Source organism: Scomber japonicus, chromosome 9 (assembly GCF_027409825.1).
Source record: "Scomber japonicus isolate fScoJap1 chromosome 9, fScoJap1.pri, whole genome shotgun sequence".
Lineage (NCBI taxonomy): Eukaryota > Metazoa > Chordata > Actinopteri > Scombriformes > Scombridae > Scomber > Scomber japonicus.
The window spans coordinates 14,505,762-14,616,742 of record NC_070586.1 but is presented as its reverse complement, the minus strand read 5'-3'; the positions used below and the strand labels follow the sequence as shown (position 1 = coordinate 14,616,742).

The following is a 110,981-nucleotide window of genomic DNA, read 5'->3' as shown; positions in this document are numbered from 1 at the left end:
TGTTGAACATTTGGATGAAAGGCAATCGTCTTCCTATCCTCACTGTCCTCTGAATGACCGTCTCGCTATAGTTCTAATTAAACTAAAACACACACTAGCTTTAACCCTAACCCTTTTCTTTTCTTTTGCTGTTCTGCCATAGGTCATCTGTCATTGATCATCTGTCATTGATTATGCTAATGTTTTGAATGAATGAAAACATCTTATGCATACCTAAATGACGTTGTTAGTAAGCTAACATTTATAGCTACACAGTTACAACTAACAGTTAGTAGACCTATTTAGTAACAACTAATCTCTACATAAGACCTAGTTTCTATGGTGAAACCTGTTAGTAATGTGTAAATCCCTACTTAGTAAACACTTGCGTTATAACTAGATGACGTTTGAACAACTGCTGCAACCAGCTTTTGGTTGGTAAACACACTACGTTAGTGTTCAGCTCTAATAGATTAAATCATCTACTGCAAGGTAAACTTAGGTAGGTAGGTTATGCTACCAATTATTTAATTATATGGAATTGGATCAATTCAGCACTGTTTCTATTGTCTTATTATTTGTACAAATTACAGTACATTTGTTCTCTCCAGGAGAGAACAAATGGGTTTTACTAGGGAATTGTAGATCTTTTAAATAAGTTTTACATTTAAAGCAGTGGTGCCTGGGATGAGTGGATGGCCTCATTTCACTTACAACTGCCCTTTCTTGCTGTCTTCACCAAGAAAATAAGTGTCTTTGGAACATGGTTGTGGTATTAAAAGATTAACAGTAAATCCTCATTCCACACTACTGTAGCTCTGATGAAAAGTGAAGTTTCTTTTGAGGTGGGATCTGTCTGGTGCTGCTGTGAGTTGGGCTGTAGACACTCCGTCGTGTTTGATCTACTGTACAAGTGAGTCACAATCTTCACATCATATGAATGAAACCATGTGACTTCAAAGTCAAATACCTTCTATACACTTGATGAATTTGGTTCAGCAAAAACACAATGCTGCGCTGACCTGAATTCATGCCACAAAAGACTAGCGTTCATTCGACTTCTAGAATCTAGTAATGGGTTTAGTCATTTAGTGAGTGTGTTATTTAAACCTAAACATGATCATGTTTACAAAACAAGCCACATGGAGATTAGACTGAATTAGAAACAATAGAAAGTGTTTTGGTCTATGCCCTCGTCATAAAGCTGATTATTGCATTATGCAGGCATACGTGCCATAATCATGAGGGCAACTGAGCAGTCAGGCACAAAGCAGCTATTTTAAGAAGTGACTGGCCTAATCACCTATAGTGTGTGTGCAGCAAACCAACTGTATCAGTGGGATGCGATGTGTGTTGGGATGTGTTGATTTTTTCATCCACACCCAAAGGGATCAATGAAATCACAGACTCATCAGCTCCACGTGGACATTTGTCAAGTGTAACTGAAAAATGTGTCTCTAAAATGCTTCTTAAAATGTAGTTATCCAGAGTTAAGCACATTACAAATCCAGAAAAATACAATATAATTAAAATAATTGAATTTTCTTGTGATTCTGCTATAAACGTAACAGCGTCCTGAGATACTGACCTGCTTTGTTGTGCCCACACTGTATTTGTAACTTTAACTATAAGCCGATTTCAGACAGCATGACTGGAGAAATTAAACAAAATCAATGTGCCTGCTCTGAAAATTCACCCGAATGTATCCTTTTGTAACATGTGAGAATTACATAAATCCTATTCTCAGCAGATTATAGTTTTTTTTTCACTTTCTTTCAGCACGAAGGGCATTTCTTTGCATTCCTTGTACTTGTCTGGCTTGTTCCCATGAGAAAGTCTCAGCCTATGCTCCCGACACCAAAAAATGGCCCCAGAAGAAATGATAATGCTCCAGCCAGTGTCAGAGGCTCTGTTTTGTGTGTGCGTACGTGTGTGTGTGTGTGTGTGTGGGTGTGTGTGTGTGTGTGTGTGTGTGGGTGGGTGGGTAGTGAATCATTTTGTTTCAATCCAGTATTGTCCCATTAACAGTGATCTTTTCTGTGATACTGTGAGAAAGTTTCAATTTAAGTGATGCTGAGTAAGAAGGAGAAAAACATGACAGTATCTGTGTGCGATCTTGTACTTCTACTGTGGATGGGATTTTGAGCTTTAGTACTTAAAAGCTTGGACATGCCTGTTTCTCAAAAGGGCTGTTTTAGGATTCAAGGGTAGTTCACAAGTGTGTCTTAGCACAACAGTCAGGTGTTCATATGAATACTGAAAGATACCCTTCAAATGTGTTTTAAAAAGTGATGGGGGCCAAAATCCAGTGTGTCTGCACAGTAATTCAAGCTTATATGAGGATTCAGCAGTTTGAGTTAGTCATTACAAGTGTATATTTGCCACATTTACAGTCTTTTTAAGCATCAAATTCCTTCTTTGTGTTGGAGGTATAAAAACAAACAGAGGGACTTTGACACTAAACAGACTACAAAGTTTAAAGATATCTACTTGATTTGACTCATTTGGATGGCTGAAGCTTCATAGTAGCTTCAGGTTAACTGTTCAATACATTTTTATGCTGAAGGAGACTTGTAGATTCTGTCCCCCATCACTTACATTGTAAGTGCGTTATTAAGGGATCTTCTAATAATGGCAACAAAAAAACATTTGAATGTTATTTGGGCACACTATCTATTCTGAGACATTGTGAATCTGTCCTTTGAGATTTGATTTTAAGGTTAAGATTAATTTCAGCTTTAGGTTTTGGGTGAGAGTTGTGTGTTATTTACTTAAAAATAAAATGAGGCAACACCTTTAAAAGCTTGCTAATTATTATGTTGTATCTTGGTTGTTTAAAGGTTGAATATGTAGAATATTTATTAAAAGCTATATTTTTTAAAAAATAATACAGCCACGGGGCGTTTTGAGGGGTACAGAATGAAAGTATTGCTTTTCCATAAAAAAAAATATTTAGTCTGAATTAATATTTTTAAAATTTTTCGACGGGTTCGACAATGACGTTCTGACACGTTCTGTGTACATTGTACCAGCCATTTAGCGGCCGGAATTGCGGGTTGCCAGGGTTGTCTGTTGTTCCTACGCAGCTACTGTAGGCAGGCACTGGGTGAAATGGAGTTGTAAACAAGCAGAGCCGTGTTGGACTTACTAAAACCAGCGTTTTTTGCTCTCAAGTACAACTTTTCATCACAAAACTTCGAAGGTAAGACAGAATATCTGTTAGTCGCTGTAAATAAGTGGTTGTTTACCTTTGTATTCTTTGGCTGCTGGTTCACTGAGTTTTTAGCGCAATAATAGTGGTACTGTTGAACTCGCCAGGGTCTTAGCTTTCATATGAGATGCTATTTGTTTGTGTACCATGAAGTATCAAAACGGTAGCAATGGAAATGTGGAGAGTGGGTTGACTTTCTGACGCTATTCGGATTTTGATATTTGATCATTAACCTCTTAACGCACGCTGTTCCGTTCACGGGACGGGACGGATGTTAGGAGGTAGCCACACGTTCTTCTGAATGTTTTAAACACCAACCCTTAAACATATATACTCATGCCGTACATTGTTGGAAAGCTTAGATTGTTCTGATTCATTCAAGACCACTCACGACTTATATGGTTGCTCACAGCCGTAATAGTATTAGCGATTAGTTTGGCTAGCCACTCAGCTAAGTGAGAAAAGCTATAATGCCTACATACCTTCAAAGTCTTCCCTTTATCCACAACGATCATCTTATGACACAGGACTTTATGTACAGCTCGCCAAGTATCCATTCTTGTGAAATATGAAATCCGTTTCCATAAAACCGGAATATTTTCCTCAATATGTCCATGTATTTAGTCCAACATGTAACGTAATATCACAAATAACCAACCATATACGGTCCGTTTACGTCATTTCCTGACCTGCGCGTCCATCTCAGAGTACACGTGACTAGATGTTTACGACCGTGAGCCTCTTCTGCTTCTGACGACACCACACACAAGCTAATCGGTGTTTAGGATTAGGCAGTACATGCAGAGACATTGCTGCTACTCCCACTGGCGTGTTACAATGTAATGTACCTCGGTGGTTTCAAGTCAGTTACAGCAAAGTCCTTTACAGCGAGGGTATGTTCGCTTCCTGTTTTCAAAATAAAAGGACCAACTCTATCGTTATGGTTTTCTTAATAATAAAAGGCAACGGGTGTTTTATTTTGTTAAAATGACCGGAAGTGCATTACTCGCTACGGCTAACTTGAGTGGCTCCGAATTCGCAGGAACAAAACTTTAAGCAGATGTTATTTGGACAAATTAGCGTCACATTGTTGATCTAAAGGGCTACTTTCTCGCCTAAAAAGGTTAGACATGTGGATAAAGTGGTATATTTACAGAGTTAGAGCTAAAATAAAATCCGGCACCGGACCTGGCAACCCGACTGCTGGAATTACTTTTTGGTTGTTGCGACTACGATCTCGAGACATTAGATGGCGTTGTTCTGCTCATTCTACATATTCTACCTTTAATTCTTACAAAAAGTGAAGCGTGAAACTAAGAAGTTGCAGTTTTATGGAGGGTTTTGTGTTGTGCCTTCTTGGTCTTCTTTTGCTGGTTGCCTGGACAATCTGAAAAATGCATTGTCACAAGGTTTATAACACTAGCCTGATTCCCTTTGAGTTGTCCCCCACACCTTATTTGCACTCAAAGAGATGCTTGTTATTTATGAGATATTTAGGAAAACTTAAGGACCATTCAGATTCTTTTGTTAAAATATGAATAAAATAAATTAAACATAACTATAATTATACATAATATTAATCCCAAACCTACACAATAACTTCAGATAATTGATGAATTTACAAAATATGAGTGATTTTATGAGGTTCATATAGGTTTATTATAATCCCCTGTTGGCTTTGAATGCTAGATATCTAAAGAAAATAAGCATAATTTAGTACATTTCATGTTATGTTCAATCAAGGAAACAAGCAACATGTTTGTCTTATTTCTTTACTAATCTACTTTCTATTTTCTACGTTTCTCTACATTTAATCTGGTTCTTGTGAACTCAGTGAACATGTACAGCTATGCGGGGACACCAGTGTTTTCAAAACACTGGCGTCACAGAACATGTTTCCATGAGGCATATTTACCTTTTTATGTTGGGTTGGCCCTATGACTCAATTGACAGGCAAGTTTTGTTTACGAAATAGTTTCCTGAGCTACTGAGTAACCTGAACTTTTTTTTTTTTTTTTTTTTACCTCTGACCCGTTCAGGAAGTCCTTCAGTTGTTTAAGGGATTGCAAGTTTAACCCTGAAATGTCCTTCCCTAGGGAATGTGCACTGGCACCTCAGGTTTCCACATCACACTTACATAAATTGTGTCCTGGACCACAATTGGCTTCAAACTAGTTGTGATGTCACAAATCAAGCTTTAACTCAGATTTAGCTCAGTGCAAAGAAACTTTCCCACTTTAGGAGATGTAAAATCTAGTGTACATATATCATTCTGCACAGTGAACGTCCAAGAGAAGGAACAAAAAACAAACACAGATCACACACGTTTGTTCGAGCCTCTGATACGGGCTGGAGCATTATCATTTCTTCTGGGGCCATTTTTTGGTGTCGGGAGCATAGGCTTTCTCATGGGAACAAGCCAGAGTGTAGATGAACTTTTAAAGGAATAGTTTGGTCAGACAATTTGGGAAAATGATGCACGTTAGATGAGAAGTTTGATATCAATCTGACGTCTGACTGAAAGCGCTGGAAGCAGTAGGGAACAGTTACAGTATGCTGCCTCCAAACTCCTTTCAAGCTCAGTAATTAACACGTCGTGTCTCATTTGTTTCACAGTGACACACAGAAATGTAACAATGGCTGCATTTACCTTCCTGAGTGCTGCTGCCACAGTGAACAGGCAAACAGTGATAATGCCAGAGACCACACATAGAAGTGCTGAGCAAATGGATAAGCGTTTGTTCGTAGTTATGTCACCTATATTCTCCTGAAACCACACAACTTCTGTTTGTGTACAAGTTAAACAAACAAGATACAACATGTTAACTAGTGAGCTTAAAGGAATCATCACACTGTGCAATTTTTGGCTGTCTGAGATGGAAGTTGACAGTCATGAGGAGATTGTGGTACAATTTTCAGGGATCAATCCAACAGGGATCTGACATGTGACACAGATTGTGACCAGGATTTCATGATAGTGGTTTCTTTCATTTACTTTCATAATCGATGTTGTTGGACAGTTGAAAGGCACCTTTAGGGCACCCCTTGCTCTCAAGATATACTAATCATCATCATCATCTGGTTGAGTTGTATTGATTGCATCATATATCTGAAATAAAATTATTTTTTTCCAAAATGTAGAACTGCTCCTTTAAAAGCTTAACCACTGCTCATATGGAAGGTGCCCCGGGGTGACACTTGGCAACACAACAGTTGGAGGTTCTGGTAGAGGTTTCTGATCTCATCAGATTTTGGATTTTCCCTGCGAATGGAAACATGATCAATTTAGCTTTGGTAGCAACTCAGTGTTTTCCCACAATATAATGACTTTATCCCACATGTAAAAGTTGAGTGAGTTCTTGTTTGTGAGGTCATTCTCTAATTACCATTTGACATTTCTAAGCAAATGTCACAAATGTCACATTCACACAGCACTAATAAATCTCTCAGATGAGGACATTTTCATGAGAGAAAGTGATGTGAAGTGATGCAGATTCAATGCTGACTGGATCAACTACCAGATGGCCAGCTCTTCCGCCATTGGCTCACCAGTCTCTCCAGTTGTGCGTCTGCTGGCAGTCAGTGGTAGGGGTGTGGTCACAGATTGGATATGGTATGATACAAGTAATTCCCTGTCGGACAGGGAAGGGAGACCGAGGTCAGCAGGGAGTGGGCAGCTTGGAGCCAAGAAGAGGTCCAGCTGTGTAGGCGACGCACGTTAGGACAATGACCCCGGCTTGAACTGTTCTCTTTCTCCCTCTTTCTGTTAAAATAGATTAAAATAGTTCTTTTTGTTTTATAATGTTCTTTACAAAGGGTTAGGGTTAGGGATATGACATGCAACAGGGGTCTCAAAGCAAAGTCTAATAAGGGATGTTGCAGTTAAGTAGCATACACTTGACTAACAGGATGCCCAAAAATACATTACTTTTAATAGGCAGTAAAGCTTTCTATAAAAAGATAACAGCAGACCAGAAGCCCTAAATGATGGAGGGTCTGTCTTTATTTGGAGACTAGAACTGATAACTCATCATAATAAATAATAAAAGCAATTCTGGTCAGGGTCATTCAGAATACTCCTTCCAATCATCTCCCTCCTCTTTCTTGCAGTGTACTAAAAATAAATCAGCAAGACATTAAATTAAATTTCAATTTTGAGCTGAATTATTGCACTCATTAACCGATTTTCACCCTGTATTCGTGATGCTTTCAGCACTATCTCAACTGCAAGCAGCTTATTTATCATTTAATTAATTAAGCAAAGTATGACGATACTAAGAACCAAAATACAAGAATGAAATCTTCAGTCTATATAAGTCCTGAAGCACCTTATGTTTCGCTGTTATTGTTTTAATTGTATTTCACTGTATGTTGTTTTTATTGTGTCTTACTATACCTGGCTGCTATACCAATTTAATTATCCCCCTGGGATTAATAAATGAATCTATGTATCTATCTACCTTATGAGGCCCAAAATATTAACATCAAAATAGTAAATTGGAGAAATTTTGTAAACATGGTGGAAAAATGTAATACGTAAACTAAAATACAATATATTTACTGGTACTAGTTTGTTAGTTAGTTATCAAACATTGAAAATCTAACAAGACAATATTTAGGTAAAATATCAGTTACGTATTACTATATGGTTCTACATACTTTAAAATAACACATTTATGTACATAAATCACATTTTCTTTTTGCCTACAGCAGCAGCCTTTGATAATGAAAACATGAGGCGTTTTCAATAGATTGTTCCTTTTGTTTCTATGTTCACAAATCACATATATACTGGATATAGATAAATGATGTATGTAAATAATGTTGAATAGAATAGAACTTCTTTCTTTATGCAAAACAACACTTTACCCATGAGCAGCATTTTATATACACTTCTATTATTTAACATCTGGCCTTCCACGTGTACACATACTAATACGACAAAAGTGAAAGTCTTGTGTCCTTGTCGGCTTATCTATATGTGATAATAATAACTCATGCTACTATAAATACAGTAAGTGATACATTTTATCATCTAATAATAAATGGAGTGGTCACAACTGTGTAAAACAATCCTATCTCCAGATCTTTAATAAAAATGATGATCATACCATATGCATCGAATCAAAGGCTGAAGGATTGTCACTTAAGAAGACCAATATCCTTACACAGGCTTGCCTCAAATAATCATTCAATCTGCTTTTGATGACCTCAGAGTCCTTCCCACCAGGAACCTCTGATTATGAACTTGACCTTAGGAATACTTCCTGGTAGTTGTAAAAGTCAACTTAATGACACAACCGTTGAGGCCCTGACACGCCTCTCGGTCAGTCACAACATTGTAACACGGCAGTGATTCCAAACACAGCGTAAAGCAAGCGCAAAAGGAAACACATGTGACTCCCTGACAGTGGTGTCAAGTTTTGATGTGCACACCAAGAAGAACTGAGCAATCACATGGAAAATCACCCGCCCCACTCGCCCACAAGCTCTCACAAATGTATACAGAGACCAGGTGACGATGTAATTATAGCCGCCTGTAAACAAACATGGTGTGGTCCGTCAAAACATAAACATAGAATCCCCAAGCATGTGATCACTGATTGGATGTTCATTTTGACTGGCTATTTTATGATTGGTGAATAATAATAATACTCACCTTTCTTCATGGGACAGCATACTTGTTTTGCATGTGAACAGTGTTCTCAACTTTCCTTTTGGACGTCATGACATTTCTCAGGTATGTAGCATGGTGCGATGCAGCAGGACAAAGCAATAAATAAGACAATGAAATATTTGGAAACTATGTAGAACAGGTAGCTTTCTACTTAAGGTAGTAATCCTCTGCAGGCTATAGTTTCATAGATGATTTTTGAATTTTTTTGACCTGGTGGGAAGAATGCAAAAGCTGCATGGGAAAAGATTTTTTTGCTTTTTATCTGCTTATTTATCAATGTTGTTTGTCTGCCAATCTCCCTCAGGATAAAATCACGTCATTGGCATCCAAGAGAAAGACTGATAAAAAGCCAAATATGAAGATAACCCAGTTTGACTTCTTTATTGCCAAAAGTGAAAACAATTAAATCAAACAAATTTGTGACAATAAAAGCAAAGAATATTTTATGTCTGACTTATTTCATTATGACACATCTTCAAAAACATGATTATCAGATCAAATGTCCAGTGATTCATTTGTTCAAATAATAATACGTAAGAACATATCCCTGAAAACAAGAGGGTCAACCTTCTGGTCTTTTACATTCCAAGAAAATTTGGAGGATGTCTTACTTGGAAACACTGAGACTCCATGTGACCACAGTGCTTTCAACTCACGCCAGACTCTGACTAGCATGCCATAACCACTCAGCTGGCATCACATTGAGTACAGTAGACCCAGTGGGTGTAGAGAGGTCAGCAGCTGCTTGTGATGAAAGAGTTTCCACTGTGATCTGCTGTGATGTCACGAAACATTTCAGACACATCCCGCAAGTTAGTTGTTCTCACTGAAGGACTTCCATCATTGCGTGCATGGACTGCTCAGATCATGTGAAATGACCCCCTTCCCCCTCGCCTCCTGTGCTCTTGATCCACAGCAGCGGCTAGTGTGGTTCTTGAGCCAACATCCCAACATGTGGCAGTGTGTGCACCACCACCCTTTAATCTGCTAGGCACGTGGCACCGGGGTAACCAACAATACAGGGCCACTCATGTCAAACGATGCAAAATGATCTGGAAGCAATGACAAAGACAAACATTTAGATTTGCAACCTTCTTCAGGTTTAGGCAGATATAGAACCAGATTTTCTTGAAGCTCATTATGAGATTACACTCTAGATGCTTTGCAGTAACAGTTCTGTAAATTCTCAATTCCTTTTTAAATGGAAAGATAGATTACTACATTTCAGTTTTTGAGAGGAATTCCCGTAAATTTGGCATTTATTTAAAACAGAAGGTTGAATCAGGATGAAAAGTTGGGATGGTTTATGGGTCGGCTACGTTGCATATTGCTGCGTATCAAAGTCTGAATAACTGTCACAGCCAATGTGGCCAGTTTGACAGTCCATTAAGATTTGACTTTTTGGACATAATTTATTTGAGAGACTTTCAAAGAAACAACTTCATCAAGGTAGACAAACTGCTTCAGAAATCTTTAATAACTAAGGCTGAGTTATTGATGGTAACCCATGTACTAACTAAGCTCTCAATCAATTCATTTTTGTCCACCAGGGACCTGTTTGAAAAAGCTGTATTTGCAGATTAATAATCAAACCCTCTCAAATCTGGAACATGGACTAATGTTCAATGACCAGAGTTGGGTTCAACAAACCTGCTTCAGGCTTTTGTTCTGTAATACATTTGGCTTTGATCATGATGTGTTGATTTGGCCTAATGGCTATCTTCCTCTTAACAACCATCCAAAGAAACACTAAATAAGTGAAACAACAAGGAAGAATGAAGGAAAATTGAAGGAAAACAGACAACTGAGCTTTCTGTGAATAGCAGTTACAGCAACTCATGACATGACAACTGAGCAAATGCCACCTGCTAATGGACACCAGAGATGCAGTTGCAGCTCCAGAAAAAAGTCAGTTAGACCTTGAGTTAAACCACAATCTAAAGCTTTTAAAAACTTTGGTTGGGTTTCATCCACACATATTTTTGTGTCTGGCTAATGCAAGACACACAGATGTTCAAGTTATAAACTTAAAAGCACTCAATGACCAAAGAGTTTGAGGTTTGTTAAATGCCGGAGGCAGATGAGATCAAGGGGGTTAAGATATTCCAAGACTATGAAGTTGACACGAGTCAACCAATTCTAGATTGTGTACTGGTTAGTGTGGCACAACATCACCATGTTCTCATTAAGAGACAGACTTTTGGGTTAACTGTATGTTGTCTGTCTTAAGGAAAATGGGTCACAGGCTGCAGTAAGAAATTAGGACAAAACTGAACAGAGTTCAGAACAAAACATATTATGTTTTTTTTTGATGACATTAGAGAATCTTAATTTCTCTAACATCATCCTTATTATTTATAATAAGGATAATATTATACTTCAGAAATGAAGATTCTGCAACGACTGAAACTGGAGAAGTTTAGATAGTTTAGCACACTTATGACATAGTTCCCATTACTCACCTTCCAGGTATTTTGACATGACTGGGCAAAGGATGGTGTGACAAACTTTTGTGATCCAGTTTTTCTGGCGTGAGGTTTAAGGGGCATCAGTGCTACTAGAGGCTCAGCAGGATGTTGCCAATTATTGCCTCATGCTGCAACAAATGTGTCTTTACAACTCAGGAATGTGTTGTGGCAATCCTGATTTATGACTCACAATCTGACTGGTGTATATATCAGAAGAGGTGCTTCAGCTGAAAGACAAGCATATACTGACTAGTAGGTTAGTATACATATAGTCAGTACATATACTGACTGGTAAGTCACCATACATACAGACTAGGAAGTCAGTATATGTGTAAGAACGTGTAAGAACCTGGGGCCTGGTGCAATTGTTGGTGACGAACACTACATTTTTGTCCTGCCTGATCAGCGAGCTCACCACCTTTGCAGCACCGGTGATCGCCTTCTCTCCATGCCATATGACCCAGTCGCAGTCGAAGAGGAAGAGTGTGGTTCTTTAGATTTCTAGATATCTCAAGAGGTGTTGCAGCTTAACTGTGTTTATTAATTAGTTCTCCAGTTTAGAGGAAGCAATGTTGAGGTTTGGCTAGTGAGGTTTCAGAGAGCTTACAGTTTCTCTGCTAGTAAAACCTTCAAAGAAATTAATTGCTCAGTTTGTTGAGACCTGGTTCTAAGGCTGAATTTAACATGCATCCTTTTTTGAGCAGCATGTAGGTGAATGTGTGTGGCAGACAAGGCTGACTCATATGTGGGGCTGTTACTTCTAAGATACTATAGATTTTAAGAATGACATTAATGTACCTCATGTTTTCTTTACAGTCACTTCTCTTGTCAGGGGTTGGATAAAACTAGTCTGCTTGGTTGACACTCTAAAGACCCATTTCAAAGAAATGATTTACGAGCTCTGCTTAAAGCAAAGTCACACCTCAATTTTTTTTCTCAGTTTCAAATCTTGCTATTGTGCATACCGACTCACAGCCATGGCTTACTGGAGACTTAAATATAGAGAGGAGCTATCCTCTAGCTGTGAAAAAGGCCCGCTGATGTTGACCCATAACACTCTTCTGTGTAGATGCGCAGATGTTTTGTGGATCTTCAAAGTAACTAAAATGTCATGATCACAATAAAAGCAGCAAAGAGATCTTGCAACATATACAATGAAAATGGCAAAAGATTACTACAAATAACAGGTGAATTTATTTTGTCCAAAAAGTTATTTACATTATGTACACATGAACACACACCCCAAAAAGAGCCACATACAGTAACAGTAACACTATGCACAGAACCAGAAAAGATCATGTGCAATGAGATCAGATTTCTCCTTCAGTTATACAGTGTATCAGTAATCTCACTCAGCAGAAAGGCACACATATTGGTCACAGACACAAACAATCACCCACACAATATACATAACATACGCACACACAAACACACACAAGTACTGCATCCAGAAGAAATACAACATATGCTTCATAATGGGATGTGCTCTGATAAATAATGTTGGTCTTGCAGTGCTTCCATTTTTTCATAAATAAAAAAAGAATATTTTAAAAATGTACAGTACAGCGACTACAATTGCTGGTGTATGTCCATCGACACAGATTTATATTCTACTTCACACAAAGGAAAGTTCTGTAACTCCTCCGGCAATCTTGTTCATACTGCCCAAACTTCCAGCCTGCACGCCGTTGTCCTCTTGTCACTGGACAGAGACCTCAGAGTCCTTGTTTCCAGAATCCAATGGAAACCATCCAGGTGCAGTTCAGAGTCCGAGACCTCAAGCCCCTCCCACCGTGCGCTGATCAATCATCCTCCTACGAAAAGTGCTCAAATAAAGAGAAAGCAGTGCTTCTCACTTAGCCATGTTGGGTCCCCATGGTGACGGTGCATTAGTTGTTGGAAGTGCTGAGTTGTTACATTGGTATCCTGTTGATCAAAAACAGTAATTTGGTAAGAATAAAAGACACACACACACACACAATACTGCAGCTCTTTCTTAAATTTACATTATAATCAAACGTCATTTCATAGATTTATCCAGCATTTCATAATGTTTTGTACCTTTTTCTTGGTTTCACTTCCCAGCCATCACGACATTTCACAAACGTTATCGATTCCCCTGGAGAAATATCGGTTTTGGAAGGGTCTTGGGCACAGAAGGTAAACCTATGATAACAAAATAAAAATAAATACAAACTTAGCCTTTAAACAAAAAAAAAACAAAAAAAAAAAAAAAAGTGCAGTGACTACTCAGCAGCTCCCCTACTTACTTCTTCTGTGTTTCTCCAGCTTTCACACGAATCCGACGGACTGCCAGCACAGGTTTCGGAGGCTTTGAGTTCCAGGCCCAGAACGACTTCTTAATGTTCTTCCAGACAGAATTCCAGGAGTCAGCTTCTCCTTCCCAGCTGAGACGGATCTTCAGCAGGTCACCGATCTCCTCCTCAGTAAACACCAAGAAGGTGTTGGTCATGTTCAGACCGACAGTGTCCTCAACACTAGACAAACAGAGGGGAGAATCAGGGTAAGATGGACATCCTAGTAGACGTTTGTTTAAGTCATTTATTCTGCATGACTTAACAGAAAATAGTGACTGAGCTGCACCAACATTTCTAGATAAAGCCGTCTATAAAATTGTTCTGTGAAATTAGCAACTCTGGAAACTTGATCTGAAAGTTATAAAAAGGAGTTCCCTTCCCAGACTGAGCTTGCTCTACGTCACAAATCTGTAATATGTCTGTGCAGACTTTCACACCAGTCCAACACCACAGGCAGTGCAGCTGGCAGGTTGTACAGAAATGAGGACAGTGACCAAGACAGTGCACAGTGTTTTAGGCATAGTCATGCTGAGGTGTTGTGAGAAACAATGCTTTTGCAAGTATTTAGATTTTGTACTTACACATCAACAAATATGCCGTTTGTATCATTATGGGCGCCGTACAACTTGACATAGAAGGTGGGATCTGCATTGTCTGCCTGTTTCCTGTTGAACACGTGCATCTTCATCTGGTAGTGGTATCCTTAAAATAATAATACAAATAATATTAAAACCATAGTAGAGTTGTCTATGGTAGTAGTTTATAGTGGCAAGTGGAATCATAACACAAGTGAGAAATGCCATAAGGATACCGATAAAACTAACTGTAGGTTAAAAGCCTCACGTCCTTACTCACCTCCAAAGGGAGTGTCAGCACGTGTCTTCAGGTACATTTTACTGTTACGCCTCTTGCGCATCTTTCTGGCGTTGTAGCCGATGTTGTTGCAGCGGTTTTTGCGGCAGCTGAGGCAGATTCCCTTCTTAAAGCGATCCGGCCCAGTGCACTGGAAGGCGAAGCTCATGTGCTCCTTATTCATCAGAGAGTCCACGAACAAGTGCACTGCTCGCTCATGCTCACACTTCATCACTTCCATGAAATCTGAAGAAATTGAAGAGGGTTAGATAAACAACAATTGATAGGGACTATAAGTTTATACTACAGAGCAAAACTGTTCATCTGGACAGCTGAAGCCAAATAAACAAAAGACATTTTTATAAAGCACTTACTTCCAGCTACTGCCAGCACGTCACCCAGTGCACAGCCGGGCTGCACTTCGCCACCATTGGGGTAGATATCAATGTCCCCAATTGGCTGTTGGATCCCAATGCTCACACCCAAGGCCTCTCTTGTGTAAGTATGCAGCACGTCCACGAAGTCAGCATCATCTGGAGAGAGGCGCCTCTGTTCCTCTACTCCCTCAAACATTGGCCCTGCTGGGTCTAGGCCTAAATTAAAGTTAGACAGAAGATTAGGCAATTCAAGTAGCAATTTTTTGGCCGTTTTTTGCAGATTCTCACTGAATTTACCTGTAATTCTGCCGATGGTCCCTTGTACAAATGTTCCTGCATAGCCTGCTACATGCGCGCCTAAACTGTAGCCAATCAGGTGCACATTCTGCAAAGGCAGCTGCTGCTCATCCTGTTAAGACAAAAAAAGTTGCATCAGCAGCTGCTACCATGAACACTAACCAATACTGAACAAATCTTGGATTTCAGCCAGTGATGATCAGTCGTGCCTGCAACCGAGCCAAGCTCAGTTAACTCGAGCACAATCTACTGACAGTCCCTTCCATGCAACAGCGCCTCCACCATCTGTCTCAGTTCGTCTCCATGAAATACTCTTTGTCTGCATTTACAACTAAGTGGCAGGATGCCTGAATCTCTCCTCATTCAACATTAGTGCACTGGTCAGATTTTGTAACAGACACAGATCTCAGAGTACTGAAGGAACAAAATATAAAATATTCTCAAGTGTGAAGAAAACAAACAGGAAATGTGAATGGTTAGGAGTTCCAAAACTATCCATAATTAGCTCGCCAGTTTTACTTCTGCGACAGGTTTCCATGCTCTCCCAGGCTATCATCTCTTCAAACAATGCAATCTAAAGCCTGAACATGGGCAGGTTTTGAGGATTTAGTATTTAGCTGTTCCCCTGTCACTCAACCTCAGTAAACTTCACTGTCAAGTTAGCCAGGTCACACACACACTAACATCACTAATCATTCACTCAAGGCATCACAAAACATCTAAGAGAGTCATTTGTATATCTGCCCTAAATACTTTAGACACCTTGCCTTTCCCACCAAGCAAGTCAGCAATGCATTAAACATGCTTGTGAGAGGTTTCTGTGGTACTCATGGGTTTTTTTTTAACTTCACTTGTGGTTTTACTGCAAGTGAAGGGAAATTATATTTGAAGTTTCAGTTCCACAAATGCACTCAAACATGATTCATATTCGGAACAATTCGACTACACACACACCTGAAGCCAGTTGAGCATGGCGGCAATGTCAAGGCCAACGGTATGAGTGTAGTTCACCGCATCAGGGTAGAGCTGTTGAGCCATTGATAACCAGTCAACGATCACCACATTGGCCTCGTTTTCACGCTGCATGACTGCTGAGACCAGTTTGTGCATCCAGCTTTCAAACATCCCGCTCATCTAAAAAGGAAAGAAGAGAAAAGGGACAACAGGTCAGTCGGTGAGTCAGTAAGTCTGTCATTCATTCATTCATTCAGATTAACTACTTTAACCTGGTGACCTCTGTGACTCTCACACAGTAATGTCACATTCCATCAATCAAAGCACTCTGGATGGAGGGATGAATTCATCAACCTAAACACACAAGCTTCCTTCACTCTGGTAGAAGTGAGGCTGCATCTTGTCAAGAATGACCCACATAGAAAGAGTGGGAAATTGCAAATAGATGTGGGTGATCTTAAAAAAAAAATGTGTGTGCTCATTTGTACCGTCCAGCCGTGGATGATGAAGATGGTCTTGGCTGTGGAGTTGAAGCCACACTCCTGTAGACACTCCTTCTTGCCAGTCTTCAGACTGCAGCCCTCCTGGTCCAGATCTAAAGTTTTTCTCATGCTGTACTTAACCGTTCCAGCGAGAGACTTGCTCTCTGTTGACATTTCATCCAATCCACTGTCTGCGCCTAAGAGGAAAATAACATGGGATATTAGACATAATAGAAGGAAATCTGATTAAATCCATGTCTTATGTCTTCCTTAAACCTATAATAGGAAAATGAACACTAATCTCAAGTCAATTGTTTCCATTTCGAACACATGATTCAGAGACCATCCAGCCAATCACCCTTCAAAACTGCAGGGAGTGGCTGAGACAGCCAATCAATTGCCTATGCTACAAACATCTGCTACAATAATGCCGGTTGGGTACGAGTTACACCGAAGATGCAGGCGCTTAGCCAAACCACCCCTCTCTTCTTTCATTTCATCCTCTTTTTTCACACAGCTGCAGACACAGCTTGTATAATTATATCTGACGTTAACACACTCTGCTCTTAACCCTGAAGCTAAAATTAAAGCGTTTGTATGAAGCATTTGGAAGTATTTAGAGGATGCTGATATTTTATCCAGGAGGTTAATAAGAGTCATTTAATTACGAGTATGTTGCCAATTAGGAAGCGTATTTTAAGAATACACAGCCTGAGTTGTTGTTTTTTTCCTTTTCGTAAAAGCATTGCTGTATTTGTATTTTTGGATAAATTGGTTAAACCAATCTGGATGAGTCCCGTGGCGCACAGCTGAAACGTCACATCTGAATTTAAATGAACTCAACACCCTTTGGTGATGGGCCACACAGACCAAAATGACTTCAGCTGGGTAGTAAAAAAAGGCTCGTAAGCGGTCCATGGTAAAACGCGGATTCAGCAGAACATCTTTCCAAATAGTCCACACAGACGTGGCGTTGTGTGTCTTCCACTTGAAGACTCCGGTTGCCTGCTCTCCCAAAAAAGGACACGTAGACCTCGTCTTTTGAATCCATCCCCGTTTTTCTGGCTCACTCTGCTTGCCACACTCGCTTGTATTTGTAGCTCAATTAAACTAATAGCCTAAAAAAATTCAAATGAGTCAAGCGAATGTGTCTGGCACTGGCTGTTTAAGCTTCTTATTTATAAAAAATAATCATTCATAGATTTTCAGAGGCGCATTTCCCCCTGATTTACATGTGTGCTTTTAGATTTTGACACTTCCTTGTGAGGCTGGGAAATAAATTAATTATAGAAATGAATGAACAATAGACACAAAGCCATTTCTTACCTTCGAGGACAGCATTGTCTCCAAGAGCAGACGAGAAGAGCGCAGCAGCACATTGTAGGAAAATCCATAGTAAAAGGGTTTTATGATTCATTTCTCAGTCACAGACGGGTGTAGAGGAAATAAAAACGTCCTGAGAATATAAAATGTCTTTCTGCTGTGCCGGTAGTAGGCGCGAAAGGTAAATGAATGAGTGAGTCTAGAGCCGGTGGTGCGTTTTTGGTGCGCTCCCGTGTAAGCGCCGCTCAAGAAATGTATTAACTTGCATCAAGTGTCTCATTAGAGTTTTAAATAGTTTTTCCTTTTCAGTCATCTGATCATCGGCTGATCTATCGTGGCTCTTATTGGTCAAGCCCCCATTTGTTTACGTTGAAAGGCGTGGCAAAGTTGAATGAAGTCGTAGTAGGCTTCTCACGTTGCGCGTTAACCCCTGTGGGATGTGTACTACTGACGCAAGCCTTCAGAAAACGTCTCAAGTAAGTAGCTCAGTGTTGCCATGAGGGTCGTGTCTCCATATCTTTGTTACCCAACCTAACTCAAACAATGTGTAAAAATAGTCATCAAACAGTCAATACGCCTACGAGACACACTGGCAAGAGGAGGCGCTTCTAGAGGAGGCAGGACTGGTGTGAAGACTGCTCTGTTTTATGACATGTTTTACATTACAGTCTGATATAAACAATAAAAAAAACTCCCTTTGCTCATTATCATACGTGGGAAACCCACAATCCCTCTCTGCACTTCCATGGGAATATTTAAAAGGCTCCGACCCGTGTGTGGGGGGATGGCGAGTCTCCCTCCTCACTGAAAGACTCGTCCCCTCCGCCTGGCGCGCTGCCAAACCATCGGCTTAGCTCACCGACCAGTTTCAATTGATGAGGCGAAGAATGGGCGCACTCACGCAAGGGGTCTTTGCTACAATAACACCACTGTCTTGTGTATACATACATCAGCCCTCACTGCCCAGCAGGAAGTGTCACCTGCCACACCAGCAGCCCCTGGTACCTTGATTGTAAACATCCTTTGCCTCTTCGAAAACAAAGGTCATGCTGCTGGTTTCAGTGTGCAGTGGGTCAGTGGGTTTAAGGATCACTGCAAGCTCCACACGCCTTTAATACATTTGCATATTCAAAGTTTCTACATATTCAAAGTTTCTTCATATCCTTCATCACAGTCTGAATTCTGAGTTATTTCTCAAGTGGATCAGCCGGAAAACCAGACAGATCTTGCTCAACCATGTCACGTTTCTCTTCTCTTTATTATGGACAAAGTCTTGATCTTTTGTAAATAATAATTATAATATTTGTCAAATCAATCAGACCTCTTGGGGTGTCACTGTGACTTGGACTCACTTGGCTGGAAAATGAGCATTTTTATATATAGCTTCTCTTTAAAATCCAGCATTAATGAGATTAAATATCTCTGATGATCAAAGTGAGGCATTGCGTGATACGAGAGCATCCAGAATAACTCATTCCTGTTTTTAGCACAGGGTCAAGAATCCATGTATTAATAACCATATGGTTTTGATAGTGTAGCAGAAGGTGTGAGATCAAATGATGAGATGATGCAATGTAGCGTAAAATCCATCCTGCTCACTCACTCTTATAGAAACGGTTCCTTCACAGATGTTAGATCTGGATCTGAAGAGCAGATATGACGACACCGCACTGTGCCAGGACTCAAACTTAAATAAAATAAACGTATACTTGCAGGTTAAACTCACTGGTTGACAGCCTGGCATATAGATGAAGGTATGACATGATGCCAGATGTTGCAGCTGTTGTGGAAGACGCAAAGGCCTGAACAACTGATTCAAATCAATCATCTTTCTTGCTTCCCCAAATTACATAATTACTTTATTCCATGCAAATTATTTAATGGGCGGAAAGCCCAATTGCGTCAAATGCAAAATTCATCCAGTTAGTCATTTCCTTTTAATAATAGCTCATAAGCTCTCAGGGGGACTGACACTAGAGTTTCTTCATGCATTTTGTGTTTTTCAGGGGCATGAGGGGAAAAGTCATGGGTTGGTTCATCACATCTATCTGATATCTGTGCCAACTTGGAGACTTTCCAATTGACTTGCATGTTGTTGAACTAATGGGAGAAACCAGAGCATAGGCAAGACAAATTACAAACTAGTGACCATGAGACAGAGTACCACAGAGGACATTCAATGTGACAGTCATGATGGAATTCTTTAGAAAATACAGCATATGTATACAGATTTTAAAAATCCTATTTTCAAAATAGCTTTAACAAGACATATCCTTATTTTGTCAGGGGAAAAAATCACTTTGTAACTATATTTTCCTTCATTAGACTTAGATTCTGTTTTGAGACCAACATATTTTTAGCTTGACAGTGTTTTAAATTTAGTCCCAACCCTCTTTAATATGTCTTTGTTATCTTAATGTCAGAGTGATGAGAAAAAGATCCCCACTGAAAGACAAAGCTCTCTTTTTGGTCTGATGGCTGACGCTGACACTTTTATTGACGTAAAACTTTAAGGCCTTTTTCATGTAATGTCATTATTTCCATCCTCGGCCCATACCTCAGCCAGCTGGATGGCACTATGCTGACCTTTCCTGATTTTGCCCTACAAGGTCTGTCTGACAGGACCCAACAATGAGGTGCTGTGAAATATTAAAATACTCAATTAGACCTGCAAAAGGCTGCTCAGCGGAAAGAGCTGATTTTAGACTATAAAGAGCTTATGTAGTGTAACCTTGCTCTGATTCATTCCTGGAGTTATTGTCCAAAAAATTCAGGTATGAACCATGAAGCCAGAACAGAAGGACACACACAAAGGTTTTGGATGGTCTATAATTCTTGTTTAAAACTCACTGCAAAATTGTCTATGATCCCATAACTTTTCCAGCATTTAGCTTTAGTTACTTTAACTCTATTATTGTTTTACATTAATCATCATCACATCATGATTATCTGGGAACTATCTAGTAACCATATTTGTTCTTATTGCAAAAATACATCAAGTCAAGGTGAGAAATTTGCAAAGCTGATTGGTTCCACAAAGAGGAAGGAGTGCTGCAATACAAGCTTTCTTGAGATGCTCTATTTTGTTTCACATAGTTTTGTATTTGTTTTATTAGGGGTGAACAGCTTCTGCTTTCACTTTTTTTGCTACGTGCAAGCCAAGCGGTGAGATAGTCCAAAGTTTAACACAATTTCACATTTGTATTATTTGTTTAACCCTGTGTTTGTTATAAGAGTACCAGGATTTAGTTTGGACTTTATTACTCTGTAAATTAGGACATTCAGGTATTCCCCCAGTGCTCTTTGCCACACTTAGAACAGCAATAGTAGCACATTGCTGTAATTATTATTTGTTAAATATTATTTTACATTGTCAGGAGAAAAGAAAGGAGAGCTTTTGACTCAAGTTGATGCTTAAAGTAAGTTTAACAGGTAATGGGCATCAAATTTATAGTATGTAGATTTCTGCTATTCATTATTATTGTTAGATATTATTATACAGCTATGATGTGGTGCAATTAGATGTGACATGTTTAATACAGTCGTTGATTTAAGAAGAATAACATGTTTCTATAACAGCACATTTGTCAAGGCCAAACAACAACAAAAGTTAGTTTTATTCTATTTAAGAGTAAAGGTTGTATATTTGGATATTTATACATTTTGGATTTGTTTTAATTAGTGAGAAATAGGAGTTGTCATTTTAAGGATTTTAACAAAATAACTGAACTTTTTTGTGTGATATCACAGATTATTTAAAGTAGACTATTAAATACACATCGTAAACCTTGCATACTGTTCAGGGTCAAATTTGACCCTTTTTTGTTTGTTTTTTACATTTGACAACTGTAAAAACACCACGTGCCCCTTTTTTTAGCCAGACTTTTCCTAATGTGACCCACAGTATACCAAAATATAGACAAAATATATTATTTTATTTTTGTGCAGCTGATACACATTTTCATATATGCAAATGTACAAATTTGACCTGTGTTTATTTAAAAAAATAAATAAATAATAAAAATCAGCATTGTATTTATCAAATTCTATCAAATGTTCTCCTGGACCATAAAATAGTGATTGTGAATGTACCGCCCCCACATCTGGAGTGTTTTATATTATCTATTTCATCACACAGTTAGACAAACTCTCTATGGACGAACTAAGTTAATACTCACAGCTAAACAAAATGAGACAGCAGCGCCACCGTGTGGACGGAACAGTGGAGTGGCGAGCAGTGACACAGCAGGAGGCGGAGGAGGAGGAGGAGGAGGCGGTGTGCCACACCGGATCCTTCATGAGGGAAGAGGCCAGGGACAGCCAGCCAGCCCCGGCTCCTCTTCTCTTCTCTTCTATTTCTCTCTATTGCACGCCAGGGAGCCCGAGCAAGGGGCTGCGTTAGTGTCCGTAGGATGTCCCGTCATGAAGGTGAGAGCACACTCCGGGGGTCAGTGTTTCACAGAGAGAAATGTTGGCTGAGTAGCGCTAGCCGACAATGTCTTGTTTTGCAGCTCATCCTAGCTAGCGTTGGCTAGTGTTAGCAGCAAGGTTGTGCAGTGTAATTTGGTCGGGGACGCATTATGGCGGCCACAAAATGTGAGTGTAAGTTAATCCAAACGGTCCTTTCTTGTTCGACGTCACGTTTTAAAAACAATAATGTCCAGTGGCTTTTTTAGCAGCTGTTAGTTTCACCAAAACAACGCTGACAAATAAGCGGAAGGAGATAGTTAATGCTAGCTAAGTGGGGAGGGGGGGGGGGGGGTTATTATCGCAGCTAGCCGACAAGCTAAGTGGCACTAGGTTATGTAGGTTAACGAGCTGGGTAGAAAAGGGGGAGTGCCGACAATAGGAAACACAGGAGAGCAGCGAGTAGCAGCTCGGTCGAGGCTTGTCACACCGTGGAGCTAGTTTCAGCCTCCTTCCTGGTGAAAAGTTGGCCTCTAAAAAATTGCTAAGTTAGATTGCAAGCTAACCCAACACTCACCTCGTCCTTGTGGGCCAACCTTGTTGTGCTTGAAGTTCGCATGTTAGTGTCAAGTTGATGTCAGCTTGCACATTGTGAATTATTTGTCTCAGCTCGCCATGCACTAGAGAAAAGTAGAGTTGGGGGTAAAGTCAGTCACAGCTGAGTAGCCTGTCAGCTCGTTAAGTGGTTCATGTTGGCCGGTAACGAAGGTTAGTCAGGGCCCGAGCGGCCTTTATTTTCCATGCCTGTGTTGTTGTCAACTTTACTGCCAGCAGTCATCAAGTTACTCAGCTCAGAGGTTTAAACATGGAAGTTATCGTGGTGACTGTCACTGACATTACTGCGTTGGCCTAATAGTTGCCAGGATAGTCAGGATCAGGGTTAGGACTCTTTGAGTTTGTTTTTTTAACAGCTTGGGTTACTATGAATGGAGATAGGAGTGAGTTTTGGTCAGCCTGGTGTCATGCAATACAAGCGAGGCTGGCTGTCTGCACGACTGGCCTGGTCAAAAGCCTGGACTTGACTTGACGTTTTACCTCATGTGACACACATAGGTTGAGCCTGTGCCGTCAGTGTTAATATTGTGATGATGATTTATGGATGAGACAGGTGTTGTGACAGTGGCCAAAAAACCCCCCCACATCATATATATATAATTCAACTCAGTATCCATACCATGATTACAAGACTTGTGACATGTTGGTGATTCTTCATAATGGTTATTTTTAGGCTGCTGGTGCTTTATTTTAATGCAATTTTCATAACCAAGCAACAATATCACCAACTCAAATCCAGTCTTGACCACCTATGTTCTACCATACGAACAGAGCAAGTGTGAATACACAATTAAATCATGAAAATACAAAAAAAAAACCCCTGATGATTGCAACTAAACAAATGTGATGCATCATTCTTTAACCTCATAGCAGAATGCAATTTCATCCTGTGATAAAGTCACTTTTAAAACCATTTATCTTTTTAATATCTTAGTGTATTTGCAAGGATGATAGTTACCTTGTTCACAATTCTTGGTCATATATATTTCATTTTGCAATGTTTGTGATTCTTCTGGTTAAGGAAATCCTAGTCTTAAACTCTCATTTAAAGCACATTATGAACACAGAGTACATTCAGTTTTCATCAAAGTAAACTTTGACCGATGACTTCTGATGAAGAGAAGTGACACATCAAATATTAAAATAGACTGCACTCGACTTGTCCAAAATATGCAGTGTCGATGAGCCCAATTAAGGTGACATAAATATTCAACATCTAACCTCTCTCTCATCCTTTCCCTTGTCTGTCGTTCTCTTCCCTCAGGTGTGAGCTGTGATGCGTGTTTAAAAGGCAACTTCAGAGGTCGACGATACAAATGTTTAATTTGCTATGACTACGATCTGTGCGCATCGTGCTATGAGAGCGGCGCTACCACAACCAGACACACCACAGAGCATCCCATGCAGTGTATATTAACCCGAGTCGACTTTGGTAAGTGGAATTGATATCCCCTACAGACTAATTCCTAGCAGAGTGCTTATTGAGGCTGTGAGGAGTATGAAATGTGTGAATTAGTCCTTACGTTTGCACATTTTGACGAGGTTATGAGCCACCTGTCATTCAGCTCATACAGCATTTGTTGTTGAGATTAACAGCGTTTAGTAACACTTTTTAATTGTGATATACAGATGGGTGACTCCACTAACAGGCAGGCAAGAAAACACAGATGTTTTGAGTGCTGCTGCATGTCTACAGTTTGAGACACCCCCTAAACCAGAAACACAGCCTCTATAAACTGATTCTCACTGTGGTTTATCACCTGAAACTGCAGTTCTGAGTCAGACGTTGTTGTTAGTTGGCAGTAAAATGAGTACCAACCCTGAAGTATCAAAAGAAGTTTGTATCTGCATTCAAGCCTTCATGTAGTGTGACGGGTGGTAGTCCATCTGCAAGACTGTGAGCAGAATACACCAAAGCATATTTGTCATGTATAGATATCATTTGTGATTTTTCTGAGTAGATTTTCAAACTTATTTCAGTGGGTTTTTTTCTTTTTGAGAGGTAGTAATTGCACAGATGCCAGTCACAGATTTACTAAATAGCAAATCTCAAACTGGAGCTTTTTAAAGTACATCGGGAACCTGCATTTCCTGGCATGTCATAATAAGGATAAACCACTAATACTGGCAGTCTTTTGTAAACCTCCTTCCACTGGCTTTAATAAGCCCCGTTGAACTGTTACAGTGTGTGTTATCTTTTGCTGGCCTTTGCTTTTGCTCTCAGACAGGAAGGCTGCTCCCAAATGACTTAGCAGTGATAGATTTGACCCAGACAGCCCGAGGAGTTTTTGGGAGTGTATTACTGTGCTTGCTGGCTTCAGTTTTTGTCTGAGAAAGTGTTGTGGCAACGACAGGATAGAAATATTCAGATCTCTTTTTTAGTTTATAGACTTTTTATGTTTAGCCAGCTTGGCATTTCTTGTCTCACACATAGAAGAGCAGTAAAATTATGATTAAGGCACAATATATGATTCCCTTTGCTTTTAGATGTTAGCTTCAATAATTATTTCATGAATTAGTGCTGTGAAATATGCTGTTGATCAGCCTTTCACACATTGGAAATGCTGTTTTACAATCTGTTTTTAAAAACAACAGTTGCAGAAAACAGCGGGTGCAAGGTCCTCAATAATGTGTTTGTGTTTTTGTTTTTTTGTGGGGGTTTTTGCATATTTGTTAGTCCTGCTTAGACAGAGAGCTAGTGTTTTAAGGTAGATCTCAGTATCTGCACAAAGAGCTCCATATAGTGACATTTTAAGACCTCAGTGTAAGGGTGGAATTTAACATTTTTTATTGGAGGAAAAATAGGAAAAAGCTGTATGTTGCACTCATGATATTGACTGTCATGTCAGCTCTGGCTTCTTTTGGGTGATTTCATGTGCAGCCGATCAGGGAATGTTTGTTAAACCACTTTCTGTGAAGATGCACCAGTTGATGCTTTCATATTAACAATTAATATTTATTTGAAAGGGCTCTCGCTCATATCGGCAAAACCACACAATTATTATCTCAGTTACTCTACAGTTCCTCTCAGCTCTAGGGAGATTTTTTTTCTTCCTTTTTAATTCATCTTCCAACTTAGTAGTTTGGTCTCTTGGCCTGCAAATATCGATCAGGCCTCACCACTCTCATCAACCTTGTTTCCAGCAGATAAAGCCACTATAAGCCACCTACTCGGCATCAAAGAGCAGACGGACAAAGTTAGCGACTCTCTGGGGAACATAAGGGAGCCTTTAGCTGCTAGGGAGCCAGATATGTCCCTCAAGAGTTGTGCAGACCAAAAAAAGAGCCAGTAGGAAAATGAAAATCCTCAACTAATTGTTGATTGTGAACTGTGAATTGTTTGTCAACATGTTTACCATAAGAACTGTGTCATGATATGTCAGTAATATGTTCACAGCTTGTTCCCCTGCCACCAAATTAAAATCACTGAATGTCCTCGTTGGTCTCCCTCCAGATCTGTACTACGGTGGAGAAGCCTTCTCGGTGGAGCAGCCCCAGGCCTTCACATGTCCCTACTGTGGCAGGATGGGCTACACAGAGATCTCCCTGCAGGAGCACGTGGCTGCAGAGCACACAGAGACCTCCACAGAAGTGGTACGTTTGCGCTGGACGTCTATGAAACTTCCACATGATGTTTGCAGATGTGAACAGAGTTTAAAATCAGGCGACGTTTCCATTTGGGTTGCTTTTCCTTACTTACTTAAGAATTGTTCTTGATCACTGGTATCAGACTACACAAATCTTTGACACGATTTTGTTACAGCAAACAAATCTACAGCATCAAGCCTGATAATGAATGTCAGGAACAATGAACGGGGTCATATTTTGTAATATATTTTTAAAAAACAGTCCAGACGATGTCTGGGAGGCCCCATGACACCCGGACAAAAAGTCGTAAAAAATGGTATTTTCCTGCCTAGTTTAACGTTTCCTATGACGCGTTTCTTGACGTTGACCAATGGAATGACAGCATGCTCTCTGAGAGACACACACATTAAAACACAGACAGCGGGGAGAGCAGCGGCTCATCACCACCTCCTCCACAGGCTGATTCAGGCAGAAAAAACGTGCCATTAGTGACAATTATAACTGAAACACTGTAATTTTTCAGCTATAACTAAAATCAAGAAAATGGTTACTTATGACTGACATCAGGTTTTCCTTAATCAGCATGTGGAAGAGGCGGACATGAGCTGCTGCTGTCTGAGACACTAAATGTGCCTCAACTCGACCAGACAGTCACCTGGTATTAAAATACATCTTTTTATCTTCATTTTCTGCAGTATACAATTACCAAAACCTTCTAATATCTTCCTCAACGAGACCTTCTGTTCACACACAGTGAACCTGGTAGCTTTATGTAAGCTTTTTGACCTGTTATAAGACATTTTTTACCTCCAGTTGTCTTTGAAGTATAAACGGCCCACACTGCCCTCTTTGTGACACCTAGAAACAGATACACAATCGTTTTTTCTTTCTTTTCCTTCTTTCTCATCACACACAGCACTTCTATTAGCCATGATTGATCATTTCTCGACCCTCCTCCTCCTTCCCTGATGACCTGCGAACTCATGCAAGGTCATGAGCAGCGATTGGTCGGTGCAATACTTGTAGTGTTGCCAGTGTCCCAACAAAGACACGGCAAGAATTTATGGCACCGTGAACGCCTAATCTGACACGGTGACCATCGTGAAAGACAAAAATATCATGTAGTCTGATCCTGACATAACTGAATAGGTGTCTGAGAATGTCCCACAGATTGAAGGATACTGTAGGTGTTTAATGTATGCTGTTGTATGTTTACCACCTATACTTTGTCGAGCCTCGCAGTGTTACAGCCCAACGTAGTTCTCCATGTCAGCGTCTGACTGCAAGAAAAAACTGAAATACCAGTGATGTCAGGTAGTCTGTGCGGCTCTATTTATAGATGTTTCACTTTTGACAGCGAGGTAAGAAAACATTACTTTGAACCGAGAAGTTCTTAGCATAACAATGTAGCCTGTTTACTGCACGCTTTATATCACTGCTGTGTTTACTTAATGTGGTTCTGAGTTACAGTCAACACATCAGGATGGGTTTTTATTTTAGTTTTGATAGTCTGTCCAAATGATGGATTCAAAATGAACTCAGTGTGACTGATAGTTCTTTTAATGTTTTAGGCATTTAGTTGGTTTAGTTAAGTGAAGAATAAGACCATAAAGTGGGTATTTAATCCTGACGTTTTTGCTAACATATTTCAGAATGAATTACTACCAGTCAGATGCTTTCATGCCCCCTCTGTGATGTTCGACAGGCTAATTGTCAGTCATATCTCACATACCACACGCTTAATTAGAATTACAATGAAATACATAAAGAACGGTTACATTTAAGCTTCACCTCTCTGTCCGTTTCTCTTTCACTGTCCTCTCTCGTTATATAAGTCTCTTAAAATTATCTTTAAATGTAGGAATTCAGTGAATTCATTTCCATACCTGGCTGCATCTCCAGTTCTCCAAAACCTAGCAGCCTACGACCAGAGTCTACCCCTGGTTGAGAGGTCGGGGGAAGCATATGGTCCCTTTCAGATTGACTTCTGACATGTGTTTGACCTGCATTGCTGTGTCGGTCACAACAGTAGAGATGCCGTTTTTCTTCTCCTTATGGCACCAATTAGCAAAGCCATTCAAACTCTCACTGTAATCGCCATTAAAAAAACAAATAAATAAACCTCAGGTATATAACATAATTGGTCCCTAAATACCATATTTGCCCAAATATAAGGTGACCCTGATACTCACACACTCTCCTGCCAGGCTCTTGGAAGCAGTCAAAAACATTTTCTCCAGCATTTATAGGACTGTGGGTTTGACTTTTTGAGCTCCTTATCATCTGTGACAGTGATATTTGGCAGCTGGACATGCTCTGTTTCTGCCGTAGAGACTTCCAAAGATGATTTGGACTTGTTTTCACTTGACATCAATTTATTTCCTCCATGACAGAAAAAACAAATGATCCTTCAGAAACTCCTGCAGGTTAAACTGGACTAACAAAACATTTTTAGAGCTGATGGACTAAAAAAAAACTTTATGACACTCGTTAGCATAGCAACATGAATAATATAAAACAACCCACAATGCAACACTCTATGTAGGAGTCACTGCAGCTTATCCATTCAAAAAGAATATGTGATGTTATTAATTTATGATTTTTCTGGACTCTGAATATAAGACGATCCACTTTTTCCACACGTCATCCCAAAAAAACCTGTCTTGTATTTGGACCAATGCAGTAAACTTTCTGAAAGCATTTATTCCTGTAGTAGTCGATTCTTTACAGCCTCTACAGTCTAAATGTTTGTCTTTATTTCAGTGTTGTCGTTAAGATGCTGACTCTGTAGCAGGATTATTGGTCGGCATTAGGCAGGCACGTCATTGTTTATGTCAAACCTGAGACAGTAACAATAACTAATGTCCATCATTTGAGCCGTTCACTAAGCAGAGGAGTGGTGCTCAGCCTGACTCTGCGGTGGGCTTGATTGCGTTACTGCGGTAATGCGTTAACTGTGGCAGCTCCACTGAACTGGGTGCTGGTGTTATGGAAGCTAATTAATGATGCAGATTCATGAGTGAATAACCTCAGTTAGCAGCTGCAGTGAGGACACACACACAAAAGCATAAAGTAGTTCATGATCACAAATATTGTTTGTGTGTCTCGTTCTACCCCCCTACAGGATATTACATTTAAGTATTTGACAAATACTTGACTTACCTGTTTTGACTTAGTCAACACTGGAAGTCATCCAAGCTCATTTTAATTTGAAGCCTCCTACCTAATAAATCCACATGACATAGTAGCACAATGTTATTTGTCCCGAGTTTGACTGCACAATAACTCATCAATGTGATGCTATTTGGCAGGTGACTGTCAAATTTTTAATGGGAGCGCTTCCCACCAGCAAATTATTTGACCAAACTGTCAGTGAGTTAAAAATCAATTGTAGCCCTTAGTGCTGCTGCAGCTTTACAGATATCACATCCTCTCTCCTCCTTGTGTTTGAATACAGCGTTTGTACGGTAGATATTTACTAATCTCAGTGTTTGTTCAAAAGCATCCAGCACCAACTGGTGAATGTTGAATGTGCAGTGAAGTGTGGCGATATTGACGTTGACGCTCTCTCTTCCTGTCCTCTAGATTTGCCCCATATGTGCAGCGCTGCCAGGTGGAGACCCGAATCATGTGACAGATGACTTTGCTGCTCATCTCACACTTGAACACAGAGCACCCAGAGACTTGATATCCTTTTGAAGTATTGAAATTTAATTTGAGTTTGTGTTTTGTCATCAGATGCAGTTATCTAGCTTTCTGTGTGGAAACTATTCAGATATTTATTATTATGCTACTTGAAGGATGTGACTCATCATCCAAATGAACCCCGTGTGGTTTGTGTCATCCAGATTGTGTTGTCATTTTAAAGATTAGAGCACCATGCAGGCTTCTGTTCACTGAAACTGACATTTGTTGACATTTTGCTAATAACATTAAAGCCTCCGGTGGTAGTTTTCCAACTCGCTGGATCGGGTAGAGAATCAGTTAAGTAATGGTTTCACTGTCATTATGTAGTTTTAAACAAAATGGCATTTCTCAACTGAGAAGGAAGGTACAGTGAAGACTAATTGTGTTCATCTCTGTGTCTTTATTCAGATTTGTCTGAATTTCTCCATCATTAACCTTGGCCTCTCTATCAGTTATTCAGTATACAGTAAATCAGTCACAGGCATGACTGTTTTGAACTCCACTACAATCCCTGGTCTCATTTTATTTATAATAGATAGATTTCACAGAATTTCAAGCAGGGAGTTATACAGATTTTAGATTTAGGAAAAAAGAGAGCACTAATATCGGCTTGGTTTTGATTGACAGATACCAAGAGGTGAGGAGTTGGGTCAGGTCATCTCTGATGGTTTGTATCATGTATTTTATTTGCTTTTCATGAGCACAATGAAGCCAAAAAATGGATGTGAGCATTTAAAACAGAAACGCTTTAACGTGGGATTTAACTTGAACGCTGGTGGGGATGAAAACAGACAACTTAATCTCTTGACAGTTTTCTAAAAAATAGCCGTGTATTATCGGTTATTAAATTATAGAATCTGTTAGGAACCTCAGGCTCCTCTGAGTGAAAATGCATACTCACTCCATTTGGGGTTGAAAATGCAGTTCAGAAAGGAATTAAGCTGAATTAACCACATACAGGTGTATGTGTCAGTTCAGAGGAGCCGGAGAGGGCTATATGAGTGTTGAAATATCAGCATCTGCTTTTAAACCGGCAAAACTACTCACAGTAGGTTTGACTCACTGAGGACTGATGACAGCAGTCTGACAGTCGGCTTAGAGAGCTTTGAATTCAGTGCTGTGGTGGAAACAAAAGATGCAGGAGTGCATTTCAAGTTCCATGAAATACAGGTGTAGGTTTTTGTTTGTGGGTGCTGCTAGTGTGCTGTGTTGTGCAAATGTTCATGTGACACGAGGGCAGCATGCAAATACATCAGCCGATTGCAGCAGCTGCAGAAGACCTGTGTGTAATGAGTGTTTAGAAAATGACAAGTTGATTTAATACATTTATAGAGCAGCACAGAATCATTTAAATCATTCATAAAGCAAAATGTCAGACATTTACTGATGGCAGCTTCTCAAATATTAGGATTTTCTACGTTTCCTTCAAGTCTTTTAGAATGTGTGAGGGTTTTGGACACATAAATATCAGATTGAAAACAATCAGCTCAGTTTCTGGGAACTAATGGTCAATATCTTGAATGTGTAATCCAAAAAAGATTATCTTTAGTATTAATAGATGACCTTTAGATGCAGCTTTATCACGCTCATGATGTGTTTCTTAACCATGAGCTTCACGATGAGTCCAGTGGCGTGCGGCATGTGAGGAGGATGTTTCACCCTGGGCGCGGGCTGGGGGGTCCACGAGCCCGCAGGTCTAACATGCACTTCACCAGCAGCACCACAGGGGGGCTCTCCACCAGTCAGAGCTCCTCACAGAGCTCCAACTACAGCAGAGAGGCCATGGACCCCATAGCAGGTCAGTGTCACACACACAATCACACACACAGATGAAAGGCTGTGGTTATAAGATAAACATATTCAGAAAATACAGAATTCTCTGAAAAGAAGAAGCTGCGGAGCCTGATGCAGGTCACAGAAAATATTTTTGTTATTCATGCAGTCAGGCAGGAAAATAATGTTCTTGTAATGACCAGTATCACCCAGCTGCAACTGCATGAGGTCTGACACACAACACGGGTGCACAGTTCTGACTGGTGCAACAGGGCAACTTATTAATAGAAACATTTAACAGTTGTCTTAATAGAGTACATTTCTCACACATACAGATTTTCTACTGCAGATACGCTCTGTTTGTTTCAGTCTGCATTTCAAGGCAGTCTGTAATGTGTGGGCAGAGCTGTTGCTGTGGCAATTCCATGTTTATCCTGTTCCCAATTTTAATCCGGTTCAATGCTTGGTATTCGCCATGTCAGCTCCAGCTGTGCCATAATGAGGGTCCCTGTTCAGTCCGCCTCACAAACAGGACACCGGCCAGTGCTCCCTCCTCTCTAATGACCTGCTATACCTGCTGGGCTGTTGATCCGACTGGCCGAGTTTTAGCCTGAAACACTCACTGCCGAGGCTCTGTTGTACTGTGTGTGTGTGTGTGTGTGTGTGTGTGTGTGTGTGTGTATTGTGTGTCTTTTGAGTTACAGTGCTGTGCTTTCTATTAAGCATCAAAGGCTGAGGATCGGTCATGTCTTATTTAAGTTCTGCTTTTAGTTGTGTTACAGTGCAGCTCATAAATGGTAGTTACAGGGTTGTTAAACCTATATTGATTTTTAAAAGGTAATATTATTTCCTTACTGCCATCATCTGCTTGAAGATTTTTTTTATGAGACTGTGGTGCAGGATTGAATTAGAAATAAACACATCTTTCCATCACAAGTTCTAACATTACATCCTTGTCGTCTCCACTGTGTTCCTCCAGAGCTTTTGTCTCAGTTGTCGGGGGTGCGGCGTTCGGCGGGTGGCCAGCTCAGCTCCGGCCCCTCTGCCTCCCAGCTCCAGCAGCTCCAGATGCAACTCCAGTTGGAACGCCAGCAGGCGCAGGCAGCACGCCAGCAGCTTGAGACGGCCCGAAACGCTACCCGGGGCGGCGGCCGTGCCAATGCAATCCTCAATACAAATTCAGCTGCCACAAACCCCAACAACAGCGCCAACCACAATACCAACCCCAGTCCCAACCCGGGTCCACCTGAGCCCAACACACAGCATACTGCACATAGCTCCCAGTTTCTACTCAGCAGGTCAGGATATTGCTCAATTTACTGCATCTCTTTAAATATTTTAAGGGAATTATTCAACATTTTGGGAAATATGCTTATTAAATTTTGTGCCATGAATTAGATGAGAAGATTAATTCCATCCCAATGTCCATCTAATTATGAAGCCCCAGCCAGCAGCTTAGCATATCATAAAGACTGGCTTTTGTAAGTTGTTTCTGAAGGTAAAAGAAGTCACTGTGCTTGGCCAAGAAATAGACTGTCGAATCACATCATGTGGTTTTTATACGGCTTAATATTAGTTGAGATATAACATATTTATTAGTGAGCTATACTGATGCTTAAATTAAAGTTATTGTTGCCTTTGGACAGAGCCAGGCTAGCTGTTCCCCAGTTTCCAGTCTTTATGCTAAACTAAGCTATCTGGCTCCTGGCTGTAGCTTCATATTTAACGGTTCCCCATTCAGCCCGACTTGATATCAGCAAACAACTACTTTCTATGTCAAGATATAGCAGAGTATATGGATGAGGTCACACTCCCTCTGAGTGTGCAGTAACTCCAGCAGAATACTCCAGAAATAGGCAGTAACAGACTCTCGATCCATATTTGATCAGCGCTGCCTAGTTTACAGTTTGATATGGGGTTCATGAAATGTGTTCAGATGCTGCTTTTTTCCCCTTCTAACTTTATTAAGTAAACGCCATCTGCATTTGTTTTGGTCTCAGATGCTGGTGCTCTAGTGTGACATCTAGTGGGGTTGAATGATGCATATTACACCTTTTTAAACAGGACAGTGAATAATCATATTTCCAAAATGTCAAATTATCCCTAGAAGTCTAAGCTGTTCTTCCTCTTTTACTCTCCTGTCACCTAATGTTTCATCCATCTGTCTTCCTCTCATTATCAAAGTCTACACGCTCCTCTGAGCTTCGTCTCATCACTGATAACTTGTCATCCTGCAGGCTGAGCGAACCACGGCTGTCTGAGGCAGAGCGGCAGGTGTGCGAGGCCCAGTGGGCTGACAGGAGCCTGTTTGTGACGGAGCTGCTGCTGTCCACACTGCTGCCAGACGAGGACGCCTCCGCCTCCTCCTCCGAAGACGAGGACGACTGTCACGGCTCGTTGCGGAATTTCGCTGACTTCGAGGCCATGGGCTGTGTTGAGGTCATGACCTTGGACGTGGCACTGGAGAACCTCAATCTCAAGGAGATGACCCCGGCTACCAAGACGACGAAAACGACAACTAAAACGGCACCAACGAAGAAAGAGCCTCCTGCGCCGCCCCTTTGATGACATAGCCACTCCCTCCCCTCAAAACCACCATTGTAACTGGCTGACTGCTATGTCAGTCCAACTGCCAATGGATGACGAAAAAGACTGCAGTTCTTTTTGGCTTTGTTTTATTATTTTTTTTCTCAGTGATTGTCATTTCAGCTCTGTCGCTCCCCACTCAACCCCATGTTTATTACGTTGTGTACATTGAATAAAAGTAGTGAGACGAGAGAATGTGAAAGCAAGCAAGCGTGGTGGGTGCGTGAGAGAAAGGAAAATAACTATATAAATATATTATAGAAAAATCTATATGAAAGTTGATAATCAATTCCACATAACCCGTGTTTCCTCTAGCAGATGAGCAAAAAGCGTAGTTAGCTGTTTAAGAGACAAACACGTCACACACTCACCCAAGGGAGAGGCGGCAGACAGAAACCTCTCCGGTAAAAACGCTGCTGTGTATTTATAGTTATTAATTAAAGAAGTGCTTGGATGGTTTACCACAACTTAAGCATGAGCTTAAATCACCATGTGCCCATTTTTAACTGCACAGTCACCAGATGGGGAGGTCTTTCTCTTTTTGTTTTGACACCTGAGTAACTGTAAATTAAATCGGTGCTGATTGCCACATCGGTGGCATTTCTGCACCACACGCACACACACACACACAAAAACACACACACAAACAGACTGATGGCTGCGTTTGGTTACATTCATGTCCAAGTTCAACCTTCCCCTCCCCCTTGTGTGACACCACCTGTTTTGGGTCATGTGACCTTGCTTTATATCGACTGTGGGCACTTTGGTTTTGAATTGCATATCCAGTGTCCATTTGTGTACACTACAGATGCTCTACATAAAGGCGATACGCAACTCGGAGGCAGACGGAGATGAAACAATCTCTTTAGTGTGACCATTTTCAGGCCTTTTATAACATGGAAGAAACGACACACAACCCTGGTCTCATACGGTTGTGTTTTTTTTTGTTTTCATCCCCCACCCTTTTATTTTTCGGAAGACCAGACGCTACTTTCTCAAGCTTCCCGTGATCTGAAAATGAATCCTCTCTCCATTACTCATGAATGCAAAGATTACTCATCATGTGACTTGAAGGAGAGAATCCTGTATGCTCTTTCCATGAAATTTCTCTCGGTCAAAAAAAAAAAAAAGATCTTTGTATGCCTCCACTGCTACCTGAAGAAATGCAATGTATGTTTTTGGCTGAGCGAACAAGCCAAATTACAGGGTAAACCTTTCAGTTTGGAGGACAATAAAAATGTTTTGGATGGAAATGAACTAACCCAATCCTGATCTGGTTTGTTTTTTCTTTCTCTTGGTTGCTAATATTCAGCCTATTATATATATTTTTTAAAAACACCTATCTTACAGGTCAATCTCAGTTAGTTTTGTCCTCTCCTGACACATGTTCCCTCTCACACCAACAATGTAAAGTCTCCACTGATTAACCGATGGGTGAAATTCAAGTGGTAGCAGCACAGACATGCATCATTTAAGCTTCATTTGGCCTAAACGTTTTCTTCTGCTCATTGTCAGAAACACCACAAACCTACAGCCAGCCCCCCAAGCCATTGCAGCTGTGGTTGTTGAGGTTTTACAGACTGTACACTTTAACTATCGGAAAAAAACAGTAAATCAAATTCCAAATTCTTTTTGCCAAACTGATGGCATAAAAGGATAACGCTCTCTTTAATTTAACGTGTCCAGCTGGGTTTTTCCCTACATTACTTCTTCACATACACTAAATAAAATACAGTTAATTCAGTTTGTCATAGGACAGACTGTGAACTAACCATGTAGGGCCAAAGAATCTGAAATATGAAGGAAAATAATTCCATAGTATTCTTGGAATAACAATAATTTGGGAATGAAAGTATGTGTAACAGAATAATCCACTTATTAGCTTTTCAGAGCTGTCACAACTGCATCTCATTCTGGCACAGGTCACTGCTGGATAAGATCACCACACATTTTTAATTCTCTCTCTATATTACACACTCTGGCCTGAGCACATCCATCTTAAAAAGAAAGGATAAATTATTATATATATATATATTTCTAACATTGGAAACATTTGTTGGCAGGTGGTGCAAATTAATAGAGAAAATTGATGTTTCCTTGTGGATGGGTTAAATAAGAGGTCATTCAAAATACTACAAAAAAAATGCATGAGTCTTACAAGGTTAAAGCTATCTGACCAATAGATCTTAATTTAAACTTAAAACTTGTTTAAAATGCATATAAATAATTTTTCGTCAAAGTGAACATCAGACAACCAATTTTGTAATTCCACAAATAGAAGTAGTTGGGCATTTGCATAGATGATAAACTCACATTTAAAGCTCATATTTCAGTTTAAATTGATATAAACTGAGGATGAATTAAGGCCTGTTTTCTTCTATTCTGTTGGCAGAGGCTATTCTACTGTTAGTCTAGACTCTGGCATTTATCACTCTGCAGTTAGATTTGTGACAGGACACTTACACATCATTGCACTCTATTTGTAAGAAGAAAGTATCAATGGCTCCTGTTCATTTATAATGGACTTATGAATAGGTTACCAATGTGGAGATGTGGACACTGGTTTCAGTTACAGGCTCCATTAATGAAAACTGAGCTACTGAGTACTTTCAGAGAACTCATTATGGGCATGATTAAAATGAGTTTTACAGTGTCGTTCTTCAATGATAAAGTCTGACAAGGGAACTTTAAAAGGATGGGTTCACATTCTTATCAAGTCTGTGCTAACACTCTGTACTAATGTACTGTACAGTCTGTTAAAGACTTATTGAGTACTGTTAACATTCCTGCTGTTGATACAGGCCACGAGGAAATCCTAAGTGCATTATGAGGGGATGAACAGGAGGAGTTATTATGGCGAGAAAAAAACATTTCAATGTTAATTTGGACACCTGACTATTGTTTTAAGACAGGTTAAAAAATTGTGAACCTATCATTTAGGGGGGACAGTCAAAAACACAAGGGCTGATGTTGTTTTAATGACTATTACAAGTTGCCATGAATCTACAAGGAGAGGAGTATCACACAGGGAAAATAAAAAAAAATGCTGAGTTTTCAGAAGCCATTATAAACTTTAGGTTAAGTGGATTTGAAGCGTAATCCCAAAAACAGTTTGCAGTTTGTTCCCTTATCAGACCTTTAACAGTTTACATGATAACCCTAACCCTCCCAGCTGCCTGTTGTCCATTAAAATGAACACAAGAACCACAAATACAGAAATCACTTTCCTGAATCCAATCAACAAATGTCTCTAATAAAGCATGAACAAGCAAATTTGCAGACCCCTGACTGTGGGAAATCAATGGTTTCCATTTCTAGTTGGTTACTGATTTAACCAACAAGAAATGGAAACCATTATCCCATTGAATGTTAAGTGGTGTCACTCTTTGTGTGCCAACATCCAACCAGCATTTTTCAGCGTTACTGTAGAGACTCCTTAAATTAAACCCAGCACAGACGGCCACAGTGCTGGGAATGTAAAAGTGCAATTTGTGCCAAGTGGCTGAATTATTATCTGAGCTCAAAACCCCAAATAACAGCAGCCTGAAAAGATTTGGCAGATTCATTCAGTCTTTAAGAGGTCAGTTGCTGCAGGAAACCAAATGTATGTAAACTCAGGGGGGAAATGAGGAGAGACAACCATGACATTTAATGTTTTAGGACACAATCATTTAGTCACAAAGTCAAAAATAAAGTTCATTGTAAACTATTTTGAAAGCTGAACAGGTTGCATGGCACTTTAAGAATATGTGGATGATTTAGAAAATGAGATTATCTAGTTAAAAAAACTCAAATAAAACTTACAGGGAATATTTCACACCAAACAGGACAAAACATGGTTTCTCATGCACATCATTTCAGAAATAAAACACAACTCAGTGATTTTTTAAGGTAATCTTTGTAATTTTAATTCCCATAATTTAGTTTAAATGCAGACATTTTTTCACTAAAATCTTAAATAAAACATTACAGTACTATATATGCAAATCAGAAGAGCTTTAAGGTTTTGTAGAAGCAGGCTACAAGTTTCTTTTGATTTTTTAAAATCCATTTATTTATCTATTTTTTTAAACTTTTGAAGGACCGAACAGTTAAATAGCAGTAAACAGTAAAAAGACAACACAGAGCTGTAAAGCCTGCAGGCCAGCCAAGGAGCACATTCTATTACAAAACAGACCAGAAAACTAGAGACTGCACGCCACACCCAGATGAAGGTCTGAACTGAATACCCCTCCTCCCCCATCTGCTTGTGTGAGGCAGGTGGTAGTTCCACACAAAACGGGAGAGGGTGCTATTACACCGGGGCGGGTGGAGCTACACGACCACAGGTTGATAGCAACGTGTAGTCACACCTTCACGAGAAAAAACAGCTCGTATTGCACATTCAGGGAGAAGAAAATGGCACATTCTGTTTCTCTAGTTTCTCTCAACGAAAAGGTTATAAAACAGTTATACTGCAGTAGAAGCACAGTTACTCCCTCAATGGCAATTACACCACTCATTGATTTATACTGATCAGTTGATATGGACTGGTCTAAAATGCTGCCTCTCTCTACAGGGAGGGAAAGTGTCCAACTGCGCCGTCTAGTGGCTGCGTACACACTTAACAGATTATTGCAAATTAGCTTCAATTACTCAAATTAAAGGAAAACATATTTTCTCAATCTGCTTCTTACTTAGATCACTTCCTGTCCTAAATTAACTTGTCCTACATGTTATTTAATTAAAAGGTAATGTCACAAATGAATATACAGTTGTGTGTGGTTATTAGTGAATGTTTGCAGCACTGTCAATCAAATTCACTCAAACCCACAGTCCTGATGAAGCAGATTAGCTGAGTTTTAGGTCGCTAGGACTCTTAATACTCTCTTACTCTCTAAGTAACTCTTAATACTTAGTGATTCATACTTAATGTAAAAGTTTTTCAGGGGTTTTAAACCTGCAGTTCAGGCTTTCTGTCTCCCCCTTCTGGTAGTGAGAGTAATTACATTAACACTATTGACGCACGCTAATGTTAAAGGCTCAACCGTAGCCTGCTACAGTGCTACAGTTTCAGTGGTCATGTTAAGTCATGTTTGGCATATCTTGGTGGGTGGTTGGCCCTCGGGTATCTTCGTCATTGCTGGCTGACATTAAATGCATCACTACCAGTGTATTGTGTGGGAATGTCGCCACAGACTACAGATTTAAAAACTCTATAAACTCTGAAATACAGAGATTTATCTGGTGGTGATGGACCTAATCTGTATCATATGAACTTGTTTACCAAGGGCTTGAATATAACAGACGTTCATTTATATGTCAAAGTCACGCACTCCAGCTTTAACATCTAAATAGCATCACTGTTTTAATTTTAGCCAATTAGCCTGGCTAAATTATGAAAATGGCTTTAAATTAAGTTTTGCGAGACCAATTTATTTTATTTTTTTTTCATAGATGCTGAACGCTGCCACCAGAGGGCGATTTTCACTTTCCTTCCCCATCTTGAGCAGTGCATCCCTTTTGGCCTATCAGGATTGAGAATGCATGGAAAAACAAAAAAATGACAAGTGTGTGTTACAAAGTGGGCCTGCAGTGTCTGGTGATGCTTTTTCCTCTCCCAGATATCTGAAGTGTGGTCATATGGATCCAGCAAAGATCAAGCTCTGAAGAGCTCGTCTCTGTTCTACGAGCCCCAAACTTCTTAAAAAGCTGAAATATTATTCATTAATTATTCATCATTATAATGGTCATTCAGTAAAAATGTTTTGTTGTTAGATGTTAGCAGTCGGTTTAAAGGAAATTTTATCCTTTACATGCTCCAGATCTTAGATGTATTGAGAAACAAGGCCAGACTTTCTGGTGCATCATAAAATGTCTTTTAATTGTTGTTTTTTTTACTTCCTCCAGGTTCCTTTACTTTGACAAGACCACTAAGAGAATTTGAACACACCAGCTCTGTGCAGCCCCCTGTGCAACCCACAGATGAATAAAAGGGTATGAGCTTCAAGAGTGGTCACCTGCCAAAACAAGGAAACAAATGTCCTCACAGTCCAGTTATCAGTTAACAGTTTACAATTTCAAATTTCTCACCTACGAAAAAATGATTTTGCTTCTAGATTTTGCCTTCAGTGAGTAGTCGTCCTGGTTTTAGCAAGATGCCGTCCTGCTCTCACAGCTCAGGATTAAAGCAGCAGGGAAACAAAATTACAAAGTGTTTTCATCTAAAATTCAAAAATAAAAATGGTAATTTAAAAATCTGATCTATTGGCAAGCGACACGTCAATCTACATGTTAGAGGGACACACTGGGCTTCAAGGAAGTGTGGCGCATGGCACCAAGGAGGCAAGACAACCTGTAATAAGATCATTCTTCAGTGTTGCTCAGTGTCATCATGGTCTTATAAACAACTTGTGCCAGTTTGCCAATTTCCCAAAAAACCCACAGCGTGTCCTCCAAAGTGTCTGGAAGCTCACCCAGGTTAAAACTCAGATATGGTAGAAAAATATATAGTCTTGATGAAATTTCTCTAGTTATTCTCATCATTACTGAATTGCACCCATACATGTAGTGTTAACGCATTGTAGTAGCAGTGTAAAGTGACGGGGATCATGATTAGCACTACTACAACAAAAAAACCCAAAGAAAAACAAGTCAGCGCACGCACACTTGCTCTCGCTCTTTCTCTCTCTCTAGACACTTTAGGTTGTTTTTTTTTTTCTTTACTTGCACTTAAAAATTCATGGTTAATAGTTTGTCTTTCATTGGCATCATTAGGCAACAGTTTTTTTTTCAGATACTCTACAACATGGTTACGATGTAAACACCACAGTACTTAATTATTTACTGTATCTGCACAAAATAAAACACAATGTTACAAGGCAAGTGGCTACTTAAGCATAGATTTGTTCATGAGAAAGAAAAAAAAGAAATTAGGAAACACACCACAAGAACAAAAAAAAGATCTTGCAACACCTGGCATCGAGTTTGTTCAAATAAAAAAAGCTTTAGACTTTGTTCATCTACAGGTCAGGCGACCCTGTTAAAAAGCTGGTGATGATCAGTACTATCCCCCCTGATACCATCTCTTTCAGACATAATGATCCTATTACAAGAGCCTTGTGATATTTTTTATGACATGAGTTTCCTCAAAACCCTCATCAGGCTTCGATTTAGCCCTCAACTTCACCCTATGATATCTAGTTAAACCCCTTACCACTTAGACTGCAACACAGGTGATCGATAGACTTCATGCGTCTGTACTTAAAACAATACCGGCTCATTTTGAGGAGCTACACATGCGGCTTATTTGCCACCTCTGCATAACTGGCTGAGTTATAATACAAATTTGTCTCACTTTAGTTTGATGTGACACAATAATCGCTGTCTGGCATGACAAGGCTTCAACTTATGGAGGCATCTTGAGACAGACACCTCAGATATGTCACATGAGGGACAGTTATGAGACTGAGGTTCAGGGCTACAGAGAAAGATAAATTCTCGACTAAGACATGCCAGCTGAACTGAACATTGGACAGTGTAGAGGTCCTTCATTGGCAGGGAGCCTTCGACATGAGGAAATGGCTCCAGCAACTGAGCTTAACGTATGAAAAAAAAGGCATATAGATGAAGATATGTGAACACTTTATCGGACCTTATCAGTGTGTGTGTGTGTGTATGGTTCAGTTGTAGTGTTTTGGCTTCTGCTGCACCTAAACCTCATTATCCTACATTAAAGTTGGCATTCTGATATGGCGACAAGATTACTTTGGCATGGCGCTGCTCTCAAGAAGAGCGACCTCTCTTGACCGTCGCCACCTGAAACAGCTTTAACTGTTGAATTTACTGACTATCTCCTCAGGATCATCAGTGAGTGGCGGGTTTCTCTGTTGTTTACAGGTAATATTTGTTTATTTCCAATCAAAATACTATTTCTGCCAACTTCAGAAAAACAGCAGCCTGTCAGTGTGTCTGTGTGTGTGTGTTCATGAGTGTATGTATGGGTACTCTACTGTGTAGCCTCCGGGATGAAACATACTGTATATACAGTAAATGACATCATGAAGAGGTGAAGAGGCCCCCCACCCAATGATATTTAAAAAACAAACAAACAAAAAAAATAAAACACCCCACCCCTCCCATGCCCAAACTCTTTAAGGACAGTATTTACAGTACAAATTACAGTATAATACATCATTAAAAAATATGAGATCCATCTCTAAAAACATACAGGAGCTCTTGACAAAAAAATCAACTCTTTAGTAAATCAGGTTTCTATGGTATCATGTGGAAAATAAAAAGAGTGACAGTCCCACCACCCCTCTCTGAGGCGTCCTTTCAATTGGCCCCAGTTGTACCTGGCTAACATGTTAAAAGTGAGATGATGGACGGGTTGGTTGAACACACGCACATCTTTTCTTCTTTTTTTTTTTAACTTTAAAGCAAGCCGCAATACAACAAATCACACTCAATCTGATATAACAATATGTACAGGTTTTTTTTTCTGGCATTTTGGAATAATAATAATAATAATAATAATAATAATAATAATAATAAGCACTTGACCAACTATGCTACCCGGGATTGCAGGCAGGAGGATAATAGCTTCACTGCAGGCATATTTGTCTGTTAAGTTGTGAGAATGAACTTTTTTGATGCCATTTTTAGTTGTGATCTGTTTGTATTTTTTGATTTTTTTTTTTTAAATGAAGAAAATGACCAAAAACCAAAAACTCTTGTTTAAGTCTCCCTCCTGTTCTCTTATGTACAGCAGATTGAATCGTATTGTGAAAACGTTGGTTACACGCTTTCTTATGCACACACAAAAAAAGAATAAATAAAAACCGATCAGAAACTCAAATGAGTCAAAAAGATTTTCTGGACTGCAGAGCCAGGCAGCATGTGAACCAACCCTCCTCACATCCACAGTACAACCAAGTCCATCTGTAAACCTCTGCAGCTACCTCCCTCACTGTTTGCTCCTCTTCATCGTCACCTTTGCCCTTTCCTTCTCTCCATTTTCCTTTATCTGCACCCCTGACACTCGAGCTGTGATTTTTACCCAAGTTTCCCTCTCCCTCTCTCTCTATCTCTCTTTCTTTCTCTCTCTTCCTCCTCTGCTTTCCCTCCCTGCCGTGAGCCCTCACACATAGGGCAGGATGCCGTAGACGAACAGGGCCATGACGGCAGCACTGAACAGGCCGGCCACGGGCACAGTCACGAACCAAGCCAGGAAGATGTTCCTGAAGAGGCGCCAGTCCACCGCTTTCTTGGAACGGATCCAACCCACGGCCACGACTGAGCCCACCTGGAGGCCAAAGCCAGGGGGAAGGAGAGGAAACAATCAGCCGCAGAGCAGAACAAACATTTCAACTGTCAAAGTAAAAAGAAAACTCTGGAGAGCTGCAGCGTGTTCAGGATTTCTTTATGACAAACACAATGGATCATTTTCTGTTCTCCTTTTTCCAGGCTTCTGTTTACTTGCCCAGTTTAGCCATTATTTATCCCAAGCTCTAATGGACCTGACAGCAGATCAATGATATTGCTTTTGGGAGTGCTTGAAACAATTTAGTATGTTTTTGGCCCTTGAATTTGCCGTTCAGGGAGTTTAGTAAAGTGAAGAAAAAAGCCTGAACACAGCCTTCAGCTCTTCAACATCAGCTTAGTCCAAAATGTCTGTTAGTTAGAGCAAGCTGATTAAAGATGTTTACACTAACAAGTAAAAATATTTATGTGAAAGTCTGAAATTAGCAGTTCTGGTTTATCAAAAAAATGATAAATTCATCTGAATAGGCTTAAAATCTCAACAAAGAGATCATTTCGAGTTTAAAAATAAGTTTGAGTCATTTCTGCTCGTGCCAGACTTCCACCAATCCAATCTTCACTCACCTTTATTCAGGACCAAACCAGAATAACAATAAGTGAGAATACATTTTTGGAGAAGACACATAGTCACATTTCTAACACCCGAGTGTGTTGGAGTGGCAGCTCCAAAGTCACATGACCATCATGCGCAGCGACTGGTTTCTGTATCTGCCTGCTTTTATACGACCAGAGAAACATTAGACTTTCCTCCTACAGACTTCAACTGAATGTATGACTAATGTGAGATGTAAAAAGTGTGCTGATCAGGCAGGTCAAGTCTCACTGTGAACTTTCTCAGACTCTGCTGGATTTTAACGCAATGCTAAAAGCAATCTACTCGTGTTGAAGAATATCTCAACTTTGTGGCCAAGACATTTGTTTACGGCCATTTGTAGTATTTCAGGCATGCAGTGACAAAGCCTGAACTGAGTGCGACCTCGGTGTTTGTGCTGCTGATGGCCTGCAGAGCTTTTGAAACAACCAGTCGCTGTACATAATCACACCACAGAGCCACACACACACACACACACACACACCAGGGCCGGGCATCAATTCAGTTTAACCTCCACACAAGTGAGAAAGGAAAATCAAATGGATGCCCATCACCTCTCTCACAGACTCATACAGCCATCTGGGGGATGCTAACAGATGTTGTTGGCTACTTTCTCAAAACCTAATGAGCACTGAACATTTTCAGTCTCTCTTTTACATTGGTTTCTTGTATATAAAGGCAAATTTGTCTTAACATGGAAAACAGTTAAACAGTAACTTTAACTGCTCTTTAAAGGTTTATTCATATTTCAGATTTATTTTATTTCAACCAACAACCTCTGCAGATCCCCCAGACACAATCATTAAATCAATCAAATCATCACCACAGTTACAGTATATACCTCTAACCATGAGTAGATTTAGCATTTTTGCATAGCAGTGGAGATTATCCAAGATTTTAGAGAAGAGGGGAGGCTATTTGGAGGTGAGACAGAAAAAATAAGGTATGGATGGCGATGTTGATGTTTTTGATGAGTAATCATCAAAAATTTAATACCAGTTTTGACTCTTGTGCAGTTTCCCTTCGGCAGATTGTTTTAGCAAGACTTATGACTGATGAAGCTCTTAAGAGGTGAAATGTTATCCTTTGATTTGACTACCATTGTTAATAAGATGACATATTGTGGAGAATAAAAAATGTACTCACTTTCCTAATGTTGCAGGAACACAAGCTCAAGTTTGACTTTCCCTCCATTAAAACTTTATTCCATCAAATAAAAAATACTAATGTGGTACTTCTAATGTTAAGAAAAAGAGTATGTGAATATATAGACAATCAATAAAACATCTTAGGACAATACAGTAACGTCTCATGAGCCTCTCTGTATTTACAAGGTATAGTTAAGTTGCTATAATCTTGTGAAATTTGGCTTTATATTAAATAAACTTGCATCAAATGTTATCAGATTTTCTTCCTTCTCAAAAAAGGCGACATCAGATTTGGAGGTTTTTCTGCACGAGGAAAACTGAACGAGGTCAAAAGTGCAACTTCGGGAGTTGTGATTGGCTTTGGTGATTGACAGCTAAAGGTGAAGCAATGGAAGTGGAGCTCTGGGAGGGCTCTTCTAACACAGCTTCACTACCAATGACTCCAATACCTTGCAGTGGGTGGAGCTTATAGGGATGCCCACATTTGATGCAACAAGCACTGTTAGCGCACTCATTACTTCAATGCAAAATCCGCTGTGAAGACAGATGAGTGGAGAGACACAGAGAGAGAAGATGGAGAAAGAGGGAGAGGTAAGAAAGTGGAAAACAAGTCGTGACAGGTGGGCTGGGTTGGGGCTGGGCGGGGGAGACTGGTGGTACAGGATAGCCTGCTTGCAGCCAAGCACAGGAGGGTGGAGGACCCACACACAAAACCATGCCAGTGCTGAGAGGGCAAAATGGAAGAGAGTTGGTGGAAATGAAACACAGGATGAGACAACATGTTGATGGAGGAGAGGGCAGGGCTGGAGGGGTCCGCTATGTCTTCCAGCCTGGATCCGATGTTCCTGTAAAGAACAGGGGAGAGGGGCTGCACACTGCTACCTGGGGCTGCCTGCAGCGGGCTGGACATGACTCAAATAGTCCGACTGTCTTTTCATACAGTGATTATGATTGTGACATGTTGCAATGTGCCAAAAAGTTAAGGATCATTCCACTTTACTACAATATGGGTCTTATTGTTATAGCTTTTACCATAATTTCCAATAATACGTTTGTACAAACCCTTTTTTAAAAATATATAAACAATGAAAGCTGTTTGCATCACGACTCAAAATTAATTGTGTGTATCTTTGAGGCCTAAGAAATGATCATATAACATTTGAAGAGCTGATTTTGTAAGAATTTGAAACCTACATTGTTCACCTCCATGCTAGCTTGCAGGCTTATTCTTCCCTGCCTCTGTTGCCACATTGCTATGTTTCATTACCACAGTACCTTTAATTGCTGAAATCTGGGAGCACAGAGCTATTTAGAAAAAGTCCAAAAGGGAAAGAAAGATGAGCTGTAATACAGTTCTATAGTTTTTAAACAAACTCCCATTCTAAAGCCTGTCTACACAGGAGGCGTTTTCAGCTGCATTATCTGATGAAACAGACACGCGTCTATTTTTAATCAGTACAGCTGTCTACACAAGCAGTGTTGCCTTTCACTCACATTGTAACCATATTTTTACACTTCTATTTTCTTCTGTTTTACAAGCGTAACTACAATGACTGTGTTCTCTGAGTGCTGCCAAAACATGAGTAACCTACACTCAAGACTGTGCTTGAACGTATCCTTTGTAGACACTGACAGAAGACTCAGACTGCTGCTTTCACTGTGACGGCAGTGTAAACAAAAGCAAACAGTGAAATTATTATCCAAAAATGTCTGTTGTGAACACCAAGTCACTTTACAACTTCCTGGCTCAACTTTGACTCACCCTGCTTGCTGTAGTGGTGAACACACACAGTTTCACTGTGCAAAAATGGATTATGGTCAACATTTTAAGTACAGCTAGTTGTTTAGATTATCTGGGTTATCTTGGCACGTTTATAACCTGTTTATCTTATCTTATATTCTCTTATCGTATATTATCTTACTGGTTGTATTTCTTTACCCGTTCTGACTTTGTTGCAGCTATGTTGCTTAGATCTCCGCAATGATTCTGATTAGCAGGTCCTCATGAACAAAATAACAATAACATTTTTATGAAAATAACACCCAAATTGGAATAAATTGGAATTACCAAAAAAACATACATATACATCTATGACGCAACTAACTTTCTGAGGACATTGTCCACAGACAAAGGCCTAATAGAAATTTGGATGACAGTGACAGAGTCCAAAATTGAAATGATTTGTTTATGAGACAGCTTTGGGCACTCCTAGTGTGCACTTGTGATTCATGCCCCATTGCCCTGGGAGGCAGTGTGAGCTCCCTGTCCCCTGAAGATGCCTGTGGGGAAGTTGAGAGGCCGGCTTGAGGGCCACTCGATCATACCTTGCAGTGTGTGGTACTGACAGGGATTCCGATATTGGAAGCCAACACGACTGTGACTGCAGAAGCCAGTTCAATAGTGAATCCACTGTGGAGGAGGGAGGGGAAAGGAGGAGGGGGAGCAAAGAGACATCCTTCATTGTAATGCCTGGGATGTGCTGCTGATGGCACCGTCTGACCATATTCCACAACAGCATTTCACAAAACAAGCTCTTTAAATCATGATTAACACATATAATCAAGTAAAGAAAAGACAATCTCTCACACGTCCACACACATAATACAAACAACATTTCCGCCAGGTCCTTAATGTCGGAAGGTAATCCATAAAGAGTATGAATGCATGTTACACACACACACACACACACACACACACACACACACAAACACACACACACACACAGGGGGTTGTGAGAGTGTGAGAGTGTGAACATTCATTACATTATTCACACTTTTAAACCACACCAGTAGGTACACTGGAGGAAGAGAAGATGAGATGGAAAGAAACTGAATGAGTGGGACAAGAAAAACATGAAACCAAAACATTATTTGGTTCTTATTTCGAAACTTTCAGCAGCTGGTGAAACTTTCAGCAAGACTCAAGTAGAGTCCTGGTGACAGGAAATGTAATTGGCCAGAACGACTAAATATGCACGTCGCTTGAGCTGCCGTTGCGGCATTTGTGAACAGCGAGGGCCAATCTCTTTCACAGCATGGTGATGACGTGCTCCTGTCAGCATGTGCTTTAATAATTTGACTGAAGCCAATCTGTAAATTAATGCCTGTCTTAAGTGTGAGTCCAGTGTTATTTTCACAGAACTGCGATATCCGCTCTGTCTGTAACTGTGACCCGAAACACCATGAAAGTAAAGCACATGATTTTCAAAGAAGTTGTGAATGTCTTTCTGATGGCTGCTCATATTTTATCACCAACACAGTCTAGAGGCATAAAACACATTTCAAGGACTGCCTTTTTTCATCTGCGTAATATTGCAAAAATCAGACATCCTGTCTCAAAATGATGCTAAAAAACTAGGCTGAATTATTGTAATTAATTATTATCAGGCTGCCCTAACAAGTCTCTGAAGACTTATTAGGACAAAAACTAGAAAGAGAGATCATATTACTCCCATTTTGGCTTAACTTCATTGGCTTCCTGTAAAATCTAGAATTGAATTTAAAATCCTTCTCCTCACTTTCAAAGCTCTTAATGATCAGGCTCCATCATATCTTAAAGAGCTCACAGTACCTTATGTACCTACCAGAACACTGCACGCCCAGTATCTCTCAAAGTAGAATGGGAGGTAGAGCCTTCAGCTATCAGGCTCCTCTCCTGTGGAACCATCATCCAGATTCGGTCCGGGGGACAGACACCCTCTCTACATTTAAGAGTAGGCTTAAAACTTTCCTTTTTCATAAAGGAGCTGGACCAGCTCCTAGTTTATGCTGCTATAGGCTGCCGGGGGATTCCCGGATGCACTGAGCTCCTCTCTCCTCCTCTCTCTCTCTCTCTCTCTATCCATCCATCCATCCATCTATATCCATTAACATCCATGTACAACTAACGCATTCAATAACCTAAACTTCTTCCCCGGAGTTGTCTGTACTTTCTCGTCTCACAGGAAATCTGGGCGTGTAGACGTCTCTCTCCCATCCTTCCTCTTTCTCCTCTCTATCTACCCCAACCGGTCGAGGCAGATGGCTGCCCACTCTGAGTCTGGTTCTGTCTGAGATTTTTTCCTGTTAAAAGGGAGTTTTTTCTTGCCACTGTTGCCAAGTGCTTGCTCATGTGGGAATGTTTGGTCTCTTTAAAACTAAACCTGAAGAGTATGGTTTAGAACCTGCTCTATGTGTAAAGTGCCTTGAGATGACTGTTGTGATTTGGCGCTATACAAATAAAGATTGATTGATTGATTGAGACACGACTGGTTCCAACTCCAGTGTCTGCAAGGTGGTACATTTGTGTGGCGGGCAGATTATATAAGTGTCCCACACACAAGCAGCTCATCATAGACAGACTGGAACTGTTTGTGTTTCAACGTGTCCCAATGGTGAAGCTTAGTGAGGCCAGTAAACTTGCAGCAGTCTGTGGTGGTTCAACAAGGGAGCCAGTCAGAATGATGAAAATCCACAAACCTGTTTTTAATGCTGTGATATCCATCACCATTGAAGAGCTCACAGTGCCTGCTCAAACATACATGGAGCCACTAAAGACACACAACTTCACCTACACACTTTCCTGTTCCTGCTCCCACACAGACCTCTTTGTCAGATTGATGCATGGAAACAGACACTAGAGGAAAGAGAGCCTTTACAACAGTGAACCAGAGCAAATTTGTCTTTGAGTCCTGGCGAAAAGACTAAGCTGGTGAAGGGAAGAGGGAGCTTAAGGAAGAAAGGAGGCACACAGTGGGAGAAGGGCCAAAGTAAGAAGACAAATGAAGAAAGAGGGGAAAATAATGAGATGGAGTGACCGTGAGAACGATTGTGGGACTACGTGGAAAATAGAAAGATTTAGAGGTGAGACATCTATAAAAAACCAGGACAAAAAGATGCAGTGAGGAGAGGAAAATAAGGAAGAAGTGAGGGCAAGAAGAAGAAGAGGGTTAACCACAAATATAGAGATTTACTGGCGAAGACATTAAGAGATATGAAAGAAAAGGAGGACGACGAAAAGGAAAAAAGGGGAAGGAGTCAGGCTGGCTTCTCTCCATGCGGTTGGAGAAGAGAGGCCAGAGTTCCCACTGTGGCTTTGCCCCTCCCTCACCCTTCCTGCTCTACTTCTCTTTGCCCAGAATGCCAAACAACTTCCTGCAACCCTGTGTGATGTTCCTGCCAGGCACACACACACACACACACACACACACACACACACACAAAACTGGACCAATTACACTTAATATGCATGCATACACGCACACATACAGTACAGTCACCACACAGTGACCTGCAGGCGAAGAGCTTGGCTTTCTTGAGCTGACACGATACACACAAACATCCCTGAGGTATGCACACACACACGCATACTCTTCAACGCCTGAGAAGACGAAAGGACAGCAAGGCAATGATAAGATCGATGTCAAGCACTGAGGAACAGCAGTTAGTGGTCCAGGATGCGTCTGCTGCTTAGGTTGTGAGCCCCGGAGCTTTGCGTTGTAGTCCAAGAGACTATTAATTTATTCATAATTGTTATGTAATAGGTCAAAGGGCTTAAGGAAAAAATTGTGAGCACCATTCCCTATGCAAAGAGCCACTACAGATAGAGACAATTATTACAGTAGATTTAAAAATACCAAAACAGTAAAGACATATTTCTGACAGTTTAATTTCATATAGGACTGGATGATGATTGCTTACATGATCTTTACTTGTTCAATAAAATTATTCATCTTGAGAAACAAAATATGTGTGGGACGGAAGATATTGTTAAGCTTAAAGATTTTTAACCCACAGATAAAAGTCTTTCAATTTGTGGTGTACTTCATAAACCCTAAAAAAATACTTTGACTATATCTATTCTAACACATCTTTACAGTAAAGGAAGCATTTTTAAATGAAATCAGTCTCAAAAAATATAAATAAAACTGGACTTCACATATGCTTAAAATACCACATTGTATCTGCATGTTGCTTGCATTGTAAATGCTTTTGCCAGCAGTGACGGCTCTGTTTGGTTAATCTTCGAACATGTTTGAGACACCACAGATTGGTTTGACAAGTTTACTGTAAATACAGAGCACCTGAGAAGACAGTGCAGAGACTGTGTTGGCATTGGCTCATGCATTTTACTGTCAGCATAGTCACGGTTCAGTTTTGTCTCAGTGAACATCAGTTGAACAGAGATTTCTTGTGCAATGACATTTCACAGATGTATAACAGACGTTGTGAGTGTTCATTCTAACATAGTTGTGCGCACACAAATACTTACCGACAAAGCTGTTGCACAGGATGGACTTGTGTGTCAGCATCTCGACGCTTTTTGCATGTAGGATTGTTCATCACTGGCACAAATGATCTCTTTCTGTCTCCTACATACACATCCAGCCCTGTTCTACACACAGACACACATTCTCCCACCCAGTCTCCTGCATGGGGGCTGTCTCACCTTGAGGGGGTGATGGGAGTCAGGTCCTTGCCCATGGTCTGGATGACACGGCGGCCCCACACCCACAAGCCAGCGCAGATGCCTATACCGCCATAAAACAGCAGCCAGATAGGAGTGGCAGCGTCCTGCATCACACCGCCCTGGTCATAGATCATCCACAGCGCCACCAAGGGCCCGATGGCATTACTGCAATGGTGGAAAAATAGATAAATACTGAGTGAGTTTTCTGAGTGTCTACGCTAGACTCAGCTTCTAAGACAACATGATGTAAAAGCAGCAGATTAAAAGGTAATTTCTATGGGGTTTTTGTTGCAGAAACATTACTTTTGTATATTTAAACAGGCAAACAGATTAAGCACTTACTTCATACATTATCATATACTGGGGAAATATACTATATGGGATGCTATATGTCATGTGAGCAGCAGGAGGCAGCACCTGACATCGTTGCCTCCGTGGGCGAAGGAGCCGAAGCAGGCAGTTAGAATCTGCAGGAAGTGGAACAGCAGAAACACCTCGGGCTTGTCCTTCTCCTCATGATCCTCCTCAGCCAAGTCATCCAGAGGCACTGGTGCCGGAGCTCCTTCTTCCTCCACCCCCTCCAGTTCTGTGGCCAGCTTCATCTCCACCCCACCCTCCTCAGCCTCAATCTCGGCCTCGGCCACAGCGTTACAGTACGATGAGTAGCTATCGTAGCGTACCCGCTTCTTGGTGTAAGACACGCTGTTGCTCCTGCCGCCTCCCTCTCCTACCAGCTTTTCACTGTCCTCACGTGACTCTGTGCGTATGAGCGGCTGGACTGGCATGCCGCATATCGCCGCTGTGTAGCAGGTGTAGCTATTGTTGCGGCGCAGCAGGCGGTAATTGTTGTCAGCCGGGCCCGAGTTAGAGCCTGAGCGGTCGTTATCATCCATACGGCCCAAGTGGATTTTATGAAGCAGATCTTTATACAGACCTGAGTCCTTGTGCACTGTGTGGTACACCTGGCCATCACTGCGCATGTGGCCGTCAAAGCTGAAGCTGCCATTAGAGATGGGGGACTTGAGGCAGCCATTGGTCATTGAGTGGGTCCGGCCTGCAGGGAAGAAGATGAAGATATGTGTAGAATGGGAGTATAAAACCATTTTTTAAAGCAATATCCAGTTGCAATAAATTTTATAGAAATGAAAAAGTATAAAAGTACAGAAATACTGTATTCTGTACTTGAAAATGGAGATTGCATCTTTTTTTAATCCTTGGCGAAATGAAGATTAGATATTGTAATATGTGTAAAAATGATGTTTATTGTAGTAATGATATCTTGTTTTATATTAATTGTATTGTCATAGATTGTATAGCAAGAGCAAAAACTGCCTCACATGTTACTGTAATGATTTGCTTGTTTTGCTAAGCCCTAGTTTTTTGTTTCTTCAAAATATCTCAACCTTTCAAATAATACAGAAACAGAGCTCCAGTTTCCAGTTGTTGTCATTGGTTTATGTACTCTGTAAACTTATAGCGTTATTTCACATCTTAAATCAGTGGTGCCTTTAAAAAAATAAAAATAAATCCAGTTTTACCATAGACCCTGCCATTTGGCAGGATGGAGCCTCCATTAGACAGGTTTGTGAGCTCTCCACTGAAGTCGCGCCGTTCACTGCTGCCACCCGTGAGTGGTAACACTGCTTCATCTGTGCCCTTTGCTCCTGGCAGCTCTTTAAAGACGGGACTTTCTTCCTCCTCTTCAGGGATCTTGTCAAGGCTCTCATCAGAGATCCTGGACAAAGCTTGCTCCTTCTTTAGACGACCTGCAGGAGAGTGAGGGATGGAAGATTTAGTGAAGAGGAAAGACAAAATATCACCATTACATAAAAATGTGTCCAAGTGATCAAATATATACAATATGTGTAGAAAAGATAGATTTAAAAAGAAGGACTACTTATTCAGAAGTAAATCACAAATTTGGCATAAAGATGACATTGTTGTGTAATTTACATCAGTAGGGTGTAATTTTCACGGATGTTTTTATTGAAACTGTGTTACTACTTAGCACTGATATTAAATTAAAGCAAGAAACAGTCTGGAGTCGAGTCAGAAAAAGAGAAAACTATGCTTCAACATTCCACAAACAGCACAAACATAAGCACGGCCATCAGCTGATCCAAAGCAAACTAATCCCAGTGCTGATAGACCTGATGCCCTCCGCCCCTCAACCCACAGTACAAACACATAAATAAACTCAGCCGTGGCTGGTTTCATTTTAACGGATGCATTAATATCCAGCTTAGGAGCAATATTACCTATAATCCCCCCAGGCATGCAGAAGTCATGACATGCTAAGTGAAAGGTCAACACAGATCACTCATGTGCAGGGTTGAAGGACATAAATAAATAACCGTTCTATTTTAAGCCTTAACTTGGAAATCATTACTTTATTAATAGCGATTCTTTATTTTCTTTAAAGTCTACAAATCCAATGAAAATAGTTTCTCATTAACCTCTATCAACTTATAATAAGAAATACAACTGTCATCTCAGACTTGCAAAACATCTTGGAAAAAAATCAAAGACTCTAGTAGAGGCTCTAGTTTGTAGCCTTGTCTTTGGACTGTACCAACAGATTGAATTTATCCTGCATGACATTAAGTTGTTTGAATTTAAGACACTGACTGCCTCGAGATGTCCACTGCTCCCAGATATTCCAGCTACTGCACTTTCTACTCTTTTATTTAATGTGTCATGTGTTATATGGCTCTGTCTGCTTCACTGCAGGCTTTTTTTTCAATTAGGGAAACAATTCTTTACCTTGATCTGAAAGCTTTTTACACTGCAGGCTATGATCTTCCTCTGTGACATCAGGCCAAGCAGCCCGAAAATCTAGATGTCTTCAGCAAAGCAACTGGAGTACTACACAGAGTTCACAGAGTTTTCTTGGTGGCTTTAGTGGCTTTGGCAGAGGCCAAAGAGAAACCACATCTACTGGCATCCGTTGTTTGGTGTCAGAGCACAGAGTGTGCAAGCAGAGCCTTGTTGTTGGGCCCGGGTCACAGTGTTGGGCTTTCACATGGCGTGAGAAAGACGAGACACTCACACAGAAACACAAACACAAACACACACACACACACATGCAGATACAGATACTTACTTGCTATTTTCCTCCTCATCCAGGGACAGACGACTATCCAAACCAGACCTGCACAGACTATCGACCCAGCTAAAGTGATGAGAAAGATGGCCCATACCGGTAGCATCTCTATCCCGAGCACTGCAATCAATGAACACGCATAAGAAAATAACATCTTGCAAGCAGTTTCAGCTTGTTACAATACAATACTTTTGTCACACCTTCAAAAGGAATTTTGAGCGAGCAAATGACACTGGCAACATTTCCCATTTAGACTAAGATGAGAATTTGATCATGTGTAGGTGTTAGACTAAATAAACAGAGACAATATCTCTATTAACCATTGTGCAGCACTTACACGGGGCTCCAGTGTATAAGATAGAGAAAGTATTGATCCCGATGGTGGAGGCATAGAAGAGGGGCAGCGCTCGCAGGCCGTTGGGAACAGAGTCCTCCTGTAGAGAAAACACACAGGTGGATTTTTTATGATGATAAAAGAGCCAAGACTTAGGACTCATGATGATTCATTACTGAGCAACTTTTAGCTTAACGCCTTTGTAATAATGTGACCACATTGTTGAAAAAAGGTTATTAAGAGTCCTGTCTAATGTAATGAATAACTGAGATACATCAATGTAAATAGTATATGTGAGATTTTTGCCAAATGTCACCTTGGGCTCTGTAAGAAATACAACAGCTGTTTCTCACTTTTTTCTGACATTCATGAACAAAATGATAATAAAAAGAATTGTTAGAGTAGCTACAGTTCTATACATCTATAGTGGAAAGAACTGTATTTACATTGTGATATTTGATGTCAACTATGTCTATGTCTGACTACACAAGTTTTAAAACTATCTCAAAGCACTTTTTTCTTGCTCTTGCCTCTAATTTCCTACGTGATGACAAACCTTCCATTGCCAGCAGCTCTATATTTTGTGAAAGTGTCCCCGAGGAAGACAATAAACACTTAACTGCTTTCTGAGTAAACATCCTTCTGGGCAAGGAAAGCTGCCTTAAAATACAAAAATGCACAACCTATCATTGCAGTCGCCTCTTGTGTCAAAACAAAAACAATCATGTGTCAAAATGTGTAAACAGACTCATGGATCAGTAAGTTCACCTCAGGTCTGAAACAACAATAAAAACAAAACAAATGTTTTTGCAGATTTCTAGCATACTTTTTAGCAATAGTTTAACAGCACTAAACATAACCTGCATGAGCTGAGCTGACACATAACACAACAACTTTATACTGAGGTCATAAGTTCGGCTGAGGTTGGTTACAAGGTGTGGAAATTATGAAAACAGGTGATGATGTAAAACTGTGAAACAATTCATTCTTGCAAAATCTGTGGTTTACTGTTATGGGGAGTGCGCAATACGCAGCACGGCTGACCTCATAAGGTAAAAAAGTCACATCTGCAAAGTAAACCACCATTTTTATTATATTTTTGCGAGAGTTTAATTCTTAACCCAAATTGTAAGCATTAGATAAGACCGAAGGATCAAATATTCCTCTTAGATGATGCAAACAGCCTGCAGGGACTGAGAAGAGGAACTCATCCTGCGCTGACCCAGCTCTAGACTGACCCTGCAGTCGCGACCCAAAACACTTTCCTTTTCCTCGTCTGCCAGACATTGCCTGTTACGTAACAGCAGATCTGCAGGTGTTGCCAAATCAAATGGATTTTATCTGCGTTGAAGTTTATGCGTACACATGTGCATCCGTGTCTGCATTTTAACTCATAAACTAACGATTTACCCTTCATGCTGACGGTGCAACAGTGTCCTGGAAGTGTCTTAAATGTCGAAAGAAAGTCCAACTGCACACCATAAAATTATCAAAATTATAACCCTCACACACCAGCAATAACTCACTAAATGAACAGTCATAAAACAATATTTTTAAGTGGTTAGTATTCCCGAAACCAGATTTTAAGCCATTATATCTCCTTTGTTGTGCTTTAAATGGGTAGTATACGTGTCTATTATATGTGTATATATTGGCCTGTCTCTGGCTGGGTCATCACAAAAAAGCCAGATAAACATTTGCTTATTAGTGAGCTTTAGAACAGCTGATAGGTGAATTTGTTACCTTTGGACAGAGCAAGGCTAGCTGTTTCCCACTGTTTCCAGTCTTTGTGCTAAACTGAAAACAGCTGCTAGCTCCAGTTTCATATTTATTATACAGACATAAAAGTGGTACCAATCCTTTCATCTGACTTTCTGCAAGTAAGCAAATAAGTGTATTTTTCCCAAAATGTTGAACTATTCCTTTAGAAATTTCAGTTTAAATATTTATAAAATGTTATTAAACTCATAATACCATACAAACAAAAACCTTCCTTGAGAAACTGCACGTCTGTGTTTGTGTGGGAGGGTGAGTAAGTACACAGTGATGTAAGCCCACCTTGTTGAGGATGATGTGTCTGATGAGAAGGAAGAGGCATCCAGACATCAGTCCAGAGAGCAAAGGGGAGATGAACCATGACGCCACTGCAGAGGGAGGAACAAATGATATCAGGACATGAACACACTCACTCGCAGATCATAAACAAACACACTCACTGATAAAGTATCATTCATCATGCTCATCATGTGCAGCCTTTATAAGTTTATGTCATAATTGTCTTTTTTGTCACTCCTAATTTTTACAACTTACTGTAGCTGTTCTTCTGTACATCAGCTGGGTGTTGTATATGTATAGTGAATAAGCAACTGGTTCTTTCAAAAGGTAATAAAAGCGTTTTATCTTTTACTTAAAATATGCTCAGTGGCTGTCAATTATGTAAATAATAAGTAACAGAGCTCCGTACACGTGTGTTTTGCTGAAAGTATTCAAAGAACTTAGTTCCGCAGTGGGACAATTTAAATGCAGCAGACGGCACATCTCAACAAAATAGAAGAATACTAAAAGGAAAAAATATTGAGAGCATATTAACAAAGTGCATAGTAACAACTATAATTGCTACAAGTAAAATGCATATTTTAAAGTGCATATTATATATTAATATGTCAGCAGTGGAAAGTTGAAATTGGCAGAACTGTATGTTACTTATTTTAAGAAGCAGGCAGATAATATTTCTTCCCTGCTTCTTTTCCACTGTGGAATGTGTATTTTTGTTGTTACAAAAACATGAAGCTGATATTTTGTGTTAGAAGACTTCACTTAAGATTTAAAAATAAATTATTAATGATACAAACATTGAACACACACACACACACACACACACAGACACACACACACACTCTCTCTCTGCCCCCACCAATCTTAACAAGCTGCATCCACTGTACGCCTTTCGTGCCGATGGCCACCATGGAGAAGCCGATGGTGGCGCCAACAATGCAGTGAGTTCCAGAGATGGGCAGTCTGAGGAAGGAGGCGATTAGCTGCCAGACTGCTGACCCTGAGATCAAAACAGAGACATGAAACTCAGACATTTATCGCACTGAATTGGTTACTGTTTTCCATACCAAAAAAAATTATCCTTATCCTTAAAGTGACCCGATAGCATCATTGTGTCATTTTGGTGCTCAAATATGCAAAGCAATGATGTTTGTGTGTTGCTTGTGTCACTGGATTGGAGACTGGACAAATCTGGGCTCTGACAGCATGACATATCTTAAGTGAGAATTATTTTTAGTTTTTAGTTTCAGTATCTGAAAACTTTTGAAAAAAATACAGTAATATTTACTAGAAACTGTTTAAAAGGTGTAGTAAGCGATAATAATCCAAAACATTTTTTTTATCAAAATCACAGAATCTCTCCTCACTATCCGCTAGCTGTCCCTTTTAAGTGCGCGCTGAAAAAAAAGTCTGGTCTCAATACACAGCCTGGCTCTGAGATTCAGCAGATAAATATGTGGAGAGTGAAGGCGGACGCTGATCTGCTGGACAGGTGAGTAACATCAGCGCTGTTTCACATAAACTGTTACATTACCTGCTGACATTCAGCTCACTGTCTAGTTAGTCAGGATATGTTATTGTTGTGATGTTAGCTGTAAAGTAGCTGAGTAGTTACTACAGCTGTTTGATGTTCTGCACGTTCGCTTCGCAGTTAACGTTAGCAGCATGCTAACGGAACCTACAACCTAGCTGCTGTGTAGTTGCTCGCTGTGTATCTGGTGTTTGTTCACTGTTTACAAAGTGTTTACAGTCATGAAGACATATAAAGTAGGTACGTCCGTTACTATGACAATGCGCGTCCATGAACTTCGAGGGTGGAGCCCCAGAAAGAGCACGAAGGTGGAGGGGGTTGTTTTGGTTTTCACTCAAATATCAACTTTTCTCCTAGTTTTCCCCCACCTCGCTTACTGTACCTTTAATAAGTAATATAATGATACAGTAATCGTGATGTTTTTTACATGCGGGATCACATTTCTTTGATGAAGGCATATTTTAATATATAGTAAATATACAGCAGAAACATGGCAGTAGCCAGAAGCTAACAATGATGAACATAGAAAACAATGGTTGATTTATCATGACTCAAATCCTTTCTTTTCTCCACAGTCAAATGTGTTTTTGTTATCCTTGAGTAACTGGGTCTGTGATTTGAATAATTGGACCTCAGTGTCTTACTGTCAGGCTTGAATTGTTTTTTTTCAAAGCCCTAAATTGACATTGACAAGTATATTTTTGCATTTTTGTGAGCTCCAGTGGGACATTAAAACCAACCAGCTCCACACAATACACTATTTCCTAGCTGTTATCTTATCGGATCAAGAAGCTGAAACTCCCTTTTATTCTGAGTAAACAATATGCCAGTGAAAAATGCATCCTGGTCGAGATGAAAGAAAACTGCTCAGTGTTTCCCCAACATTTATTTGTGGTAGCCTGCCACACCTGAACGTTCAGCGACGTGGGAATCCCCCGTGAGTAATATCAGCTTATTTGTCACTGTTTCCCAGCAGTCACTCTGTCATTAAAAATGCATTGTCTCCATTGAGCCCCATTGTTTTCTGTACTGCTCCATTCATTTACTGAGGTGAGCTAATGTGACTGTGAAAAGGTAATTTATACTCAGCAATTCCCAAATGTCTTTCACTTTAACTGTGGCGAACTATGAAAACAGTGGTAGGACCTTTGATGTGAGGCAAATTAGGAAATGCTGCAAGATTAACTAATGTTGCCAAAATCTGACCTAATAAAGTTTCTCTGATCATAGATTAAACATTATTTATTAGGAAGTTACTTTGAAAGTTGGCAAGGACAAAAATGATTTTATAACATCTCCCTCAAAGCCAATAAATGAGAGCAGACTGGGAAAAATAGGTTGCTGTTCTAATGAACCACTGTGAACTTTTACTAACTGGATTACAAAACAACTCTGCAGAGTTATATAATTTCACAGTTTGTTTTGGTTTGTGGGCAAAAAAGAAAAAATATGCAGCCACACACACATATATAGGTGTGCAAGGTTCAGAACATTTTGGAAAACTGTTTTGGAAAACCTCAACCTTTAAACGTTAAATAAAGACCAGTGATGCCTTTTGCTTTGTGTAGACACGGAGGACATTTTGGTCACAGCTGCTTTGATCACAGCTGTTCACAGCACCTCAGAGCAGAATCTACAAACAGACTCTCAAAGTACCAGTAATCCTACATGAGGATGTGGTACGTGTATTAGAGGAGAGTCTGCTGTGATGGAGCGTCTACCGTCAGGACAGGACTCCAACGTTTAATTCAAGTGAAGGAAAAGTTCAAAGGATGAGAATTAACTCTCCTTTTTGATAAATCGATGGATAGAAAATGAATCTGCAACAATATGGATTATTAATAATTAATCATTTCAAGTAAGTCATTGTTCAAGCAAACATTTAATCAATCAAAAACATTCAGTGGTTCCACCTTCTCAAATGTAATGTGTTCATTCATAACCCTAACCCTATATTATTGGACGCTGAATTTATGTCTGGACCGCTGCTGGACTTTGAAATTGTGATTTTAGTCACTGCTCTGATGTTCACGTATGACCCCCACCTCAAAATCAGAGCAAAAAAATGGTAATGTCACCTTGTACAATTTGATTACTTTATGTATTCACCCACTTTTAATGGATTATTTCTTGTTAAGTCAAATCATTATAGCATCCAAGACCTTTCATCAGCAATTATGACCATTAACCTTCTTCTTAATAATAAACGAAGCAGCACTGCAATCGAAAGTGAGACATTAAACTACATAACTCACTGGATTATTTTCATTATTTAATTTTTAATGACTAACCTGCCTATTGTTTTCTCGATTCATCAATTGTTTTGTTTAAAAAATGTTATAAAATAGTGAAAATGGCCATCGTAATTTCTCAAAGTTCGAGATCATATAAACATATTTCTAGTTGTGTTCAACGAACAACCAAAACCCAAAGATATTCTCTTTACCATCATATATGACAAAGAAAATCATTGTTTGAGAAGCTGAAGTCAGAGAGTGTTTGAGTGATTGATTAATGATCCATTAATCAAATATTCGACTGAACATTTAAGCTCTACAATGGATGTAAAAGTGAGTCCAACTTACCGACCATGGCGCTGACCTCGCCCGCCATGAGCACGGGCACGGTTTCATTGTACAGATTGACATCTATAATGCCTTTTCGAATTGTCTCGCCCACTTTGGCCCCCAGCAGCATTGAGCCCAGTGTCTCAAAGATGGATGCCAGGACACAGGCCTGCTTCAATGTGACTACCCCAGACCCCACCGCTGTGCCAAATGAATTGGCCACATCATTGGCTCCCACCGAAAACGCCAGGATAAAGGCAATGATGAAGCCAAAAATCACCATCCACAGATACGAATCCAAATCCATCTTGATATGCTTTCAGCCACACAAAAAAGGGAAAAAAAAATCCAAGAGGAGTAAAACAAATAGAAAACTAGCTTATGTATTTTAAAAATGAAGTGCTCTGTGCGTTTATTGTTGTTGTTTTTGCGGAGGACTTGGAAAGCCCGCTCCTTTTCTTCGTCCCCTGGTTGTAAAGAGTTCGAGGGGAGAAGCACAGCTGCTAACTAAGCGTTTGGAGCTCAGTCCAAAGATTGGAGACTAGTGATGGTGGGTGCAGGGAGCATTCCATAGCTTAGTGTGAGACAGTCTGTCTGCACGTTCCTTCACCTGCAGGAGAAACGAGAGAGAAGAGACACACAAACAGATTACTGTCAGGACCCGTGAGCCATGATTACTCTTTTCCAACATCAGTTGCCATCTGACAACTCCTCCCTGTGACTTTCTGAGAAAACCTTAACAAAGAGGGGGAGGGACTCTGGGAAAGAGAGGGAGAGAGAGAGAGAGAGAGAGAGAGAGAGAGAGAGAGAGAGAGAGAGAGAGAGAGAGAGAGAGAGAGAGAGAGAGAGAGAGAGAGAGAGAGAGAGAGACTAAATAAATTAATAAATAATTAATTAATTAGGATTTTGGGTGGATGATGGTGACGCAGAACTGGCTTTGATGAACAGTTAGGAGCACCCCAGTGCACTCCAGTGGTGAAAGCTGTGGACATCTTCGATAGCCACAATAGGTAATCACAGTATGCACTTCAAAGAAATCAAATCAGTCTGCTCAGAGAGGCTGCTGTCAGTGCTGAGACTATAAAAAGACCACAGTATCCAGAGTGAGATGTGAGCAATGCTCCCAACATTAGAGTAGACTGTTAACACCTTATCCCCACACAAGTCAGCTGACATTTATGACAAACCTGATTTTATTTCACAGGTTTTACCTTTGCCACACATCCCAATATCTCCCAATACCAATCTACTGAGTTTCTTTATTAAACAACCAGAGTATCTCAACCACTATCACTGTCACGTCTGACCCAGTTATGCCCACAGTGATAACAGGCAGAATTACAGAAGATATTAAATGTTTTACATCACAATATTGTAGCTCTTCCTGAAACATCTGGAAGCAATTTGATCAAACCGATGTTATTAAAACACAACCGAGAGATAGTTTCACAGTCATCCCGGTGGATGTTTGCGTGGCAGATTACGTTACAGTTCCTCTCTAATCTTTGCTCCGTCAGCCTCAGCATGACGGCTACGGTGCTCACTGGGCAACAGTCAAAGGTACACACAAGTTTTGTAACTCGCTTTGGAGCACAAGTTCAAACAAACTCGACGGCTATGCTGCAGTATAAAGAAAAAAAAAACGTGTGTATGGATTTAAGTTGAGACTGCATTGCAGTGTGAACATCAGCAGTGATGTTTTTCTGCTGCATTTTGGGGATCGAGTAAGTTAAGACTTGAATCTTGTTGACATACTATATTTTGTATGACAAAATATAGTATAGTCGTCTCTTTTAGCATTTTACATTTTCAATGGCAATGCATCAAAACTTTAAAATTTCAAGAGAGTGGCATGTGGGACAATTTTATAAAACTATTCCTTTAGCATAATTTCATGTATGTATCTTTTGTTAAATGTTTCCTCAATTAAGATCTCTACAGGTGCACAACAAATCAACCTGCTGTGACAGTAACAAAAAACAATAAAAAGGCACAGCAAGAAAATGTATTTTGGTATATTAATAGCAGCAAATTACAGCTATTAATGCCCTGTTTGAAACTAAGCATGAATTATTTTATAGTGGAAGCAATGTGGTGAGTTCACACTGTGTGTAAACTATAAAACTGCTCTTATGTTATGCTGGTGTCATGCTGTCAGAATACATATTCAACAGTGTTAAGGACTAGTGTCCAAATTTAACTTTTTGACTCACCTGCCAAGCAATCCACTGGCCAAGCTCACTTTTACCATGCAACATAATAAATTGTCTTCTTGTGTCACACATACATTCGTTTCAGTTCATTTCATTGAGATAAAACGGTATTAATAACTATTTAAATAATGGTAGCTAGCAGCAGACTGGCTGAAAGTAACAGTGTAGCGGAGAGCAATGTTGAATAGCTGATGTTGCCGTACGATAAACAGTGCTCAGACCGTCTTGATCACTCTCTACAGTATCGCAGCACTGTTTACACGTACAGTACCAGTCAAACGTTTGGACACACTTTCCCATTCACATCAATGGGAAAGTGTGTCCAAACTTTTGACTGGTACTGTATGTAAAAGCACATAGGGTGCTGCACATGTTTACTCTGTACAGGGACTACATGAGTAATTTCCTCTGAGTCATCATGCCAGATATTTTGCCAGACTATTTTGGTACATTTACTCGGGAAGATTTACTCACCAAACAGGCAGGCGTTTATTTCAGACCCTGACTAGAACTACTGACATGAATTGGGAATACTACATTACTTTCTTAAGAGCTGATATCTGATCTCTTGATACTGATGTGTTAAGACTGCTGGCCTCTGGGAACATCTAGAGCTTGAGCTCATCTGTTGATCACATTAGATCCACTACAACAACAACATGCAAACAGCTTCCTTTGTCCCTATAAAAGTTCCACAAACCTTATTTGCATCACAACAATGACAATACGCACAGGGAATGGATGACGAGGCCACCAACACTGAAACCTCTGGTGGTCCTCGAGAACCCTCTAGACCACAAACAACTTGGTCTGGGCTATTTCTTCTATTTTTTTTTTCTTTTGTCGTTGCCACAAACTCAAAGTCATTTCATTGGGGTTAATGGCAGCACATTTCCTTCTATGGTTAAGCCAACTGTTAATGGGGAGCATTAAATGTAAACAGCTTTAAGGCCATACTAGTACATTCTCCCAGCATCAACTTACTGTCTGCTCCTCCTCGCATGGGAGCAGGCAGCTCCTTTCTAAATAGCCTGGGGCCAGTTATGGCTCCCTCCTCCCGACCAAGAGCTCCATCTGGAACAGTTGAGGTCACATACTCCTATACTTTATCCTTTGATGAACCACAACACGCACATAATGAAGCTTAAATAGTGGATCTGTCCCTTGATCAGGTCAGAGTGAGACCTCCCTGAATCAGATCTATTATCTTAATTGACAATAAAAAAAAAATTAAATAGTTTAAAGTTGCAAATCTGACATTTTTCATCTTCCTCTTCAGCCATTCAACAAACCCCAGGACTGTTTTTTTAATATAGGCTGAAAGTGAGCTCAGGGGTCATGGTCACCTACCAAATCTCAAAAGGACTGAGTAACATGTATGTGATGTTTCACTGATAACTGAGAGGAAATCCTCTTTTCACCTGCTTCCTTCCAGAGAGAGATGAGAGTGCAGCATCAGAGCAAAGCATCAGCACCTCTGGACTGTAAGATTCAGCGTCTTCAGACACAGAGGGCTGAAAATGTGATAAACTCAAGTCATTAACTTGTGTCCATCAAGATAATTGCTACTAAGAAGGTGGAGCAAGTTAATAATTCATGTCCAAAAATAAAACATACAATACAATTATAAGTAGGATGTTCTCCAATCTGAAGCTCTAAAATCTATTGGTTTGTCAGAAAAATCATTTGCACCATTATTAGACTAAATAAAATTGATTTTGAACCTAAAATTATAATCTGTTAATTTTAAATTCTATTTAATTTGATGGTGTTTTTTTTACAACCTCTTTACCACTTATGAGAAGGGTTAGACAAATATTAAATTTAAAATTCAATGTATTGATGGTAGCAGACTTTGATGGACTAATACAAGTCACTGTGTAAATGTTTAATCCAGGGAACACCACCACCGCATGAGGACCACACAGACAAACATGGCCCTCCACCAAGCTGAACCTGAGATCCCACAGAGGAAACAGTCTGTGCATCAGTCAAACACGTCAGTACAGCGTGTGTGTAAAGCAGGAGAGGAAAGATGAGAGTGAGTGACTTGAGTGTGGGCGTGCACACGGCTGCCAGGCCTATTTAATCAGGTCCACAATTTTCTAAACAGGGAAACTCTACATGACAGCTGCAGCTGATGCTAGGTCCATTCTGAAGACCTTGTCCTACACTGTAACACATGAACACCAGTGCACATGCAACCACTGTCGGTTATGCACATATAAACTATTTTCTACAGAGCTAAAACTTCAAGATAAATTTGAATGGTTAACTATGCAGTTCTCTTGTTAGCTGCTGTGCTACAGAAGAACGTCTGCATTTCCTCAGTCCTGTAAGAGGGTTTAGAGTGAACTACTCTGAGGGGAATATTAAAACAATAACAATGTGTTCAAGATTCATCTGTGAAATCTGAGGATTAAAAATTGTTTCCTCTGTCTGGGTTTTATTATATGGTTCTGACATAGCTTAAGTGCCTCAAACATCTGTAAGACTATAATAAATGTTTTAGTAAACAGGTTAAATTTAAATTAATGTCTCAAGGGTCTCAATTTGTCCTCTCTACACAGCTAATTGTAACTGTGTAGGTTGTGCTGTAGCTTAATTGCCTTTACAAAGTACTGAACATGCATGTGTTTTGTGGAGGAGAAATCCAAACAGATGCACACACATGAAAAACATGCAAGCTTCACACAGAATGGCTCCAGCAAAGGTTTTGTAAATAGCAGAGGCCACAAATTGTTACACTTTTTAGGTTTGCTTTGAAAAAAATTAATGTAAGAAACTTCTTAACTTCAGATCCACTCACCATCTTCACCATCATGACATCTCAACACCCCAGAGAACGAGCAACTGTTTCCACAGAGGAACGCCTCCTTAAAACTACGGTCAAAGGTACAACCGCACATCCGAATCGAACACCTGTCTGCTAATTTCATTAACAGGCTCAACATCTGGTGTGTCTGCTGTGACATCTGAAAGCACGCCTCTCTTTCACAGTTTGAACAGGGAACAACACAGCCTGGTTTATATATTCTCACAGATAAAGAGAAGCATGACCTTATGTCCTTGAATAGCAAGTCAGCAAATACTATCATGTCTTGCTTTATACATTGATTTGCACAAACAGCAATCATTCAGAACACAGTACGTGCCAGGGATTGAGTTACAGATTAACCATATATTAAATGGATTTCTCGAAAATGATTTTATATGACCTTCAGTGTGTTCGAGAAATCCTCAGCATCTCAGACTGCACCGTCAAGCTATGTGTTTATCATGCTCCAAAGAACATTCCGAGTGACCTTGTAACTGCAGTTTAATCCTTTAATATAAAAGCATTATAAGCTTCACAATTTAACAGAGTAAAGTACATTGTAAAATAAGTTGCAAAAAACATTATGCAACCTACTTGAAGGCCTTCTTTTACTTTTCATTTCTGAATAGCAAGGATCATTTGTGAGCAATAATGATCATTACTTTTTCGCTATCTGGGTAAGATTGCACTACATGATTATGTTGTAGTTTGCTGGCCATTGGGATACAGAAGAGGCAAGAAAGTAATCACTTAGGAGATATGTTTGAGATGATATGTAAGTAATGTTACTGTAGTACTACTCACATGGGGCAGGCCACAGTATGACGTGAATAAGTAGGAGTATTGACCTTTAGTTATCATTCAGATCTCACAGATTGTACATCAGCTGCTTTTGCAAGACAAGAAATAGCCAAAGGGGAGTTTCATGATTATCATTTATAACACACCAAAAATACCAAGAAAAATACTGCTAACTGGTTAATTTCAAGTTGATGGAGAGCTCTGTGCATATTTATAAATATAATGAGACAATTCTTTTCCTTCTCAGGGGGCAGCAGCTTAGGTTAAAGTGTCTGAATCACAACAAGGCTGATGATAAACAGATTAAAACAGCAATAACAAAGCTTCTCTAGTCAGCTCAGGTGCATATTTTATACAATTTCTGCACAAAGTGTGTCTAGGCCGCTGTCCAGGGTGCTGATCCTGGGACCACCAGGGATGTGGGACCTATCCGAGATTATGGCCGTTGCTCACACTTTGATATATTTTATGACACAGTTAGATGGCCAAGGGGATTTAATGTTGCAAGTATTTTCAAGCAATATTGTTGACACGATCCATGTATTTGGGATATACTGAACATCCAAGTGAATAGTAATTTTAAAGGTTTCTGAGGATTTTTATATACAAGTAATTACCATAGTTAAAAATGATCTCCAGTAACATATGTTGTATCAGAATACAAATACATCTCCTGGGAATCCATGTGATAGAGGATTGGCAATTGATATTAATTCATAACATTGAAGTTTTCTTTAAGAGACAAGTAAGCACCTGGATATTTGCTTTTGTGGGTATGTTGGGTATGTAAAATACAAAACTTTACTATCTGGAGGCAGCTGTGGCTTTAAAGGATGAACATGTCATCCGTTATCCAGCTGCTTATGTCCACAGGTGTCCTTAAGCAAAACAGTGAATCCCAAATTGCTCCCAATGGGCACGTCAGCCTCTGCCTCCACAAATATACGAGTGTGTCTGTGTGTGTTGGTGGGTGTGTGTGTGAATGGGTGAAAAAGAAGCTAATTGTAAAGCGTTTTGTCCACTGAAGTAGTAAAGAGCTATGCAAGTGTAGCCCATGTATCATTTATCATCTTAAAATCACTGTGAAATGAGTTGCTGTCCCTTTTAGGTAAACTACAAACACTAAAGCTTAAATTACTTGAAAGTCGCATAGTCTGTGAGGCAACATGCTCTTGAGGATTATTTCTGGCAGACACATTTTCTTCTAGTGGGTGTCAAGACAGTTCACATAATGAGGGCACTGGCACAGAAAAACATGAGGAAACAAGGCTAAATTCATGCTTCACATTGTCTATGCTGTAATAAAATCATCTAATGGACAAATGCAATGTATTACCCAACAGTCATTTTCAGATTATCCAATTCAATTAACTGCAGAGAACGTTAACTGTCCAGCTACAGCGCAACCTGAGCCAGGCATTTTACCTGTTACAGCGTCAGCCTCTGGAAGCATGTGCTGTGCTCCCTGAACTGTAAAGAGAAACCTGTGTGCAAACTGCTTACTGTGAACACTTCTCTAATTGTTTGCTGCTGCTGCTGCTGCTGCTGCTGTTCAATGCTCATTAATCTGCCTGAGATGCCACTGCACCACAGCCACAGCTGGTGCAAAACACTGTGTCACGAGCTACATTCTGCATTGACACGCGGCTGCACTATCCACGTACCGATTCAACCCCTCCTCCCCCTCTCATCAACTAACCCTTCCCGAGGCACATGCTGAAAGGACCAGAACTGGCACATACATGCAGCGTCAGATGATGACTCACAACAGCATCCTACCAGCACTGGCTAATTGTTACACCTGAAGCATACGCAACTGCAGTCGGTGCCTCCAAGGACACAGGCTGCAAAAATCTACCAGATAGCTTACTAAGTTAGGAGTAAGAGAAATTAAGACGAAGGCAGGCAAGTAAGAAAACCTTACAAGTCTGGAAATCAACTCCACTCACCTTCATGTCTCCTCACATCAGTGGGAAAGTGGTGGAAATGAATGAATGTCAAAGACAAAACAACAGTATTGGGGAGAAAAGAAAATGGGATTGGGAATTAAATTGGGGGTGAGCATGTGATTGACGAGGACAAATGAAGAGAACAGCTGATGACAGGAGGAGAGAATGTAAGAAAAAAATAGGAGGGAAAGAGCAGGCTTAGAGAGAAACCAGCAGGTTGTGGTGGTGTTGCAGGAGAGAGAAGGAGAGTGAGCAAGCTACCAAAAGAGAGCAACACAGAGAGGGAGAGAGAGAGAGAGAGAGAGATAGATAGCAGCACAGCCAGCCGAGTCTAGACTGCTTCTTAAAGGAAAGTATCCGCATTCACAGCACACGCCAACCAATGACAAATGTCGATGAGATGCCGATGTGTGCCGCTGACTGGCTGTCAGCGTGCGGAGAGGATGGACAGATGGAGGAGAGCCAGCCAATAAATGCGGAGGAGAATAACCAATCGGGAGAGGGGGGGTGAGAGGGAGAGGAGGTGAACCTGTGTGTGGATGTGTTTTCCAGCCGGAGAAAAGCATGCAGACGGATCAAGGGCATTCAGAGCACTAGCCTTCCCTTCATTACTCTGGTCACAGCACAATATAATACAGTATCTGCATTTTAGCACCTAAAGACTGATCAGCATATTTAGTGGGAAGCAACAGTGCGACAAGCTGAGGATTACACAATCATCCATGATGCTTGTAACTGCATAGAATTCATTATGATGAAAGGAGCTGGACAACTTAGGGATATTTTTCTTGGTAACACAGAGTCTCATCACACAAGAATGTGCACCATCTCAACATCGTTTCTTGGCCATGAGCCATCCATCAGTCTCTCTGCCACTATTTTCCCTTTCAAAGACGTGCTGAACAGTATGCCTTTATGTCACTCTGTCTCAGCAGGCAGAGACAGAGACTCTCGTCAACACAATGAAGAGTGTGGACCAGAGTCACTGCAGACTCATTGCTTACAAAATACAAAGCAGAGCCCCCACGTTCCTCTTCAACAGTTCGTCAATACTCACCAATAAAGCTATGAGAAAAATCCTTCACACAGACGTCATCTCTGACATATTCACAGGCTCGTCTAACAAACTAGTCTATAGGCAAAAAAGCAGAAGGAAGGTTTTTGTTATAACGGTACTTGTTTTTCACACTTTGGGGATTTTTTTTTTATCACAGATTAGCCACGAACTAACTGTATCACATGATTTCTATCTTGCATTTTTCTTCTTGACTTCCACACAATCTTTGCGCAATTTTCAACACACGGTTAAAAACAAACATTACTTACGTACACCACTGAAGCTAAAGCAGTGTCTGGTGCCACTGGTGCAGCTCAGGTCTTGTTCCCATGAGCTCTTTTTGTTCTCATACTGTACACGGACTAGAAAAGGGTTGATAAATTCATGTGGTCGGTACTGTTCAGAGCTGATCTTGTATTTGTTTGAGTTCCTGTGGCTTTCTCCTCTATTGCCTCTCACTCATTCTCTCCCTTTCTGTACCCCAACTGGCCCTGCCTGCTAAAAAGCCTATCTGCGTCAGCTGCACCTGCTGCCTCTGACTCTGGGCTTCGCAGCAGGGAGGCGCTGTCTCCTAGAACCCAAACACACACACACTGTACAGTGTTAAGATCAGTCAGCCTCCATGAGCAGGAGGGGGTTGCTTAAGAATGACAACAACAGCATGCATGACTACAAAAGAGCATGTCGCTCTCAACACCACCTTCAAAGGCTCCTCACACACACATTTCCATAAATCCTTTCACTCATTCTGTTTCTCTCTGCTGCCGTGGGTCTGCATTGCAGCACTAAGTCAGGTTGTCAAGAAGCAAATAAGTCTGGTAATCCTTTGGATTGCTTCTGACAGCCATTAAAGGCACACGAGAAACACATCAAAAAACTCATGTGTGCCAGCAGCTAAATCAATAGTTTCCCTAAACATTTTTTTTGTATCTTCTGAGTTACTCTGGTAGAGAAGAGTGAGCATTATCCAACTGCCTCCTTGCCATCACTACAGCTCCAAGGCAGCAATCAAACATCTTGCAGCACAATCCTGCCTTTGAAACAAAATCTTAACTTTAAGCTTCATGAATATTTATTTTGCCTTTATAGTGTATTTAGTTTTAAGACAAGGAATGACAACATACCTGATTCCTTTAAATGTTAGATGTCAGACTTGGTTGTAGGTTTCATTTATATTTGGTAACACTGGATGAAAAAAAACTTCCTACAGTTGCACATAGAGTTTAAATACATGGTGTGTGAATTACAGCAGTTCACATCTGGCTGGGATCCTTTCTGGCATGTCATTGGCTATCTCTGTCTCCTGTCATCTCTCTACTATCAGCTATCTAAAAATAAAGCCCCCAAAACACGAATTCAAATGAAATTCATGAATCAAGTTCTGAGTGTTGTCAGACTCTGAACAAGTATCCAAGCCTTCAACCACACTAAAGCAGGCCATGCTACAACAGCAAACAATCGAGGTCCCCTCTGGCTCTCAGTGTTGAGTAAGCCTTATGTTTAAATACTCTTTTAAGGTCAGCTCTCTCTGGTTTCACTGGAGACTGTGCACGGGTTTGACTCCCTCACTCTGAAATGGCAAAGTGACTGCTGTGACTCCTCCCTGTTTGAGTGTCTGTACGACTGTTTTAAGTAACTGAGACACACTGTACTGTCCTGACACTGTTTGTATTGGTTTCTATAGGGTCCAAAAAAAGGAAACTGATTTATAGTAATACAATGAGAGTAATTAAAGAAAACATAAAACATACGCACATAAATTGGTTTAACAATGTAAAAAGACATGAATGTGTACAATACCAACAAGTAGCCTTTTTTCTTATCATTAAAACCATCAAGGATTTGAGATGTTGATCTCACATCCAGCTGCACTCACACACATAAGTGCATTAAAAACCATTATGGCTAAAATAGCAGTGACATAAAGGATGCAGTGCCCTAAATAATGCTTTTAGACTGGCAGAAAGTATTAGTCACCTCTGAGAATAAACCCTGTCCACAACGGGGATCCTAATTGACCAATAAAAATGTGCGTCAAAGATGAATATAGAGCCAACTACCTCATTTCAAACAGTAAGGGGTCCGTTTTTTGGAGGTGTTTTTGGCTCACGTTCACATCATACGACGACCGAAACAATAAAGGCACTTACCAACAACTGTGGCTTTTTGAGGTCCAGTTTTCTTCTTGTTCTGCCAACTGTCACCATGTTCCTGAGTGTAGGAGTCTTCTTACCCTTGAACCTCTCTCCGTTTTCCTCTCCTCTCTCACAACCCTCTCACAACCACCCCCCCACCCACCACCACCAGTGCTCAGCTTTGGCCGGACAGTTCCAGTTCTCTTCCACGAATCAGCAGAGATACCCAATTGCAAAGCCTGACACGTTCACCCCTGTCCTTCCTCCTCTTCCCCTCCTGCCTTGCCCTCCTGATCTCTTCTCATCTAAGGTGTGAAAATGGAGAAATGTTGATCTGGCTGTGCGCTCACAAATCAGTGCCAGGACATTCAACCTACCTACCTCTTTCTCTACTGCTGAGGCTGGTAATCTATTGTTGGCATGGTCTGTGGTATTAAAATGTGTTACTGGGGCAAAGAGGGTGCTGGCATTAGTGAGTGCTGAGAACTTGGAGCAAAAAGGGTAAGATACGTGGTGAAAAGGAACAGGTACCGACATGATTAATTATGCTTGAGGCTATGCCCACACTAATGGGGACAAATGTATCCTATCCTCGCCGTTTTGGCCTTCCATCTACACTAAGCTGCCAAATAACCAATGAAATCTTAATGAAAGCGGAGCCCCAAGTGGAGATCTGAAAATGCCGGTCTAGAGTTGTAGCTTGCACAGAGAGAAATGTTATTTTTTAGAAAAAAAACACAACTAATGTACGACTGTCATGTGACATCATTCACACTGGTGTCACATGATCCACTTGAGAATCTGGGCTTGCTTTAAAAAGAAAAGAAAAAATAACACGTTGACGGATCGCTGCAAAGCTCCTAGCTTAAGGGGTCTTTGTATATGGACCAGAAGAGATTTAAGCGTTATTTCAATTTGGATTGGTGAACTATTAATATTTATGTACCCTTTCATAGTATTAGCAGCATTAGCAACATGGTGCTGTTGGCAGAACAACATATGGTAAAAGGTTAAGGAAAGAAACACAACAGACTGATGTGGACATAGGCTTTCTATGTCATGGCTGTAAGAGTTTGAAGACAGATTTCAGGGAAAAAGACGAAATTATGCATCACGTATGGATGAAAACAAGCCGATACACCAACTGTGGCTATTTTTCAACCATACTATAGCATTGTATTGCAAATTTGTTTTTACTAACTGTGTGTAACCACAATGTAACAGACATTTGCGACCTTGGATGACCGTGACCCCACATGTGAGGTTAAAAGATGAGCATAAAAAGGGAAGAGAGAGAGAGAGAAGCAGATGGATAGAGAGAGAACGAGAAAGAGTGAGAAAACATTCCTTCCTAAGCTGGATCTAGCGGCCTGTGCCCTCCTGCTCTTAATCCTGGCTTCCAGCACATGACCCAGCTAACAGTATTATGGAGTGCTTTGATTAGACCTGCTGCTGTGCGCACGTAGCGAGCGACGTGGCAGTGCTGGGGGAACATAGGGTCCTGTACTCTGCCACCACTTTGCAGGAATGCCAGGCTTCTGCACTGCATTAACGACACGTTTAACCCTAACGTACACAACCTACACACAGCGGAAGGATAGACACGAGGCTTGCCGGATTAAGTCCGCAAGTCAGTGAGTCAGCGGATTACCCAGGCACTGTTATTCTAGGTGAAAACTAAGAGTAATGCTCAAAAACGTGCTGTTAGCATTAGCCGCAAAATGAGTTGCAAGAATGGCACTTAAGGTGGTCATAACAAGGGAGGGGAATTTCACATGACGACTTCAGCAGTGGGCCTTAATCGCATCAAGTGGTCTTGCAAGGGAGAGGTTTATTTTTGAGTTTATCGACAGCCTTAAGATTAAGGGTTGTTTTTGAAAGTCAATACCTGACTGCTGATTATATTGTTTACACAGCACAAGTATGAAAAACTGTCAAATATGAGTAAGAACTGCATGATTGGTTGATTCCTCTTTGGTAAGGGTCTGATTTTATATGTAAAATATTAAAGAAAATGTTTTATTACTATTTTAAGGAAAAGTTTAAGCTCATCCACACCGATATAAACTTGTTTAAAAAGTGCTGGTTTCCTAATGATACTGAGCTGCAACAGGTACCAATGTCAAAAGTTTTACCTTTACCCAGCCCTGGTCAATAATCATCATCGCTAAATACTGAGATTAACAACCATGTAAACTAAGCTGTCCTGTTGTTTATAAAGAAAGGGGGAGGGAACTGAGGCTGGTCAACTTTGAAAATACTATAGAGTAAACTGCTGAGGAATTCAGCACAGCATGTCTACACTTCCCTCTAGGGAAGATATTTCTGCAGTGTTTTGACAACAATGAAGCCTAAAGCAGAGGTTCTGGAGGTAAACCACAGAATACATTAACACAAATATGACAATCTTACTCAATGAAAGGCCCCGTCTGTCCAACTGTAGCAAATATACGAGAGGCATCAAATCAAAACATGAGTGACAGGTTGATTTTGAAACTGTGAAGGATGTTATTCTGTACAACAGTAGAGTCCATTCTAGCCGAGAGAATTTTGAATGACAAAAAGTAAGTTTCTCTCCCAACTGAACAGTCCAAAGGCAAAAATTCTGTCAGTGAACTGAACGCCGCCGAAATCATAATCCTCAATCCTGTCGACAGACTACAAACACAGTATGGCAGGAGAGTTAGTTCCACTACCACTGCTACTACCACTGAAGCATGAATGAGTGCATCTTAAAATTACACAGTTTCGTCTACCACATGTTTTTTTTCCGGTTGGGTTGAACACTTACAACACATGGTACACACACACACACACACACACACACACACACACACAGACAGATTTAAACCTCAAGGAGTGGTGTACTCATTTCTGCAATTTTATGACAAGCTCTCAAATCAGGTTACACCCAGACACACCTGATAGTACACATAAAAATGAATCTGGGTGTTGTTATGCATACAATGTTCTAAAATATTCAATAAATACCTCAACTGTAACATAACCAAAACTTAGTGATAGAATAACTTGAAATGAATTCATTTCACAGGTAGTGTCTGTATTGTTTTTCTTTCAACTGTGATTTATTCCAAGATATGCTCATCTACCAAACACTCCAGCATTTCAGACTATTGAACAACATTTTTATAGAGCCGTCTGAACTGACTCCAGGGAGAGATATTTTGGGCACAGCATCGTTTGAGGCTGTGGGTGACATGTGCTACTTTCTTTGTGTCTGACTGCTGTCACAGCATGCTCAGCGCTAAACAAAACTCAATTTGACAAGTGGTCTGCTGGTGTTCCGGTGATGGAGGGCAAATGGGGAAGGGGAAGGGGGTTGGGCTTGCCTGGGTCACCTCTAATCCTTGTGATAAATAATGTCTTTGAGACTTTTCCACCAATCACGTCAAATCATGTTGCCCAACCAGTAGGGGGCACAATAAAAAACAAATGCACCCGATTTGCTTATATACCACTTTAAGTTTAGATGTATGGAGTGTATTCAGTGAGAATTGACACACAGATCACTGATTAATGGTAAAAAAAAAACCATGAGGGTATCGTCATTTTCTTCTCCACTGCTGTGTATGCATTAAAAGTCTAAACACTAAAGCTGTTCTTGAAGAAGTTACTGCAACCTTACTGTCACCTCCTGAAAACTGTGGGCTGCAGTTGTTTTCCAAACTCCATTAAAAGTTGCTGAGATATACAGACACCTCTACTAAAATAACTCTCTATTCTAAACAACAAACATTTTATTCTGCCACCCCCGACATGACTTTATACAACACAATCATTGCAGTATAAAACAGAGCTCCATTACTCTAGAATTGAATGGGAAGAGATCACTTCATGTCTCAGGCTATATGCACCCACAATCCACTAGTTTCAATTTGCCTCTTCACCGCCACGCTTAATATAATACAGCGAGACAAATCCCAACAGAACAAACAGTACGAGCTTCTGACTGAGATAAATATATGAGAAGGGTCAGCTTTCTCGTTGACAGAAAAATAATGTGTCCTATTGTATAATTTGCGAGTCCCAAACGGACGTGTTTATGTGCAAATATTACGTTGACAGGTTTGTTGACTACGACTCAGGCTAAAGCTGGGTAAGCCTTTCTTGTGTCACTGAAGTGGTGGTGGGGTCACTTACTCTACAGCCATAGTGGGGCTGGAATGTGTGAAACATTATGAAGATGTCATCGCCTGTTCAGTACAAGGAACCCTGGAGATCTTTAATGTTATTTAACCCTCGTCTCCCATACTTTACTGGCCTGACATTACCCTAGAAAAAAAAGCATGTCTGCTCAATGTTGTAAACTCTACTTTAAGTGTTTTCCCCTGGGTCTCTTGTAGTACAGGAGTATTTTTGGTACTAGTGCATTTTCCAGGCTCTGTTTCAAAGTGTTTTTCTTTTCTATGTTTGGACTATCATAGATCTAAAGAGGACCGATTATACAATTTACCATTATTAACTGCGGAGGATGAGGGCACAGAGACTTGTATTAAACCACTAATCATATACTCCCCGTTGTATGAAAACCCTGATTAATTCATCTTTAAAAAGAAATTGCCTCTAATACTGTATTAGGCAGTCCCAGCTTGCTAAAGTTTAATGACATGATTCAGTGCAGTCATCTCACTGTGTCATCACAATAGTGTTGCCTCGATACTGCACAATTAAGTGTCATGTAGGTGAAATGAAGATGTAATTTACTTTAAAATACTGACAAATCAGTAAGGCAAACAGAGTGAGTAAAAATATTGTATTTCAAATATGTTATGAACCAGAGGCGTTATTATACCGTATGCAGAATGTAAAATATCAGTTTTAATTAAGCCAATTGGCATTTGGGGAGTTAATATTGCTTCAGGGATTTCTCTACAGTGTAATCAAAACATTAACTCTACACGTGGAGGCGCTTTCTTTTTGTACTGTCAGTCACACAGAGACACCACCATGATGACATATATGTATCATTTCAAAAACCATGTACCATGCGAGGGTGAGAAAGTCAATCAAAGTAGATATGGCTGGGCAATATAGTGATATTGATATTGTAATATGAGACTAGATATTGTCTCGATAATGTAATATGTTGATATAATGTTGTGTTTTCCTGGTTTTAGAAGCTGCATTACAGTAAAGTGATGTAATTTTTTGCCCTTACCAGACTGTTCTAGCTAGTATTTGCTTTGACCCACTTGGTCATAACATCAACATTACTGATGATTATATATCAAAAATCTTATTGTGTAAATATTTTTTGAAAGCACCAATACTCATTTGTACAATATAGTTGTGCTGTGGGTTTTATTTCATGACTATACAAACATATGTATATTGTGTATATTGTATTTAAGTGTCATTTCAGTTGAGAAAAGATAGTAAAATATTAAGAGAATGTGATTTTTATATAGTTTGAAAGTTATGCAACCGCACCAGAACTCAAGAAGCTCTAACAGCATCACTGTCAGGTGACCTCCTGACACCCTGTCAACTAGCATGAGGGATGTGCTTTGGCCAACAATACGTGTGTTTATTTTAAGTGTCTCGATGGAAAGATTTGTGGCGACGGTGTGTAAACCAAACAGCTCACAGTATGTACATTCATTCCACTCTTATCTTGAACAGAATCATTTACGGCTAATTGCCCAGCATGCCATTGTTCAACCTAGCTAATCCACACCCCTGCAAGGTGGCCTCTGGATGAATATCATTGGACTCTATCTGACAAGCTGCTCCCCACCCTGTAGCTTCGTTTCTGAGGTGTCACATATCCACCACTCGCTCTTGTTGCTAAAGGCAGTCGGGAGGGGGAATGATTTGGCTAGAAATAGCAGTGTCACGAGTGTATGCAGTGAACAGTCAGCCAGCTGCTCATCCTTACATGGAGCCCTGCCCCATTCGTACAATCAAATGCAAAAGAGGCGGTAACATTATCAACACAACAGTAACGACCCGACGTAGACAGGTCGATCTCTTCTCCCTGAGACTTGTCACACCCTTCATTACACTCCGGTACAGGACTAAAGAGAGCTGAGTTAAAAAGGACACGTGAGCTCACACCTGTTCAAACATCAAGATTTTTACAAACTCAGAAGAACTTTCACATGGACAAAAGAAACCTCTGAGCCCCTCTCCACATGAGAGAAAATGAAAAACACATGCCTCATTTATAAGGTTAAGTCTGCACGATTAAATAAGAAAATATTTACACATAATTAGTTTATGTTAACAATGAAATCACAGCATTATCGCTATGAAAGTCCAAGATCTGGTTCCAACAGTAAAAAAAACTTTCAATAAGCATACAACTGGTAAAGCAACAAAAAGGGAGTGCAACTAAAAGAAATGTTAAAAAAATAAAAAATAAAAATTGTCTAGCCACCCACACACACCAGTTTTTCCAGTCCTTTCCTTAGTGAAAAGAAGACTCGCTTGGAAATCTGTGGGATACTTGTAGGTAGCAGGAACGGAGACATTTATCCATCAAGCATAAAGATAACAAAACATGTCATTTACAGTACATGACCTAACAAATCCCAAATGCCAAGAATAACTTTTCCCATGCTTCTCTTTCAGTATTTCCTCCTTTGCTTTACCATCAAAAGTTTTCCAAATCCTTAAACTGACCCCAGATCTTAGTAGCAGAAAATTATGACTCATTAAAGTCAAACAAGGCCCGGGTGCTCCTAAACAAATGGACTTGGGAGAGAAGAAGGGGGGGAAATAATGTCCATTCTACCTTCAATAAATAAGACCACAATGCCTCCCAGTTCAGCAGTAAGCCTGCCATTAGCATAGTTAACACCAGGCCAGCACCCAAACAAGAGACGCTCTGTGTGACAACGCTTTGATACAGACCCTGCCGCTTACAGAAGGCCACCAGAAACACTACAAAACGGCTCTCATAGCCCGAGTGGAGAGGACAAACAGGGCCAAAAGCACACAACAGGTCAGAGAAAATGATGCAACAGGCAGTCACACGCTAACTATGGCAGTAAATGGCTAATTGTGTACATGTAAGTTGATCTGAGTGTCTGTGGTTTTGTCCTTTAAAAGAGGGCCATAACCATAGAGGTTTAAAGATAAAGATCCATACAAAACAACAGAGGCTTTCTTGCTTTCACGTGTTACCCTTCCCAGTTTAGATGAGGCTAAATGCTTCAAAGCCTTTAGACAGGAAAATTAGCCAGTGTGATTAAATAACTGAATCAATCCTAACTGTAAACGCTGATTTTTGTCAAGAAACTTTCAATAATACCGCAACCATTATGTAGAGATATGTTGGTATTATGAGCTATTAAGACTCTCTTTTGGGTCAAACAGGAATGCAGGCCTACGTGACAGTGGTAACACGGGGGACAGACAAGTATTATGAGATGCCAACATTTATCGGTTGTCATCTTGCCTCTAGACAGGAGTTCCCCGAAAGCAACAGCATGCATATACATGTACATGAATACAAACCACTAAATATTTAAGAATATAAATGTGGCCACAAGTATTTTTCAGCCCAAATAACTTAGATCTTGTTAAGTACTGAGGCAAAGCTAAACGAGTGGTTGTAAAGTAGTGTAATTAGCTGAAATGGTTTTGATTATTTACCGAGGCTTTAATGTTGCCTTGCCCCCGAAGCAATGCTGAAATGTAATCTTCAAGAGACTCACGGAACTGTGATGTCCGAAAAACTTTGTTTTATTTGTTTTCCGCTTCATTCACCACCACTGACAGCTTGCAGCTTGCATAATATGCACTCATCTCAGTTCCCCACAACAACAACAACAACAACAACTACACCCGTCACATGCCGACCTTTCCCGCTCGTCTCTGTCCACCGTGTTTGTTTTGACCTTTGTGAATAAAAAATGAAAAAGACATGTTATCAGCTCCACATGATCAATGACATGCTTAGCCAGGTTTTAACGCAATAACATGGATTAAGCAATGCTGGTGCACACAGACATGCAACACAGGCAATCACTCAGACATGCAACACAGGCAATCACACATACACATGTACACACACACACACACACACACACACACACACACAGCACGAAGATTCCCACTCTTTCTGTGCTATCATGTGATGTTGCCATGGCGAGGAAGGGCTCAGACATAACAGTGTGATTGTGCTCTGAGGGCGAGGTGGGACGATCAGAGAGACAGACTGTTCTCTGACTGTGACACTGCCAGCCCCAGTGCCAACTGTCTTTCCACCCACAGAGTAAAAGACACACCCACTGGCAGAAGGGCCAGCCTGCACGGGGCCCTACCGTCATGGAAACCAGCTGACCCCAGCGCCTTTTCCATACTTTTTCTTTCTTCTTCTTCTTAGTGTCACTTCACAAGACCAAAGTCAGTGTTTGTTGTGCTGCTTTTCTTCATGTTAAGTAAAGTTAAAGTTCATTAGGTTTTGGACAAAATAAGCTGATAAATCACAAGATATTAGCATATAGTTACATATTGTATCGGCATACATGTCGGTCAATAAATAAGGAGATACTACAGCACAGAAATGGGATTGTTTAAAAACAGTGTCTCCGTTACATTACAGTCCATTACTGTTCATCCACAAGAGGGCACTGACAAGTTTTTTCGTTTGTTGTTTTTTACTAGTTGAGCTACAGTATTTTCTAAAAAATAATAATAATAAAAAAATTAAGGGATCTTCACCAACAAATGTGTTTTTAAAAAGACAATTGACTAATATTTTGTTTCTAAATTCTTTAAACTCAAAAATACACATCTAAATATCTAGTACATGTGTAAAATTCAAAGACACTTTATGATATAACATGATATTTAACAAAGCAAGGCAGCAATTCCTCATATTTGAGAAGCCCGCAATGAGCAAGTATTAGCCATTTTTGCTTGATCATAAATTAGAATTGTTATTTAATTAATCAAAAACTGTTTTCAGCACCATTTCCCTGAATCTAAAAGTCAGGCTTTGGACTACATCAGAGCTCTGGAGTCAAGTATCACACCTTGTAGGTCACTGTAGTGTAACTGTATAACTAATAGAGAGAACACAGACTATAAAGTCTTTGAGGAAAGGGTGCACCCTGCACAGAAGGATGCTTTGAAGTAACGTGGTGTGACCTGCGCACTCATGGAGAACATTCTTGTCAGAGGCCTGTGAGGTGAATTTGAATAGATGGCATAAAGTTCTGAGAAACTGGACACCGGTATTGGCCCTGTACCCAGAAAGCACACCTTGATGAAAACTGGTCTGACACTGCTCTCTCAGCATCATGTTGAACATGACAACATTACGCAATGTACACATACCTCTTCCATGCATACGCAGAGCAGCCTTTCCCTCCCCTCCTCCACGCCAGCTTTAGCGCAGAACTGCCAAAACACAAGCTTAAAGCTGACTGCTGTTTAAATATGCACTGCTCTGTGTCTGTTATGAAGCATTTGGATTTATGGGTTAGCATAAAAGAGACTATTGACGGTGTGGTCTGAGCTGTGGCTGCACCCTGTCGCCACGGAACTGGCAATTTAGTGTGAATCACTCTGCTTCCATTGTTTTTTCCAAAAGGATTACACTCACAAAGGGCAGGTCAAAGTACAGTCAAAATATGAATCAAACCTGTCCCCAAATTATCCTGTGAACCTATACCAGATAGTGATTGAAACATTTTTTTAAATTACGGTTAGGGTTACTTCTGACCTTATGCTTTCCTTTTCAACAAACTGGACAAAATGAGAAAATGAACAAAAAGCATTATTTTAAATAGAGCGGCTATGATTAGCCAATTGGCTAGTTGATGGAAAGAAAATTATTCTGCACCTATTGTGATTATGAAAGAATAATTTAAAGGACCAGTGCGTAGGATTTAGAGTCATCTAGTGGTGAGGGTTTCTGATATCCTAAAAACCTGTAATGCATCAGTTTTCTAGCTGATTTCCTCAACGTGTCTTCAGTTTGAAATCATTTTCAAGTATCAAGTCAAAGAATAAAAGGTGATAAACAGTGTTGAGTCTGATTGTTGAGCTGTTACAAAATGGCCTGGGGCTCTCTTGCACTTTAAACAGAACATGGGGGTTAACTGAAATGTTTCTTGGAAAGCAAGTTCCCCAGAAAGTCTGGCAGCTTCAAATGCAAAGCAGCAGATTAAACTGTGGTGGTGTGCAAGAACTTTAAACCGTGAGAAAACTTGCAGAGCAGGTAATTTCATTATTATTTAAGCACGCTTCATAGATAGGTATGTTTTGAAACAATATAGGGATGGGAGAGGTGCAGTCTTTATCACAGAGCCTCGACAATAGAAGCCATAGACTGTGTCATGTGGAAATGTTCACGTAAAGCATAAAGCCGTGTAAAAAGAAGGAAGTCATTAATCCACCTATCTTATCGTAATATGCTTCCATATCTGTCTTATAACTTTTATGGCTAGACAAGATATAGCTATCAGTGTATTTGGTTCTTCCACTTTACAAGCCCCTGCTGAGTGAAAAGCACTGATGTTACATTTTCTCCGCAAAGCTTTTATGAGATAGAAAAACAAGAGGAAAACATTCGAAGCAGTGGCAGACCCCAGCATTCTTCTTCTTTCTCACTCTTATCATAATACGCCGATTAATCATTAACTCACAAACCCCATTCTGAACACTCAAATGGTATGTGCTTCCACTGCCTATAAAGGCCACAGGATAAGATAGCTTTGTTGTGGGGAATGTATAATTTAAAGAGTAAGATATAATATGAATGTTGAATTTGACATGTGGGTGGACAAACTAAGCAACATGTGATAATATAGAGCTGCAACAGTCAACTTGCAGATTAGCTGTCAACTATTAACTTCATTGCCAACCATTCTGATGATCAATAAATTGTTCAGTCTTTTTTTAAGATAAAAAAGGTACAAATTCTAAACATTTTTCACTATTTTCTCATATTTCATACACCAAAAAAACTAATCAATTAATCAAGAAAATAAACAAATTAATAAATAATGAAAATAGCCTTTAGTTGCAGCTCTAATATAATGCAAATTAGAACAAAAGCCATATTAAAAATTATTTGTGAAGCTAATACTTGCTGTTTTAACTCAACACTATGGTAAATTTTGTGGGGTTTGTATTATTCTGCAGGGTGTTTCTGTTATTCTTTCCATGGCCCCCGCATGTTCACTGTGCATATGTTCCACTCTGTGTGGTTTTTCTAGTTGGAAAACAGATATATCACGTTGGTAATGTAAGAGGCTCCCCTCGAAATGGCTGCAGCTGCCTCAGTGGAAGGAACATACAGTATGTCTTAAGAATTGCCGAGATGGCACCAGTGAAGATGGTTGTCATCCCTCGAGCTTCAACCAAAAATGTACGTTCTTTTGTATTTTTCTTTTTGTTTTGTTTTTGCTTTTCCTGCATCTGCCTCTCCCTTATCTTCCTCATTTTTCTCAAGTCTGTCTTAAAATAGTCAGGTGCTCCGTGCACATACGAACACAGAAAGAGGTTTACCTACTGTAACCATTCCTGCTGTTCATACTGGCTTTTAAAAGATCCCCTTTAAGCATGTTTTAAATCTGAGTGAAGCCACACTGTCCACAAAGTCAGTCAGTACAAAAAATGCATTTAAAAGTTTATCTGGAGATTATATGAGGCTTCAGCGGTTGGAGTTAGTCATATCAAGTGGATGTCTGACACATTAAAAGTATTTTTAGCATCATATTCACTCTTTGTGTTTCCCTGTTAAGCTGTGGTAGAAGTATAGTAACAAAAAAGGGACTTTAGCACTAAAAAGACTAACAATTGTGATTTTGACTTTGACTAATGTGGATATAGCTGAAGCTTTACATTTGCCTAAAATATATTTTTAAATACATGTTTTGCACAGAATGAGGCTTGTGGGTTTTGGCCCTCCCATCACATTGTAAGTGACTTATGAACAGGTGTTTCAATGGCTTGTATGAACAGGAGGAACGATTATGGCAAGAAATATCTATTTCATTTGGGCATCTGACTGTTTTTTTTAAGACAGACTTAAACATTTTTTGAACCCATCATAGTCGAGCTTGAGGAAGCCAGATTTCACTGCTTCCCCGCACTATGTTGCTGCCCTGTATCTAGAATTGTCCGGCTTACCATCACAGATGTGTATCTGTAGGGATATATGAGCCTTATCTTCAGACTTGTTTCCCATAGAACCAAAGATCATCCACGGTCAACATTCAAGGTCGGACACCAGCAGAGGAGTCTGAACAATGAAGCCCTTATTGGAGATCAAGGAAATGACCTGACGCATGAACTCTTGAGGTGTTTTGGATAAGACAGCCCAAACTTATTGGGCAATGGGGCGGCAGTTGTTGTGCACAACGCGCATGCTCAGTTGTCGACCCGCCTTGTCGATAGCTGTCTTCTACTCGGTGTACGAAAAGCTCAACGGAATGAAATGAACTGAAGTGATTAGCAGTTAAACGATTAAATGCTCGTTGAAAGCAGCGTTAGCCCTGGCTTGGCATTGCTTTTTCAGTTTAACATATTGGTTCAGACGAGCAGACAGTGAATGTGACCTGTGGTGCTATTGTGATACTCACACACACACGTGCACAGCTCCATTCACCAGTATAGCAACAATGTTACGAGCACACACGTATCACAAAAATGTGACCACTTCCTCGGCGAAATGCAACATTTACAGTCATGTCTGCCAAAAGCAACGTGAATACAAGTGATAAAGCTGCGTGGATACGAGCTGCAGTAGCTTATTTTAATACACATACATTTGTATTTCACACTTACCAGGCCCGTCTCTCCTTAAAACGCAGCAGAGACGCTCGCCGCAGGGAAATGGGGAAGGAAAGTGGCTGAACGCGACTGAAAGCCCGTCGAAGGTGAAAAGACAGGGGCAACAGGGGTTTTTTGCGAGACAAAATGTACTTACCAACGAAATAGGACACCACAAGGGGAGAAATGTGCTGTGCCGTCTCGCCTCCACGCCTCTGTCTATCTCTCTGTGTATTTTCCCAGAAGCGTTTCTCCGTGGGCTGCGTCGAAAATGTCACAGATTCCTGCAGTGGCTGTCGTCCACCCGGAATAGTTACCCTCGCCTCGACCGACTCATGCGACCATGTTACCCCTGAATGTCGCCTACTGCTCTCATCCGGGCGTTTAGGGATTGAGTTGAACACAGCTCAGGATGACAGCTTTGGGATGAAGGAGGAGGAGGAGGAGGAGGAGGGAGGGAGGGAGGGAGGGGGTTGTAGTGTGCTTGCTTGTGAGTGAGAGAGAGAGAGAGAGAGTTGTGGTCAATCTGTTGAGGGCATGGTGACACCAAATAGGGGGATAGAGAGCTAATAATACTTCATTCATTAATTCATGTGTTAGGGCATATCTGTAAATGATTCAAATGCGTTTTTATAGGTGTTTTATTCGAACCTATGTGTGCATCTTAAATTTCACTATTCAGAATATATTAGACAGGTCAATACATACTGCAGAAAATGTTATTAACAGCAGGAATATTTATTTCCAGTATCCAGTTTGCTTTGAGTGTTAAACACACGCAAACGCCTACTATGATAATAATTGTTATATTTCCCAGAGGCAGATATGTAAATAGTGTAGTAATATTGTAGAATATTACTATAGGCTATATTATAATATTAATCCCACACATTATAGCTTGATAACATAATATATGAGAAAAGCCCCCTCCCCTTTCCCCCCGTGCAGAGCAGAGGAATCCGTCTGTGCGAGTCTGTCATTTTGGTAGAAAATCGCTTTTTACCCAGATGTTTCCCCTTCACCTCGCCTTTATTCCACGCCACGCAGGTGAAATGTGGGTTGTGTGTGCACCTCATGATCACTGGGTCGAATGGTAATGTTTAATCCGTCTAAATATTGCCGTCTATTATGGCCGTGGCCACGTGCGCAAGGCATAAATGTGTTATGTAACCAGTCGAGCCAGTCAACAACAGTGTGTGGGAGGGAGGGAGGGAGGAGGGGTTGTAATGGGAAGTAATTAAACCAAACTTTACTGTGTGATGTACATCTGCAGGAGGCTAGAAAGCAAAATATTTATCAGTTTCATCCAAAAATATTGTTAAAAAATCTTTTAATATTCAGATTTTCACTTTCTCTTTCCCATTGTTTGACTTCAAAGTGTAATAGAAGAAAAAAACAACTGACCTTTTGAATGATCTCATAAGCTATATAAAGTAGTGATAATGAAGCTGCTAGTGTGTGTGTGTGTGTGTGTGTGTGTGTGTGTGTGTGTGTGCGTGTGTGTGTGTGTGTGTTATCTGGGAATCAGTTTCCCTTTTGAATGATGTAAGTGTCTTGATGACAGATAAGTCTGCTCCGCTCAGCCAGTGGTTGGAACAACTGACTCCTACTAACTGACTCTATGCAGAGTTTCACCCACGCCTAGTTGGACCTGCTTACTCTACACAGGGCTTAACAGTCATATAATATGTCTCAACCTACACAGGGCCACAGATTTACAAACAAAATCAAACAGTATTTAGGTTTAAGGTCAATTTTCTCTCTCTCTCTCTCTCTCTCTCTCTCTCTCTCTCTCTCTGCATACACTCCTAGTAACAACAAATCAATCAGGGGTCTGTTCCCCAAACAAGATTTAAATAATCCAGGCTAACATGATCTTGTTCATCACTTGCTTTCATTGGTCCTTCAAATGCAGTTTGAGTTATTAATTAATGATGTTATTTTGATTAACAGTGTGCTTAATTAAAGGCAACAAAAGCAGAGAGCTACAATAGAAAATGGTATACTTTCCCTGCAGTACATATTTTTAATCCAGGTGTAAACAGTGTACTCCTTTAAATCAAGGCTCAATACTTTTTTTGCTGAAAATAATATGAAAGTAAACCTGGGATTATATGTCCATATCTCCCACATACATTTGTCTTATTCTATTTTACGTTATTCTTCCATTTTATACTCTTCAAAATCTATTTAAATGTCTCTTTTTATACAAATTTCTTGCGTTTCTTTTACATCTTAATGCCGTTTATTTTTTTATGTAAAGCACATTGGCTCATGTTGTTGTTGAAATGCTCTATAATACACTTACCTTGTGTTTTTGTTTGTATTTATGATGCAAATAAAACAAACTTTTTAAAGGACAAGTCCCCAACATAAGTTCACCATTAAATGACATGTTTTCAGTTTTGATTGACTAGTTCGCTGACAGCATCCTAAACTAAATTTTAATTGATTATTTGTTTGAGTGTACGTGTTTGGTTGTATATTTTATTAAACATGGGTAAAGTTGTCTTTATTCTTAGTCTTATCATAATCCAAATTATGTTAATTGTTTTCATCACATCTCTAAGAAAATGAGTCAGTTAAAAATGATGTCATGTGGGTTCAACCCAAAAATCCATGGTCATAATCTAGCTAAATAAGCATGATTTTTTGCTGGTTTGGGCTGAAGGACTGACAACAGCTCTACATAAATTTAAGGGATGTTTTAAAGACCTGAAGAATTCAGGCTTGTGTCAAATAATCATCAATCAGATATCGACAAACGAAGAACAAAACCTTAGAAGTCTATTCCAGAAGCAAAATGTGGTTTAACTAATCCAGACTAACTGTTAATTCATCCAGCTAAAAAGCACAGCTATAGGATTTTTTTTCCTGCATGAAGTACTCTTGATCAACAGTGGAGAGCCATAACCATGATCAGCTCTCTAATGATTGGTTAAGTGATGATCATGTGATTGCAGTTATATTAGGTAAGGCCTTTGGGAAACCCCCCCAGCGTGTACCATGGCAGAGTCATGGACATATGTGTATTCCTCCACAGTTACTTCTGCTGATGTTTTTTTTGTTGCTTTTTTTTGCTGTTAAACTCTGAATGCTGCTGTGTACATGATTATACAGATTTAACTGTATGGCCACATCTAATTACAGAGTGTTTGATAGACAACCAGACTTTTAAAAAAAGTTTGGCTTTAATATTCAGACTTGTTCCAATTTAAACTCAATTGATTGTTGCAGTAAGTATACACAGTATATTGTCTGTACCTGCATGCAAGCACGGTACATCGAGTTAAGTTCAAAGTGTTTTCACTGAGTGTTACTGTCCTTCTTTTTCAAAGTTCTTTTTTTAAGTATTGCTATTTCATTCTGTTGTGTATTTTGTCATGAGTAGTCTTAATCGTGAACATGGAATCATGATAATTACACCAAAACATTCTGCTGGTTTATCAACAAACTCAAATCATCACACCACCATGTCTCTGACCATGTGTTCATATATGGGGAAAAACTTTTGATCCAGATCCAACTGAATAATCCTGGACTTTGGCAGGGTCAGACAACAACTCCAGATGTATTTCAAGATAGCTATAAAGAAAAGAAAAATCTATACTTGTGTCAAAGCATCAACAATCAAATCAAGCTGACTCAGGTGATAAAAAACATCCTTGATTTATAAAAATGGTACAACTATTTTAATGCTCATCCGAGAAGATAAGATAAATAAGCATTTCACTATTCAGATTCTTGTAAATATTGTAAAAATACAGGGGTTTTTTTCACAGGAGAACTTAACAAATATTGAAGGTTCACCATCTTGTGCTTCAAATGTACTGTCTGTCTCTCACAATCACATAACAAATATCACAGCTTCATCACAGTTACAGGAAATCGATCCTTTTGCTTTCTTAGAGACTTCTCATATTGAGTTTCACTTGGCAACTGTGCTAGTTACTGTACAGTCTGCATTGTAATAACAAATAACCATACCAACCAAACCACAACATAAATTACTGTTCATCTATGTCAACATCCTACTCAACTGAAACAAATTACAGTATTGTTCTGTTTTCTGTTTTTAAAAAATGTAATGTTTTGGGAGATACATGATTCAATTATGGATTTCAAAACACAGCATGACTGAATGTCATTAATTTTAGTAAATATTTAGTTAGCTGCTGTTCAGCTTTAGTCACACAGGATAAATTAGTCTCGCGTCCAGGCAAGCCTTGTTGGGCGTGGTGTTTACAACATTTTTTGAATACACTCCCACCACTCAAACAAACCTTTACCCCATATGTGTCCTATGTTCTCTAATCTTTAGGGCTTCATAAAATCAACAACTTGCGTTCATGCTGCAGTGATCTGAACAGCTCAAATAAAACATGATTAGGTGACACATGCAAGTTTTAACAGGTGTTTTTTGTTCTGAAGTCCATTCATGAATTGTTGAATCTTTATTTTAGATTTCATCATGTGTTTATGATGCGTTCAAATATATGACATAATTTTACACATAGCAACACAAACAAAAGAAATCACAAATTGAGGCTTTTATAGACTCACTTCTAGCAACATACACAATGTCCTTCCTTAACATCTCCCTTTACAAATCCTCTTAACTTTCTTTTCTTGAGCTTTTCAACACCTGGATGCTGGAATTCAATTATATAACACATGGACACTCAGTTACCCTAATGTTATGTACTGTACATGTGTCTTAGTCACCATCGTACAATGGTAGCTAGCTCATGTTAGTTTACTGTCTAATGAAAAGCTTTATAATTAAGCTCTAAATAAGCTATAATTGAGCAACATTTGTATAGATGTTGAGCCTAATATTGACTCTCCTTTAATCTCCCTTTACAAAAACAGCACATGTGAATTTGTCACATCCAAAATACATTAAACATTTTTATAAAATATGTAGCCAATTTCCAGAATGGAAAAATGTATCTGTAGGCATGTGATTGTCATGTGGGAGTTTTATATTTGGTGGACATCAAACATATGAATGTCCTACAATAACATCCTGGTGGTGAATTTGATGTGCAAGTTTACACTATAAACATACATTTTACGTTTGACTTTTTATGCATCAGTGTGGCAAAACATGACACGTCTTACCCATATTGTGTTTACCCTGCTCCTATTTTTTTCATTGGTCTGTCAGGCTTTGACCCATATTCCTTTATCCCTCACCTCAGACTGTTGAATCAGTAACATGCTCAATAGGGAACCACTATATATGGGGGAAAAGCCCTCTGTCTGGTGCCGCCAAGGCCTTTAGGGACTGTGGATGCCCTGCATTGGATCTATATGATAATCCAACTGTAGACCAAACCTTTACACAAGCTAGCTGTAATGTAATAAAAAGCTAAATGAACAACATCTAGCCAGATAATACATAAAAATGTGATATAAACATATTCTGAATGGACATCTAATAATAGTTTCTCTCTTTCAGTCAATACACCAATTATTTGCTGCCATCTAGTGGCTAAACATCATATTTGTCATGTTAACACTCATTTTTGGCTGTCACTTTAGTTTATGTATTGTAATATTTATACATTATATTTAAATGTATTATATGGTAGAAATACTATTATATGGCATTAAAATTCCTTTGTTCCAGTTCCTTAGTTAAATTGTGAGGATTATGACATATTAATCAAATACATAGGCTATTCAACTGATAATGAAAATAACTGTTAGCTGCAGACTGACTGAAACATAAAAATGTCAATTTGTGGGTTTAACAAGATTTATGTAACAGACTAGATTTGGCCAGGTGTCATGAAGGTTTTGGGGTGCTAGAAGATTTTCTTTACCTTCCAACAGAGTCAGGATATTCCTGCCTTTGCACTAAACTAAACTAACCAGCTGCTGGTGGTAACTTCATATTTATCATAGCCTACTTATAAAAGATGACAAGAAAGCATATTTCTCAAAATTAAAATGCCGAACTAATCTGGTGTCTTCATGAGGCTTCGACAAACCATGTCACCTTGACATGTGGACACAGCAGGTTTAACTAAGCAGTCCTTAAAGGGTAAACTATTTGTATGAACAGGAGGAATGATTATGACACAAATTTAATATTCAAAGGTGCACCTGAATGTCATTCAAAATGACTTGAAAAATTGTGAACTTGTACTTTAATTTAATTTTACAATTTAAATTAACTGAGTTTTATGCTCCAAATAATCAAATTAATTTCATGATGACTAATTATTTCTTGAGGTATATAGTATATCATTTTTCTTCTGTTTTGTGTTCTTCTTATTGGCATTTGTTCACTGCTGTTTCCTAAATTATGTAAGGTTATTTATTCTGTCCTTGTTTGCTATTGTTTGTTTTTCTCCTTAAACTAAGGACAGGTCTGTTGTGCAATACTGTGGCTTCTTGGCATCTCTTGTCATATCATTTATTTCTGTTATGTGAATTTTATGCAGTTTGTGCAAATTATATATATATATATATATATATATATATATATATATGTATAAAGAAAATCAATTTAGTAAACATTTATCAGTATTGGACTGTAAGCTACTGTAGCTTAAGCCTATATGTGGGTTATGCTTCCTGTGCTGCTCTTTGTCTGCTCTGTTTAATTAAATTAAATTAAATAAGAAATAATATATAATCTACAAACATGTCTTTCTCATGACATCAAATTACATTTTTTTACCCTAACTATTATTTATGTTGAATCTGTTATTTGTACTACTATATACTCCTACATATACACTCTTCAGTATGAATGAAAATGCGGTGCAAATTAAAATAATGACTTTATTATTATAGGCTATCTCCATTTAGTATGAATGCTGCCCTGCCCCTAGCCCACCCTGTCGTAGATAAAGCGTGCAACGTACGCACGCTTTATCTAAAAGACATAAAGACACACACACACACAAACACACTTACAAAGCCACACACATACATATACACGCACACAAACACACACTAACACACACAAACATGGCTGCCTCTGTTTCACCGCTACGCTCCTCCTTCAGGATTTGTAGCCCGTTAGCGTTTCACCATCACTGCTGCCGGGCCAAACTGCGGACGCACAGAAAATGCGAAAGTCAAAGGAGATACCTGCACGAGTCGGCGACGAGGTAAATGGCACAACATTTAAAAAAGAACACATTTTCTATTTTTAATATACGGCATTACTTCTCGGAGCGGAGGGACTAGCGCCGGTGAGGTGGTGTGTGTGCGCCGTCACGTGTCGGTCGGAGGATGGGTGATTGACAGTCTCGGCTACACGGTGGAGAGAGGGCAGGTGGGGGTTTAGGGGGACATGTCTTACTTTTTGATCGGGTGGGTTGATTCATAGGTCTGGTAAAACTTGACAACGCTGTCAACATATGTGTCGCTATTACATAAATCGCCGCAGACTCACCGGGTTGTAGCTTTAACGTAAAGACTGCGTCCATTGGAATTATATTGGCCGCTGTTGCTAGGGGACGGCTAGCTGCTACCATGAAGTATCTGTGCTGCTCAGGCTCTCATTAGCCATAAACTACAGTAGAAATCACTTATCCATTAAGATAAAGACAGAGTAACGTTAATCTACTCAGTTATAAAGCTAATTATTTGCGGTTCTTTTCGTCCAAAATTGGCCAGACAGTATGTAACCAGGGAAACCAAATAGCAGTGGTGCATTTTTGATATGATTTTTAAATTAGAGCCTGTTCAGTATGTCACTCAGCTGGTATTAACGGCCGATATTGACTTATCCCATATACACTATTATACACTATATGGACAAAAATGTTGGGACATCCCAGGCTTAATCCTTAGGCATTAATATGAAGCCCCCCCCCCCCCCCTGTGTCTGTGAACATTTTTGCCCATTCACCCAGACGAGCATTTGTGAGGTCAGATGCTGTGAAGGCCCGGCTCGCAGCCTCCGCTCTAGCTCATCCCAAAGATGTTCAGTGGGGTTGAGGTCAGGGCTCTGTGCAGGCCAGTCGAGTTCTTGCACACCAAATTCACCCATCCATGTCCTAATGGACCTTGCTTTAAGTGCAGTGGGGGCATAAATCATGCTGGAGCAGAGAAGGGCCCAGTTCGCACAAGACTGGAAGCATAGACTCCAAAATTTCTTGGTATGCTGAAGCATTAAGGTTTCCCTTCATTGGAACTAAGGGGCCTGCCCCACCCCTGAAAGCCAGCCCCATACCATTATCCTTCACCAAACTTTACAGTTGGCACAGTACAGTCAGGCAGGTAACGTTCTCCTGGCATCCACAAAACCCAGACTCATTAATCAGACTGCCAGACGGACAAGTGTGATTCGTCACTCCACAGGACACGTTTCCACAGCTCCAGAGTCCAGTGGCTGCGTGCTTTACACCGCTCCGATGCTTGGCATTGTGCTTGGTGATGTAAGGCTTGCATGCAGCTACTTGGCCTTGGAAACCCATTACATTAAGCTTCCAGCTTTTGTGCTAATGTTAATGCTCGGGGAAGTTGCAGTTATTGAGTCATCAGAGCATTGGCGACTGTTACGCGCCTCAGCACTCGACGACCCCGCTGTCTGACTTAAAGTGTTCTGCCACTTCATGGCTGAGTTGCTGTGGTTCCTGAACGCTTCCACGGTGGCATCCAATGACTGTATCATGCTTGACTTCATTGAGCTCTTTGGAACGACCCATTCTTTCACAAAGAAGACTGCATGGCTAGGTGATTGATTTTATACATCTGTGGCAATGGGTCTGAATGAAACACCTGAATTCAATGATTAAAATGTCCCAATACTTTTGTCCATATAGTGTATGATATTGTGTATATGTTGTCTTTATATGCACCAATATTTTTAAATTTTTATCTAGGCAGCATTTTATTTAGCCTATATTTGATCCCTGTTTTTAATTCAAGTTAAATATATTTTTTTTCTTTCTTTTTTTTACATTTATAGTTAGTTGTAATTATTAAATCCCCAGTGAAGTTACTGTTCCTGTGCACTGGTATCTTTTTGTACAACAAAGTTTATTCTTAAACTGTAAAATATCATGCCTCCATTGCATATATTTGTCACATTTGATGGATCATTGCAAAAACTCCTACTACTACTTATTTTGAGCTGCAACAAGCATGCTAACTTATTTAGTGTATTTTTGAGTTTAATTGATGTATAAGTAGGCAGTGGTGGAAGAGTTTATCTATCCCGTCTGTATCCAAAAAAAATTCTCAGGTGCCATCATCTGAAATATTAATATTGGCTTGTTTTTTTAATCTTCTGTTATAGTAAACTGAATATGTTTGGGCTCTGGGCCTTTACTTATGTGAAACTGCCAATACAGCAATGTAAAAATACTCGATTACAAGTAAAAGTCCAGCATGAAAAATCCTACTTAGTTAGCATTAGTTATAAAAATTGATAAGTGTCTTATCACTTCAGTTCTGTTAAATAATTTATTTTTGTGTCATGTCTGCGATGTGTGCTGTATCAATTTATGTCTATATGATTTACCTCTCCAGGCATGCCGCTGTAGTGATTTCGGGGACGACGATGGCTCGTCAGCTCCACAGAGAAATCCAACGTGATGTGGAAGAGCTGGTTGCTCAGGGCAACATGAGACCTCACCTAGGAGTGGTCTTAGTGGGAGACGACCCCGCTAGTCGTACCTACGTTAAGAACAAGACCCGGGCTGCCAGCATTCTTGGTCAGATATTTGCTTTGCACACATTACTGAACACTGTGCAAATGTTTTACATCATGGAGCACAACAGCCGCAACATACTGTAGATCTACCTAATGCATCTCACATTTTTAAACATGCCTGGACATATAGATACACATGAACAAACACACCTTTTATCAAGCAAAACTAACCTTAAAACTAATGGCTACATTGGCTACATTTTGGTGCATGTGACGTGTATGTGCTCTCCAGGTATTTCCAGTGACACAGTGGTGCGGCCTAGCTCAGTCTCCCAGGAGGAGCTGTTGGATCTGATTGACAAGATGAACCGTGACTGGAGGGTCAGCGGACTGTTGGTGCAGCTGCCACTCCCGGGTAAACTCAGACACAGGATTTCTCCTCACCAGCATCAAAGTTTGCAGTATATGTAGGGCTGTCATAGCATGCAAAATAGACATTGCAGCAGCTGTAAATGTAGAAAGAGGACTAAGGTAACTTTTAAAGTAAAATAAAAAGGCTTCTCACACATGATTTGTAATTGGATTTGTGAACACTGATGGAATTTGATAGCAGGTGTGAAGTTTCTTGTCATTTTAATTACCTGACTTCACCCTGCTTGACTACAAACAAATATCTCATTTAAATTTGCCTGAGGGACACAAGCCTTGCACGTCAAGGCTTTCTCCTCACATCATTTGTTTTAGTTTTGCATTTTACCATTGCAGTAAAAGGCCTGGCTGTGGCTAGGGTAAGAATCAAAGACAGAAAAATACTAATTTAAAGTGTGTTCGGCTAATCAATGGCAATAATTAAAATATCAATACTATGTGTTTACAGGACATGAAATGCAATTATAGAGTGTAGCAGTCACAATTAGCTATTATGTTCTGCACTTCATTCTGTTCAGTATCACTCAACGTCAGTCATCCTCCCTCCACTCTTTAGACCACATAAATGAAAGAGCAGTGTGTAACGCCATCGCTCCAGAGAAGGATGTGGATGGCTTCCATATTGTGAATATTGGTAAGCTTTGTTTGGACCAGAGATCCATGGTGCCTGCCACACCTGCAGCTGTCTGGGAGATCATCAAAAGAACAGGTAAACCACCTAAACCTCTTCAATCCCATTACATAACATAACATCTTCTTTAATTCAGTTTTTAATGCTGTTCTTCGCCTTGCTGCAAACTAATTATAGAAGGACTTTAAAGAGAATTTAAGTGAATTTAATTGAATGAAGTTGAATATCAGTGTTTCTCATGGTCTAATTTATTGCAGCCTGTTACTCAACTGTATGTTTTATTACTTTACTAATTATGATGTTAATTAATTATACTTTACATATATATATCTAATGTTATTATAGTCTATTAATTATAATTATTAAATATATTCTTTACCAATCTTAATATTACTTATTAGAAATGCATTTTAATTATTTACCACCAGGATGAGTTCAGTCAGAGCTTTAAAATTGTTAAATGTATTGTATTGTTTCTTGAACTTAACTCAGCCTTGTATTCATACTCAAGTCATCAAACCTCAATGCATGTTTGACCCTCAGTTACAAACATTTTAAGGGCAATTGTGCAGACAGTGTCAACACGGTGTTACTGTCTTACCAAGTGTCGTCCACTAGATGGCGCCTAACAATCATTTTACAATCTAATATCTGTTCACTGTGCTACTGTACTGGACCACTCATCATCCTTTTCACCAAGTAAGCATATAAATATTTTAGCAGTTAAGGACTTGGTTTGCAATTATATTGAGGTGGAAAAGTCCTGTCGTGTAATTCTTTCACAAATGCAGCATCTAAAACTTCAGGTGTGCTCATGTAATGAGTTAAAAATATTCTGTTAAATTTGCCACTTTCTTAATAAAAAACTTTTCTTAATAAAGTGACAATAACTTAAGGCAGATAATTTGAAAAAAATCTCACCTTAATCTCAGTTTCATACATAAACTGTTCTGAAGCTTTTGTTTATAGCAGTTTAACTTTTTTTTTAATATATTTGGAGTCAGTATCACTTGTTTAGACAGACCTGTCCTGGCTGTGTGGTGGTTGGATGTGTGGCTTAGAGTCTAATAGTATTGATTGTACTTGAAGATGATATGCAAGAATTAAGAGGTGCTACATGTAATAATAAATCACAATATGAGAAACTTGACTGAAAACCCACCAGTAGCTTTACCGATTAAACCAGAGGGCGCTATTGTTCATGTACAAGCAGAGTTTAAGCTTCAGTCAACACTGATCTTGGCCCCATTTTTCCAAAATCATCATGACTCAAGACACTCTTAGAAATGATTGTAGATTAATACGTACCTTCTACACACTCACAGGAGGCCAAGAGTCTATGATTGTTTTTGTTCATTTTTACCTATTTATTGTCATATTGACCTCTATGTTTTAACTTTATAAAATAAGTGATAATATACAGTATAAGTTAGAAAATGTAGAAAATATAACCAAACTCACACACACGCATATTCACTTGATCTTTGGTATTATAAATGTTGTACCTCCTTCCTCCCCATCAGGGAACAGTAGGTATAGACTAGGAATGGGCTGGTATGAGATTCTGACGGTATGATAACCTAAAAAATATCACGGTTTCACGGTATTATGATTTTGAAACCGTGACTTTATCATACCGTGGTATACCTTGAAATCGGTAACCGGCCCATGCGTAGTATAGACATTGCTTTATTATTTCAATTTCCATATCTTCTCTTTTCTTTTCATTTATGGTGCGTATGTTGTATGCCACACACTTACAGTAGGTCTGATCGAGAGATAATAACAGAATGACTTCCATAATCTGATATGCATATTTGTCAATCTGCCAATGCTGTGTTTTTGGTTTAACTCATGCTGAATGCTGTCTGCCTCAGGCAATCAAAATTCACCTTATTAAATTTGCTTCCACCTTGAAACATCAATCATGCAGGGCAGCAAGCTGAAAGCTGTTGTGTGTTGATTGTACACCAAGATTTTTTTTCTTACCGAATGACTCTAAGTACTAAAATTTTCTTTGCGTCATTTACAAAAGTTGCAAATGCATTTTAAATGTATAAGGGGTTACAGTTAAGTACCCCATGGTATCATGTGTATATATAGCAATCTCTTTACACCAAGAATCTCCTTACCATCTACCCATGTACTCACTCTTAATATCTGCTTTGGTAAACAAGTGGAAACATTTAAGAGCTTTGGATGCGTCGGATCCTCTCGTACCTGAAACTCTTGACAGTGATGGAGAATTGTTTGGATGCTCAGTTTATGTTGCGTGTCCTTTTTAGAGAAGGGAGAGACCCTGATGGCTGTTTTCACTATCAGCTCTCAGAGAATTTTTGCAATTCCCAGACCAGATAGTGATGCTCAAGATAATTTCAGCCACTTTAGAATTTGTAGAGGATGGGAGGGTGAAGGCCTTCTGTCTAATTTCTGTCTTGTCTGTCCATCTGTATGTCCATCTTCAAGATCACATTAAAGTTACTTAGATTTACTGTCTGAGACTAGCCTGGCTAACGCCAGACCCTACCACAATTGAGTTAGGGTCTGGCGAGGAGTGGTTCATTTCATATTTGAGGCGGGGTCAATGAATGTCCATCAAATGCTTCTGTACGCTACTAGACAAACTTACAGTTACAGTTCACAGTTAATCATATCAACGATAGACGATGACGTATTCAGAGCCTGTAGGGAGCAGCACGAACACATCCTTTTTATGAAGGAAAAATCATGTAGCGCAAGTTTTGTTCTATTTTCAAAGTGAACTTGCCTTCCAATTTATTGAGCACACAATCTACTGCTGCTTCGAATGGTTGCTGCACCTCCGTGGCCGCCATGCTGAATGTAAACAGAGTTGCTCTACGGTCGTCATCGTCTTGAGCCCGCCTCCCCGTTCTGTGATCTCAGGCGAAGATTTTGTCTTGGTGGCTATACTAACCGTCTAAGCGAAGTGGAATGTCGCTCGAATGGGAGCATGGGTTTACCCAGGCTAGTCTGAAACATAATTCTGTACTTAAACAAAGAATGAATTCACGAAAATATAACTAAAAAAATGAATAAAATTGATAGAAAATTCATTTTTTTGTAGCTCTGGCCACTGAAAAACGTTTTCCAGTTGACAATATGACTTCCCAACATCCATGTAATAATTATTTTCTTTGAATTAAGGGGTACATTCATGATTTACCAAACTATTTTTCTGGAAATGTGTTTGTGCAGGTATCGAGACTGTGGGGAAGAATGTGCTGGTTGCTGGTCGCTCCAAAAATGTTGGAATGCCCATTGCAATGTTGCTGCACACTGATCGCAACCACGAACGCCCCGGGGGTAAGCATGTATGTGTGAGAATTTGTGTAATTAATGTTGTGAAGACATAAAACTGTTTTTACAATAACACTCTGGGGACTTGTCTCTCTTTTGGGTCCCAGTAACATAAATCATTAACATTTGGGTGGAAACTGGTTAAAGGTTAAGCAAAGTTTGCAGGAAATAAATGTAAGTCAACATAATCTAAAGTGATGGAAGCACAGTCATATGTGTGTATTTGTTAGTAAGGATTGCTGCATACTTTAGGCAAATGATATTGCACCATCGTGGCTTTCCCTGAAATGTTTAAACCTTTGTCAGGATGTGGCCAGTGAATAAATAAATGAAAAATTCTGTAATGACTCTTCACCTTTTTATCAAACAGTAAATGCTGATGCACGTCCTGACAGAGAAGTACAAAGAGTGAAAACCAGGGAGTGTGGGGGAAAGGCACTGGGCGAGACTTTTGGCACGGTGCACCGCTGGCAGGCGGATCAGCTGTCCTTATAAGGGTATAGGAAGAAGGGAGGGGATTTGGAAAGGCATTACATGGAATATGCTTTTTAGATGAAATAGTGAGATATATTTGACCAGTCAAAAGTGCAGCTTTATTACAAGTAAGATCAGCACAGCTAGCATATGTCTGAAAACAATTCAAGTTACAGTTAATTCAACTTACAATTCTATGAAACTGGCCATTAATTGCCCCTGTGATTCAGTCAATAAATGCTACTAAAAATACAAATATTTCAGCAAAGATTGTATGAAGTTGTCTAACTGGAAGAAAGTGCTACATGGAAGCTGCTGAGGGTGCAGTACATGAACTTTTCTTGAACCAGTTAAAAAATGTACTTTCAGGATAGAAAGAGTCCCCAGTGTCTACCACAAAGAGGGCAGTATTTTAGGTTGCTTTTCTGTGTAGGATCAGGGATCCAGTTTTTATCAGTCTCTTGAGTATCGGCTTGAGATTCAAATGCTTATGATAGCTTGGTACAAGATAACGATGCAGAACATCCCTTTTAAGTTTCCAAACATGTTTAGCAGTGAATAAAGATACCAATCTTCCCAGTCATAAACACACAAACCAGGCAGTCATACAGATAGGGGAAGTAGTTAAGGAACAGTTGCCTGCATGAGTGAATGTAACAAATTTGGTAAGAGAAAAAGGATGAGTGGGGTATCCTGATGCACTGATGTGCGTCATTGCGGGATGATACTGCGGGGTATGTGGGCTTACATAACGAATAAGAGATATGGGTGTTTTGACACGTCATATACCACCAATGCCCGCTGCTATAGAGGACATGTGTTTTTTGAATTTCTTGAATATTGTTTTAATCATCTTTATGTTTATGGTTATATTTGTTTAGATTTCATGTATTATATTTAAATTCTCGACAGTTGAGTCCTCAAATGGAGGTATTGAGGTCATAGTGTATGATATATGTCTTAGACCAGTGGGAACAGGGGACCTTACTTTTTCAAGATTTATCTGACATTAGAAACGTGTTGTGATGTTTTTTATTTTTTATTTAAATAATTCATTGACTGTTTTGAAACCTTTGACTTGGACTGTTTTCTAGATTCTAGATTTTAAACATATTGAGTATCCAAGGTGATTTGATGTTATCAAATACCTTCATACTTCAATAATTAGAAATCTTCCATCATATAGTATGTCTCCGAACAAACATAACACATTGGAAAATCCAGCAAGTGAAAACATGTCAAAATACTACCCAGATTCATTTTGTTGGGGCTTTTGAAGGCATTTCTTACCCACATGTTGTACTATCAGTCCATCATGCTCCGTTTGGAGTCCCTGTATACAGACTTCAAACACTGAAACTCAACAAAATCAAAGCTCAGTAACAACTTTTTCGCAAAGGCGGTTGAGCTCTGTAAGCTGCTAGCTACTCCTTATGCACAGTCCTCAAGTACAGTATTCACTATAATGCTGTTTTGCTCTTAAAGACATACCATTGCATTACCTCTAAATCTGCTTCGCTTACAGTGTTTAAATCAGCACAAACTTGAAATTGCTGTGTGGAAGTTTGCGCCTAACTTTAACAGTTATTTATTGTACGTTTAAAAATTATTTTTAGCAGGTTGCACTGGCTTGGATGAGACTATGTTGGGTTGTATACAAGAGTAATGACAAGTTGGAAAAAAACCCTGGATTTTTAACAAATCCCAATATAGAGAAGATGTTTTTTTATACATTTGGAAACCTGTGCTTCTCTCTCCTATCCTTCCTCTCTCTCCTCTCTACCCCAACCGGTCAAGGCATGGCTGCCCACTCTGAGTCTGGTTCTGCCTGAGGTTTTTTCCTGTTAAAAGGGAGTTTTTTCTTGCCACTGTTGCCAAGTGCTCGCTCATGTGGGAATGTTTGGTCTCTTTAAAACTAAAACCTGAAGAGTTCGGTTTAGAACCTGCTCTATGTGTAAAGTGCCTTGAGATGACTCTGTTGTGATTTGGCGCTATACAAATAAAGATTGATTGATTGATTGATTGAAACCCTAGCTGTTCATGTTACAATCTAATATCTTATGAAATACAAGGTAGTGATTGTAACTGAATGTGTACCAACCCATAATGACAATGTTCATTTATTTAAAAAGGCTTCATGTATAACTGTGTCAAATGTGCAACACATTTTTCACTCTGCCAAGTGTCAAAATGATTTTTGTGTTGAGTTCAAGGTCACTTTTATTGTCTCCCTCAGTAAAGATTCATTTAGGAAAAAAGGAATTGCTTCAACAGCATTGCAATAAAAATGTCCAAATCTATGACGTTTTAATGAGTAAAGTTTCATTTTGAGGTCAGTTCTCTTCCTCTTCCTTCTCAAACATACACCATTAGGTATGTGATGTGGAGACTTGATGCGTTGTGACTTGCCTTTCCTTCCCTCTAATTCTTATCTTTTCTTGTGTGATCATTTTTCTCTTTCTCCACACCTGTATTCCCGGTCACAGTTTGGGTAAACTATGCAGGATGTCCTTCCGTATTTTAGATAAAGATTAAGCGTGCTATTGTAATGTTGTTTCACTCATTGTGTAATGACTGACTAATTCAAAAGTTTGTTTATCCTATCAACACCTGCTACTTGCACTGGAGAATGTATGAGCTTTGATGTTGAGTTGGAGTTCAAAAGTAATAAAAGGGCGTTTTCACACCTATATTTCGGTTGTTTAGTGCGCAGCAGGCAATAAATTGTTACAAAGTAGCGTACTGACTGGTACAGTTCGGTTTCACACGCATATTTCTAAACTCATAGGTCACTTTGGTATTTATCTTCTTCGTTTTCCTCTTTTGTTAACAAGCCAAAATTCAGACAGAATATATATAAATATATAATATATTTAATATAAATATTAGGGTTGTCAGCGTTAACGGGTTAATTGTTCCTCACTGACTCACTCACTGTCACAGATTACTGTTATAATGGACCTCTGTAAACTATGCACAGTGCACAGCATTTGTTCATATGCCAGGAGTCTCACTGCTGCTGTCATACTCCTGCTCTGTCTGCACACATTGTTAGACTTACCTTTCAATAGCGGCTTTCGGTTTTCTATCACTTATTTGTAAGCCTACATAATGTCTTCTTTTTATAATATCACCGAGGTTGAAATTAATGAGCCTGTTTTGACAATGTAAGAAGTAGGAAGTACAAAATTTTGTGTTCAAATGTAGGGAGGAAAAGTAAAAAGTCGTCAGAAAAGTAAATACTCAAGTAAAGTACAGATACCTGGAAAATGTACTCGCAGCTGCAACTGATAAACTGAAGATGTACTGGAGTCGCCGAAAACGCATTGCACGTCACTTCAGAAAAAAATGTAAATGAAGTATAAAATATATGAAATGAAATATATAATTTTATCCACAATTCAGTGCCCCCCATAATTCATTACAAGTACCTATTTGTTCATCTACTGAACAAGAGTTCAGTCGATGGTGTGGATCGAGACCACCTCTTTTTGTGGTCTCAGACCGGTTAATTTGGTGCAGACCTGAGTTTGATTGTTATATTCTGACCGACGCAAACAAACCAAAATAAGGAGTCAAATGAATTACTGTTCACCACACTAAATGCTTTTGGTGTGAAAATGCCCTAAGAGTGGAATATTTTCAAGATTTCCTGAATTATAGGCTGGCATTATCAATATATTGAAAAATAAATTCACCCACATGAGTCCTTTTCTCTCACTGTCACTGGTACTGTTGAGCCATGCAGATAGTTTTATGTGCTGACTGTGAAACATCTCCCAGGCAGTCAATATAATTAGGTAAATGGAATTTTGTTTGTGCTGCACTGAGCAAATATACTCTGATCAAAAGCTGTTTGCTACTTCTTTTCTAAGGTATTTGGGCGAACACTGCATTGATGTATTGCCGTGAAGCAAACTTAATAATCTTTGTATTGTATTAACTAGAAAACTGTCACTGTTGTCAGGAAGGAAGCTCCAACCTCTGTCAGCTGCAGTATAGTAGGCCAGCTGAAGCTTCTGAGGCTTGTAAGCTTTTGCTTCAGACCTCTTGATTTGTTGGTCTCTTTCATCCTGTACCTTCCCAAGGATCACCTTACGCTGCTGCTGCAGTTCCAGCTCCCAGCTGTGGATGATGTCTTCCTCCTGGGCATCTTTCACTTTATGAATCACTGTTTACTGTTGTTTTAGGGTGCTGGTGTGTGTGGGTGACAACTTTTTGACCTGTGGTATTCCACCCCCAAGACATTCCTTATACTCATTATCCCAGTCAGATGGCCCCATAGGGTTGGGAGGTTTTATGAGTTACTACAACAATGCTATCTGAGATCTTTCAAATCAGCCAATCTTTCACCCTCCAGGCTTGGCATGAGGATCTTTATTTTGACGACTATTACTAGCACCAATGGCAAATCTCTCACAATCAAATATATCATTTTTCCCAAATATAATAATCCTGCATATCACCAAACTGATTGTTCTTGCAACAAAACAGCTTTTTGCAAAACTAAAAAGAAATAACAGGAAACCAATGTAAAATTAAACTTAACAATCAGGATTAGACATAATATTACTAATGATACGATAAAACCAGAAGTCTTGGGCATTTCTTTTTCACTCAGAATAATTTAATAATTCCTAAATTCAAATATTTTGGACACTGTGCATATGGCAGGTGTGATGTGCATATGGCATGCGCCCCCAACCACTTGACCACATGCGCGCCAGTATCAAATTAAAGTTAACCAAAACTTGTAATGTGAACTCTGTAGTTTCTACTTCTACGCATACAACAAAAAGTTCCAGAAATCAAAATCCAGGACGTTTCAGCTCCAAAGGACACTTACTGATCAGACCCAGTGGAGTTAGTACTTCTTAGAACAGCAAAAAGTGCATTTCACAAACAGACAATAAGGAAGTTCATACACAGCTGGTTTTCAACATAGTTTGTTTCAAGAACAAAAAGCAACTTTCTATGTTCAACAACTCAAAACCAGTTGTGGTCTGATTCTCTTCACATCATTTTAGTGTAAAGGAGTTCCAAAACAAGCTGTTTATAATTATGTCTTTGGATTATTCTGAATAAGAGATGATTTCTCACTGCGTTACACTGACATTATTGTATTGTACTAGTGGTGAAAACAGCACCGGCAGCTATCTCAAAACTTTTGCACAAAACTATCTGCCTGCATACCTCTTGTAGTAAGCTCTTTTTTAATTTGAATGAACCCACCTAAAAACAAGTCTTTCTTCTCAGGTGATGCCACAGTGACCATTGCCCACAGGTGTACACCGAGGGAACAGCTGAAGGAGCTAACTAGCCTGGCTGACATCATTATTGCAGCTGCAGGTAATTACACCCCAGCCACCATTGAGTCATATGGCAACCTTTTATTTTACAGTTTAAAGGGGATATATCATCACATTTCCTGGTCCGTATTTTATTATGGGGTTTTACTGGAACACCTTTCAATGATTTACAATTCAAAAAAACGTATTAATCTGATAGTGGCCTATGCAACAGGCCGTTTCAGCTTCAGTCTCTAAAAGCCCTGCCGATGAACTCTGGGGGCTACGTAAACCAAAGAATATTATTTCATTTCTTTTTCTTGTTCTTTAGTCAAAATATCAACTTCTTAAATACATCGGTACATATTGGAGCCAAAATCCAATGTGTATATTGTCCTGTATATTGCTTTGTATTGTAGCATTATGTTACGTTACAAAGCATACATTTGTACTGTTATGATTCTTTTTCTTAATTAGGAATTGGGATTTAAATGTGTGCAGCCACTGATTTTATTTTCCTTTTTGAAGAACCGTTCTTTTTCATTTTCTCCAATTTATGCATTACAAATGAACAATTTGAACTTTGAGTGAAGTGATGCATGTTATTAAAGCAGCTCTCCACTCCAGCTTCATGTGTACACTCCTTAAACCAGTGTCAGGTGTCTTTTTATGATGTCGTAACTACCATAGCGGGAATTATAAGACCTGATAACGCAAGCAGGAAGGAAGATTGTGAAAGTACTTACCAGCCCTTACTTGAAGTGATTATATTGGACAAATCAAGTGTGTGTTGAGGAATTTAGGAACAGATTCAGTATGTTTACCCGTTACTTTACCCCAACTGTGGTTACAGATCACTGCTTTCTTAAGAACTCTAGTGATCTGTGGTTGCTGGAATGTAAGACAATCAATCAGTGCACAACATCTGTCTAAATACTTTTCAGTGACTATGTGCCTTAAAGGGGGTGCCTTGTTTTACTTCTTTTGTACCATTTCTTGATGACTAAAGGCAACTCTCTGGGAAGGGCATCTCCTTTTCTTTTCATTCAATTGCTCAGTTTGACTTTTTGAAATAAAGAACTGCATTTAGACCTAACTATATATTTAATTACAGCTGTTCTCATGTCACTCGGGAATTATCCAGTGTGTATTGAGGGTTTAATTGTTGTGGAACTTGTATTTGCAGTTAGTCAGCAGTTAGATTCTGGGTGTAGTTTGGGGTTTGCGTGTCACTGAGTTTCTCCTGTGTCTGTCTGCTTTCTATGAGCAATAGTATTTGATAAAGCTGGTACTTAATTGTTATTTGGCGCAGTCTCGATCCTATTATTGAGGAGTTATAATTGCTGTCTGAGGAGTTCAAATTGAAGGTTTCACACACAGCCAACTCACAGCCAACTTTCAAATGATTTGGCGCTTAAAATAAATATACAATGGTTTATTTTTTCCTTCCAATAAGCTAAGGTATTATCTTATTCTGCTATGCTGACGTTTAAGTCTAAGGTAACGTGGTAATTGTCACAACGTTCCACTGAAAGCTGTGATTACATGGAACCTGCAGAACTTTCATCTCTTTCCTGATAGACGTTACTGAGATCACTATGATGTTTGATATGGAAATGTCATGGTGGCTGCAGATGCCTATCATTAACAACTGAGGTTTTAAACTTGAATGTCAGCTTATTTAAACATGTAGTGCAGAACTTTTACATGTAAATAAACGTTTCATACGTTACATTAAAGCCCTTGCCAAACAAGTTTCTACTCTGGTATCGGGTTTGACATTCCCACGCTGGCCAGATGAATGCATACTGCACATGCTCTATGGGCAGAGCATGCACACCAAGTCTTGTCTCTTCTAGACAAATGTTATCGTACCAAATGGATCAAATTCTTTTTGTGAATCAAGTCATTTTGTGGATAAAACAATTTATCCACAACATTAGCGAAGGAGTTGGCCACTGCAGAGCCTATGACATAAGCATGCGTTGGAAGTGTTTTAATAATTACTCTCACTCTTTTAAGTTGAGTCAGAAATGTTCAGGTTGACCAGCAGGAGGAGTAAGAGAGATTGTCCTTCAAAAAGGTGATGCTGGTTTCAAATAAGTCAAATCTATTCTGTTGAAAAATTAAACATATCTCATTGCATGTCCCAAGATTGGGTTACTAACCAGGCAAAACAGCTGATCCCAGGTGCCTTCAAAACTCCCTGGATCACGATTTGGCAGTTTTTGATAATTTCATTAATTGTAAAATTAACTTAAAGCACATTGCCAACAGATCTAATAAAGGCCTGAGGATGAGTCTTGCTTTATTACTATTTTCTAAGATTCAAATGATTTCAGCTGATATTTTGTTTATTGGGGTGAATATCAAATTAATTTGTTTTCAGTCAAATTACCACAAAACCTGGTGCCAGGTAGTTCTCCAGAAATCATGCTCACGGTGCACAGAGAGGGCGAGGATCGAGTGGTATATCGTTGGCCAGGAGCCCTTATGTTGCAATTCCTGTTGGTGAAAATTAATGAGGCGTCTAATTATCTTCAAATCTTCAACACCTCTTTGATTTCTGTGCATAGGTATTCCTGGACTGATCACAGCAGATATGGTGAAAGAGGGTGCCGCGGTCATCGATGTGGGCATAAACCGTATCCAGGATCCGAACACAGGGAAATTAAGGCTCATCGGAGACGTGGACTTTGAAGGTAAATTATCAGAGCATATATATCAACTCATATTAGGGACTAAAATCAAGATATCTTCGTCAATGCTGCATCAATTTTGACCATTTAAAAAGAAAAAGAAAGTATTTTGTAACTCTCCAGACGTTTATAAAAGTGCATTGCTTAATAGTTGCAGTACACCTTTAAGGTTTCGCTCTGCTTATACAGGGTGTTGTACAAGGTGGGGCAAAAGTCTCATTGATGTCTCTCCAAGAACTTGTCTCCTTTGTGTCTTTGTTGTTTCGATGCTATAAATCGTAGAAGTGGGGCAGAGTCTCTGCTCAAACGCATTCATGACGTTGCACTCAGTTGTACACAAGAAATTTAAATGTGTCCTTGTACTTGGATTGATAGTTTTTGGAAAGTTACAAAAGTTTTTAATCTGACAAACACTTAGTTTGACGCACACTGATGCCCTTAGTCCTTTCATATGTGAGAGCTATTTTGATTGACAAATAAACAGAGGTATTCCTGTAAATCTCAGCTTTACTTCTTGGAATGGAAATATTGTAACTTAACCCTGTGTCAAATGTTTGGATTGTTATAGGAGTGAAGGAGAAGGCAGGTTTCATCACACCTGTTCCCGGAGGTGTGGGTCCAATGACAGTCGCTATGCTGATGAAGAACACTGTGACTGCTGCCAGAAATGCTCTGATGCATTAACATATTCAAAGACACATTATGAAGCCATTCATTTTCTTGAATGATAGATAGTACATACAGTATATGCATACATATATGTGTGTATATGTATATACATATATACATACACATACAGTACATACATGAATTCGTTACACACACAATTTTATTTAAAACTCCATGAGCTGAAGACTACATACCTGCTGGGAAACTTAAGTGATATGTACTTTGTTAATATGTGTTCACTTATTTATTTATGTTATTTATTTCAAAGTTCACTTTTTAAAAATTTAGATTAATATTTTTTCTACTGAAGTCATTTTGGTTAATTTTTGAACATTCCAGATGACCTGGAAATGGATAATTAAATAAAAAACAATGCTGTGCCAATACTGCAATTTCTCACTTCATTTGTTGGTATTTTCTTATACTTAATAGGTGTTTAAATGTGTATGATTTTAAAGTTTCAGACTATGGTGATGTGTCCTGATGATTGTATCTAAAAGACATTGTCATAGACAGCACAGCACACTGTCATAGTTCATCTACTTTCTTCCTCAGTGCAACAGACCTAAGCAAACTGTTGAAAGCAAAACAGATTTAGATGCTTTTTGGCAATCCTACAAGCACTTCATTTGAAGCATATTGAGGTCTATATCATATGTATATAATCCACTTTTTATTTTTTTAAGGTTTATACTGTATCGCCTCCTCTCTGATACACACTTTTGTTGCATGCACGAGGAGGTTCCCCCAGTTTGGCAAAGGCACCCTGACCAACCACTAAGTTACTGCTGCAGTGACAATTATGTGACCCCTCAATGGCTTCCCACCCACCAACACCGCCAAACTGCAAATCAAGAGCCCCAACAACACTATCAATATTTATTCACGAATGAGAATGACTCAGATGATCATTTTCATTCAGCAGATTTCCATGTAACAGCTGCTGTGAATCTCTTTTGGACACCCACAACCTATGCGTCAGAAGGAACTATAGGGGAATGGGATCTATACATGCTCTTGACACCTGTCAGCCACCACAAAGAAATCTTGTTTGAAAAATGTTGCAATTAGGCTTTCACAACACCTGTCTTTGTCAGAGAGGGGAAACCACTACATGTCAGGCATTTGAGTGAAACTATCAATTCAAGCTGAAACGATCCACCAGCCAAGTGCATGGGAGGGTTCAGACACTTCCAGTGAAGAAGCCACATTTAAAGAGCCTCTGGGTAATAACGTGCCTCCACCACCACCATCAGCCCATATACTTTGCCCCTGCATGCAGAGAACCGGTATAAAAAAACAAAGGAAATGATGCAGAAGGATTTTTGGAAGGAAATGCTTTTGGAAGGAAAAGTCTTTCGGTTCACTTATTCGTTGTCAAAACTTTTCCATTGGTTCAAGGCACTATAAAAGCTCTCCAAAAACCGGTTGTTGATCACACAGCGTACAGGGAGTTGAGCTGAAAACATCACATAGCACTGCCAGAAGACAAGATGTTTACACAAGGACAGATATGCCTGGAGAAGGGTAAGTTTTACTTTTTTTTTAAAAAGTTTGGTAGTTGGTTAAATTAGCAGAAAGATGCATTGAGTTTTTTTTTAATTTTAGCAATACACCTTCAAGATGAAATGTTTTAAGTGATGCAGAAAATTACACTTAAGCTAAAATGCTGACATTTTCTTCTCAAATATTTAATCCCACCATTGTGTGCATGTATTATAGTGAAATACTGGCAGGGTCTGTAGCCTTTTGTTAATATGTTTGTAGAGATCTGGCAGAGTTTAATGTTGCGTTTTTAGAAAAGAAAAGAAAATCTTGACTCTTGAACAGTATGTGTCACAACACTTATCCAACAAGGAAGCAAAATACACCCTTTTAAGATAATCTTCTGTTCCCTGTTGCTGTTTTTTAGCCATCTTCGCAGCAGTGGCAATTGTTCTTTTTGCCACAGCAGGACAATCTACAGTGCTAACAGACAACCTCCAAACCACAACAACTCCTGCTCTGTCTGATTCATCTATGACCACTCAGCTTGATAACAGTAAGTGTCTTACATTTTTTATATTCCCTACTGTGAACTGTGGAAAGCTATTTAATCAATGATATAGGTCAAAATTACAAAGCCCACAGAATCCATCCCCAAAATATATGTTATTGTCTTTTATGTGCAAGATTATAATGTAAACAACGTATAATCTTTCAGGATAGTATTTACAAGAGGATCTTTCACTTGCTCATCTGCTAAGTTAGGAACAAACTCATCAACTGATCCATATAAAGTACAAATTATCAACAGCCATCCCATCTGCTTCAGTGGTTGTTGTTTAAGATTAAATATATATATATGTATATATATAGTATTTTTTCTTTAATTAATCAATCAGTCTAAACTGACTAAATAGTGTTTTGTGTTTTTAAGAGTAGTTTCTTTCCCCTTGTGTTGTTAT

General features: G+C 39.6%; 5 protein-coding genes across 6 annotated transcripts in view; 3 read left to right on the top strand and 2 right to left on the bottom strand.

Moving 5' to 3' along the window:
* Window positions 1-12,506: 12,506 nt before the first annotated feature.
* On the bottom strand, window positions 12,507-18,397 carry lipg (lipase, endothelial). 2 transcript variants are annotated; one of them, XM_053324696.1, is made up of 10 exons: window positions 17,942-18,392; window positions 16,622-16,812; window positions 16,134-16,313; window positions 15,180-15,291; window positions 14,880-15,098; window positions 14,509-14,751; window positions 14,235-14,355; window positions 13,606-13,833; window positions 13,397-13,501; window positions 12,507-13,261 (listed from the first exon to the last, which is right to left on the bottom strand). In XM_053324696.1, the coding sequence occupies exons 1-10, from the start codon at window positions 18,030-18,032 to the stop codon at window positions 13,249-13,251; spliced, it is 1,503 nt and encodes a 500-aa protein (XP_053180671.1). In that variant the 5' UTR covers window positions 18,033-18,392; the 3' UTR covers window positions 12,507-13,248. The 2 variants fall into 2 exon arrangements, with proteins under 2 accessions (XP_053180671.1, XP_053180670.1); XM_053324695.1 differs by lacking the exon at window positions 12,507-13,261 and having other exon boundaries at window positions 13,381-13,501; window positions 17,942-18,397.
* Window positions 18,398-22,242: 3,845 nt separating this feature from the next.
* LOC128364157 (E3 ubiquitin-protein ligase KCMF1-like) lies at window positions 22,243-35,854 on the top strand. The gene is made up of 7 exons (XM_053324699.1): window positions 22,243-22,366; window positions 24,225-24,392; window positions 26,415-26,554; window positions 30,134-30,235; window positions 31,853-32,033; window positions 32,988-33,306; window positions 34,246-35,854. Exons 1-7 carry the CDS (start codon window positions 22,351-22,353, stop codon window positions 34,571-34,573), a joined length of 1,254 nt encoding a protein of 417 aa, XP_053180674.1. The 5' UTR covers window positions 22,243-22,350; the 3' UTR covers window positions 34,574-35,854.
* Window positions 35,855-42,701: 6,847 nt separating this feature from the next.
* Window positions 42,702-86,538, bottom strand: slc20a2 (solute carrier family 20 member 2). The gene is made up of 12 exons (XM_053324693.1): window positions 86,405-86,538; window positions 85,559-85,820; window positions 61,694-62,285; window positions 58,437-58,577; window positions 57,581-57,666; window positions 55,526-55,622; window positions 55,189-55,308; window positions 53,624-53,851; window positions 52,503-53,139; window positions 52,065-52,250; window positions 47,963-48,047; window positions 42,702-43,880 (listed from the first exon to the last, which is right to left on the bottom strand). Exons 3-12 carry the CDS (start codon window positions 61,980-61,982, stop codon window positions 43,716-43,718), a joined length of 2,034 nt encoding a protein of 677 aa, XP_053180668.1. The 5' UTR covers window positions 61,983-62,285; window positions 85,559-85,820; window positions 86,405-86,538; the 3' UTR covers window positions 42,702-43,715.
* Window positions 86,539-92,458: 5,920 nt separating this feature from the next.
* LOC128364164 (bifunctional methylenetetrahydrofolate dehydrogenase/cyclohydrolase 2, mitochondrial-like) lies at window positions 92,459-108,549 on the top strand. Its single transcript, XM_053324706.1, has 8 exons — window positions 92,459-92,531; window positions 94,903-95,087; window positions 95,319-95,441; window positions 96,012-96,164; window positions 99,303-99,410; window positions 105,135-105,227; window positions 107,743-107,868; window positions 108,434-108,549. Exons 2-8 carry the CDS (start codon window positions 94,934-94,936, stop codon window positions 108,547-108,549), a joined length of 873 nt encoding a protein of 290 aa, XP_053180681.1. The 5' UTR covers window positions 92,459-92,531; window positions 94,903-94,933.
* Window positions 108,550-109,983: 1,434 nt separating this feature from the next.
* The window catches only part of LOC128364174 (epigen-like), a 1,999-nt gene continuing 1,001 nt past the window's right edge, over window positions 109,984-110,981 (top strand). Inside the window, exons 1-2 of the mRNA XM_053324714.1 lie at window positions 109,984-110,061; window positions 110,447-110,575. Of these exons, the coding sequence (XP_053180689.1) occupies window positions 110,028-110,061; window positions 110,447-110,575 (163 nt within the window). The 5' untranslated portion in view covers window positions 109,984-110,027. The remainder of the gene's footprint in view (window positions 110,062-110,446; window positions 110,576-110,981) is intronic.

Coding starts and splice junctions, on each gene's coding strand:
- LOC128364157 (XM_053324699.1), top strand. Junction 30,236..31,852: donor ACAGAGCACCCAGAGACTTG/ATATCCTTTTGA, acceptor CATGAGCTTCAC/GATGAGTCCAGTGGCGTGCG. Junction 33,307..34,245: donor TCCCAGTTTCTACTCAGCAG/GTCAGGATATTG, acceptor GTCATCCTGCAG/GCTGAGCGAACCACGGCTGT.
- lipg (XM_053324695.1), bottom strand. CDS start 18,032: ATGAATCATAAAACCCTTTTACTATGGATTTTCCTACAATGTGCTGCT. Junction 16,813..17,941: donor AGACAATGCTGTCCTCGAAG/GTAAGAAATGGC, acceptor TTTTCCTCTTAG/GCGCAGACAGTGGATTGGAT. Junction 16,314..16,621: donor TCATCATCCACGGCTGGACG/GTACAAATGAGC, acceptor TTTCCTTTTTAG/ATGAGCGGGATGTTTGAAAG.
- slc20a2 (XM_053324693.1), bottom strand. CDS start 61,982: ATGGATTTGGATTCGTATCTGTGGATGGTGATTTTTGGCTTCATCATT. Junction 53,852..55,188: donor GATGAGGAGGAAAATAGCAA/GTAAGTATCTGT, acceptor ACTCTCCTGCAG/GTCGTCTAAAGAAGGAGCAA. Junction 43,881..47,962: donor TCAGTACCACACACTGCAAG/GTATGATCGAGT, acceptor TTTGGCCTCCAG/GTGGGCTCAGTCGTGGCCGT.
- LOC128364164 (XM_053324706.1), top strand. CDS start 94,934: ATGGCTCGTCAGCTCCACAGAGAAATCCAACGTGATGTGGAAGAGCTG. Junction 95,088..95,318: donor CCGGGCTGCCAGCATTCTTG/GTCAGATATTTG, acceptor TGTGCTCTCCAG/GTATTTCCAGTGACACAGTG. Junction 96,165..99,302: donor GGAGATCATCAAAAGAACAG/GTAAACCACCTA, acceptor GTGTTTGTGCAG/GTATCGAGACTGTGGGGAAG.